The 144,179-nt window shown below is 39.4% G+C and overlaps 2 protein-coding genes across 2 annotated transcripts in view; one reads left to right on the top strand and one right to left on the bottom strand.

Annotated features, from left to right (window-relative positions):
- Positions 1-23,811: 23,811 nt before the first annotated feature.
- Positions 23,812-119,054, top strand: SPATA6 (spermatogenesis associated 6). The gene is given in 14 exon segments (XM_037133119.2): positions 23,812-24,003; positions 24,005-24,064; positions 41,358-41,495; positions 42,653-42,701; positions 59,168-59,209; positions 60,236-60,360; positions 65,318-65,398; positions 69,634-69,927; positions 76,669-76,756; positions 86,279-86,319; positions 95,088-95,272; positions 99,958-100,057; positions 108,091-108,182; positions 118,807-119,054. Coding segments are annotated over 14 exon segments (1,668 nt in total). The 3' UTR covers positions 118,988-119,054.
- Positions 119,055-141,799: 22,745 nt separating this feature from the next.
- The window catches only part of SLC5A9 (solute carrier family 5 member 9), a 17,998-nt gene continuing 15,618 nt past the window's right edge, over positions 141,800-144,179 (bottom strand). Inside the window, 1 exon segment of the mRNA XM_053655390.1 lies at positions 141,800-143,317. Coding sequence (XP_053511365.1) covers positions 143,106-143,317 — 212 coding nt within the window. The 3' untranslated portion in view covers positions 141,800-143,105.

Genomic DNA, 144,179 nt, shown 5'->3' with positions numbered 1-144,179 from the left:
TTGAACAAGCCACCACCACTCTAGCCCATGTGACTGGGGAACCTTCCTAAGGATCCTGCTTTCACCTCCACTCCCCTGCTGTCCATTCGCCACATATACGCAACTGTACTTTTAAAACATGTCCTCTGCTACAGATCGAATGTTTGTGTTCCCCCCCAATTCATGTGATGGAACCTAATACCCAATGGGACGGTATTAGGAGATGCAGTCTTTGGGGGGTGATGAGGTCATGAGGGTGGAGCCCCCCATGAATGGCATTAGTGCTCTCATGAAAGCGACCCCATAGAGCTCCCCAGTCTCTTTCCACCGTGTGAGGACACAGCTGTGGACTAGGAAGTGCTCACCAGGCACCAAATGTGCTAACATGGTGAACTTGGACTTCCCAGCCTCTGGAAGTATGAGAAATAAATCTGTTTCTAAGCCCCCACAGTTTAAGGAATTTTGTTATAGCAGCTGGAATGGACCAAGACATCATTCCCCTGCAGAGAGCACTTCATTTTGTCCTCACCATGCTTAAATTTTTTAAAAAGTTTCAAATGGGCCAATTTAAGTGTTGTCACCTCTTAGCTTGTCACACACAACACTACACAGTGTGGCCCCTCAGCACCTCTCAAACCTTGCTCTCACCACACTCGCCCTTGCCCTCTGTTCTCCAGCTGCATCGGCCTTCTTCCTGTTTCTCTAACAGGCCACGTTCGCTTGGAGTTAGAGCCATAACGCCTGCTGCTCCCTCCCCTGGTAGCTGCTTTCGTGTGAGTTCCTTTTCCTGAACGCCCAGCACCGACTCACCGACTGTGGCCGCCGGTCTGCTCCAGCACATGTGCCTTCCAGGACATTCGGGCTGCTCCACCCGTCCTGCTCTTCAGGTTTGTTTGCTGTGACGTCACAAATACAGTGGACCTGTGTGACTCCGTACACTGGTCAAACAACCAAGGCTCCTCCAGACCATGCTTCTTTTAGCCCTTTTTAATACTTTGCCAAGGCAGTTCTAGCACCTCCCTCACTTACTGCAGGCCATCCTCTGTGTGTGTGTGTGTGTGTGTGTGTGTATGTGTGTGTGTATTCAAGATGAAAGGAACCATAAAGCAGCATGTTAGGATGGGCTTGAGGTGTCTTTTCAGGATGCTGAGTCCTCAGTCACAGGTTAATGCCCCATTTAGTAAAATCTCCCTGAGACCATCTCATGTTCCACCCCCCCCACCCCGTCCTCGCTGCACTGGTCCCTTGGGATGCATCCCCAGACAGGTGCTTTCCGTGTGTGGTGGTGCCTGGGAACCGGGTGCATAATGTTCTGTCCTCTAAAGCCATTTTTTTTAAGAATCAATAAATCAGTAAACCTCTGCCTAGGCTCATCAGTAAAAAGTGAGAAGACACAAATTATTTATGTCAGAAATGAAAGAGGGGATATGAGTACAGATCCTAGAAATAATGAAGAATAATAAAAATATTATGACTTACTTTATGCCAATAAATTTAACAAATTATATGAAATCCAAAAATTTTGTGGACATGCAAACTACCAAAGCTAACTCAACAACAAAAAAATGATTATACAAATAGTTCTATATCTATTAAAGAAATTGAATTTATAGTTAAAAACCTTGTCACAAAAACATTTCAGGCCAGGATAGTCTCACTGATGAATTCTATCACACACTGAACAAAGAAATAATATGAAATCTCTACCAAGTCTTCCAGAAAATAGAAGTGGAAGCAGAACATGCCAGGTTACTGTATGTGGTTGTATTCCCTAACTTAGAGGGGAAAAGCCATTCAAGAAAAGCAAATGACAGACCAATATCTTTTATAAACACGGATATAAATATCCTTAATAAAAGTTTAGCCAATAAAATATACTGATTTATAAAAAGGATGAGGCATTTTGATCAAGTCAGGTATATTCTTGGGATGCAAGCTTGTTTTTTAGCATTTGAAATCAGTATAATTCACTGTTTTAGTACAATAAAAAAGTAAAGTTAAAACCAAAAAATAAAAACCTCTTGGCAAACTCTCAGCAAACCTGATCAAGGGCATCCGTGATGGATTTTTCCACCAAATAGGCCCTGAAACAATGGCAGACCTTCCGTGGGCATGGCCACAGCCCCAGTCCCGGTGAGCTTCTGTAGGATGACCCGTTCTGTTCATTGCTGTGTCCCTTGAACAGTTTTTACGTGAAGTAGGATCTCAGTAAATATCTGTTAAGTGAATGAGTGGATGGATGGCTGGATGTATGTTTTCAGATGTCCTGTCTTGATGAAAACCATCTGTGTCTCACTTTCCAGAACGTAGTAAGTATGAGGAAAGCTTCCAAGTTCCCCGACTTTGAGGGGATCTGCGTATAAGACTGAGGTCAGTGTGCAGGCAGGAGAATGGGTTTCTGAGGTCGCTTGAGGGGATTAAATTCATATGAATCTTGCTAGGCCTCACACCCACAGCCTCAGGGCTAAGTAAACCTCTGTGTCTGCTTCTGCCAGTACTTGTGTAAACTGATCACTTTGCTGCAGAATAACAAACCTTCTTTCCATCAAGGTTGATCACACCCACTTAACCGCGGAGGACTCTGATGGGCTTCTTTCAGTTGTGTGGCCGTCAGGCTGATGGATGAGATCGTCCCAATTTCAACTCAAGAGGTGGGCCTTCAGTAGTCCAGAGCAGTGGCTGGCAAACTATTTTTCAAGGAAAATCAGTTAGTTAACATTTTAGGCTTTGCCAGTCCTAGTCTCAGTCATACTGAACTCTGCAGATAGAGCATAAAAGCAGCTGCAGGCAGTCCATGCACAAATGAACAGAGCCGTGTTCCAAATCGACTTCGTTCACGAACTTGTGTGTTGGGGTGGAGTTGGTCTGTGGCCCATAGTCTGCTGACCCCTGGCCTGGAGCAGTGTCTCTCACCCAGGCTCCCCGTGTGAACGACCCAACACAGAAAATGACTTGAATAAGATGCTCTCACTTCTCCCAAGCATGGCAAAGACCTGGGGCACTGGCTCTCAAAGGGTGGTCCTCAGCCCTGCAGTGTCTAAGTGTCATCTGGACACTGGATAGAAATGTAGTCTCGGGCCCACCCTGGAATCTGAAACTTGGGAGTGAGGCTCAGCAACCTGCATTTTAACAAGCCTTCTAAGCAATTCTGATGCACATTCAAGTTTGAGAGTCTAGAGTAATCAGGAAAAATTCTCCCCATTGTCACGTTGTAAATTCTGGAGTGTAGCCAGTCAGTAGGTGGAATTTCCCTAATCACAGAGATTTGTTTAGGAGTGATCCAATATGGGAACATTTTTCAAAATATTTAAGAACCAGCCTAGCAAGGGCACCAACTCATCAGAATAGGTACCAGCCATGGCACCAGAGCAAGGTTCTGAAAGACCGCTCTTAAATCAGGCACTAAGCCTTTCTTTGCTGAACTTTGGACTGGTCTCCGGCGTTCTGGAAGGCCAGGGTACAGGAGATGCATTTAAGGGAGAAGCAGCTTTTTTAGGGGGAGGAGTAGCTATTTACCAATCCTATGAATGTCTTTCACTATTTTAGCAACTGGTGCAGCTGTACCAGCACATACCAGCTGCAAAGCTGCCTTGGTTCATTTGGCACAAGCCTCAGTTTTCCCTTAAGTGACTTGCAGAAGCAACAGCCAACCCTGCTGCATATGATATGTATCCAGGAAGATACTAACCTAAAGATGAAGCCAACTCAGGGTGGACTGCACAGTTGATAGAGCCAGAGAGAAATGGAGAAGCCCCTCCGAAGTCCATCCAACTTCTGGATGTTCAATTCACCTGACCCAGCTTGAGTTAAATTTTCTAGCTTTTGCATCTGAAAGCATCCTATCTGCTGAAACCACTAAAAAGAGGCCCAGAAAGGGACCACAAGGGAACCATGTTTCTGAGGATGTGTCTGAAACTGTTCCCCTTCCCTCCTGAAGCTTTGGGAAGTGTAGCGCCTCCCCTCTTCATCCCAAGGTCTGAAGAGGGAACAGCTCCGGCACCCTTCGCCCCAGCTGCGTGTTGGGCCGGCTGCAACGCTCATTTATTAGTGAAATGCGTCTGATCAGAGAGGCCCGCCTGACAAGTTCATTACATATCAATTTAATTAGCTGATTTACATTTAATTTACATTTCAATTAATGTCTTTAGCTACAAAATGCCGCCTTAATAGGGTAATTGCCTGTTAGGCAATATGTAAAAGAATAAATAGTAACATTCTGAGGAAGAGTTCCTATTTTCAATTTTTTATTACCATAAATAACTGAAATAATTATTGCTCTTAAGGGCCACGTCCTCGTTTCCTTCTGGGCCTAATTATAAAGACTTAGTACCTCATTAAACAAAATGGTTTTGGAGTCACAGAAAAGCATTACTCGAATCGTGACTCATTAGTTTCGATAAAAGGGGAAAACTGTGATAGCAGTCACATTTGGGGGTGGGGGGTTGTCTCCCAGGCAAGGCTTGCCCTGTCTGAGCCACGAGGTCAGCAGGATGGCAGAAGGCATCTCTGTTCTGCCTGCCGCTGAGATACTGGTCTGGGGGTTGCTCAAATAGCCTCTTTCAAGTATTTCTGGAGATGAGGTGCTCACCACCTTCCAAGGCAGATCTGACAGAGCTCTGGATTTTAAGCTCCTTCTTAGATTAAAAGCTGTCCCCCTACCCCACCCCCGCCCCTCAGATCCATTGGGATAGGTGCCTGCTAGGTAAATTTTGGCCAGGGGCATTCTGAGATTACCTTCATTGTGTAATAAGAGACACTGACCACCCCGGAACAGGCAGGAATAGAAATGAGTTGAGAACTTCGGAAAGAAGGGCAAATGATCTGAGAAACTGAGGGAATGAAACTGCACGTTGAGAGTTCAAGAGGAAATACGGCCATTCAGTCGAGACTAACAAGAGTAAGAGACAGGTTGGGTTCTGAGGAGTCAGACACCAGAGTCACAGTGCAGACATGGCTAGCTTGCTCCTTGAAAGGTGGCTGGGTGTATAAGCTGAAAAAGCAAGTACTGAGAATTGAAACTTTAGGGGCAAAGTATAGGGTTCCTTTAGGATACAGTCCTTCTTCCTCAAAGAACCAAGGCAATCCATTACTGTCAACTGCCCAGCCAGCGGCAGCATCTTTGTACTGTCAGGCTGTCTCCAACAGTGCCACCACGTGGGAGCAAGATGCAACAGCAGGAGTGGAATACCTGAGCCTAATTCTGTGTCTATTTGGCTCTGGGGCCCTGGTATGGATTTGATTCTTATACAAGAAGAATGAAGAGAGGACTCAGGAAAGATATATGGGACTTCCAGAAAAATAACTCATCTAAGGAGTGAAGGAATGGAGAATTTGATTATTTAACTGGAAAAAAGTGAGCATATTTGCACCCTAATATTTTGTCTGTGTTTATTCTATCGCAGTGAGATGACCACCAGTCTTCCTGTGTCAGACTGGAAGCTAGTCTTCCAGTCTAGCTTTCTCCTTCTGCCACTCAGAACCAGTTTGCTCTGTGTCAGCCTGCCAGTAATTAAGTGATAGCATTTAGGTCCCTCATTCTACCTTTGCTCACTCCTGAATCACATTTCCAAGGGAATTACTTCTAATCCTCCAATCCCTCTTAGCTGCTTTTTTTTTGGAGGCAGGGGATCAGTTAAGGTTTTTAAGATCCCTTGATACCTTAGCCACTCAGGTCTGGCTGTTACCAGATTTGCCGATAGCCTTTGTAAAACAGATACCAAAATCTGAAGGCAAACTTCAGAATTAGTCCACATGACGCAGGGTGAAGGCAGTTGCCAGGGGGGTGGCAGCGGGTCCCTGGCAGCCTGGGGAGTCTGGGGCTGTGTTTGCTCTTCCTGGGATTTTCCTGTTAAGTGCAGAGCAGGCAGAATCTAGTCCTACCAGACCCAATGTTCCTTCTTCTTCAAGTAAAAAATTATGTAACACTTTTTAATAAGACTTTCACAGAAAATATAACTTGCATACCCGTACAACTTTAAAAATGCATGTATTATTCTAAAAGGAGAAATAGAAGTAACTTGTAATAGAATAACATGTCCTTCCGTATGGAAATGCTCTGGCACAACTACATAAAAAGATATAATGAAGCAGCACATGCTTTTGTTCTTCATAAAATTACCTAAATGTGAGAACCGCAAATGCAAACTGACTCAGTCAGGCATTTGGAATTGTGATTCAAATCCTGCCAGTAGCTGAGAGCAATGTGTTTTTCTAAACTCTTGTAGGGTTCTGAACAAAATATAGGTGTTTTTTTTTTCCTGGAATTAATAGGAAGTTGCATTATTCCTGAAGAAACTCCTCTGTATTAAAATTATGCAAAAAAGGCTTTGAGTTTATATGTGAAATAAAGTTAGCCTGCAAACTCAAATATCTATAAATAAGTTTTTCACCTATAAGAATATGTAGAGGAATAGGATTTGGGGATGCTGAGCAGTTCATTATGTGGAACTGCCTGGCATTTTTTAGTATTTCCCACTAAGTGCCAGGAGTACCCGCCCCCCAGTTATTGGAACAGTCCTTTTTAAAAGACCCACGTACTTCTGAAACACCTATAGGATAGTGTCATTCTCATGGAGAACCATTTACCCACAGCAATGCAAATTTATGCCTCAGTTTCCCTTCCTTTCAAACTCAATTCCTTTTTGAACTAAGATTTCTATGCTAAACCCCAGCTCCCTGCCTTACTCTTCTTAGTGCCCAGTGGCCCAGGGATGTAGGACTGGTCCAGTTCCTATATTCTCAGTTGCTCCTTACTAGATGGGTTACTCAAGGCTTCCATATGGACTATCATCACACTCTGGAGATCATCCAAGCTACCTTTCCTTGGTCATGGCCTTCTTTATGGATTGTGAGAGGGTCCTGTTTGTCCACCTTGGGGACAGCAGCCTCCCCCATCAGTGTTCCGCACCTGTCATCTTGGATGCACGATGTCGGTGCTCACTGGCCAGACTTCCAGCTGCCTGAACCTGTGATTCTCCACGTTCTGCAGCTGTGGGAGCCCACTCTGCCCGCATGGCAGGCCAAGAAGGGCTGGAATCAGCACTCACCCAGTGGCTTATGGCAATATATGGATAAATCTATCCTTACCCCTTGGATGGGCTAATTCTGAGGTGTATATTCTACACTGGTTCTCAGAGGGATTAAGCTCCGATTGCCCACAATGGTGACCTGCTTGAAAACGTACCTTTTGTTGACCTCCTTCCTTCTCTGATTTGTTTCCTGGGACCACCACCTCAATAAATGGCTTGTCCTCAAATACTTGTCTGAGGGTTCTGCGGAACCCAAACTAAGACAGGAACGCTGGGAGAGCAAAGTTTCCAGGAAACCCGTTTGTGCAAGAACTCCCAGCCCTCCTGGGAGAAGTAGTGAGAGAACTTGAATTTGATGGCTGAGCCCAGATTCCTGGCACTTGAATCCTCAAGTCCATCCCCAGGCTTTCAAGGAATTTTTCCTACACTAGGAGGCCTATGACGCCTGCTTTGGAGTTTCTGTAGGTTTGGGGGTTGACAGGAAATAATCAAGTTTTGCTCTTGATCCCAGATGCTGCCATTCAACTGCCTTCCAACTTGGCCGTGAACTGCATGATCCACGCTCGTCAAGAATGGATGTGAGAATCGGAAAGGACGTTTACCCTTGGTGAGCTTTATAAGTGACTGTTTTCAGGAGGTTACCAGACCTTCTGAAGTCTGACTGAGGGCAATGTGTTTCACTGTCTGGAGAGACTCCCCCTTCAAGGACCATGATGGGGAAAATTGAGAAGCAAGGGTGCAGGTGAAGAAACAGCTCTAAAGAACAACAATGATGGCAGCGGAGGGTCGGGTCTCTCTTCTTTTGCCGTGGTAGTAGCACTGGTTGACAAACGAAGCCCCAGAGAGGTGAAGTGGAAAATGACCATGGCACCCATGGCCGGACAGCTTCAGTGGTTCCTGAGGACACCCTTCACCCCCTGCCCCTACCCCCATGGGGAAGAGAGGGCTCTGGGGCAGGCCATGAAATCCCAGTGGCTTTGCTGAGCGGGGGCGTAGGTCAGAGGCCTGCGGTGCTGGTAACTACACTAGTATTCGTATTCGTAGCAGGGCTGGGGCCCGCTAATCGCTTTGGTCAGCACATTCCAAAACCGCTCTGTAACTTCACACTAGACAGGGGCTTTCTTTTCTTTACAGTTTACTGGCAAAGTGTCAAATGTTTTATAAGGCAAATGCTGCCATACTCCCAGCTGTGCTCAGTGGTTACTGCCAGTGAGGATGTTTCAGTTGGGACTCACACTAGGGTAACTTCGGGTTTAAAAGCCTGCCTCTGAATGCAGCTCTTCATGCCCTTTAAATGTTGCACATCAAAGGCACACAGGGAGGGTTGGTGATTGGCAAACTTCCTGCCACAGCGATGAGAATATAGCCCTTTGTGTGGCTAGAACAGCTGGGGTGAAGAGGAGGGAGAACAGAGGCAGCTCCCCAGGAGGTCAGAAGTCCCAGTGGACAAGCAAAGCTGGTTTCCCTGGCCCGGGTCAGGCTGGGTACCACTGATATCCCACTAACGGCCTGTAGTGCCTGGCAACTCCTTTACAGGTATCAGTGCTATTTTTCCTGCTTCCTTCCCTTCTTCCTTCTCTCCCTCCCTTTCATATCTGTTCATTCTTTGTGTGTCTGCAATGTGACAGACCTACAGTTGTACATCCAAGAGGCTTCAGGGCCCCTGACTTGCACCAGCACGCTCCCCAGTACTGTCTTCACTTACCATATTTTCTGTCAATTGCACAAGGAAGATTTTAAGAGCAGTCTTCTAAGACCCGTGTCTCCACTCTAATTTCTCCTCCACTTCAATTGCCTTCACACATGGCAGCAATCCAATAGACATGGTGATTTGGGGATCCAGCTAAAGGGGAGTCAGGTTGAAGTTTGGGCTTAGTAGGTTATGTTTATGTGCTTCACAGTCACTTCCCATGTACAATTCAGCCATTGCCAGTGGCCCCAGGTATAGGAATGGCTTTTAGGAACTCTGCTGTTTCCCACTGTACTGACTTACCCGATGTGGCCACCCAGGGGTGTGGAGCCTCTGCAGTATAGACGTCCATCAGCAACGAAGCACTGAGTGCTGTCAATTCAGAGAGTGCAGGATTAGGAGATGCAAGGAGATGCAAAATGCCTTGAATTCTTGTAGCACCCAATACAAGAGACTTGGCAGAGGTTGCCAAAGTAACAGTCTGAGAAATAGACACAATACAGTTGTGAAGCTAAAATAAACTTTTTTGAATTCAGGAAACTAAATACCCACTTTTAATCAATCATGCTAGAAGACTGATTTATCTTTCTGTCCTCTGAAAAGAAAATGACCTTACAAAAATTGTATGTAGTCATATGAAGAGGTGATGAAAAATACTGGCTATGCAGGAAAAAATATAGATGCATACATATATCAGATAGTTAATTAACAAAAATACTACGTGATGTTTCAGGATTTTGAGATTTTTAAAAATTTAATTTGTGATTTGTTCTTTCATTTTAAATAAGTGTTCACTTTCTTAATTTTCCATCAATAAACTTTGTATGCTTTTTCTTAAAGGGGACTTGCAAATTACATACATAAGCTTCAGCATCCATAAAACCCACAACTGCTGAGGCACAGTGATAGCTGCTGGGTGTGGAACAGCCAAGGCCTGGGCCTTGGCTTCCAGGGTCTCACAGGCTGCTGGGTCAGCCCATTTCCGAAGCCAACAGTTCCACAGAGTGGCACCAGAAAGTTCAAGGTCTTAGCCTCCCTTCCTACTGCCAATTCACTTTCTTTCCTATTCGGATTTGAATTGTTAGGGGCTCACGTGCGTTGCCGGCTCTCGCGGTGTTTCCAGCCCTTCCTGTGCACTCTCACACCTGGCACATCCCAGACTCCCTCCTCTCACGCCCAGTCAGAACTCATCCCACTTCACCATACACAGCATGACTGCGCTGGGTGATCCCCACAGGTCCTCTGGGTTCCCCTGTTCACATCTGTAGAAAAGTTGTGAAATTATTTTTCCAAACAGACACAGTTCTTTCCAGGAGAATTACCCTGTCTGTCTCAGGGTAACTTATTTCTTCCCTACTCGGTCTAACCCAACCTCTTTATCTCTTCCCTCCCCAGCCCGCTGCAGTGAGCTGTGTTTTCCTATTCAGCTTTGACAAAATGATTAGAAATGTGAGGCCATCTAGAAAGATGTAAAGGAAACAGGGCATCGTGCGCTGTGAGGGAAGGGCTCTCTCCAGTCCATGCCCTACGCGCGGTGCTGGCCTGGGTCCTGCTGGTGGTGGAGAGTGATGGGTGAGGGGCAGGGCCGCTGCAAGGACAAAGGCTTTGTCTTGTTCTTTTCTGTGTCCACAATGCCGAGTGTCAAGGATTGCATAAACACCCAGTGAAGGGAGGAGGGAGAGGGACGGTGGGACATTTTAGCACTGAGATTGCTTCATTTTATAAAAGGCATCTCCCCAAACCTTTCTGTTTGAATTTCAAAGGAGTCTTCCAGTTTTCTAATGCACACATTATCCCTCCTTCCCTCAGACTCCAAGGAAGATGTGTTGGCCTACCTGTTCAGACCAAGAAACTGTGCCCTTGATCCCAGACTCTTCTGAGCCCTCCAGAACACACCTCCTATAATCATCTTTCTGCTTCCCGATTGCAGCCCTTCCCAAACTCTCTACTTCCCTATTGTTTAGCCTATAACCATACTGAACCTCTCCATCAAGTGTGCATGCTCATACACACACGCACACACACACTCTGCCCTCCATCCACCCTCTGAACTATGTCCCACCTATCACAGCTGTCTATGAGCTTCCCATTCTTCTGCAGTTGCTGTCGATACTGCTTCGTTTGTCATTTATCCATGAACTGAAGCTCATCTAATGGAGGTCACCAGTGACCACATTTTAAATCCATTAATCACTTTCAGTGCTTATCTCACCAAACTCCAACAGCACAGGGCACTGCCATCACCCCACTCCTGAAACTCCTTCCTCTGTTGGCTTCCATGACCATCCTGCTGCATGTTCTTGTGCCTTCCCATGTCCTTCCCCTTCATGGCCGGCAGCAAGGTGATCTCTGTGAATGGAGGCTTTTATTTTCCACATCCGCATTCTCCCCTTCAGAAACAATAAATCTCTGGGCAGACTTTCCCCATTACAATGCTGGGGTGCTGTGACTTAAGTGGGCCACCCATCACTCAGCCACGAACCCCAAGAAGACTGAGGGGGAATGATGAAGGGCATTTGAGCCATGTTGAAGCAGACAGGCTGAAGGAACCAGGGCTCAGCAACCTGAGGGATGGAAGGTGTCACAGGGACTGGGTAGGAGGGGGAAAATGTGTTCTGAGCAGTTCCAAACCATTGAATGGCTCATCAAGTGGAATCTTGAGGAGGTCGATTTCGCCTCATTGTAAAGGAGAACTTGTAACAGTCACAGCCATGCATCCGTAGAAAGGGTAGCCTCATAATACCAGGGTCCCTGCTAGCCTCTAGGGCATTTTCATGTCAATTTAAGAAAAAAAAGGTGCTTCTTTCTTTAAGTGGTTAAAGCCTGAAACAAGGGCACCCGGCCCTCACTTGCTGCTCTGGGCAGGTGCCCGAGTGCAGCCCTGCCGTCACCTTGTCCAGGGAAGCCACGACGAGAGGTAGTGCGTCTCCTGTCACTGGAAGCAGTCGGCCAGCGATTGGATTGCCTGTTTTGGTTCTGTGGGGATACTTCTTATAATTTGCTTATAAAGATCTACCTCTGGTTATGAAAATGTGCTAGAAGTAGGGAAAGGAAGATGAAGAAAAAAATGGAGTAAGAAGGGGAGAGTTTGATAGAAAGGAAAATAGAGGGGAAGGGAGGTGAAAAGGAAGGGCGGTGGAGGAGAAAGGGAGAGAGCAGACAGACTGATTGATACTTTAAATCTCATACCCAAATATGCATAAATCCAGCAGCATTACCCTTGTTTTATGAGCGAATAATGTCTAACTGTATCTGCCACAAGGTGTTCATCCATAGCCTACTGTTTTCTCCCCCTGCTGGCTAGTTGAGTCCCAGTTTTGTTTTAGGTGGTACCAAGGGTGAACCATCATTGGTGTACACCAGTGGTTTTCAACCTGCTCACACAATGGAATCACTCATAGAGTTCATTTATGTAATCTGCCCCTTTGGGAATGAAGCCCAGGTACCCCCTGTTTTTTAACTTCTACAGGTGATTCCAGTCAGGATTGAGAACCACTTGTCCTCATCACAAACACCCTTTTCTCAGTTGTGAGATATTTCACTTCTAGCCTCCCTACAGCTGCAGGAGGCCCGGTGACCTAGCAAAGGAGCTTCTGGGAAGCTTCTTAAAAAGTCTTTATTTCCCTACAAAAAGGAGCAAGCATGGCTCTCTCATTAGTTGGTGCTTCCCTTCCTTTGTCCCCTTCCTGGTGTAAATTGGACAACCAGCCTAAAGACAAACAAAAATAGGTAAAAGTACCAGTGAAATGTGAAGATAGGCCTGGGCTTTCGAACCAGGTGAGCTCCAGTACCATCCCTCTCCTGACCACCTCGGGGCTTCTTGTTATGAGAGATAATTAAATGTCTTTATTTTTTAAGCCAGTGGTAATTGAGTTTCCTGTTATTTTCAAGTAAAAGCAATCAACCCAAGCATTTGTTATTTTCGTATAAGGTGGAAGCTGTTTTGATGGAAAAGAAGAGACGCACAGCCCACACTAATGTTCAGAATTCAGAGAATGAGTCTTCCTAAGATAAAACGTCAAATGGATTTGGGTGCTCTTTTTTTTAACCAGTTGTGTTAGGTTGACTGCTGTGGTGTAATTGACAGAAATTTGTTTTTGCTCAGTCCTGGAGGGTCAAGGCCCAGGACCAAGGTGCCGGCAGGGTTGGCCTCTTCCGAGGCATCTCTCCTTAGCTTATAGATGGCCGTCTTCTCTCTATTTCTTGGCGTGATCTTTCCTTTGTGTGAGTCCGTGTCCTAATCTCCTCTTCTTATAAGGACATCACCGGATTTAGTGCCCAGCCAGTAACCTCATTAAATTTTAATTGCCTTAAAAAAAAACCCTATCTCCAAATAGTCACATTTTGAGGTAATGGGGGACACAATTTAGCTCATAATACTGGTGATTAAAATTTGGCCAGGAATAGGATGTCCACAACTGGCTTAGACCAGTCGTTCTCAATCCTGAGTATACCTAAAGTAATTTATATAATATAGATGACTAGGCCTTTCACCCAAAGATACTGATTTATTTTTTAATATATTTTAATATATTTTGATTATGCTATTACAGTTCTATTCCCCCCTTCATTCCCCTCCACCCTGCATACCCCCTCCCCCACTATTCCCCCCTTTAGTTTATGACCACGTGTCTCAAGTTCTTTAGATTCTATATTTCCCCTACTCTTCTTGCCCTCCCCCTATCTGTTTTCTATCTACTGTCTATGCTACTTATTTTCTGTACCTTCTCCCCCCTTCCCCTCCTCCCACTCCCCTGTTGCTAACCCTCCATGTGATCTCCATTTCTATGGCTCTGCTCCTGATCTAGCTGTCCTCTTAGTTTGCGTTTGTTTTAGGTGTGGTTGTTAATAACTGCGAGTTTGCTGTCCTTTCACTGTTTTATCTTTTTTATCTTCTTTTTCTTAGGTAAGTCCCTTTAACATTTCATATAATAAGGCTTGGTGATGATGAACTCCTTGAATTTGATCTTATCTGAGAAGCACTTTATCTGCCCTTCCATTCTAAGTGAGAACTTTGCTGGGTAGAACAATCTTGGATGTAGGTCTTTGGATTTCATGACTTGGAATACTTCTTTCCAGCCCCTTCTTGCCTGTAAGGTCTCTTTTGAGAAATCCGCTGACATATTTTTTAATATGTTTTGTTGATTATGCTCTCACATTTGTCCCAGTTTTTCCCCTTTGCCCCCTTCCACTGGTACCCTCCATGCCCTCCAGCAATCTCCCTGTCTAGTTCTTCTCCATGGGTCATGCATACAAGTTCTTCGGCTTCTCCATTTCCTATACTGTTCTTCATACCACCCTGTCTATTCTGTACCTACCAATTTGTACTTCCTAATCCTTGCACCTTTTCCCCTTTCTGCTTCCCGACTGATAACCCTCCCAAAGATCTGCGTATTTATGATTCAGTGTCTGTTCTGCTTGTTTGCTTAGTTTGTTTTTTAGATTCAGTTGTTGATAGTTGTGAATTTATTGCCATTTTAATGTTCATAGTTGTGATATTCTTTTTCTTAAATAAGTCCCTTTAAAAAGCCATAATAATGGCTTGGTGATGATGAACTCCTTTAGTTTTACCTTGTCTGAGAAGTACTTTATCTGCCCTTCCATTCTAAATGATAGTGTTGCTGTATAGAGTAATCTAGGTTGTAGGTCCTTGCTTTTCATCACTTTGAATACTTTTTTCCAGTCCCTTCTAGCCTACAAAAATTTCTTTTGATAAATCAGCTGACAGTCTTATGGGGACTCCTTTGTATGTAATTGTCTCCTTTTCTCTGGCTGCTTTTAATATTCTCCATTTATCTTAATCTTTGGCATTTTAATTATGATGTATCTCGGGGTGGCCTCTTTGCATCCATCTTGTTTGGGACTCACTGTGCATCCTGGATTTGTATGTCTATTTCCTTCACCAAATTAAGGAAGTTTTCTTTCATTATTTTTTCAAGTAAGTTTTCAATTTCTTGCTCTTCCTCTTCTCCTTCCGGCACCCCTCATGATTTGAATGTTGGTACATTTGAAGTTGTCCCAGAGGCTCCTTAGCCTATACTTTTTTTCATTTTTCTTCTTGATGTTCTGATCGAATGTTTTTTTTCCCTTATGTTCCAAATAATTGATTTGATTTTTGGTTTTGTTGACTCCACTCTTGGTTCCCTGTGAATTTTTCTTTGGTTCTCTTAGTGTAATCTTCATTTCTGCCTGGGTCTTTTTATGATGTTGAAGTACCCAATGTATCCCTTGAGCATCCTAATCACCAGTGTTAAACTCTGCCTCTGATGAATTGCTTATCTCCATTTTGTTTAGTCCTTTTCCTGGAGTTTTGTTCTGTTCTTTAATTTAGGCCATATTTCTTTGTCTCTTCATTTTGGCAGCAATCTTGTGTTTGTTTCTGTGTATCAGGTAGAGATGCTTTGACTCTCTTAGTAATGTGGCCTATTATAGAAAAGTGCACCAGTAAATTGGATGGGGCAGAGCGTTTGGTAGTTGCTTAGGGGGAGGAGCAACCAGGTTGATGGAGTCTCAGATATGGTGTCACCACTCTGTGGCTCTGTGTGGGGGAGGACTCAGAAAGGGGACAGTGCAACTGCCCGGCCTTTAGAGTTTTGTCCAGCAGAAAGCTGTCTCCTGGCACTCACCCTGAGGCCAGACACTTCAGTTTCTCCCCATGTGCCACTGGTGCCCTTCCAGCTGCTGCCTTGGTGATGGAGCCCAGAGGGAGTGAGTCTGCATAAGTCCTAAGTCCACCATGGTCCCTTTAAGAGAAGATACATAAGAATCCCACAGTTTCTTCTGCTGTCTCAACCCCCACTGTTTTTTTCAACCTGAAGTTATGGGAACTTATCTTTCTGGCACTGGAACCCTGGGCTGGGTAGTCTGGTGTGGGGCTGCGATCCCTTGTTCCCAAGGTATCCCACCCAATTTTTATGCACCACGTGCTGGTGTGGAACCACCTGTTCTGCATCTCGGCATCTCCACATATTTCTACCCCTCCTACCCCTCTGGTGAATGTGGCTTCTATAATTCCTTGGTTGTCAGACTTCCATACAGCTTGATTTTCTGATGATTATAGATGATATTTGTTTTGTAGTTTAGTTGTAATTTTTGCCATTGTTGTGCAAGAAGATGCGCTGTGTTTAACTATGCCTCCATCTTGACTGGAAGTCCAAGTAATCTGAAGGTACTGATTTAATTAATCTGGATGGGACCAGATATATAATTATAGGTATCGTGAACAATTATTTATTTGAAAGTTAGTTAAACCAATTACAGAAAAGCTTCTTACTTTATTATTATTTTTTTAACTAAAAAAAAAATCCCAGAACTTTGAGGGAAAGATGAGAAATCAATCTTGTTCTGATGAATAGATGCTGAGAGAGGAGCAATGTAAAAGGGAGTCTTCAGTGTAGAGGTCAGGCTACATCATCTATTCCAGAAAATGGGAAGAGACTCAACTCATTTCCATTCTTCTTTCCTATAAGAACAAGGAGAAATGAAGACTCACAGTGGCATTGGCAGCCATATCCACTTGAGGAAGAAGACCCAGAATGGAATATTAAAGGGTACGTGGGGAGGAAGGGCAGTCACTTGGTGCCAGTATGGCTTCATGTTTTTTGTTCATGCCCTCAATTAATAGGCTTGCTTGCTTTTCAGGGACTGTTATTAGAATTTAATTTTGTTGAAACTGACAGGTGGCCTAGGAAGGGCTGAAGGGCGCTGTTTATTACTTAGCATGCTAAGCAACCATCCCCAGGAGACCCTGCAGAGATGCTTTTTGTTTCCTGACAGCATGACTTAAAAAGTCCTCTGTATGTGCCATGATTTTTAAACTCGCCATTGTTGTTGCAAAATTAACTCTAGACTAGTTTAAGAAATTTGCACTCAGCCTGTTTAACTTCTAACCCACATGTAGTTTTTGACCAAAGCAAGAATAGTTTCCTATTGCAGCCACACACTCAGTGGCTTAAAACAACACAAATTTATTATCTTACATTTCTGGAGGCCAGAAATCTGGAGTGAGTCTTACAGGTCTGAAATCAAAGTGTTGGCAGGGCTGGTTCCTCTGGAGTCTCTAGGGGAGAATCCATTCCCCATCTTCTCCGGTTTCTAAAGGCTGCTCTGTTTCTCAGCCCAGGGCTGCCTATCACATCCCCTTTGTTCTGTCCGCCTCCAGGATCACATCACACTGTTTTCTGACTCTGACTCCTGCTGGCCACCTCGTGATCACATAAGCTCACCTGGATAAAACAAAGGAGCATCATCTCTGCCTCTCAAGACCAGTTCGTTGAGCACATCTACAAAGTCCTTCTTGCCATAGAATGTAATATTCGCAGGTTTGGGGGAATAGGATGTAGCCATCTTTGTGAGGCTATCACTCAGTTTACCTCAAGTATTCAGCATCCCAGGTGCTTAGAGCTTGGTAGTTGTGGATAAAACAGATGTTATTTGCATTAGAATCCCCCTCTTTTCCCAACAGCTCTATATATAGTGTCAACACCGAAAAAGGACCCTTCCCCGTTCAGAAATTCTTCCCTAGGGTGGATGCAGTTGACAGTCAATGCAACACGACGGGCTGGTGCCAGGTCCTTATCCTTCCTGAGATGAGGCCGCCCACCGGGAAGGAAGTCGTGCCCATTTCCAGCAGACCCAGCTGGTAACTAGGGTTCAGAACTTTCCAATGCACCCTTCCATGCCAGCCTCTTGTTTTTCAAAAGCAAGCTCGTCTAGTACTTTTTCATTTTTCCCCAGGCTGTTACATGAGAAATTGAAAGTGATTCCTTGTTGCTTATTTCTTTCTAAAACTCAGTCAGAGGAATGGCAATTCAGTTATTATTGATTGTACAAGCATATCTTGCATAGGAGGCAATATTAATAAAACAAAACATTCTGGGTATTTATTATTATAGTTGCATAATACATTTTAAGCCAAAACACCCTTTCCCCTCCTTCGGGGTACAATTTATGCTGTTCTGTATAAGAAAATTCTTATAGCAGGGTGATGCTTGCTTTATCTTTTCATTCCAAACTACATCAGAAATTTTACGTCTTGTTTTTCTTAAGTCTTTGACACCATTCTCAGTGATAAACATACTTACGGTCTAGTGTTAGAGGTTTAGAAGTAGTTCTACTTTAAAATATATAGGCTCATTCTGAGAATCAAATTAAGTGAAAGAAAAAAATACATTCAAATGCAAGATCATAAGGACATATTATATATATCTGTCCTATTAATATAGCAGTTACTGTTGTCATCACGATTATTTGGCTTAAACAAATTGGCATGTTTGTTATTAGCAGTATTAAAATAATAATAAGAGGCAGCATTTTATAGCAGAAAGAAGTCTGCCTTTGGAGTAAGCAGATTTAGGTTCAATTTCCTGCTGGGCCAGGTGCTCTGGGAGCGTGGGCAAGTTAAGTTACTCTGAGCTCAGTTCCTCATTTGTTAAATGGGATATAAACATCTGCCTTGCAGGGATGTGTGAGGTATATAATTATGTATGTAAAGTACCTTGTACAATCTCTGATATATAGTATAGTGTTACTGAATGGTTACTATGGTTATTATTATTGTTAATCATCTTATAACGAATGATTATAACTGTTATAATCATCTTATAACAGTCAGTGTCTACTGACTGTTAGAAATCAGTTCCTTTATTTCATGAATGAAAAACAAGAGGTCTTTAAAAAATGCCTCTGACCACCTGACCATTTGGCTAGAAACCCAGAGTGCCCATCCTCACTTCATAAATGCAAAGTAGACTGTATAAAAAATTCTCTAATTTATTCCTTCAAAATATTCATCAAATGAGGTAGGAGTTCTGGGGAAGATTAAGAGCTAACATTTTTTTATTGGACAATTTCCCATAAAATATTATAGAGGGTAGAAAGAGGGGAAGTGCAGAAGCCACCCATGATTATAAATCTCCCTGAGATAACATTAATTATAGTGGTACAATTACAATGCTGCTACTCATGCATATTAGAATTTTTACCAAAATTCTATGTCTAGAAATTGGCAGCTGAATTTTTGTATGAGGCTGAAACTTGAAGGCTATGACAGAGGGAACGTCAGTTCATAGTTGCTATGGAGTGAATGTATTCCCTGAATTCCTATGTTGAAATCCTACCCCTCACATGATGGTATTTGTAGTGGGGCCTTTGAGAGGTAAGCATGTCCTTAGGGTGGAGCTCTCACAAATGGGATTGTGCTTTTACAAAGTAGACCCCAGAGAGTTGCCTTGCCCACTTCTCCATGTAAAGACACAAAGAGAAAACTGCCATTTGAAACCCAGGACAGGGCTCTCACCAGAACCCAATATGCTAGCACCTTGATCTTGACTTCTAGCCTGCAGAACTGTGAGAAAAATATCTGTTGTTTATATGCTACCTACTCTATGCTGTTCTGTTATAGTGGCCACCCAACCTGATGAGACAGGAGCTATGCCAAGAGAGCCTAAAAACCTATGAGCAGTTTCCCCACAAGTTCAAGGCTGAGGGATGAGCTTTATAAGCACAGGGTAAGATCACCTGAAGCCTCCCAGTTAACAAATGCCACAGAGCTGGGAGCAGAACAGAGTTTCTTGAGATCAAGTACTGCTAGGGAATGTTAGAGTTGTGAACGTTCCACTGTGAAGCAATTTTTTAAAACACTTTGTTAATACTCCTGGATTCCAACTGATAGGCTAGAAAGGCTGTATGTTACCAGAAAGGACTATGTCCCACAGTAAGGCCTGCACTAGAATTGCCTTAACAACATGTATAACCAAGCCCAACAAAACCTATAGGGGAGACAGAGTTTGGGGGCTGAGTCCTATCAAGTTAGAGGGGCTTTAAAAACATCTAGGCTTTTACACATATCTTTACTAACAAATGTATCATTGTCTGCACATGTTTATGCATCTGGTGTCTTAAAATGTGTTCTTCAGAACATCCAGTATTCGATAAAAAAATGACTAGACATACAAAGCAGTAGGGAATGCGACCCATAGTGGCGAAAACACGAAGTTAGTAGAAACATAACTTGATAGGCATGAATGTTGAACAGAGGATACAAAGACTTCAAAGCAGCTACTGTAAAATGCTCAAGAATTAAAGAAAAATATATGCAAAGAGTAAAGGAAAATTGGTCCTAATGAGTAAGCAAATAGGGAATCTCAGAAGACATGTGGAACTAAAAAAAAAATTCCAAATAGAAATTTTGGAACTGATTAACACATTAATTCAAATGAAAAATTCACTGAATGAGCTTAAAAGCAGATCAGGAATGGTAGAAAAAGAGTTCATTGCCTTGAAGACAGATCAATAGAAAACATACAAACAAAAGAGTCTGAGAAAAAAAGATCAAAGACAAAGGGACAAAGAACATTGGAGACCTGTGGACAGGAGTAAGCAAATGGTCTGATACAATACCCTCATTTCATGAGGACGGTGTAATCCAGATTCCAAAACTAGGAAAGGACAATGAGGAACAGAAAGTTATAGGTCCAATTAGCTTATGAACATAGATGCGAAAACCTAAATAAAACATTGGTTAACATGATACAAAAGCATATTCAAAAGTAATGGTATGGAACTGCAGGGGCGGCACAGCAGACAGATGTATCAGTGTCATTTGCTTCATACATAGGCTACAGTTTACATGGCTCGCATGATGTTCTCCATAATCAGAAAAAGCACTTGACACCATTTAACACCTATTATTTTTGTATAAATTTATATGGAACTAAACATATACAGAAGTAGGAATGATAGTGTAATGAACTCCAGCCTACCTGTCATCAGACTTCAAGAATTACATGGCTGACTTGTTTCATTCACAGCCTCACCCACTTTCCACCACTTCCGTCTCTCACCTCCGCTGGAGTTTCTGAAGCAAATCCAAGACATCATATAAGTTCTACAAACATTTCAGTGTGTATGACCTTTGAAAATATAAGGGCTCTATTTTTTAATTAAAATATTTGATTTATTTTTAGAGAGAGGGGAAGGGAAGGAGAAAGAGTGGGAGAGAAACATCAATGTGTGGTTGCCCCCTAGTAAGGGTACTAGGGACCTGGCCTGCCACCCAGGCATGTGCCCTGACTGGCAATCAGACCGGCAACCCTTTGCTTCACAGGCCCGCACTCAGTCCACTGAGCCACACCAGCCAGGGCTATAAGGTCTCTATTTTTAAAGAACAAGACCCCAGTATCATTATTATTTCTAAAAATATTTTAATGAAAGTTCTTTAAGATCATCATATGTCTAGTCAGCATCGGAATTTCCCCTATGGTCTCAAGTACTTTATATTTGGTTATGTCTGCTTAGGCTTTTTTTAATCCATAGGTGTAGGGGACCATTCTGCGTGGCGTGGGCCCAGCCCCCAGTGGCAAACATTTACTGCAGAGTAACTTCCTAAAATCCATGCTAAATCTTCCAAGGATGAGTGTAACCAGTTCAACCATGTTTGCATTTCATTTGCAAATATCCCTTTTCTGTGATGTGATTATCCACATTGGCTCCTTTGTTTTCTGTAAAAGGTAACCACCTAAAGTAACCTGTGAGTAATAAATGATGACCATCATGTAATGTGCCGAGAACCCCAATAAAGGCGGGTAGCGGCAAGGGCCGCGAATTTTGCTCCCCTTGAGAGAAGAGCCATGCTGTCCCTTTTCCTCCACTGGACTTGGTAGTCCGTGTGAATGTCTCATTTCATCCATAATGATGCAGACACTTCGGGCCAGTATCTGCATCACATAGGGTCTTCCTTCTTGTGTTTTTCCTTTGCATTTATTTGTTGAAAAAAATCACCCTGTCTTTCTTTTGATGCTTGCATCACCATAGTTTTGTTTAGCAGGTTAGTTTAATTTGAATATTGTATTCCAGCACATTGGTGATAGATTTAGATTCTTGGCCAGATTTAACTTTGACTTTTGGCACGAAAGGCGGTGTTGTATACTCCTAACTGCATTGCCTCAGAAGGGACACAGTATCTTTTTGTCTCCTTTTGTGATAATAAGACTGATCAGTGTGTTTGAGTGTTTATCAGGCTGACCCACCTGTTATTAAAATTCCTCATCAGCTTTTCACCAATGGTTTTAGCAGCCACATATATTCTAATTCTTCATTCCTGTTCATTTATACCTGAAAGTTTTCTGCAAAGAAAACTCATCAACTCTTTGGTTATCCTGAGGTATAGCTCAAACAAGAAGTTCAGGGTGAATTCTGGATTCTTTCTTTTCATTTATAAGTTTTCAGAATAAGTTGATTCTTAAATCATCCACTGCTGACTAATGCTTTATTGCCCCTTGAGTTAACAACTTATGGATTTTGAACATATTTGATTTGTTTCCGTGCAACATATTATTATTTTTTATTGGTGCCTGCGATAGGTGGAATAATGACCCCTAAAGATATTCATATCCTAATCTCTGGTTCTGTGAATATGTTCTCTCATGTGTCAAAGAGAGAACGAAGGTTGCAGATGGAATTTCTGTTGCTAATCAGCTGAGCTTCAGAAAAGGAGATTGCCTTGTAGACTCAGTGTAATCACAAGCATCCTTAATAATGGAAGAGGGAGGTACGAGAGTAGGTCAGAGTGATGCAGCGTGAGGAGAACTTGATAAGCCACTGTTGACTTTGAAGGTGGAGGAAGGGGACCATGAGCCAAGGACTGCTAGTGGCCTCTGGAAAAGGCAAGGAAACGGACCCTCCCCCAGAGTCCTCAGAAAGGAACACAGCTGATCCCTTGATTTTAGCCCAACAAGACCTGAGTTGAACTTCTGACCTACAGAACTGTAAGGTAATAAATTTGTGTTGTTTTAAGCCTCCAAGTTTGTGGTAATTTTTAATGGCAGCAATGGAAACTCAACACAGTGCTTATCATCTCTACGAGAACAATATCAACAGAAACACTGGGACAAACAGAGAAACTATTCCAATCATTAAGAATTTAACAGATTTTAGTTTTAATTCTATTTGCCAGCTAAGACTATAAAAATAGTTTTTCCTAGAGTTGCAATAATGAACCAGTAAAAATACTAAAAAATAAGAAACTATTAAAGAAAATACTACAATTAAATACCTAGAAATTAAGCAGAATCTTTAGGCAGGAAACTTGAAACCTCCAGTAAAGAGCATAGAAGATGCTCTAATAAATGGACAAACATTTTACCTTCTTGGATAGGATGATGTAATATTTCTAAGATGTCAATGCTATGAATTAGTCTATAAATTTAATGCATCGTAATAAAAATTCCATTTGAACTGTTTGAGGAAACTGATGAAGTTACTCTAAAAATAAAATGAAGCAATAAAGGATCATAAATAGCTACATCAATCTCGTTTTAAAAAGAGACTTGCCAAACAGGATAGTAAGAAGTTATAGTAATAGAGCAGTGTGTCAATGTTGCAAGAATGACAAATACAATACTGGAAGAGAATAGAGAGCTTGAAGACAGAACTTTAGTTAGTTACTATATGATACATGTGATGCCATAAATCAATAAGGGGAAGTATAGAAGGTTTAAAAGATATTGTTGGGAAATTTGGCTCACTCTCTAGAGCAAAAAAACAAAACAAACCCCCCCCCCAAAAAACCCCAAAACAAACCTCTCTCCCCCCAAATCCCACGTTAGATTTCTATCTAACATCATGTACAAACATTGAGTTTTTACGGATTACACACCAATATATGAAAGGTAAAACTGAAACTATAATTATGCCTTTGACTTGGGCAAGCCTCCTCTAATCCTCAGTTTCCTCTTGCTGTCATTGTAAACTGTGTAAGTGAAATTCCAATGAGAATTAGTAATTGTTACTCTTTTAACAATTAGGGAAATTGAAGTCGCAGAGGGACGCTACTAGCCTAATGTATCATTGCCATGCTAGAGCTCAGGATTCCTGAGTCCAGCTCTTTACTTGTGCACTGTTCCATTACACAAACAGTTATTCTCCCCTTTGTCTGCCTTTAGGGCTATAGGTTGATGTCACAGAACTGCCCCGACCTCACCCCACCCCTTTGGAGGCCCCGCCTCCTCACGCAGCCCCGCCCCGTTCGGCATTCGCCGAGCCCCGCCCTCATCCCGCCCCTAGCACCCCTCCTGTGCGTCCCGCCCCACCTCTTTTCCGGCCCCGCCCTCCTGGATGCCATGGCAACGAGTCCGCGCCCCGCGCACTGCTGCTTCTCCGGCCGGACCCAGGCTGGACCGCGGGCCCCGGCCTGGGGGCCACAGCTGCCACCGCAGCCGCCACCTCGTCTTCTCCCCGTCCCCGCTCCGCCGCGCGTCTCCTCGCCTCTTTCGGGCCCACGGCCGGGGTCCCTCCCCGCCGCCACACCCCCGCGCGGATGCCGAAGGTCAAGGCTCTGCAATGCGCCCTAGCGCTGGAGATCCGCTCTGTGAGTACAGGTCAGGCCCCCAGCCCCAGCTGCCTGGTGTCAGTGAGTCCCCGGAATTTACTTGGGACTCTTCTTCTGTTTAACTCAGAGAGGCTTCCAAACATCCGTCACCCTCCTAATCATCCTTAGGTAACCTAGACCCATTGTCACCTCGGTCATCCCCGCCTCAAACGCTTGAGGTCCCTCCCACTCCAGCTAGGAAGAGGCCTGAGCCCCCCCTCAGCTCTCCAGGCTTCATCCCAACTACCACTTGTGGTTCCTTCTGATCATTTCCAAACCGCTTCAGAGATCCTCTCCCCACCCTTAACTTTCCAGGGAGTTATTTTGGGAGGGGGCTTCTCTTTAAGTTCCTCTTTTCTGTTCCTCTTAGAGTATTATTGGCCCGCTTTGCTCCATTCTGTAGAGCTGGGGCGGGCGGGGCGCGGGTAGGATAGGGAGCATTTCTTCCCAAATCACTGCAGACAGACTTTGTAAAATTTCTAACCTTCTAATTGGTGACCTTTTATTCTCAGTGGAAAAAGTCGAACTCCCATACCCAGCAACTGAAGCGTGTCCTCATTCCACAAAGCACTTTGCATCACCCTCTCCCTTCCTGGATCCAATCTCTCAGAAATAATTTCAGGCCCCTTCAATCCTCCAATGCCCCCGACGATGAGAGGTGCCCTTAATCCTTCCCGTTACCCTAAAAAAGGCATCAGCTTTTAGAGAGAAACTGCTCAATCTCTGAACTCCTGGAGGACTTGCTGAACAGGCTCCTTTCCATGAACCTGCTGTGCAAATCCAGCGCAGGCAGAGGGGACTGGGACTTCTCCATGCTACGAGGAAACTTCCTTCTCCTTAATTCTTTAGAGAACCCCCTCATTCTCCTTTTCAGATGAGCCTCCAGCTTCTCTCCCTGAGGAAACCTCCAAAGAGCTTTTCCCATACCCCCATTTTAGACCTGCAAGCAGTTTGGAACCAAAATGTTTCCTTCAGTCCCTTTTCTCTTCCCCCACCTCTCTAAGCCTTCTTATCTTTCAATTCAGTCTTTGCTCTCCCATCAAACCCGGGGGTTAGGGGTGGCGAGGGTACTTAAATTTGCAACATTACTCCACTGCGTACTGCACCAAGCAGCGTGTCACTTCCTGCACACCCTGCAGGAAGGCTTGTCTTTCCACTTAGCCCCACCCCAGCAGCGTCCCCCCCTTCCCTGGTTGTCCCTCCTCACGTTAGAATGAGCCCGCTGCAGCACAGTCCAGGAAACCTCTAGGGAAGTCACGAGACTATTTGAGGTCTTTTGTTAAGTCTTAAAGAAGGAAGGCTGCCTAGGGCAGAGTGTGAAGCAAGTGTGGAGGAGATCCAAGTTTGTCTTTAAGCCAGCAGAGATTTTTCTCTCTGCACTGTTGGAAACCATATCCCTAGCTTCAGATGTTTTCTTTCCACAGTTGGCAAATTATTTGGAAAGTAAGATTAGTTCAGCAAAAGAATATACGAAGGTTCCTAAACCGCTCCTTCTTGGCAGTTAGTAAAAATCAGCGAACTTGGCTACTGGCTGCTGCTTTGTCCCAGCTAACCAATGGGGTTTTGCAGCCTGTTGAGTGCAGGCGCCTGAAAGGCCGCTACTGCTTCCCTTCCTTTGCCCACACAGACTTTCTAAGAGGAAGTGCTCTGCTGTACTGTACCTGGTGACTGCCTAAAGGAGTCTGAGAAACACATTTTATTTCAATATTAACTGCACTACAGAAAGTGAATGGCTGTAAAATGGAGTTTTGCTCTACATGGAAGCTTTAGAAATTATGCAGGTGGAAACGTTCCTGTTTACATTTCTTTTCACCAAATGATTGAGTCACAGGATTTTACATTTTTAAGAAATCTTAGCTGTCATTGCATTTATTAGTTTTTACAGGTGAGAAAATCATTGAGGCATTGAGACTATTTTCTAGGGTTGCACAATTATTAAGGGGCATGTCTGCAACAGGACATTAAATTTCCTGACCAGCACAAGCCCTGTTAAATGGCTCTGATGGTCAGAAGTAGCAAAAAAGACCATTAATAACTCTACAAGTTTAACAAGTTTAGTTAATTTGGCTTTGATTGAATAGCGGAATTGGGTGACCATAGATATTAACATCTTCTTTTCAATTTAGATTTTACTCAGTTTAATTTTTTGCATTTATATGGCATAAAAGTTAAAGCTATATAAAATGATATATTCAGAAAAGTCTCAGTTCTGGCCCTGTTCAAACCTATTTCCTATGTATACTTGTCTGCTATTAGTAACTATTTTTATTCATTTTTTATTTACTTTTCTAGTATTTACTTTTGTAATATAACCAAATAGGTATACATACATGTACAATAAACTCCATATTCTTTTTACTTTTGCTTCTTGAACAATTGATAGTATATTATATAAGCCATTCTGCACTTTGCTTTTTTTCATTTAATATACCCAGAGGATCATTCTGTATCTGTAAAAAATGGTTCTTTCTTTTCCCTCAACTTTTTATTGACATTTTCAAACACACTGAGTGGTTGGAAGGATACTAAAATTAATTTTATTTACCTGTACATATGCATATGTTTATATATAAAATACATATTTTTTGTTGAAAAATTTCAAGTAAATTATTGATATCATGATAGTTCACTCCTTAATACTTAAGTTTACACCTTCTAAAAATAAAGGCCATATTTCTACATAACCACAAAACCACTAAGCTCAGAACTTAGTGATAATTTCCTAATGTCTAGTCCATATTCAAATTTCCCAGTTCTCTCAAAAATGAATTGTGTAGTTCGGTTTTTCAAACCTAGATCCAATCAAAGTTTATATGTTGCATTCCCTTTTCAGGTCTTTTTAGACCATTTTAATATAGAGCAGTTACACTTTTTCATTCCCATGACATTTCTTCCCCCCTCAATGAATTTAGATAAATTTGTACATGTATGCAACCATTACTCGGGTGAAGATTCAGAACACATCAATTATCCCAGGAAGTTCCCTTGTGCCCCTTTAAACCCCATGCAGAGGGAGCTACTATTCTCATTTGTTGCTGTAGTTTGCTAGTACTTGAACTTCATATTAAATGGAGCCATGTAGTGTGTCATATTTTGTGTTGGCATCTTTTGGCCAGCATATATTTGAGACTCATCCTTGTTTGTTGCTGTGTTTATCAGTGGTTCCTTTAGATTGTGGAGTAGAATTCTATTATATACAGGTACCATGTTTATCCATTCTTTTTATTGAGATTACGTGGATTGTTACCAGGTTGTGGTTGCCATTGATAAAGCTACTATAAAAATCCATTCATGCAAAAATCTTTTTTGTATACATTACCTTTTGAAGAGACGGGGTTCAGATATAGAATATCTCCTGGTGTGTTGTTTGAATTTTTGGTAGTGACATTTAATTTGTTCTCCAGATAAACTAGAAGTTAGATGTTTTATCTCTGCTTGCCTATCAAAAGTATGGCGCTCTATTTTTCTCTCCCCTCGTCCCCCTCCATGTTTATTTTGCTACAATCTTCTATTAGTGGTAATCTCAACATTTTGTGTTGCTGAGCAGAGCCATGTGACTTGAAAGAAAATCTATTGCTAGGAAGAAAGTTCTCAATGAGACTTTGGAGAAGGATATGATGTGCCAAATAGCTGGTATTTAAAGAGCAGCAAAAGAATTGTATTTCCCATCCCTTACATATTTAATATTTGAAACATCTGAGATATGAAAAAGTAGTTTATTGCTTCCCTCTCTCTTTTTATTATTCACCAGTTCAGTTTTCATGACATTATTTGAGAAGATGGAAGAATTGGAAATATAACAGTAAAGCTCGAAGCCTGAGCAGTGAAACTGGCCAGTTTGCTTTACCTGAGTAGTGTCAGTTTGGGGTTAGTTTATGTGTATAATTTTTTTCTCCTTATTCACTTCACCTCATCACTTCCTCAAGTTATTGATAGCACAGGGACAAAAATATCTGGGTCTTTTTTAATCAGTACTCATCTGAATGTGATTCTTATCCACCTTTCTATGGGGTGGTGTTTGTTATGCTACAGTTGGTGGTAAATTTCCCTGGAATATATAGACTTCACAAAATGCTTTATAAAATACTTCAGATTTACAGGAAAAACGCTCAAATACTGTGATTTCCTCCACCCCAATTTAACAGATATTACACTTTACATGTTTGCTATAGATTTTTGTTTTAGAGACATAAAAATGTTTTCTTTTAAAGACAATTTTTTGTTTTAAAGACATAAAATTAAAAAATCTAGTTAAGGCCCCTTTGTACCTCTTCCTGACCTTTCTTCCTAGATTTAAGGTAATCAGTATCCTGAAGGAGGAGTGTATTCTTTTCATGCAGGTTTCTGTACTTTTGCTACATGTTTATGTATGCTTAAGTACCATGTATACTATTGTTTAAAAGTTTACACAAATGAAAGCATACTGTGTGTATCCTTCCCTAAACCTGTTTTTGCACATCACTGTTTTGAAATCGGTCAGTTTTGTTTTGTGGATCTAGCTCATTTCCTTGTTTGCTCTGTAATGCTCTGTGTTTAGATGAGTGATTTCTTTTTTATCTCCCTGTTCAGGAACTTCTAAATGCCAGAGTTTTCCTGTGTTTTAATATCACAGTGTTGCAGTGAGTGTATTTTGTACATATCTCTTCTTGTCCGTGTGTCCGTTTTTCTCCAGGTTGGGTAATATATCATAGGGAGCGATTTAGAAATTGGTTGGCTATGTTTGTTTGCAAACTATGTTTGCCATAGTGCCTGGGGTCCTATTGATGTTAATTGCTACTCTGCATGACTTGAAGGCTCCATTGGATATGTAGAAGAAAACCTGTTTATAATTATTGGAGATTAATAACTTAATTCTGTTTTATGTATAAACACAAACTCTTTTTTTAAAAAGTTTTAAAAATATAGTGAATTTTTCAGAAATACAATCTCCATGTAAATTGAGGAGAGAGTGTGCTCTGTTTTGTTTGGAACTCTGCTAAGAGATCTTTTTATGAAACATTATGTCACCAATGGCAGCACTGCTTGGGTTTGAGTTGACAGTATGTGACCCCTATTATCCTTTTGAAACTGTCCATTTCATGTAGATTCTGGGTATTGATCTGTCCACTGTTGGTAACTGGTGCCAGTTCACTGACAGCAGGAGCTCCTGATTTGGGGTATTGCAAAGGAGGAAACTATTCAGTGCAAACAGGTCATTTGTGATACAGCAGTGGTGTGAGAACACCACTGCCCTGAGACAGGTCAGTTTTGTTTGAGCTTAATTATGAAACAGCATGGCTGTGGAACTGTGTGGGTGTGAGGCCACCCTGGGATGAGGGAGACCTCAGCAGTGGCCCCTCACCTGCTGGACAGCTCAACCCTGCTTGGTTCTCTCTTCTGTGCTCTGGAGACATGGGAGAAACGATGTCTTCTGTCTTCAGAGGTCCCTCTCTAAGCCAGAAGGACCCTGCCCCTGGTCTGTGACTAGTCAGTTCTCATGCAAATGAGGAGTCCAAATCTTCACAGTTTGATTGGTCTAAAGAGCACTGTTCTGGTTGGGTTGAGCTGAATGGAGCTGCTCTGGTGGGTAAAGATGCCAACAAAGGTATAGCTGCACAGCTCTGATTGGATAGGGAAAGTCTCAGTCCTATTGGTTGGAATACAATTCCAGGAACTACTTTAAAGGCTGCCTCAGACTGTAGAACTGCAGGCCCCTCCCTGAAGTAGTGCTACTTGGGTGAGAAGCTCCTGTTTAGAAATTGCTACTGGGCTCTGGTTTTTTTTGTTGTTTGTTTTTTAATCAAGTTAGCCCCTAGGAGCCCTTATTGGTAGGTATTTTTTTTTCCCCTCAGAGCCCACAGGTACAAATATTATATTTTCTAGCTCAGTCTTGCCTGGGCATTTACATGGAGAAATATCTTTTTTAATATTTTTTATTTTATTGATTATGCCATTACATTTGTTCTATTCCCCCGCTCCGTTCCCCTCCACCCTGCACACCCCTCCCCCACCATTCCCCCCTTTAGTTCATGACCATGTGTCTCAAGTTCTTTAGATTCTATATTTCCCATACTATTCTTGCCCTCCCCCTATCTATTTTCTATCTAATGTCTATGCTACTTATTTTCTGTACCTTCTCCCCCCTTCTCCTTTTCCCACTCCCCTGTTGCTAACCCTTCATGTGATCTTCATTTCTATGGTTCTGCTCCTGATCTAGCTGTCCTTTTAGTTTGCTTTTGTTTTAGGTGTGGTTGTTAATAACTGTGAGTTTGCTGTCCTTTCACTGCTCATATTTTTCATCTACTTTTTCTTAGGTAAGTCCCTGTGGGCGCCACTAGCCCCCTTGGGCCAGGGGGCCGGCAGGGAGATTCAAGGGGTTCTTCCCTTTTGGCTCTGTGGTGGTAGATAGGCTCCAAGGTGTTTCCCTGTAGTGTGACCCTGTGTGCCCTGTTGTTCGGAGTAGCTTTGCAGAAAGGAAAGAAACTGCTTGGGTACAGCCCCCTCCTCTATCTTTGTAATAAAGCCTTGAAAAACGGAGCGGGGCGCGGGGGAACTCTCCAACCTGACTCCCTGCGTCCTTAACTCATTTCCGCCCCCTCCCCTCTCTGAGTCCCTTAACATTTCATATAATAAGGGCTTGGTGATGATGAACTCCTTGAATTTGGTCTTATCTGAGAAGCACTTTATCTGCCCTTCCATTCTAAATGAAAACTTTGCTGGATAGAGCAATCTTGGTTACAACCAAGATCTTTGGTTTTCATGACCTGGAATACTTCTTTGGTCTTTGGTTTTCATGACCTGGAATACTTCTTTCCAGCCCCTTCTTGCCTGTAAGGTCTCTTTTGAGAAATCCGCTGACAGTCTGATGGGTACTCCTTTGTAGGTGATTGTCCCCTTATCTCTTGCTGCTTCTAGGATTCTCTCCTTCATTTGAATCTTGGGTAATGTAATTATAATGTGCTTTGGTGTGTTCCTTCTTGGGTCCAACTTCTTTGGGACTCTCTGAGCTTCCTGGATTTCCTGGAAGTCTATTTCCTTTGCCAGAATGGGGAAGTTCTCTTTTATTATTTGTTCAAATAAGGTTTCCACTCGTAACTGTCCCTCTTTCCCTTCTGGTACCCCTATAATTTGGATGTTGGAGTGTTTAAAGATGTCCTGGAGGTTCCTAAGCCTCTCCTCATATTTTTGAATTCTTGTTTCTTCATATTCTTCTCTTTGGTCATTTTCTTCTTCCTTCTGGTCTACTCCCTTGATTTGAGTCCCAGTTTCCTTTCCATTACTATTGGTTTCCTATGCATTACCATTCATGTCAATTAGTTTAGCCTTCATTTGTTCCTCTAATTTGTGACTAAAATCAACCAGTTTTGTGAGCATCCTGATCACCAGTGTTTTGAACTGTGCATCTGAAAGTTTGGCAACTTCTTGGTCACTTAGAGTTATCGGCTCTGGGGCTCTGAGTTGTTCTTGAGCCATGTTTTGATCTGTCTGCGCCTGTTATGTATGAGGAGAGGCCCATCTCGTTGTTGGCCCATTTATTGTTTAATATCATGTTGTTTAGCTTCCATGTTTTGCATGTTTTTCAATGTTCTGTGATTGATTTCTAGTTTCATTGCATTGTGGTCAGAGAAGATACTTGATATGATTGCAGTCTTCTTAAATTTGAGACTTGTTTTGTGTCCCAACATGTGATCTGTCCTAGAAAATGTTCCATGTGCACTTGAAAAGTATGTATAGTCCGCTGCTTTGGGGTGAAATGCTCTGAAGATACCAATGAAATTCATTTGGTCTAGTGTGTCATTTAAGACCTCTGTCTCCTTATTGGTTTTCGGCCTGCAATATCTATCCTTTGAAGTCAGTGGGGTGTTAAAATCCCTGACTATGACTGTATGTCTGTCAATCTCTCCTTTTATGTCCATCAGAATTTGTTTTACATATTTAGGTGCTCCAATGTTGGGTGTGTAAATGTTTACTAGGGTTATATCCTCCTGTTGAATTGTTCCCTTTATCATCATGTTGTGTCCTTCTTGGTCTCCTAGTAACCTTAGTTTTAAATTCTATTTTGCCAGACATAAGTACTGCTACCCAGCCTTTTTTTTCTTTTTCCATTTGCATGAAATATATTTTTTCATCCTTCTACTAATTTAGGCTGTGTGTATCTTTTAATCTGAGATGGGTCTCTTGGAGGCAGAAAACATATGAGTCTCATTTTCTTATCCATTCAGTTACCCTGAGTCTTTTGGTCAGAGCAATTAATCCATTTATATTTAAGGTGATTATTGATAGATACGTATTTAGTACCATTTTATTATTAGACTATTTTTCTGTTTTTTTAAAATCTTTTTCTTCTTCTTAAAGCAAAGCCCTTCAACATTTGCTGCAGTACTGGTTTGACATTAACAAACTCTTTTAGCTTTTTCTTGTCTGGGAAGCTCCTTATTTCTCCTTTGATTTTAAATGATAGCCTTGCTGGGTAAAGTGTCCTTGATTATAGGTCTGTTTTTCATCACCTTGAATATTTCACACCACATGCTTCTGGCCTGGAATGTTTCTGTTGAGAAATCAGATAATGGTCTAATTGGTGCTCCCTTGTATGTAACTGCCTGCTTTTCTCTTACGGCTGTTAGGATCCTCTCTTTGCCTGTAAGCCTTGTCATTTTAATTATGTTTCCTTGCAGGCCTCTTTGGGTCCAACTTTTTTGGGACTCTCAAGCTTCCTAGCCTTATATGTCTTTTTTTTTTTTTACCAGATTAGGGAAATTTTCAGTCATTATTTCTTTAAAGGGGTTCTCAATTCCTGGCTCACTTTCTTCTCATTCTGGTATTCTGTGATGCAGATGTTATTACACTTAATGCTGTTGAAAATGTTTCTTAAGCTCTTCTCATTTTTTTAAAATTCTTTTTTTCTTTTGCTGCTCTCTGCCTGGGTATTTTTTTCTACTTTGTCTTCCAAATCACTAATTTGATCCTCTGCTTCAGCTAACTTACTGTTTATTCCTTCCAATGTATTACTTATTTTAAGTATTGCATTCTTTATTTCTGAATGGTCCTTTTTTATGGTTTCTATGTCTTTTTTCATGCTGTTAAATATCCTTATAATCATTACTGTAAACTTTCTGATAAATTGTTTGCCTCTAATTCATCTAATTCTTCTTCTGGAAAACTCTTTTGTTTTTTCATTTGGGATCTGTTTCTTGGTCTTCTCATTTTGGCTGCTGCTTTGTATTTTCCACCCTAGTTGTTAAACCAATCAGTGATATAGCCTTAAGCTGTAATTAGCAGCCTGGTTTAAGAACCACGGGGTAGGGCAGAGTAATTCCTGCAGGCAGGGCTATTGCTTCCCCTCAGGTTGATGCCACTTGGAGAGGAGAGCTCTGCCTGAGTAAGATGGCATCTGCAGTATGGGGAATGACTTAGCAGAAGTATCCTGGCAGCTTTTCTTTCAGTTCTTTCTCCAGAGCCACCATCCCCAGACTCTCCTCACATGTTTCTAGTCCATTCTTCCCTACCACTGCTGGAATACAGGGTAAGTAGGTACAAATGAAAGTTTGTGTGTTGGCCCTTTAAGAGGCTCTTTGCATCTGTAGCTACCTCTCTCTCCCTAGTGGACAGAAACACTGCTGCTTTTCACAGCTGGATGTTATTTGGGTTCCTTTCCAGCTCTGGTGCTATAGGCTGGGAGCCCAGCTTGGGTTTAGACCCCACACCTCTCAGGGGGAACCCTTGGCCACTGAATTATCCATCTGCCACTTCAGCTGCTGCCAATGGGAGCCCAGGCAGCCCTCTTTTGCCACCTCTGCTCTCCTGACCAGCCTGATTGTGATAAAGTATTTTCTTTTGTCTGTCCTTGGTTAAAGGTGTTCTCTTTACCTGTGTTCAGTTGGTTATTTGGGGTGATTTCTCTACTATTTAGTTGTAATTCCACATTGGTCCTGGGAGGAGGTTAGTGTCACATTCTTATCTACTCAGTAAGTTAATTTTCAGTCTCCTCTATTGAGGTTTTTCATTTCATTGACTAAATATTCCATGATTTCTCATGTAGCACCCCATATATATATGCCAAATATTTTTACCTTTTTAAAATTTATAATTTTAATGGAGGTTTTCTCCCTTATTAGGTGAAAGATCCAAAATACTTATTTTTTAATTATTTTCAGATTGTGCAAATTAATTTTTCACTTGGAGGGAATTTATCTCATGATACCCAATATTCTTGGTTTTCTTTGTGCTTTGAGATTGCACTGAAATTACAGCCAGTTTTGGGAGAACTGGTATCTTAACAATATTGTCTTTCTTTTCATGAACTTGGTATATATTTTTTATCTATTTAGGTATTCAGTTTCTTTCAGTGATGTTTGTAGTTTTCTTTGTTCCTTTTGCTTCTCTATTCCTGTGTTAGTACCTTCTTTTGTCTTAACTAATTTGTAAAGTACCATTTTAATTCTATTGTTTCTCTTACAATATTTTAAAAGTTAACTTTCTTAGTGCTTATCTTGGGGTTCACAGTTAACATCTTAATTTATCACAATCTAGTATGGATTAGTAACAATTTAATTTCAGAAGTATGCAAAACTTCTGCTTCTATTCAGTTGCATCCCCCCTCTTCTGTATTGTCCTGCAATTTACTTCTTTATAGTTATACGTAAAATAGTTTAATTGTTGCTTTATGAAATTTTGCTTTAAATAAATGGAGCAATGAGAGACAAGATATGTTAATACTTTATATTGCCATAGTAGTAGCTACCTTGCTGGTGTTCTTTATTTTTTCATGGGGATATGAATTACTCTCTAGTGCCCCTTCATTTCAACCTGAAAGATTCTCTTTAGTATTTCTTGTAAGGAAGTTCTGCTAGTGACAAAATATTTGTTTTTGCTTATCTGAAAATGTCTTAGTTTTTCTTCCCTTTTGAAGGAAAAGTTTTCCAGATATTGAATTCTTGTTTGAAAGTTTTTCGGCACTTGGAATAAGGCTTCCTACATCTCTCTGGCTTTGTGTTTTTGTTGAGAAATCAGTGTCAAACCTGTTGAGAATTTCTGGTGTCTGCTAAATCATTTTCTTTTGATGCTTTCAAGATTCTCTCTTCATCTTTGTCTGGAGAATTTGATTACTTGATGAGTGTGTGACTTGGATATCTTTGAGCTTGTTTGGATGTGTAGATTGTTTTTCTTTAAACTTGAGAAGTTTTTGTTCATTATTTCTTCACATATTCTTTTTGGCCCTTTCTCCTCTCCTTCTGGGGCTCCCAATGTTGCAGGAAAATGAAGCAACCAGACACCGAGGTTTCTGGAATACGAGGTTTATTACTGTGCACGGGCCCAGAGGAGTCAGTCTCCAAATTCTGAGCCCCGAACAAAGGGAAAGCAGCTGTTTTATAGAGTGGGGGGATAGAGCAAAGGGGAGGCCTGTCCTTCAGACTAAAGTGGGAGATAATTTACAGGAGCAGAAAGCAGAGCGCTTCACTATCTCTGGTACGTAGGCGATAAGCTAGAAGAAACAAGGTAAGTCACTGGGCTGTTAAACATCCGGGCTGTAAAAAACAGTCCCCTAATTGCTGTGCTATATTTTGAAATAGCTATCAATTTCCCACAACACCAGTATATCTATGTTGTGCTTTACAGTGTCCCATAGGTCTCTGAAACTGTTCATTTTTCTTTTTTTGTTCTGTTTCTCAGATGGGGTAACCTTAATTGACATATTTTTAGGTTAACTTTTTTTTTCTTTCTGCCAGCTTATATCTGCTCTTGATCTTCTATAGTGAATTTTTCAATTCAGTTTTGTACTTTTCAATTCTGGAATTGCTATTTGGTTCCTTTAATTTAAAAAAATCTACTTGTTGATATTTGTTATTTGATGAGACATGGTTGCCATATTGCCATACTTTCTTTTGGTATTTAGACAAGGTTTCTTTCAGTTCTTTGTGTGTATTAACAAAAGATGACTTAAAGTCTTCGTTTAGTAAGCTCAACTTCTGGGCTTTCTAAGGGATAGTTTCTGTTGACTCTTTTTTCTCTGTGCGAATGGGCCATACCCCTGTTTCTTTGCATGTGATAATTTTTGTTGAAAACTCAACATTTTAAATTATATAATACCGAATTCTGTAAATCGGGTTCCCTGTACTTCCTAGGATTTACTACTGTTTGCCATTGTTGTTGCTTTTTGTTTCATTACTTTCCTGAACTGAAGTTTGAATTCTTTGCTGTGTATGGCCACTGAAGTCTGTACCTCATGGTTTGCTAATTATTGTATTTATATTTCTTAAAAGCTTCGTACCAATAAGTATCCCAGCCTTTAATGAGGGTCACTCTGTGCAAGTTAGAGTATGCTTTCTAAGTCCTGGCAGGCAGTGTACAATACTTAGTCTTTACTTCCAACTTGCCTAAAACCTCAAGGTCAGCCTGAGGTGAGAGAGGAAGCTTTAGGGATTTAGAGTCACATGCACAGCCCTGTGCACAGGCATGACTGTCTAAATTGCCAAGAATATATCATACATTGTCAAAGACATTGCCCTTCTCCATATACCCACAAATGATTCTCAAGCTTTGCCTTTCAAGTGTTTTGGTCACTTTATTGTTTGCCCCATTGAGACCCCTGCCTCAGGCATCTGTGATGTTAAATAATTGCTACTGATTGTTTCTGACAAACACCTTGAGGGGAAAGGCTGTTTGTCTGGAGTCAGCTCCAATTCAGGCCAAATAAAGAGAAGCCCCGTAAATGGGGGATTCCATGGTTCTGTGGGACAAGTCAGTTACAATTCCCTGGGGATAGGGCTTTTGGTTGGCTCTAAATCTCTTCTGCTCCAGTGGCTGTGGGTTGCTGGTTTCACGGCTACCATGATTGTAAGAGTTTTCATCTTCAAGGCTACGAAAGACCTGGGTATAAAGGATTGGGAGTAGAGTATGTTAAAATACCACACTATTATGATTTTTACCAGAATTCAAATATTTTTCTTGAATGAATACTACTCAGAAATTTGTAAGCCTATGGTTAATTTCCAGAGCTCTAACAAGTTGTTTTTGACAGATTTTGGTTTCAGTTGCTTTTATAGATGGGCTGATTTTGGAAGGTATTTGTTTCACCATTCCTAAAGTACTTTATGTGGGTCTTTGTTTTTAAAGTAGGATTTTTTTTTGCAGAGACAGCATATTTGTGTCCTACTTTTTTTGTCCTCTCTGACAATTTCTGCCTTTTCATTATAATGCTTAGAATAGTATTAACATTTATAAAATTGTCTATAGAGTTGGTTTAAGTCAACCACTTTGCTATTTATTTATATTCTATTTGTTCTGCCTTATCTACTTTAACTCTCCTTCCTTTTCCTGCTTTCTTTTTTGGAAAGATGCTGCCTATCTCTTTAAAGATTGGCAGAATCTGTAGAAATGTGGATGGGAAAAAAGTCATGCCTTCTTGCATATATTACAAATTGGAAAGAGACATTATTTTTCAGTGAGAACAATTAGAGCAGCACTAGCCAACATGAATACAGTATATGTCACAGATGTATGTAATTGAAAATTTTCTACTAGCTATATTAATAAAGTTCAAAGAAATAGATAAATTTATTTTAACAATAATTTTATTTATAAAAGTCAATATATTAAAATATTCTTTCAAAATGTAATTAATATGAAGACGTCTGGCCAAGATGGAGGTGTAGGTGGACAGACTGTGCCTCCTCGCACAACCAAAATAAGGACAACAATTTAGAAACAAAATAACAACCAGAACTGACAGAAAATTGATCCATATGGAAGTCGGAGAGCCAAGGAGTTGAAACAGACACATTCATCCAGGGCGGAGTTGGGCGGCTGAGTGGAGAGGGATCGCGGCACAAGAAGCGGTGACACCGGCCCACAAGGTACCCCAGGCGCATAAGATGGCAGCGGCTGGACCCTGGGTGCACAGGCGGCAGCTGGCAGACCCTGGGCACCGGGTGGTGATTGTGAAGCGAGGCACTGTGAGCAAGGCGGCTGGCTGACCAGGCAGTCCCACATTCGAGGGCAGATAAACTAGGCAGAAACTGGGGATCGATACAGATGGTGCAACCCAGGGTCCCAGCACCAGAAAATAAAGCCTCAAAGCACTAATTGAAAACACCTGTGGGGGTTGAGGTGCCGGGAGAGACTCCCAGCCTCACAGGAGAGTTCATTGGAGAGACCCACAGGGTCCTAGAATGTACACAAGCCCACCCACCCAGGAACCAGCACCAGAAAGGCCCAGTTTGCTTGGGGGAAGTGGCAGAAGGGACTGAGGTCCGACAGAGAGCAACACAAGCGCCATTGTTCCTTCTTGGACCCCACCCCTACATACAGTGTCACAACCCAGCAACTGGGTTGCCCCACCAGGGTGAACACCTAAGGCTCCACCCCTCATATGTAACAGGCCCAACAAGACAAAAAAAAAAATGGCCCAAGCAGAAGAACAGATCAAAGCTCCACAGCAAATACAACTAAGTGACCAAGAGATAGTCAACCTATCAGATGCGTAGCTCAAAGCACTGGTGATCAGGATGCTCACAGAACTGGTTGAATTTGGTTGCAAATTTGATGAAAAAATGAAGGCTATGCTAAATGAAATGAAAGAACATGCACAGGGAACCAATAGTAATGAGAAGAAAATTGGGACTCAAATCAATGGAGTGGACCAAAAGGAAGAAAGAAACAACCAAACAAAAAAATGAAGAAACAAGAATTCAGAAAAATGTGGAGAGGCTTAGAAACCTCCAGGACACCTTTAAACGTTCTAACATCTGATATATAGGGGTACCAGAAGGGGAAGAGGAAGAGTAACAAGTGGAAAAGTTATTTGAACAAATAATAAAGGAGAACTTCCCCAATCTGGCAAAGGAAATAGACTTCCAGGAAGTCCAGGAATCTCAGAGAGTCCCGAAGAAGGTGGACCCAAGGAGGAACACACCAAGGCACATCATAATTACATTATCCAAGGTTAAAATGAAGGAGAGAATCCTAGAAGCAGCAAGAGAAAAGGAGAGAGTTACCTACAAAGGAGTTCCCATCAGACTGTCAGCTGATTTCTCAGAAGAGACCTTATAGGCAAGAAGGGGCTGGAAAGAAGTATTCCAAGTCATGAAAGGCAAGGACCTACATCCAAGATTGGTCTATCCAGCAAAGCTTTCATTTAGAATGGAAGGGCAGATAAAGTGCTTCTCAGATAAGGTCAAGTTAAAGGGGTTCATCATCACCAAGCCCTTATTATATGAAATTTTAAAGGGACTTATCTGAGAAAAAGAATATAAAAAACATGTATACTAAAATGACAGCAAACTCACAACCACACCTAAAACAAAAAGCAAACTAAGCAGATAGCTAAAACAGGAGCGGAGCCACAGAAATGGAGATCACATGGAAAGTTAGCAACAGGGGATTGGGAGGAGAAGGGGGGGAAAAGGTACAGAGAATAAGTAGCATAGATGGTAGGTAGAAAATAGGGAGAGGGCAAGAATAGTGTGGGAAATGTAGAAGCTAAAGAACTTATGACACATGGACATGAACTAAAGGGGGGGAATGTGGGTGGGAGAGGGTGTGCAGGGTAGAGGGGAAAGAAGGGGAGAAATGGGACAACTGTAATAGCATAATCAATAAAATATATTAAAAATGTAATTAATATGAAAGTTATTAATGAGACAGTTACATTTTTTGTAATAAGTCTTCAGTATCTTGTATTTTACAAGACTAGCAACCCATTTCAGTTTGAACTAGCCTCGTCTAGAGGCAGAAGTGGCCAACAGCTGCCACTCTGGAGAACACATATTTGAGCAACTCTCAGACAGTTTTGGTTTTAATGAGGCAGAGAAGCTGACAGAATCAAGTTTGCTGAGCACCTTGATTTTAGTAATCAGTTGGAGTTATATTAGAACAAAGCGGAAAAGAGAATAAGTGGTAAATATGAGTAAAAAATAGCTGGCATAGAATATAATCTTAACTGCTGTGTATGGAGGGACACGAAGTCTCAGTCATTTATGCAATGTGGTCGTCTGTATTGGTGTGGCAGATAATGGTTTTCAGTCTAACAGTGATAGCTATGCCAAATAAATGCTCTGTCAGGCACTGTTCTAAGCACTTCAAATGTACTGTTTTGAGTCATTTACTGTGTGATTTTAAATAAGTCAATCATCTGTTCTTTCTTGGGGCTCTGTTGTTTTCATACATAAAAAATCAAAAGCCATCTAGACAATCTGTGAGCTGCTTCTTAATAGTGAAAGTTGGTGTTTTTAGATACACTGATGAGGAAAATAAAATTTCTGTCCTCAAGGAATGTATAGTCAAATAAAAGAGGTGAGATGTATCCATTTAATTAAGATGCCTGGCGACAATCTAAAACATATTTACTTGCACATAGTAAATTCATAGTAAATGTATGAATTGGATTGAATATAATAATGACAGCTGCTGAATCGAGAGAAGTGTTTTTTTTCCTTTGTCAGAGATGACAGTTGGTGTGAGCCTTGGCAGAGGGTGGGGGTAAACAAGGAGGAGGTGGGGTGGACTAGTGAGGGGTAGTTATCCAGGTGACGGGAGGACACAGGCCAAGAAAGCCATGTGTGTGTTCAGAAAACACTAAACTATACTTTGATCGTGTAATTAGGGGGTGCTGGATAACAGTTCTGTGAAGGTAGGTTTCATCCAAATCTTAAAGAGCCTTTGAGATCCTGTTAAGGGCATGTTTGATCCCTGAATGAAATGTGGCAGAGATGGAAAGACTGCAGTGTCGTTTTTTAGAAACTCCACATTTTATGTGCGTGCTTTCTTTCATCCACGGGATGCTTAAGTAAAATTTTTTGTTTAAAAAATATTGGGCTACACACTTGCAGTTCACTTGATTTGAAACTTTGTCATATTAGTTTTGAGGGGCGCATAGGCTGCCATTTAGGGTATGACGGGTCTGGTTTGTGCTCTTCGCTGGTACTTTTTGTCTTCTAGTATAGTGCTTTGTTTCTGCTGATTTTTAATCCTGCATGGTTAAATAATGCTAAACAAGTTTATGTCAGCATCCAGCATGGAGTGGGCGCCTAAAGCCAACTGTTTAAAACTGTTAGTGTCTGTCCCAAGAGCCAGTGCATAGAGCTTCAAATGTGGCACAAACAACCACGTGGAAAAATCAGAGATCTCTCAGGGATGAAAGTTACAAAGGCATTTTCTTTAACTGTGTAAATGCTAGAATCTCTCTATGTCTTTTTATTCATGGGTATTTTTATTAGCTTAGCAGACTTCTGTTTTTATGTTATGTTTTGTGTCGTTTTAGCACGATAGATCAGGGAACTCATAAGGCAGGTACATCCATCTACCTGATTTCTTTCAGGTGACCTGTCCAGGAGTGGTGCTGACAGACAAGGAGGACATCTACCTTAGCATCTGTGTGTTTGGCCAGTACAAAAAGACACAATGTGTCCCAGCCACTTTTCCATTGGTCTTCAATGCCAGAATGGTGTTTGAAAAGGTGAGTTCAAATTTCACATCAAAATTAACAAACAAAATTAAAATAATTATAAATTTTGAATAAAATTCCAGAATGCAATTATTATTGCTGACTGTGTACTTTGATTTAATTCAAAGGAAGATTTGTCACATAAATTTAGATGCTTGAAAGTACATAGGCATCATGTTATATATTGAATCCATTTCTTCTTTAAATTGACCCAATAAAATGGGTCAATTTATTTCTAAAATCATGATAGTGGACTTTATGTAAAATATATCACCCTTAATTCTAACTAATATTGTCATAAAAATGAACAGGAACTATCAATAGATAAGGACAGATCATATTTTACTATGGCTGTCTTGTGATACTTCTTTTTATAACTCTTTTCTTTCTCTAAAACCTCTGCTTTTGGTTATTACCAGTTGTATTTCTTACTTTTAAAATTTCCTTCTTTCTCTATTTCCCTCTTTCCTTCCCTCCCTCCCTCCCTCCCTCCTTCCCTTCCTCTCTTCTTCCTTTTCTCCACAATTAATTACCTACGAACCTATTCTGTTCCATGCAATTTTTAAAGCACTGGGTAGACAAACATCTTTCTCCTCTTGGAGCTTTTGTTTTAATGGGAGAAATAGAAAGCAATAATTAAGTAAACACAGAAATAATATGCTTTGAGTTAGTGGTAAGTGTCACGAAGGGAATAAAGGGAGGTAAGGGACAGAAGGGGACTGAGGGATGGGGCATTGTCTATTTTAAAGGGAGATCAGAGAAGGCAATTACATTTAAACTGAGCCTGAATTGTGGGGCAGACTCAGTTTTTTAAAGGTCTAGGGGAAAAGCATTCTAAGCAGAGGAACAGCAAATAAAAAGGCTCCTTGCTAGACAGGAGCTCGATGAGTTGGAGGAGCACCAGGAAGGCCAGTGTGAGCAGGGTAAGGAAACAGAGGAAGCACCTGGCAGATCAGGTTAGAGAGGGGGCAGAGCCAGCTGCGGTGTTTGTAAAATCTTCCACAGGGATCATGGGAGGCAGAGAGGAAGCGACAGTTCTCAGTAAGGTCAAAAGTTTCTTTGTTTGGGAAAGGAATATTTGGGGAACTAGAGGGAAAAAACAAAGACTCCGTTATATGTGTGTTCCTTTCACTTCCTCTTCTCCCTCCCACTCTCCGTGCTCCCTGTAGGTGTTCCCAGAAGCAGTGGACCCTGGAGATGTGGTTGCACAGCTGGAATGTAAGTTTTTAACTTTGCAATCCAGGTTCTAAGACATTTTAGAATTATGCTCTCGAATCTTGAATTAATAAAAGTTAAGAAGGGTTAATAAAAAAAATCTTGAGCACTTTTTTTTTGAATTTCAAAAATTACCTGGAAATGATTAAAAAAAAATACATGTGCTGCAGAGAGGCTGGGAATTTTTTCTTTTTCTGGGGTTAGTCTGTGGAAAACAAAAATACTTATTGGAACTTTTTACCAATTAAGATAATATAAATTGTTTATAAAGTAAGAACAGAGATTCATATGAGGTAGGGCTCTGCCCTGCAGGCAAAAATATATCTTTACTCTCAGTCTATTGCAAATCAAGAGAGTAAATAATAGAAGATTGATGTAATGGTAGTTTAAAGTGTAAGTTTTGCATTTTTTGCAATGTTACATGTTCATGGCTGAGGATAACAGTAAATTCTTCAAAGAACTAGGAGTCAACCGTAAAAAGGTACAGGTGTTTGTGAGAGCAGCAGTGCAAAGGTACACACTTGGGAAGAGTTACTTAAGCTCTGGATGTAAAGTGAAAAGCTCTGTTTTTATCCTGTAGCTAGAAGGGATTACGGATCACCAGGTTGGTCTAATGCGTGGTATGGATCAAAAGGCCAGCGCGCTTGGGCATCATCGGTGCCAGTTGTCCCCTCCACACCTCCCCTCCCCACCCGTCCACTCCCCACTGGGACTCCAGCAATGCAGGGTCACTGAACCAGGTGCTGTGCTGGGGTCTGGGCCTATGGCAGGGACGGGGCTGGCTCATTGTCTTTCATTCAGGGGTTTTATAGTGTACTGACTCTTCTCCAGGGAATTCTTTATGGCCTGTGAAATACCTTATTTTTTTATAGCCGTTCGGTCACCTGGTATTCTGTCTTTCACTGCAGCAGACTGACTAGGTGGCAGTTTGGTGCAAGTGGGTGTGTGACTCTTAATACTTCCTGAACATTTTTCTCAGTATCTGGGAGATTGTGTATCTTAGAAGGTATGAGTATAATTATATCATCGTTCTGAAATTCTTCTGTTATGAAAATACATATCTATCAATAATTGAACCTCAAAAACAACCCAACAAGCGGAACAGAAACCAACTCGTAGATACAGAGGACATTTTGATGATTGACAGATGGGAGGGGGTTGGGAGGTTGGGGGAAAGAGATGAAAAGATTGACAAGTACAAATGGTGGTTACAGAATGGTCGCGGGGATGTGAAGTGCAGCATAGGGAATGCAGTCAGTACTGTAACAACTGTACGTGCTGTCAACTGGGTGCTAGATTAATCGGGATGATCAGCTAGTAGGTTTATAATGTCTAAGCCCTGGGTCGTACTCCTGGAACTAATACAATATTGTATGCCAACTGTAATTGAAAAATAAAAAAATTATTTAGAGCAAAAAATTTAAAAAGCAACCCTTTTCTCTTTGATTTGAAATTTTGGAGCTATGAAAGAGTACTTCATTGTTATCATTATTTAGAAATTTCAATGCCTAGATTTCCTTGATTCAGTTTTTTCTTACGTCTCTTCTGCCCATCGTTGATATTTCAGTTTTTGCTATCTTTCTGAACTTCACCTTCCTCTGCACTGGCTTTAAATATTGGTGTTCCACTGTCCTCACTTCTTTGATCTCTTTTTCCTTATGTCTCCCTAAAGACTTGGTTTTATATAGATTACCTATTTTCCAACGACTTCCACGAAATTCTTCATCCCTGACCTCTTCTGTGAGCTTTGGGCCCTTTTTCTTTGAATTTTTTTACTCTCAGTTTTGCAGTCTTTCATTGTTCCTTACCCTCATCAATATGAAAAACTAAAGACACACTAAAAGTAGGAGAAGAGAATGTTAAAGACCCATATACCTGATACACAGCTTCAACAATGTCTGACACAGTGCCAGTCTTATTACACATTCACCCTGATGCTTAAAAATATTGTTGGGATAGTTCATTCTACACGTATATCCTTTCACTGCAAATACTCTGGCATGACTTCTAACTGATAAAGATATCTGTCTCTATATATACCTATATGTATATAGATACACATAGATACATATAATATATAAGATGTGTGTGCGTGTATACACACACACATACATACATACACACACACCATGCTGGTATCGCGCCTAACAAAATTAATTCCTCAGTAACATCAAGTATGTAGTCATTATGCAGATTTTACTAGTAGTCAGCAAAATGTCTTTTAAGGTTGGTGTGCTAAAATCAAGTGAAGGTGTGGTTCACACATTCAGTGTATGACTGGTTAGCTCTTAAGCTTTTTTTTTTTCCTGTAATAGTGTTCTTTACTTTTTTCTTTTTTAATGCTGTGAATTTGTTTGAAAAGCCAGGCCCTTTAGAATGCCCACAATTTGGATTTGGCTGATTGTTTTCTTAAACTGCTAGTTAGCTTATTTATTACTTATATAATAAGATTGAAATTGGCCCTAGAGAACTGATTAAATTCTGACTTGTGTTTTTTGGTAAGAATCCTTCATAGTTGGTGATGTGTCATTATTGCCTCGTGTCAAGTGGCATTTAATGTGTGGCCGTCTTAGGGTTAGTGACGCTAAGACGGATCGTTCGGCTGCAGGCAGCATCAGCTCCCTCCTGCGTTATGAAGTTCCTCATCAGCCTTTCCTCTGATACCTGTAGCGTCTGTGGAGATCCATCTTTTCATTATGAGTTATCAAGTGTGATATTTTAAAATGATATCGTTGTTCTTCCTGTATTTATTAGCTTCAATTCTAGAAATGTTTTTTCTTTGTTCGCAGATTGGTTACTGTGAAATACAGTTCTTATGGAAAAGATAGAGCCATTCTTCTCTCTTTTCCTTTAATAATTTTAGTGAGTTATAGTTCACATCTCACAGAATTCACCCATTGTAATGCAGTTAAGTGATTGCTAGAAAATTTAAACAGGTGTGAACTGTCCTCACAATCCAGGTTGGGAAACTTCCGTCACCCCCAGAAGCTGCCTGGCACTTATTTGCAGTCATTCTCTGTACCCACTTCCAGTCCCTGGGAACCACCGATGTTGTTTCTGTGTCTCTGTATTTGCCTTTTCTAGAAATTTCACGTAAATGGATTAATATAATATGTAGTTTTCTGTGTCTAGCTTCATTCTCTTGGGATAATGCTTCTGCGATTCATCCATTTTGTCTTCTGTATCAGTAGTTCATTCCTTGCTATTGATGAATATTTATTTTATTGTATGGGACTTACTTCCCCTCCAAAAACTCCAAAACATTGCTGAGAGAAATTAAAGATCATCTTTAGAAAAATGCAGTGATACACAATGTTCATAGACCAGAGCTCTGAGGACACTTCTTCCAAAGTTTATCTTTAGATTTAACACTATTTCTGGTTCTGGCCATTTGGGCAGACGTGAGGGCTGTTTCTAGTGTATGGCTGTCACGAACGGCACTGCTGTAAATACACGGCTATGTGCTGGCTTGTTTGAAAGTATGTGCCACTTTTTAAGAAACTGTCAACAGGTTCTCCAGTGTCACCGTACCATTTTTATTCCCACCAGCAGTGTGCGGAGGTTTCCATTTTTCCACGTCATCCCCAAGACCTGCTATTTGCAGTCGTCTAGAACACAGCCGTTTTAGTGGGTCTTTAGTGCTTTCTTGTACTTCAGTAATGACTGACTGATGTTGAACATCTTTCCGTGTGGTTGTCAGGTATTTATATGTATTTTCTTGTACAATGCTTATTTAAATCTTTTACCCATGTTTGAATTGGGTGTTGTATCTTACTGAGTTGGAAGGTTTTCTTCTTTTATAAAAATATTCTAAATGTCAGGCCTTTATCAGATACATGATTTGTGAATATTTTTACCAGTCTCTGGCTTGTCTTTTTCTCCTCTTGATGGTGTCTTTTGAAGAAGTTAGGAAGTCCTCTCCAACGCTTGTTGTTTGTTGATTTGTTTATGATGGCCACTCTCACAGGTGTTCTTTTTTCTTTTCTTCAGTGGTTGGCCTAAAGGCATGTCAATTTTGTTCATATTGTTTTGAGAATTAATTCTTTATTTCAGTAATTTGTTTTCTATTTTCTTCTTTTCTATTTTATTGATTTTAATTTTAATCCATATTATTTCTTTTTTCTACCAACTTGGTACATGATTTTTTCTGAAAATATTCCAAGTATGCTTGAAAAGAATGAGTATGTTGCTCTTGTTGGTTCAATTATTCTATATCAATCTACTTCTGTCATTTGGTGAAGTTAGTTGATAATGTTCAAGGCTTTTGTATTCTTGCTGACTTTATTTCTTGGGGGCTAGAAGATGGCTGGTTGTTCTATCAATTACTGAGAGAAGGGCATTTGACTGTTCCACTATAATTATTGAATTTTATGTTGCTCCTTTCATTTTTATCAGTTTTTGCTTCATGTAATGTGCTGGTTATTGATTTATTACCCCACAGTTCCAATTGAATCTTTCTCCCTGATCTGTGGAAGTTTATCTGGCCCTTTAAATATTTGTTTGTTTCCAGCTGGCACTGAAGTTCTGTGTAGTAGAGGGCCCTGGAGTAACATTGCGGCGGGAAAGCGTTTTGCTTCCAGATGCGGGTGTGCCTGCTCGGCAGACTCCTGCACTGCGCCTGTCTTATCCCCTGGACCAGACTTCTGTGGCTCTTCCAGCCTCTCTGGTGCCCAGATATTTCTATATATGGTGGCCAACAGCAGCGTCCCTTAACTGTCCCCCCGGGTGGTTTTGTAGTGAAGTGCCTCTGGTGAAGCGCCTCCCTGGCACCCTAGAGGAATGATTTGTGACAAGTTCCAGAAGGCAGATTTCCAGTAAGTTCTACTGGCAAGCACTAGAGTAGCTTCTCTCTCTCAGTGAGCCAAGGCTGCACTTTCTCTAGCAAGTTCTGGATCTGAGCACTGGGGCTGAGAGCTTGGGGAGAGAGAGCTCTTCCTCTCAGCTCTGGTTGTGTCCGGGGCAGATGTCTCTCCTCTCTGCTGTCTGTATATTCTTTAAGTTCTCTTTACCTCCTCCTAGACTATCCCTCATTACCTTAACCCCCTTTGTAGTTAATAGTTCTTTATATAAACTTTCCCTGTGTGGTTTCTCCCTCGTAATTGGACCCGGACTGATATATTTATTTTGAGCCTCTGTTTTTTTTTAAATCTATTTTATTGATTATGCCATTACAGTTGTCCCATTTCCTCCCCTTGATTCCCCTCCACCCTGCACACTCCCTTCTCCCACAGTCCCCCCCTTTAGTTCATGTCCATGTGTTACAAGTACTTCAGCTTCTATATTTCCCATACTATTCTTGCCCTTCCCTTGTCTATTTTCTACCTACCATCGATGCTACTTGTTCTCTGTACCTTCTCCTCCCTTCTCCTCCTCCCACTCCCCTGTTGCTAACTCTACATGTGATCTCCATTTCTATGGCTCTGCTCCTGATCTAGCTGTTTGCTTAATTTGCTTTTGTTTTAGGTATGGTTGTTAATAACTGAGTTTGCTGTCCTTTCACTGTTCATATTTTTTCCTTCTTTTTCTTAGATAAGTCCCTTTAACATTTCATATAATAAGGGCTTGGTGATGATGAACTCCTTGAACTTGACCTTATCTGAGAAGCTCTTTATCTGCCCTTCCATTCTAAATAAAAGCTTCACTGGATAGAGCAATCTTGGATGTAGGTCCTTGCCTTTCATGACTTGGAATACTTCTTTCCAGCCCCTTCTTGCCTGTAAGGTCTCTTCTGAGAAATCAGCTGACAGTCTGATGAGAACTTCTTTGTAGGTGACTGTCCCCTTATCTCTTGCTGCTTCTAGGATTCTCTCTTTCATTTTAATCTTGGGCAATGTAATTATGATGTGTCTTGGTGTGTTCCTCCTTGGGTCCAACTTCTTTGGGACTCTCTGAGCTTCCTGGACTTCCTGGAAGTCTATTTCCTTTGCCAGATTGGGGAAGTTCTCCTTCATCGTTTCAATAAGTTTTCCATTTGTTGCTCTTCCTCTTCCCCTCTGGTACCCCTATAATTCGGATGTTGGAACATTTAAAGATGTCCTGGAGGTTCCTAAGCCTCTCCACATTTTTCTGAATTCTTGTTTCTTCCTTCTTTTCTGTTTGGTTGTTTCTTTCTTCCTTTTGGTCCACTCCATGGATTTGAGTCCCAGTTTTCTTCCCATCACTATTGATTCCCTGAGCATTTTGCTTCATTTCACTTAGTGTAGCCTTTGTTTGTTCCTCTAATTTGTAACTAAAATCAACCAGTTCTGTGAGCATCCTGATCACCAGTGTTTTGAACTGTGCATCTGATAGGTTGGCTAACTCTTTGTCGCTTAGAAGTATTGGTTCTGGGGATTTGAGCTGTTCTTCTGCTTGAGCCATAATGTTTTGGTCTTGTCACACCTGTTAAGCATGAGGGGCGGAGCCTTAGGTATTCACCATTGCAGGTCAGCCCATTCTCTGGGGGCGGGGTCAGAAAGGGAGTAATGGAGTTTGTTCTGCTCTGTCTTGGATTTTGGTCCCCTCTGCTGCTTCCAGCAAGCAAATCGGGCCCTTCTGGTGCTGGTTCCCAGGTATGTGGACTTGTGTATGTTCTAGGACCCTGTGGGTCTCTCCAATGAACTCTCCTGTGAGGCTGGGAGCCTCTTCCAGCACCTCAACCCCCAACAGTTTTTCCAATCGGTGCTTTTTGGCTTTATTTCCCATTGCTGGGGCCCTGGGTTGCATGGTCTGTCTCACTGCCCATTTTTTTTGCCTGGTTTATCTGTGCGGTCAGCCAGCTTGCTTGCAAGCCTTACTGGGTTGTTCATTTCGTCCCTGTACCTGCCCAGTCCGATAACCCCCGCCTCTTCCTGCGGGGACCCATCTCTGCTGCCAACTCCACCCCTCTTACCAGTCTGGATGAATGGTTCGTTGTTGTCGGACTTCGTACAGTTCAATTTTCTGTCTGTTTTGGTTGCATTTTTGTTTCTGAATCTTTGTTGTCCTTAAATTTGGTTGTTTGAGGAGGTACAGTGTTTCCACCTACGCCTCCATGTTGGCTGGAGGTCCTCAGGTTCACTACTTTAAAAAGATTTTATTTACTCAGTGAAGCATCACTTTGTGCTGCTCCTCTGGTTTCTGGACCATGCACCTGTTGCATCCCATGGTGGTGGCCAGTGAGGGAAGAGGGTGGGAAAGGGTCTGAGCCTCTGTTTTAATAGCTTATACCTTTATAATTTTCATATCTTCCTCAATCTTAACCTCATTTATGGTAGTAAAAATGCATGGCAGCAAAATTACAGCAGTTTCAGGCCTCATATCTCCCTATCATGATTTAAAAATAAGAGGTCTGTGTTCCCTAACTTCCATCTGGTCTTCAGATATATTCTAATCACAGTAAGATGGAGGATGTATTGAATAGTACGCTCTTGGCTTAGCTTAAACATGTCTTCCTTTGTTTCAGGTGGTACACATTCACCTTTGTTAGAACTACATAGGTCTCTAAAGGGAGGAGAAAAAAGAGGGATTGAATGGTGTGGGGATAGCTCACAGATGTCCCTACAGTGAGCCTTCATAGCTCTGAGCCTTCAAACATAGAGTGATGGTAGAAATAGTAGAAATAGCCCTTTCAAATGTAGTATAAAGTTGAGCCCAAAGAAGAAAGCAGGGTTTATGTCAGTGAATGTAAAAGGAAGTATTTCAGTTAAGGAAACTGAATCTATGTGGATTCTTTCAGAATTTCCACTTGCCTATTCTCTACAGGAATTGTGAGTGACATTATCATTTCCCATGTATAACATACAAAACTAATGTGTGCTTGTCTGTCTGACAGTCTAAAACCCAAAATTCAGTAATTAAAAATATGTGTCTAAAAGCAAATTAAATGTGGTCTGCATGCTTAAGGAGATTCTGGGATCCCCTTAATTGGGCAGTCTGATAAATAGTTCTTGAGTAACCTCAGGTAAAATGCTTACAACAGTCCGGCACACAGTAAACACTTAAAAATATACCTTGGGTATTACTCTTGGTGGTGTGTTATTGTTGGGTTGGCCAAGAAGTTCACTTGTTTTTTTCCTGTAAAATGGCTCTAGCAGCACTTAGTTGTCCTCACTTTGCTTGAAATAATTTTGTTATATTGTATTGTGACAGTTGTCATATTAACATGCATTTAAAAAACTTATTAAAATTGGTGAATTTTTGTATAGCTGCTTTAATATTAAAGTTGGAAGAAATAAGCAACATTTTCAGCATATTATGCTTTATTATTTTAAGAAAGGTAAAAATGCAATTGGAATTCAATAAACGATTTGTGCTGTGACTGATTGAATGTGTCAAAAGTGGTTCTTGAAGTTTCATGCTGGATATTGCTTGCTGGACAATGCTCCACAGTCGGGTGGACCAGCTGAAGTTGATAGTGATCAAATCGAGACATTAACTGAGAACAATCAATGTTCTACCACGTGAGAGATAGCCAACGTACTCAAATATCCAAATCAGTAAAGTTTACTGGTGAAAATGAAAAATGTGTTTTTTATTCTATGGAAAAAACTAAACTGACTTTTTATTGTTATTAGTGGAGAACTTACCAACTCCATTTCACACCTCTAAGGAAATTCCAGAGGCCCAGAATCACCTAAGATGCTGGGGAAGTATGTGAGGTCTGTCCAGAACAATTCCAGCCATTGTTAATATAATGAGAAAGGTTTGTGTGACATCAGTGTAACCTGGCAGCCAATGAGAGTGGACTGGAATGTGCATGTGTGAACAATGATGACTTCTCTGCACTCTTCAGTGGGGGTGATGGATGCCATTGACTGAGCGTGTGCACTATACTATGGCTGTCACATTCAAAATGACTGAGCGAGTAGAGTGATGAATCTGCATCTGATTTTGCGTGAAGCTTGAACATTCCTCCATGGAAACTGTTTAGATGATTCAGAAGGCCACGGCTATGGGCAACTGGTGATTGGCAGCTTCATCATGACAGTGTGCCTGCATCAAATCACCCAGGTGACTCAGCCTTCTACAGCCCAGATTTGGTGCCCTACGATACCTGGCTTTTGCCAAAATGAAAATCACCTTTGAAAGGGAAGAGATTTCAGACCTCCAATGAGACTCGGAAAATATGATGGGGCAGCTGATGGTGATTTGGAGAACTGTGTGAGGTCCCAAGGTACCTATTTTGAAGAGGACTGAGGTGTCACTGTCCTATGTACAATGCTTCTTGTATCTTGTATCTTCTTCAATAAATGTCTCTATTTTTCATATTACATGGCTGTATACCTTCTGGACAGACCTCGTATATTTATGATATAGAAAATGATATTAAGTGCCAATGATATTAAAGGCATAATTGAATATTTTACATTCATAGAGAAGGTATTCTCTTTAGGGGGATGGTTTTAGTTCTGGAATTTACCAGAATTAGGTATAACTAAAACTATATTCTGCGAACCATTTTTAAGCAAGAAAGGGAATGAAAAGTTTCTGCTTCTTTGTTGAAACTGGGGGTTTATAGCCTTTCTCATTGAAGGTTTTGATTCTCTTCTCACACATGCACACACAGTATAGTGATACAAATATAGTGTCTGAAAAGCTGTTCATACAGATAAACATCATGCTTTCTCCCTCACTTCTTTCCAGTCACTGCTCAAATTTATCATTATACTGAGAAGCCTTGTTCACAGTGTATCTAAAAGAGCAACACGTTTTGCTCAGTATCTCAACCTCTATCCCATTGTCTTTAAGAGTTACCATATCTTCTACAACTAGATATCTCATGCTCTGAGTGTTTCCACCAGGACAGCCGGTGTAAAAAGGCACCTCAGGGCAAATAGCGATGAATGGCCCTCCTCTTTTTCTACTAGTGCTGTTGTTTATTCTTTATTTCCTTTCTTTACAATGATAGTTTTATAAGAGCAGAGACTGTTTTTGTTTAGTTTGGTATATCTCTAGTGCATATGGCAATATATGTTATGTGCTAGAAATTTGGTATCCAAGGAGTTAAATAAAATATCATAATACCTGCTTCTCATTATTTTATGATTGTTGGGTCTGTCCTATTGAGATACCTACTTATAGTGTTACAATCCTTTGATTAGCAAAAATATTTTGTATTTGGAATTTTGTAATAGCCGCTCTGGCTTCATCCCCTTCAACATTTGGACCAAGAGAAGTTAATAATCTTTATTTATATTGCAGTGGATTACTGGTGTCCCTGTTGCTTTTTCTTGCCTGTAGGGAAGAATTGCAGTTTCACGAGAGCCCCTGCTTTTCAGCTTCTGGGAGTTAGTGCTCACCTGGTGTTTGCAGTTTTTTAAATGCTTTCAGGTGTAGATTTGAAGGCTGAGAATAAATCCTCTAAGTCTATGGGTGGGAATATCCTTGCCTGGATCCTCAGGAGAGCTTATAGGACTCAGAATGCATATTTTATTTTATTTTTGGTTTTTTAATTTAACCTTTATTGTATATTTTAAATGTGCAGTGGTAAATGTATTCTAATGAATTCACCTTTACCTTTGTAGTTAGGGCAAGAAAATCAGGGTTTAGGAAAATTATTATAGCAGTTGTTCTTGCTGATACAGAGAGTTAACAGCATTCTGGCATTCTCACGAGATGCTTCCTGTAGCTTTTGATTTGCTATATACGTGGCTAGGATTTCTGAGTTTTGCAGTACATGTACTTTGTGACTCACACTAAAAGTACATGAAAATGAAATTTTTTCAGAGGAGGGAAGAAAATTGTGTAGTTACAAGATGAAGGGCAACTACAAAATGAGGTCAGTTCCATTACATGTTCTGGTAGATGTGATTTACATAGCTTAGATTTGGTGTCCAGCAACATTCCTTCTCCGGAGTCATTCTGGCTGGGGCGGGCCGTTTTCTTTTTACTTCAGTCTTTTAGAAAAGGGCTGTTTCCTTCCTCTACATTATTTTAGCCTTTCACTTTTCTTTATTAAATAATTTTTGTATTTATTTTAATATTCTATAGGACTTGCTCTTAGGCCAGATATACACATATATTTGTGTATACATGTGGGTAACACATTAGTGTTTACATGTATGTATATGTATATATGTCTGTATACATATATGTAAATGCTAATGTCTTGCCTTTTAAAATTTGTTTTTATATATATCAAAATGTTATTTTAATTGGTTATAGAATTATACTATTTTACTTTATAACAGAGTTATATATAGCATTCAATGCTTATTACAAAAACAACAGTCCTGTAACCTTGCTGTCCTTCATCATTTCCCTCTCCCCTGTGGACTACTTTCATTTTCCTAAAAGCTGTTTTTCTTTGTACTCACCTACATGTCTCTAACATGCTTACATCGCCTTTGAAACATTTTGATTGATTTTTGATAGTTTCTCTACTTTCTCTTATGGAAAATGAGGATAGAAATACTTTCCATAAATTCTCTGCTTGCTCTCAAAATGTACGCATGCCCGTTTTCTGTCTTTCTTTCCTTTTAATATAGTTATATTGCAGTTTTTGTTTATATTTTTATGACCATATTAAAAGTATTTATAGCTGAACCATGTGATATACATACTATGATTACTTTCCTGCAAGAATTTTGTTTTTTGCTTGAATTAATAATTTTTTCCATGTGCTTACTTTTATAGTTTTAGCTTTTTGTTTTTTGCTTAACCCCAATTCTCCCTCAGGTATTTAAATCATTTTCTCAAAGTTTAATGTTCTTTCACTTATAAGTCATTTTTTTTGCTGAGATATGTATTTTTTAAGTCTTAGTATTTTACTAGAATATGTCCTAAAGTAGTTTTTTTATGGCTTGTTATTCTTAGATATGATGTGTTCTCTTTCATTTATAGGTTCTATTTTTTTATGTCTGTAAAGTTTCTTGAAGTATACTATTTACTATTTTCTTCTTTTACCTTAGTTTTCTTCAACAGGCTCTACTGTTGTAGTATGTTGAATCTTTTTTTGCCTATTTAGTATTTGTTATTTTCCTTCATATTTAAATATTTTGTTTTTTCATGATTAAGAAAAATCCCATTTTTTGTTGAATTTTTTAAGGCATTATCTGTTGTGCTTATTTGGTTTTGTTACAGTTTAACACTCATTTTTGAAATGACTTCTCTTTCTACTTCTTTCCTGAGTCATACTATGTCACTTTAGTTTCTCTAAATTTGATTGACATAGTCCTTCAAATTCTGGTGTTACTTTATTATTTTTTAAATAGTAGGTCACAGTTTTGATCTACCTGGCAGACCTGTACTTCACAAGCATTCGTTCCGTGTTGCTGGTGGACTCGTGAACTTCATTCAGACAGGTGCCACCGTGGTATGCTTCTCAGTGTTACTTTCCAGTCTTTACTTCCTGGAGAACTTCCTCTCTGATTTGTCATGTAGATATTCTAAGCATATTCATTTCTCCCATCATATGTCTTTGTTTAAACTCCCATATTCTTCAGATTAACAGATGACTCTTTCCTATGTCACTGACAAACTTTGAGACCCCGGTAGTGATCTGCCTCAGTTTCCTATACGTACCCTTGTCCCAAAAGTCACCTACATCACTTCTCATTCTTACCTTCTTTCGCCTGGTCTTAGAGGATGAAGTTTCTCTGTTCTGCTCAAAGTCATTTTGGATACTGGTTTCCATTACACATCTCCTCATGCCATTCCTAGTGCCTTGGTTATTATCTTTTATTTTTTTCCTCTGTGTCTTCCTATTTCTCTCTTGTTACATCCACTCCATACAAACATGCTGTACATTCCCATCTTAAAAAGAAGTATTCCCTGTCTTCATCTTTGCTTCCATCTAGCTACCTACATCTATTTCTTTATCCTACTCTTCATTCAAAATACAACTTTTCACCTCACACTTACTTTATTTTGTAAATCACTACTTTTTAGTTCCAGCAGCCTCGTTAATGAAAACAGTGCAAGCCTTGAAGACAGCTAGTTATAGCTGAGCTCAAATCTCAGCTCAGGAAGTTACTATCTTTACTAACCATAACATTATTTTTTTTAATTTGTAAAATGGATATAATCACGTGCTAGTGCGGTTTTGAGGATTTGTGGGAAGCTTATAGGAGCTCAGTCCTGACACACAGAAGATATTCTCCAAATGATAGTAATCAATACTATTGTATTGGCAACTCGTATATTTAGTGTATTTTCTAGTTTGTTTGTAAATATGTCTTTCAAATACTTGGTGTTGCAGAATAAGTGACCTCAGGAAAAATACAGTGTTAGTATGTATAGAAAATTATGACACTGGATTATCCTGTTTGCTTAATTTGTTTGATTTCTAATGAAATTTTATTTTGCGTTCAGATATTTTTTAAAAGACAGGCTTGTTCTTTAAGAGCCTATTTCTTATTTCACGACCATCTTTAACATCGGTTCTTTTCTGTTCCGTTTATTGGTAGTGCGGTGAGAAACAGCCCCAATGTGAATTATGTTGTACGATTCAAGGAGTGATAGGAAGTTGCTTTTCTGCTGACCTATGATTAGAATTGAGATTTGTCACTTTTTAAAACTCTTCTCCTGCCGGTGCAGACTCTGTCACTATGAGATAATATAGGGTAGGGGTGCCCACCCGTGGCCTGCAGGCCGCACACAGCCCAGCATGGCTATGGATGCGGCCCAACACAAAATCGTACATTTATTTAAAACATTGTGAAATTTTTTTCAATTACATTTCATGATGTATTAATATGTGGGCAAAGACAACTCTTCTTGTTCTGGGTGGCCCAGAGATGCCAAAAGGTTGGACACCCCTGATGAGGGATTCAGAAATGACTAAAATACAGGCTCTTTGTTCAAATGAGTATTTTTCTGCCCTTCTTTTGTAAATCCAGTTACACAGTTTTAGATCCTCCTACTCTAGCCCTTTTTTCTCCTTTATGTGTTCACCATCCTTTTAACTTCCTATACTTCTCTCAAATGTATGTATTTGTCTTCCAATTCTAAAAATCTCTCTTGGGTCATTTGTAATTTGCTGATAAATCCATCCATCCATCATGTTTTATTTTTAAGTTAAAAATCTTTCATTTGGTTGTTTATAATTGTTTCCAGTTCTCTGTTAAACATTCTCACTCTTGCATTTTAGTTTTAAATAAGTTTTGTTTGTTTATTTATTATTTTTCATTCCCATTTATCCCCCCGTACCTACCTTCCCCAGCAATCACCACACTGTTGTCCATGTCTACAAGTCCTTTTTCCTTTTTGCTTCTCTCCACTCTCTAACCTCCCCCACCAACAGCTGTCACCCTGCTCTCTATCTGTGAGTCTGTTTGTATTTTGCTTGTTCGTTCAGTTTGTTCGTTAGATTCCACATATGAGTGAAATCATATGGTATTTGTATTTCTCTGAATGGTTTATATCACTTAGCCTAATTAATATTCTTCAGGTCCATCTGTGTATTGCATGATAAATTTTCTTCTTTTTTTATGGCCAAATCGTGTTCCATTATGTAAATGTCCCATAGTTGTTTTATCCACTCATCTACTAATGAACACTTGGGCTGCTTCCATATTTTGGTGATTATAAATAAGGCTGTAATGAACACAGGGGTGTTTACATTCTTTTGAATTAGTGTTGCAGGTTTCTTCCGATAAAGTTCCAGAAGTGGGATCACTGGGTCATAAGACAATTCCATTCTTAATTTTTTGAGGTATCTCCATACTGTTTTCCATAGTGGCTGTGCCAGTCTTCATTCCCACCAACAGTGCACTAGGGCTCCTCTTTCTCCACATCCTCACTAGCACTTGTTATTTGTTGATTTATTGGTGATGGCCATTGTGACTGATGTGAGGTGATATCTCAAAAGTTTTTGCACAGAAAAGGAAACTATCAACAAAATCAAAAGCCCACTGAAAGGGAGAACATATGTGCCAATACATCTGATAAGAGATTAATATCCAAAATTTATAAGAACTTAACCAAACTCAATACCAAAAAAAATGCAAGTCAATTAAAAAATGGGTAAAGGGTCTGAACAGACACTTCTCCAAAGAGGACACACAGATGGCCAAGAAACATATGAAAAGATGCTCAATGTCAGTAATCATCAGAGAAATGCAAATTATATTTTATTTTATTGAGCATATCAAGCATATTTTAAGTCTCAGTCTTATAACTTTTTTTTCTGAATCTCCTATGTGTTTGCTTTTTTATCTGTTATTTCTCTCGGTTTTTAATCCCAATAATTTTTTTTTTTCTATTGACTTGGTCAGTTTTCATTGAATGTAAAAATTTTAGAAATACCTCTATACTGTAAACGAGGAAATGTCCTTCTGATCAGACTTATGATTGTTTTAGCAGATTGCTAGGGAGCACTGGCAATTCTGGATCACCTTAATTCAGGCAGCATTTTATATGGTTCAGATTTAGGCCTCAGTTCCTAGTTGGCTGTCTTAGTAGGTCTGGCCTACTGTAACAAGTACCGTAAACTGAGACACTTATTAAACGATAGAAATTTGTTTCTCGCAGTTCTGGGGGCTGGGAAGTCCCGGATTGAGGCATCGTAGATCGTGTCTGTGTGGGTGCCTTTTCTGTCCATCCGGGACCATCTTCTGTCTGTGTTCTCACATAGTGGAGGGGCACGGAAGCTTTTTAGAATGTCTTCTATAAGGGTACTGATTCTGTTTATTATCAGGACTTTGCCCTCATTACCTCCCAAAGGTCTGAATTCCAAATGTTATATTGGGGGCAGGATTTCAACATATGAGTTTTAGGGGCTACAAACATTCAGTATATAGCTGGCTACCTATTTCAGTGTACCTTTTTAAGATCCAGTTCTGTAGTCTAGCCAGTTAATCCAGCCATTGTCTCTTATCCACAGACCCCTTCCCATCTCTTTCCAAAATCATGATATTCCAGTTTTTGTTCCTCTAACTTCATCAGCTTATTAAAAGCTATCAGAGAACAGAGGATTTTCAAATAGTGTAAATACTGTGTATGATATTATGATGATGGAAGTATATCATTATACATATGTCCAAACCCGCAGAGTATATTACACCAAGAGTAAACCATAAGGCAAACTATGAACTTTGGGTGATTATGATATGTCAGTACAGGCTCGTCCTTAGTAAAAAACGTACCATTCCTGTGAGCGATGTTGATACCAGGGTGGGAGGGAGGTGGCTTTACGCATGTGTGGTGGCATTGACAGACAGGGGTATCACAGGAAATCTCTGTACCTCCCTGTCGGTTGTGTTGTAAACCTAAAACTACACTAAAAGGAGTCTTAAAAAAATCAGAAAGAAAACCTCAGAGAAGTGGAAAGTGTTATTTCTTCACTATAGATCAGCGAAGCCATAAAAACATTATATCTACACACACACACACATAGATGCACACACATATATATGCACATATACACACATGATACATACTAAGATATAAATATATGTAATATGTAGTATATTCAGTAGTTACTTTGATTTGTAGATGCTTCTGTGGTAAAGTAACTAGCATTTGTTTGTTAATAATTTGTTTAAGGAAATTTTTCTTTAAACTTTCAGATGATACAGCATTATTTGAGTTGATTCAACTAGTTCCACCAGGTACTGTATTATGTTTTGATAAAGTAAGTGACATGTGAACCCATTTCAGTGAAGTGCTGTTTAAATATCTCATGTTTTTCTTTTCTTCTGAAATTAAGAACAATTTTGAGTCTCCAATATTGGCTCGCTAAGTGTAAAATGTCAATAGATCAAAATAATATACACAGGAAAGTTGATGTAAGTGGCATTTGAACACACAGTTCTACAGTTGAAGAAATAGTAATAAATGAAAGTAAAAACTAACCTGGTTCCATTCTAGTATATTTTCTGACATTCATAAAAGTTGAGTGTTAGTTAGGTTTTTGTGATTTTTCTAAAATTATATGCTTTGTTGATGAAGTAGTAAGTTATCTTTGTTTTTGTGCATGGACTGTTACTGAGAGGGAAGGAGAATAAAACCTTACCCATTTAGCAAGCAGTACAGATCCCTAGAATAGGTGGAGTTAAAATATGGAGGAGAGTTTTATTTCTGTTATTGATAGCTATGATTATAGAAGAAATCTGAAGTACTTGTTTTTGTGAAAAAAGAGCTATATTATTGAAAACTGGTAATTTGAAAAATGCTGAACATTAAATATATACCAAATTCAGATAACCACAAATTCCAGAAAATGCTTGTATTTTTTTCAGCACGTAATTAATGCCTTATGATGGCAGATAGAACAGAAGACGGAGAAATTTGTGGAGACTGTAATTAAAATTCAGATGAGCACATGTCATAGCAACTTGATATGTTTACAAAGACTTTTTTTAAGGAACTCGTAGCTACTCACTGAAGTTAGATGAATATTCGTTCCTCCTTCTACGAAAGGAGGTATGACCATTAGTAAAGTGTGCTCCATGTTTGAATAAGGAAATGCGTTAGTCCACTTAACATAACATTAATTTTCCTTTCATAGAAAAAACCATGACCCCGAAGCAGGTATTTCATTAAGGCATCAGGCATTATGTATGTTGTACCTGACGATTTGGTTCCTAAATAGAATATTTTGTTATAATTTGAATCACAGGATATCTCTCTTGTAGTGGGTGAAACACTGTCTGCATATGATGAAAACACACGCGATTTCATGTTTCCGGGTCCGAACCAACTCTCTGGGCACCACGACTCCAACCGCCAGGTCACCATGAGCAGGATTTCTGGCCTTCGCGTAAGTGCCTGCTGTTTTCTGAGCCGCTTTGTGACCCGAGGCCCCGAAACCACTGCGGAGCCCTCCGCGTGAGGAGCCGCGGCGGAGGTTACTGTGGGTTCATCATAATGGCTTTCTGAAGTTGTAGTGCTATTTTAAACATATGAGGTTAGATGAAAATAAGTAAACAAAAGCCATGTATCTACCCCAAATTAACCAATGTTATTTTGTCTTATGTTCTTCACATGCCTCTCCTTCCTTCACCTCTCCCACCCCTCCTCGCCACCACCCTGTCTTTCTCGGATCTCTCTTCTCTCTTTTCTGTATTTTTCTCAAAGAATGACCAATAAACATTTTGGAAGTTGCTCAACTCAGTAACATTTAAGAAAAATCCTATTAAAACAACCGTATTATTTCATTTTTACAGCCATAAAAATGATAAAATTTAACAAATTTGACAATATCAAAAGTGTGAAAAAAGGAAAGTCTCTAATGCGGGTGTGCCGTGTAAATCGGGAACAGCCACAATGAAGAATTATCTAGGAAGGCAAAGATTCCCGTAGCCTACTAGGTGGACATCTCAGTGACGGACGGGTTTTCACTGGTACACTAAGAGCCTTCTTAGGCATGTTCATCTGTCGCATTGGTTATAATGGTGAAAAATGGAAATAGCTGAAATGTTTATTGGTAGGATTTAGCTAGACTATTTATTATGTGCTCATGGAAAGGAAATCAATATTTACACACCTAAAAGTGAAAGCCACATTGTGACCGCAGGTTCTCCCCTAGAGTCTTCCAACTTCCTTCTGCTTTTGTTAGATGATTCCAAAACATTTTCATCCCTGAAAATGTCTTCCACTTAAAGAAACTGAGAAAACCCTCTGCTGTTTCAAAGGAGAAAAAAGCAAAATGTATCTAGCTTGAAACAACTTGGACGTTTTTTACTGACTTTGTGAAACACTAGAGTAGTCTGCGTAAAGAGAGTGCGGTGGTGTGAGCTGGTGTGCTGAGCTAAGTGGCTTCTCCTGCAGGTCTGGACTTGCCATGTACTCTAGCCTAGGACGTAACAACGCCAGCTTGCTGGAAATATACAAGTTGACTAACTAGCGAATCTATGAAAATGTACCTCCTTCGGGGTATTTTTAGTATCTATTAGCCACCTTCTCTACTATGAAAGTCTTCAAAGAGTTTCTACTTCAAAGAGTAGACAGTTTCAGCAACTGTCTAGGAACTTGCAATGAAAAAAATGTCTGATTTTAAATAGAGTCTTTTAAAAGTAATTTAAAATGCTACAGTATACCAAATTGGTAATGCAAATGTAACAGTATGGACCGTTAACAGTTATCATTCTTCATTTAATTTGAGTTATTCTTACATATGATGTACATTCAGAAGATATTGCATTGCTAAGGCATTTTATTTTAATTTTTTTAGATTTTATTTATTTTTAGAGAGAGGGGAAGGGAAGGCGAGAGAGAGAGAGAGAGAAACATTAATGTATGTTTCTCACATTACATTTAGGATTAAAGTCTGGCAGTCACAGACTACCTGAGTAAACTGAGCAAAGCACTGTAACACAGAGACATGATAGGGTCGTAGGATGGATTAAAGTTAGTGATATGACGATGGCCGTGGAGATGAGGACAGTGGTAATGATGCTGGTGGAGATGGTGATAGCATCTCCTTTAGACTGTGAATGTCATAGAAGCAGAATCTGTGTCTCTCTCACTTTTGAAATTAACTCTTAGCACAGTAGTTTGCCTAGAGTGGAAAGTTAAATGTCTCTTGATTGAATTGAACTGAATGAGTTACCTCTTATTGTAGGCTTTATAGAGTGACCACCATTTGAGATGGTGTGATGCTTAATTTTATATGTCGACTTGGTTAGGTTATGGCACCCAATTGTTTGGTCAAGCACTGGTCTAGGTATTGCTGTGAGGATACTTGTGGATGTGATTAATATTTCCAAACGGTTGACTTTAAGTTTAGGTTTCTCATTACCCTTGATAATATAGGTAAAACTCATCCAGTTAACTGAGTGTCCAAAGAACAAAAACGGAGGTTTCCTGCAGAATAAAGGATTCTGCCTCTGGACTATAACACAGAAACACTGCCTGAGTTCCCTGGCTGCTGGCTGCTTACAGATTTTTTACTCAAGACCGCAGTGTCAACTTTCACCTGAGTTTGCCATCTGCCAGCCTGCCCTGTGGAGGTTGGACTTGCCACTGTCACAGCTGTGAGAAACACTTTCTTAGAATACAGCGTGCTCTCTCCGTCTTCGTGCAGACACACATACTCTATTCTGTTTCTTTAGAGAGCCCAAATTAATACATATGGGTTTTGAAAGATCAATGAAAATAATGACTAAAACATTATTTACTATGTGACCAGCAGTATATGGAGTGTGGTAAAGTAATAAATTACAATTCAGGCTACAGTAGTTGCAAAATATATCCATAAACGATTTGACACTCCTCTCTTCCAAAGGCAGAGCTAATTCTGTGGACAACATGGTGCTAACAGATACAACATGGTTAAGTGACAGTATTAGACTTTAGGCTGGGTCATTAAATGCATTGTGGCTTTCTCTTTGCATTCAGTTTTGTATCACTTGTGCTGTGGGTAGCCAGCTGCCATGTACGAGGATATTCAAGCAACTCTGAATGTTCTGCAGAGGACAGAAGTTGAACAGCTTTGCTGGAGTGTTTGTGAAAGATTGAAGAGCCTTGAAAAAAACTCAGATGCATGTTTGCAGGAAAGTGAGGCAGATGTTATTGGGAACTAGGAGAAAAAGAATTCTGGTGATGTAAAGGCAGAAAGGTTAGCAATAGAGTCCCCTGCAGCAATGTGGCTGTAGAAAAACACCTAATGAAATGGGGGTCTGTGCAAGGAGACGTTCAGAGAGGCTTTTCCTTGCTGCTTATGGAAAAATATGGGAGGGGAGAGAGAAACAAAAGGAAAGGCAGGTAAACATAAAGGAGTTGAAACTTACTGTTTCCGAGAATGCCCAGCCTTTCCCAATGGCCAGTATGATAACTTGCAACCCAGTCTTCTGAGCAAAGATCATTCATTCCAGGGCATTTTCAGGAAATTGTGGTCTGAGGGGGAAACCAAGTGTGTGACTGTAAAATTCTTCATTAAAATCTCAGGAAGACCCAAGATGTTGCCCCAGAAAATAATTCAGTTGGTCATAGGTTTTAAACAATACTTACGGGCATTACCCCTCAGCAATCTCAGCAGAGTCCCACGGTGGAGAAGAGTCTGGCTTTTGTCTGAAGGTGTGAACTCAAATCACATTTCTCACAAGAGATCCAAAATGATTTTCAGAACACTGCATTGGCAGAAACAACACCTGTTTGGTTTGAAAAGGAGAGAGATGTGAAAAATGAAAAGGCCATTGGCCCCCAGAATTCTGTTTACAGGACCAAGGCTCAGAACATGTGCAGCTCCAGACATGGTCTGCCTCTCATTACAAAGGAACGATAATTCACAGGTTGGAAGCCAGAGCCCAGATGGTGGAGCCGGGAGCCATGCCTGGTTCGTTCTCTCTCTCATAGGACCTCAGTGTAGTTTACACATGAGAGGAACAAAGGTAGTTTGTGGTCAGAGGGTAGACTCTGCTGGTTTTAAAACATGTCCACAAATTTTTCGTACTCCTCTACTGGAAAATTAGCCTAAATCCTTTCTCTGTGGGCTGCACTTAGTGTCTGGAATGAATAGAACAGAAGTGTGTTACAATGTTGAGATCACATCACAAAAGGAGTGTGGCTTCCTCCTTGCTTTGCTCCTGGGTTGCTGTTGTCGGGAGAACTAGCACTCGGCGCCGTGCCTTAAGGGCACTGGAGCAGCGCTGTGGAGAGGTCTGTTGGATGAGGAACTGAGTCCTCGCTGAAAGCTGGGAAAGGACTGAGGGCTTCAGCCAATGCCTTGGGAATGAGCCTTCTCCAGAAGCAGACCCTCCAGGCGCAGTAGAGCCTTCGGGTGCCTGCAGCCCACATGACGCCTTGATGGCAATCTCATGAGAGATTTGAGCCAGGACTACTCAGTTTAGTATCTGCCAGATTCCTTCCCCATAGAAAATATCTGAGATAGTAAGTATTTACTGATGTTTTATATGTTACCAGCAATGGATAGCTAACAAAGAGGCATAGTGGAGATCATTAATAGTAGATATGTTTGCAGAAAAACAGTTGTTCAGTTCATTTTTAGGCAAGTCAGATTTGTTTTTCTGTGACATGTGTGATGCTTGAAACTTTAAACTTAGTAGGTCACAGGCCAAGCTTGTAGATGTTTGGCTTCCCCGATACCAGAGTGAAGCTGCCCTGAGAACAGGCACCGTCTTTTAATGTTTTGGTGAGTGCATGACTTGGGTACTTTGTGACTGTTCCTTTGAATTTTACCATTTGTCTTCTTCACTCATCTCAAAACAGCATTCAAGCTGGTAATTGAAATATTGTACTACATAGAAGCAAGATTCATTCATAGATTTACAGTGTGGGGAAAAAATGTTGGAGGAATTGGTAGAGACTTCTCCCTCCTCTATTTTCAACAACTGCATATCCAGGAGATGTGATTTTTTTTTAAATGAGAAGATATCCAAAGTATTTCTTGATATGTAGTTAGATATGTCTTTAGTTCTAAAAATAAAAAAAGCTGAAATCCATTAAGTATTTTCATGTATTTATGACTTTAATATATCACAGTTGAAAAATCTTAAAAGAATTTGACAGTAAAATACTTGAAAATGAAAAAACGTATTATTTCATAAAATTAACATAACTCATAAGTGAATCATCGACAATGAAACTTTCTAGCAGACATTTAGCTAGAACATTTTGTGCTACATATCATGTTGTCTATCTTTAATAAGAAGTGCAAACAGACAAATGAAGTAGCTTTGTTATTTTAGGTCACATTTACATCACTAAAATATCTTTTATAAAATTGCAGTGTCTAATAATGTTCTTTCTCCCCTCAGGGAATTGCTCCAAAGCTGGAATTTTCTACAACCTCAGTGATTACTGAATGTCTGATAAGTTCAAGGAAGTGCCGCACTCAGGTTAAAGTCATTTAAAGCATTTAATGGTTTATTTGTTCAGTTATGGGCATTTGGCAAGCATAATGTTTTTTAATTTGGCTTCAGCTGTTTTGACCTTTTTGGGGCAGTCTTTAGGTAAAGCAATTATCCTAGGTTTTAGCAGCTTGGTTCCATCTTGATAAATGCGAGAGGGAAGAGTTTGGTATGTGTGATAAGCGGTTTCATCGCGCGCGCGTGCGCGCGTAACTTGATGGGGCCTTTGGTGCAGGAAGTCAGGCTGTCAGAAATATGTTGGGATCAAGACATCTCACAAAAACCAAATTGGAGGCTTCTGTAAGTCTTAAATTACAGGTGACTGCAGAAAGTTCAAAGGATACCTGCTTAGCAAATATGGCCAGAGTTTGTCAGGCTGGACATTGGTGTTTAGCAAGTTATGATGTTTTGAGTGTCTCTGATTCCTTAAGGGACTATGGCTCAGTTTGGCAGGCACTCTGGTACTGTCAGATGAAGGAAAGCTTGGACACTCTAGCCAAAGTGCCTTCTCTATTTTCAAAAACTGCCTTTAGTAAGCTGAGATACCTGGGTCTAATATTCTGTTCTGGTCTAACTTCTCACTGAGTCACCAAGATCGTCTTGCTACCTTGTCCACAGCTCATCTACTAATTTATCGCTCATGTGGTTGCATTATGACCAGGTAACAATGCCCAGCCTGTGATGAAGAGCCAGTAGTGTGTAAAGCCCAGAGGGCCCAAAGAGGGCAAGCCTGGGCCTACCATGGAGAGAGGGGAGAGTTAATTTACTGCAGTATCAGTTTTAGGGGCAGTTTGCTGAGGATGATAACTGACTTAAGCTAAGAAAGGTAATGTGGATTTATAAAATTATCAAAGGAATCATTTTATTTAGCAAGATATTTAATAGAACACAGTTTGGCTACAGTTATTTACCTTTTTTTAAATGCAAGTTGAAGTATAGCTATTAGAGTTGTAACAAACCGTGCCTCCCAAATGCAGAGATACGTTTCTGACTTGCTTTGATATAAACACTGCGTGCTTATTGGAAATTGGAAGTTGTTACAGATGTCTTACCTGGACTCCGACAAAATTTTTCTCTCCCCGTTAGGATATGCCCTTCTAGTGGTGGAGAGAGAAGTCTCTCTTTGTCTGGAGTATAGCAATGTACACAGAAAAGTACACGCATTCTAAGTGTACACAGCTTGGTGGAAGTGTCCTTTCTAAATGTCAAACTGGCTCCCCATTAGTAATGTCATTGGACTTATGAAATAACATTTTCCTCTGGAAACTTTTGGAAAGACTCTTTTTATCTCACTATTTCAGTGTTGGTCATTCATTCTTTACTGAACAGAGATGTGAGAGAATAGGCTTTGATGTCAGACAGGGTTTAAGAAAATGTGCTTTGGAGTCACACGGGTTCAAGTTACTCACAGAGCTGCTTTAAGGATTAAATTAGAGAATATGTGTAGTGTACCTGGGACATAACATTTAGTTAATGAGTTTTGTGGCTATTACTAGGTTATTTTAATTGAGATAATTAGGGGAGGTCAGAGGCAGTAGATGAAATATAAAATAGAAAATTTTCTACTGTGTCCAAATTGGCACAGTAGAGTATATACATTTACACAAAAATTCTAAATGTGAAAAGCCAGAATTAATCTTATTCGACCTTATTTGAGAATGTAATCAGTCTACTTAAAAGTGAATATTAGTTACCATTAAAATTTCAATGGCTATAAAAGCAGCATTTTCAGATTCAAATATAAGAATGAGGCAAACAATTTTTATTGTTAAGAGATGAGTCAGTAAAATCATAAAAATTATTGAGATTATTTATGTTTATAATACCTATAATCTTTATTTCTTTTGGACCTTTAATAATTGGATGAATGGACTGAAAAAAATTAAGTATATTATTGTGATTTTTCTGGAATAAAACTAGCTCTATACTTATTTTTTTTTACCTCCTGCAAATTAGAATTTAATATTAAATATCAATAGTAGCTTTATGAATATGCTTGTTAACCTGCCATATCAGGTGGCCTTTGGTGTGTAAAAGTGCACTCTGAGTTAGTGGTGTAAAACAAAATGTTTCTCAGAGTTCTGTGGATTGGCTGGCAAGCCTTTTGCTCTGGACTGGCCAGGCCAGGGCTGAGTGATCCGGGGATGGCTTCGTTCACAGGTCTCCCAGTTGGCTGCTGTTTTCTTTTAGGGAAGGACTTTACATTTCTTGTAGTTGGTTTGATTTCAGCTGGGGCAATGGCCACAATCTCTCATCTAGTAGGCTGATTTGGCTCATTTTGGCTCTATCACATAGTGCCAGGCAGAAAGGCTTCTCAGGAGTATAAGACAGCAAGTACTTTTCAAGTCTCTGCTTATGTCACATGTGCTATTGTCCTTTGGCCAAAGCAGCGGCAGTTATAAAACCGCACCTGCTCGGAGTTTCACTGGCAGTGATAGGATGCATTAAGGATTGAGTAGAGTTAGACAACATGTATCTGAGTAGATACACCACAGTTTATAACTTCCTCTAGTAGTACTCAGCTTCAAAAACATGAAGAAAGAAGATGGGGTTAGTTACTTTAGGTTTGGTGTGATCACAGGTGGAATAAGTAGGAACCTGACAGCGTTGCCAAGTGGTCTATGATAACGAGTGCACCTGGGTCTGGTGGTAAGAGACACTAAGGGTGTGTGAAGGCCCAGTTCCTGGGCCACCTCCTCTGCAGGAGTGGCCCAGGGACTGAGGTACTGAGTGGGCAGGTCACAGAGTCTGTGTGAGTGGAGGGAACAGGTTGAGAAAGAGTTGTGGTGAGCAGAGGATCTTCAGAGTTTGGGATGCAGTGGATCTGCGTAATGATGAAATCTAAGACAATGTGCAAGAAGACAATTAATTAAAGCTGCGAAATAGAAAGTCTTGGTCCAAGGTTTTGGGAAGATTCATTTCTTGAACATTTTATTAAACCTTAAGATCCTTTCATGTGCTAACATTCCTGCCTTTGTGAGTCAGTGTGATGTCACAGAGGGAGATGAAATGGGGTAAGGTGGAAAAGCTCTGAATTACTTGTTGACGTCATTGAACAATGTGGGAAAAGCTCCAGGAGCATGTCAAAAGCTAAAGAAGAAAGATGATAGAATAATCGGATGTTGCTGGTTTGTGTAAAACTCATGGACTTATTTTTCCAATTAGGAAAATATTTTTTCCTGTTTTTCTACCTCTTAAAAATATTTGACTCTTCTCCCTTTTAGTTCACATTCCTATTTTATTTATTTATTTATTTATTAATAGAATAGGGAAGAGCATTGAGAAAGTAGAGAGTGGGGTAGAATTGGTGGGTTTTTTAAAGCAATTAATGTTAGGAGGATGTTCAGAGATTTTTAACTGCCCGTTTTTTCCTAATATTGGAAAGCTCATAATTCTACATAATGAGTGAAGAGAGGTCTTGTTTACTTACAATTCAGCTTTTAATGCATTTATAAGGTTGAAATTAAATAAAATTGTATCCTAATGCAAAAAAATTTTAGAAATATCACATTTGTTTTTCAAAATTTTAGACTGATAGCCATACTTTTAGAAGTTAAAATACTAGTCATTAATGTTTATAACATATATTTTACGCATTTTAGTTTTGTAACAACATGGAACCAGAATTAAGATGGTACAGTTTTCGGTGATCAAATTTTAAAGTTATAGTGTGGAAGAGAGCTTGAAATTCTAATCATTTTGTATAATCCAGGTATTATATTTTGTGGAAATATGTATAAATTTCTTCAGATTTTCACATTGTGCACATATGTTTATAATCATAGCATATGAATGACTTATTTTAATAATTTTCTTAATCAGACATATATATGTGTAACATCATTAAACAAAGCCCTGGTAAATTATATATCCATATATATACCCATATATCCAGAAAAAATATTTTTTCTGGCTTTGTTTCTTAGATTTTTCAAACAATTAAATATTAGGCTTTCATTTTCATGAAGAGCTTTTCAGGAAGGAAGTTTAATACAGTATACTTCATTAACTACTAGACAAAGAGTTATCTAAGAGTTATCTAAGAATATGGGTTTGACTTTTCCAAGGATCTGCACAAACAGGAAAGCCTGATCTAGTTGGGTTAAATTATACGTGCCATCTATTGCTTTTTAAAAGTGTATTATCTCTTTCTGTCTGTCTGTCTGTCTATCCATCTACCTACCTATCTTCTACCCAAATTAATTTTTATTTTTTATGTTTAGGATAAGTATATGTACCATACGGCTCCAGTTGAAAAATCACACGGCAGACTGCAAAGCAGATCATCAAGATCGCAAAAGAAGAAATCCAAGTCCCCTGAGAGAAATAAATATTGTATAAATGCAAAAAACTACGAACAGCCTACGATATCTTCAAAGTCACACTCTCCATCCCCCTACACAAAAAGACGCATGTGTGAGCTATCAGAAGACACCAGGCGGCGGCTGGCGCACTTAAATCTGGGACCCTATGAATTCAAAAAAGAAACAGATAAACCTCCATTTGTGATTAGACATGTATGTGTTCTCTTAAACATTTCCATTTGATTTAATCTGTTCTTTCTCAAAAACATCATTCTACAACTTCAACTTCTAGCCTATGTTAATAATTTTCTGTCCTGAACTGTTAGCCTAGCAATCTAAAATAGAAAATGATCTTAGAATAAGAGAGCATTTTTTGCCAGCCTTTACCCCTGACAAAGGTCAAGCTCCACAAAGATTAAGCACCACTATGAATGGCATGTGAAATCCTTCTTACACAGTGTACAGCATCCCGACTGCACACTGAACATAGATGCAATCGCCATTAGTACTCTGGCAGAGTAGGGATTTAAAAGAGGACCAAGTTTTCTCTATGAAAAGGAAGACCCCACCCCCTCTGCCCCCAGATTTTTTAAAATTATAATGGAAATTATGTCCTGTGGGTCAAGTCAGCCTTATGTATTGAACCGATCTTTGGAGGAAATTATTGTTTGATGGGGATGTTCCAAACCTGTGGAAGTGTGGAAAGTTAAGGCTAGCATAGTTTTAATCTTTCTGTACAGAAACCTGCTTTTGATGTGGTTTGCATTTAAATTATTGTGATTGCATTTGTCTCACTTCTGTAGAATTTATAAGTTCTAGTAAGAGTTCTTGTGTGTATGGTTGTTTGTGTAAACAATATCCAAATTTTATTTGCTTGTTTGATGGCAGTTTCAGAATGCTTTTAATTTTATATCTGTCCTCAATTGTAAATTAAATAGAAAAGAAAGGACATACTAGGTGCCTATGCATAAAGATAACCAGGAATGTTTTCTAGGTTAGCCACATAAAAATTGTTTAGGGAAATAAACTGCTCTTAAAATGTTTATTATGTTGTTTTTCACATCAGTGTTCAAAGTAGAATAATTCTAATATGGCTTGTATAAACTTTGACATTTTTATTAAAGTGATTTTCCTCTTAGCTTTTTCATGAATAGAAAGAAATGCATACTTCTAAGCCTGTAGTTAGAAAATTGCTTATCTTATTGTATAGGAAATTGGATTTTTCCAGTTGTATTTGTAAACATAAACATGTCTTCCCTCCAACACCCCCCCATAGCCATTCATTATTTTAAAAGCACTTAAGAAATAGATAACCAAACAAAATTTTAATTTGGTACATGCATATGCAAAATGTGAACACTTTTAGGAAAAACATTCCAGTTTTAGATACATTGTATGAAAAATAGCCTTAAAGAATATGGAGCAGTTTTAAGAAATCACTGCTATGCTCCCAAACAAACTGGAAAAGCCATTCCAGAAGAAACATTTTTTAAATTTATGCAGAATAGTATTTTATTTATGCAGAATAGGATTTTTAAAAATTATGATAAAATACACATACAAAATTTAGTCATTTTAGTCATTTTAAAGTATCTACTCTAGTGGCATTAAGTACGTTCACATTGTTCTGCAGCTGTCACAACTATCTCGTTCCAGAACTTCTTCATTATCCTAAAGAAAACCCTCTACTCATTAAGCATTCACCCTTTATTCTTTGTCTCTTCAGCCCCTGGCAACCACTAATCTGCTTTTTATCTCTATGGCTTTTCCTATTCTGCCATTTCACGTAAGTGGAATCATGCAATATCAGGGATGTTGCGCCAGGCTTTTTTCATGTAGCATAGTGTTTTTGAGTTTCCATCCATGTTGTAGCATGCATCAGTGCTTGATTGTTTTTATGGCTGAGCAATCCATTGTATGTGTATGAGGTCCATCTGGAAAAAGTCCAGCCATTGTTAATATAATGAGAAAGGTTTGTGTGACATCGATGTAACCTGGCAGCCAAGGAGAGTGGACGGAACACTCATGTGTGAACAATGATAACTTCACTGTATTAGTCAGTGGGGGTAGCAGATGCTGTTCAGTGAACATGGGTACTGTGTGGCCATTGCATTCAAAAGTACTGAATGAGTAAAACAATAACTAGGCATCAAATTTTGCATTAAGCTCAAATATTCCTCTGCAAAAACTACTCAGGTGATTCAGAAGGTCACAGTTATGGGCAACTGGTGATTGGCAGCTTCATCACGACAATGCGCCCACTCATGTATCACGTCTCATGTGGAGTTTTTTGGCAAAACATCAAATCACCTGGTGACTCAGCCCCACTACAGTCCAGATTTGGCACCCTGTGACTTCTGGCTTTTCCCAAAACTAGAATCACCTTTGAAAGGGAAAAGATTTCAGACTTTTGATGAGATTCAGGAAAACATGATGGGGCAGCTGATGGCAATTGGGAGAACTGTGTGAGGTTCCAAGGGGGCCTACTTTAAAGGGGACAGAAGTGTCATTGTCCTATGTACAATGTTTTTTGCGTCTTGTATTTTCTTCAGTAAATGCTCCTATTTTTCCTATTACATGGCTGGATACCTTCTGGACAGACCTTGTATATACCAAATTTTGTTTAACCATCACCTGCTGATTGGCATTTGAGTTGTATTCACCTTTTGGTTATGTGAACAGTGCTTCTGTGAACATTTGTACACATGTTTTTGTTTGAATAGCTGTTTTAATTCCTAATTGCTTTAATATCTAGGAGTAAAATTATTGGGCCTTGAGTAGTTCTATGTGTAACTGTGGAGGAATTGTTAAACTGTTTCCTGCAGGGGTTGCCCCATTTTACATTCTCACCAGCCATGTATGAGGATTCCAATTTATCCACATCCCCAACAACACTTGTTATTTTTCCATTTGTTTCCATTACAGCCATCCTAGGGGACATGGAGTGGTTTCTCATTGTGGTTTAGATTTGCATCTCCTTAATGACGAATGATAAGCATCTTTTTATGTGCTTATTCATCTGTTGTGTATTTTCTTTGGAGAGATGTCTATTCAAGGGTTTTTTTGCCCCTTTTTAAGGAGGTTGTTTATTTTTTTGTTGCTCATTGTGAGTTTTCTTTTTCTATTTAGGATTCTAGAACCTTATCAGGTGATTTGTAAATTTTTTTTCTCATTTTGTGGTTTCATTCTGTGGCTTGTCTTTTGACTCCTTTTTTTTATTTTAATTTTTTTTTAATTTTTTTATTGATTATGCTGTTACAGTTGTTCTATTCCCCCTTTATTCCCCTCCACCCTACCCCCATCCCCACCATCACCCCCCCTTTAGTTTATGACCATGTGTCCCAAGTCCTTTAGATTCTATATTTCCCCATGCTATTCTTGCCCCCCCATCTATTTTCTATCTACTGTCTATGCTACTTATTTTCTGTACCTTCTCCCCCCTTCTCCTCCTCCCACTCCCCTGTTGCTAACCCTCCTTGAGATCTTCATTTCTATGTTTCCACTCCTGATCTAGCTGTCCTTTTAGTTTGCTTTCGTTTTAGGTGTGGTTGTTAATAACTGTGAGTTTGTTGTCCTTTCACTGTTCATGTTTCTTTAACTTCTTTTTCTTAGATAAGTCCCTTTAACATTTCATATAATAAGGGCTTGGTGATGATGAACTCCTTGAATTTGATCTTATCTGAGAAGCACCTTATCTGTCCTTCCATTTTAAATGAAAGTTTTGCTGGATAGAGCAATCTTGGTTGTAGGTCTTTAGATTTCATGACTTGGAATACCTCTTTCCAGCCCCTTCTTGCCTGTAAGGTCTCTTTTGAGAAATCAGCTGACAGTCTGATGGGGACTCCTTTGTAGGTGACTGTCCCCTTAGCTCTTGCTGCTTCTAGGATTCTCTCCTTCATTTTTATCTTGGCTAATGTAATTACGATGTGCCTTGGTGTGTTCCTTCTTGGGTCCAACTTCTTTGGTACTCTCTGAGCTTCCTGGATTTCCTGGAAGTCTATTTCCTTTGCCAGATTGGGGAAATTCTCCTTTATTATTTGTTCAAATAAGTTTTCCACTGGTGGCTGTGCCTTTCCCCCTTCTGGTACCCCTATAATTCGGATGTTGGAGCGTTTAAAGATGTCCTGGAGGTTCCTAAGACTCTCCTCATTTCTTTGAATTCTTGCTTCTTGACTCTTTTCTGTTTGGCCATTATTTGCTTTCTTCTGGTCCACTCCATTGATTTGAGTCCCAGTTTCCTTTTCATTGCTATTGGTGTCCTGTGCAATTCCATTCATTTCAATTAGTTTCGCCTTCATATATTTGTCTAATTTGTCCGTATAATCAACCAGTTCTGTGAGGATCTTGATAACCAATGTTTTAAACTGTGCGTTTGTGAGATTTGCTATTTCTTCATCGCTTAGATTTATTTCTGGGGCTCTGAGATCCTCCCTGCGCCATTCTTGGTCTGTTCGGGCCCTTTAAGAAGTGGTGCCTTGGATTCCCAGGTCGCTGGGTTGTGACGCTGTATGTGGGGGCGTGGCCAGAGCGGGGAAATGGCGACCCCCTCTGCCGCTTCTCACAGCTGGGTGCGGAGGAGCAGTGCCTTAGGTGGTTCACCAGGGCCGGGCCGCTCAGAGTCGCTGGGTTATGACGCTGTATGTGGAGGTGGGGTCAGAGCAGGGAAATGGCGGCGCCCTCCACTGCCGCTTGCCGTGGGGACCTGCCGGCCGGGTCCAATCGCCCACTCCCTCGCCTGTCCACCCGCGCACAAATGCGCGACCTCAGTCAACACGCAGCCCCAGCCCGGCTGTCTCCCCCGCGGTCGCTCGCCTGGTTGCTCGCGTGGTTGCTCACTGGGTCCAACCCTGCGCCTGGATTCCGCACCTGAGCCCGTCTGACCGAGTTTTCCTGTGCAACCCTGCTCCGCCAGCCGCTGGTTTCGCCCCTTACCGGTCAGGCTGAAGAATTTGTTGTTAACGGACTTCCGAAAAGTTCAATTTTCTGTGTTCTGGCTGTGTTTTCTGTTGCTAATATTTAGTTTTCTCTAATCTTGGTTGTGTGAGAAGGCACGGCACATCCACCTATGCCTCCATCTTGGCGGAAGTCTATTTTAATTTTTAAAACTTGTAAAATATACACCATATGAAATTTACTCTTTTAAATGTTTTTAAGTGTACATTTTAGCAAGATGAAGTCCATTTACATCACCACTGTCTCTCCAGAACTTCTCTCATCCAGCTAAACTGAAACTCTGTGCCCGTTCAGCAGTAACCCCCCCACTCCCATTTTCCTCAACCCCTGGCAACTGCCTGTTCTACTTTCATGCTTATGAATTTTACTGCTTTGGGCGTCTCATGGAAATGGAATGTACAGGGTTTGTCCATTTGTGACTGGCTTATTTCCCTTTTTATACTGTCATCAAGGTTCATTCATGTTATAGCATTTGTTGAAATTTCCTTTTTACTGTGGGATTATATTCTTTTATATGTATGTGCCTCACTGTATTTATTTATCTGTTGATGGACACTTGGCTTGCTTCTACCTGTTGTCTATTGTGAATAACACTGCTGTGAACTTGATGTCAAAATATCTGTTCATTTCCCTGCTTTCAGATGTTTTGGGTACATACCCAGAAGTGGAATTGCTGGGTCATACTGTATTTTTATTTTGAATTTTTTTGAAGAAATTTCATACTGTTTTCCATAGTAGGTGCACTAATTTACATTCCCACCAATAATACACATGGATTTCAATTTCTCCACATCCTCATCAACACTTATTATATTGTTTTTTACTCTGTATAGTGATCCTAATGGACATGAAATATTATCTCATTGTCGTTTTGATTTGCAATTTCCTAATGATTAGTGTTGTTGGATATTTTTAATGCACTTACTGATTATTATATCTTTTGGAGACATGTATGTCTGAGTCTGTTGCCCACTTTTAATTAAGTTTTTAATTTGTAGAAGTTTATATATTCCGTATGTTAATGCCTTATATTTCAGATAATTTGCAGATATTTTCTCCTATGGGTTGTCCTCTCACTCTCTTGGTATGGTTCTTTAATGCACAAAGTTTTAAATTTTCATGATTAGAACTGTCTTTTTTACACAGATTTATATCACTCTGACTTTTTATTTTGCTCATTCTGTAAGCTATAAAGCACTCAGCATTCTGGGCTCTGAACACAGCCAAGTAAAGATGCTGTTTGAGTTCAAAATCTGTTTGCTAAGGAGATAAGTAGCAAATGGCTAAACTTTTTTTTTTTTTTGATGCAAATGGCTAAACTTTTAAAAAATATTTTAAAATTTCATATAAGCTTCACTGTTTTTTTTCCATTGTCATCTAGTCCTCTAATATCCCCTTTCCCCGGCAATCACCACACTGTGGTCCATGCCCTTGAGTCCTTTTTCCTCTTTGCTCAATCCCTCCGCCCCCTGGCCTTCCCTCCCCACTAGCTGGCATCCTGTTTTCCATCTATGAGTCTGTCCCCATTTTCCTCATAGTTCAGTTTCTTCATTAGATTCCACGTATGAATGAAATCATATGGTATTTATCATTCTCTGACTGGCTTATTTCACTTAGCATAATGTTCTCTAGGTCCATCCATGCTATTGCAAGGGTAAAATTTTCCTTTTTTTTTTTTTATGGCTGAATGGTATTCGATTGTGTAGCTGTCCCCAGCTTTGTAATGAAAAGCAAACTAGGCAACGGAGTAATAGGCATTTCAACTATATATCTGGTCACTTAAAATTAGGCTCAAATATATAATTAAGCATTTCTGGAGTTTAATATCAATTTTGTTTAAAGATGAACAGCAAATACTCCTCTGTGCTTTGACTTTGGAACCCACCTGAACCCTATGGTCACTGTCATGGTGACCTGAAGATACACGGTCTGTGTACTTCAGCCAGTTTTCTGGTGCCATAGGACTGAATCCCTCTTTTACACTGAATTCCTCTTTTCTAGGTCGATCCCCCAAGTCCCAGGGCTGATCACTTTTTGGGGTCTTCTGGCAGAGACTGTGAAAGAGATGGATGGTCCAGGATGCACAATGGTAAGCTGCAAGTTCTCTCTCTCTCTGTTGCTTTATTGCCGTGGCTACTGTCAAGCCTTTAACTTGGCGTCAATGAACAAAAACAGAATCTTTGCTGCATTATTGGATACTATGATGTAGTGCTACTTTTTATAGCTTGTGGGGCACCTATACAGGTCCTCCGTAAAAACAACAGAATTTCTGTGCTGCTCTAAACCATCTTCCTCTTTGAGATACAAAGCGTGTATTCCTTTCTAGTAAAAGAACAACTTGATTTTGTTTTGCTCAACAGTTTCTAAGTTTATTTAACTCTGAAACCCTTTCCTCGCCTTAACATGTATTAGTTTGTGGAACAGACTTTGGGGAATACTTCAGTAAAAAGAATTCACATAGTAGATTTTGGCCAGACATTTACACGTATATTAGAATATTTGTTCTGTCACTTATTTACAAAGTGGGCATTTGTGAATAAATCCTTAACTACTTTGATAATCAGTTTATTTATCAAAGAATGAAGATTACATGGTTAATATTACCTAGTGAACTTCCCTAGCACTGGACTTACAAATATTATCTGTCATCGTAATATATAAATACTATCATTTTTATTTTTGAAAAGATTACATCCTTCAGGTTTAGTTTATAAGAATACATCTTTAAACTTTAGTCCTGGTCCTAATGGTTAGATAAGCATTTTCTGAAATTCAGTATGAAGATGATTTTTATGAAGGTTAAGTGGTATTATATAATTAAGGATATTTGAGTCTTAATATCTATAGACATTGGCTAGTCAGTTCAGCAAGCATTCACCAACAGCCCTTAAGTTAATTTACTACACACTGACAAAGGCAGACAAAGAAAAATGAGATAGAGTGAAAAAACATAATCGTGACATGTCATGAGCTTTGTCCCTTTCTCTTTCTAAACTGTAGTGCATAATCTCTTTTTATTAAGTGGGGAAATGAAACAAGATCTCAGAGAACATTCACAGTCTGGGCTCATTTATTTTTCTTTACTTTTTTAGCACGAACAGGGAGATAGATGTGGTAATCAATGTCTTTTATATCTAGAATGTCAGATTAAGTGAAATTAGGAACAGATGTAATACTGTTTCTCTCCTTAGAAAAAATGTACAGACATGGATAATAAGCTTTAAGAATAAAAAAGTCAGGAACAACTTCAATATTGATGCTATTTTGAAGATGCTTTTGGAATGCACTTAATTGTCTGATTTTTCTTGACAGTTATATATTTGCTGAATATCAGACTTACATAAAAGTTGAGGGAGTGCAAAGAATTCTCATGTACCTTTCAGAATCCACACATACTAGTATTTGCCATTCTCTCTCCCTTTATCTTTTTCCTCTCCTGCCTTCATCTGTGTGTGTGTGTGCCTGCGTATAAACATTTTTGACAAGGATAATGCTCTGGAATGAATTGTGTCCCTCCAGAATTCCGGTGTTGAAGCTCTAGCCTCATTTGCATGATGTTTAGAAGTGAGGCCTTGGGGAATTATTTAGGTTTAGATGAGGTTATGAGCATGGGGTTCCCTTGATAGGGTTAGTGCCCTTGTAAGAAGAGACACCAGGGACCCACTTTCCCTCTCTGCCATGTGAAGACACAGCTGTAAGGCAGCCATCTTCAAGCCAGAACAAGAACCTCTGTAATGGCACCTGGATCTGAGACTTCCATCCTCCAGAACTATGAGAAATGAAAGTCTGTTGTTTAAGCCACCCAGTCTATGGTATTTTGTAATGGCAGTGTGAGGAGACCAAAAAGATATCATCTGTGATGCAATTATCAGAGCAGGGAATTAACAGTGGTTTAAGAACCATAACTAACCTGTAAATCTAAACCAGATTTTGCTACTTGTCCCAATAATATCTTTATAGCAAGAGAAATCCCACATCATGCATAGCCTTCAGTTGCCATGTCTCTAGTTTCCTTTAACATGGTCCAGTTTCTTTGATTTTCTTTGTATTTGACATTGGCACTGTATTCGACATTGATAATTTTGAAGAATACAGGCCAGTAATTTTGAGGTATGTGTTACTCCTGGTGCATAGTGTCAGGAGGTATGTGATGTTGCTTTGTTACTGGTGATAATGATTTGCTCATTTGATCAAGATGGTTTATGCTTGGCTTCTCCATCATAAAAGTGCTATTTCATTTCTATTATGGGGAGATACCTTCAGACCATGTAATATCCTATGACTCCTCAACTTTGACCCTGTTAGCACACATTGATGATTTTTGCCTGAAACAATTTATTTCTGTGATGTTTGCCAAATAATGACTTTAAAATATTTCATTACTCTTTTTACATTTATTGCTTTCCTTTCTACTATTGTCACAGGTGGGCACAGGTAACTAGGTTCTTGGTGATCAGTACAAAGAATTGAACGGAACACCCAGAGTTTATAGCAGAGAACATGGGCTGTTCAACTCCAAGCAGAAATTGACCTCAGGGGCTGGAGGCATTCTGTTTTTATAGGGTAGATCCTTCCTGGCTAGTTTTGGCGGGCTTTTATTGCACATGTACAAGTAGTTGTATTACTTTAAAGCTACTGTGCATGTGGTCTCCCATGATTTTCCTTGATTGGCCACCAGAGAAGGGGTTGCACAATGTTACTGAGTGGACCCCCCTTTCTCCTGGGGTCGCCCTGCACTATGTTCTCCTTGCTCGCAGCCAGGGAACTATAGCTCTCCATGTCAGAGGTTGGTAAAAAGAAAAGAAATTATTTATTCAAAAGTTATACAGACTTAAGAGTAATGACTTAATGTCTTCATTAAAACTCCCAAATCCCTTAAAACACCCACATACACACACAGTCCTTCCTTCCCCCCTTTGCCAGTTCTGGGTTACCGTATCTCAGGAAAAGAAATAGAAGTCTGTGGCTCAGATAGCCCCCAGTTCTTCCCCATAATCCATGCTCAGCTGGCAGGCCTCCCTTGATTCCCAGCACCATCAGCTGTGTCACCAGGATCTCCAGTTCTTAATCTAAAACCACATGGCACCCTCTCCCGGTCCACCAGCAAGAGTCCTTTCACCCCTTTCCTTCCTGTAGCATCTCTCCTGCATTCTTCCGAGATGCTAAGAGAGAGCTTTGCATCACTGCTACATCTTGCTTTCTGGCTTCCTAAGCTGCATGGCAAAGGGAGACTTAAAGTCATGTGGTTCTTATCTGCCAGAGCCACTTGGTAATTCTGTCATGGCTGCTGTGCCTGGGTTTAAATCCCAGCAGCAATCTTCCTCTGCAGCCCCATTTCTGACTCCTCCCACAATCAGCTACACTTGCCAGCACTCCCATATTTTTCCAGCTGTACTGGGCTGCCATAGTAAGTCTGAGCAGGAGTGGCCCTGTGGTGTGGAGCCAGTCATCTCCAAGCTCTCACGCTGGCTCTGTAACCAGGGGAAGTTGCCTCCCAGTTACATCCTGGGTGGAAGTCACTTCCATCTCCCTGGCTCAAAGCATGGCCACAGCTATTTAACATATCTATGAAACCAGTTAAAGCTTATAGATATGTTAAATGACTGTTCTAGAGGTTATCTGCAAAACTATTACTATGCAAAACAACTCTCAATGGCCCTGCTCTATGTGTCCCATCCCCCAGTTCAGACTTGTGGGGGTAAGGACATCCCATATTTTTTATAGTTCCTAGACACCCTGAGTTCTGGACCCCATTACAAATCCTTCTTTTGGGGACCCCCTGGCTGCACCTTCTTACACTATAAAAAGGTTTCTTTCTTATTTCTTTTATTTTTATGCCTCTGTTCTTTGACTAATATTTTTTTCCTGGTTGGCAGCTGAGTGGTTGTGATTTGGGTTTTCATAAGCTATTTGAATGCATGTGAGGATTTCTTATGATAAAGTTTCTAAAGCCATAAATTTTCACTTGTAACTATCTTACTTTAATATAAATTCTTCTTTCACACTTTCTTGCCAAATTATCTTGCCTAATCTTTTTGGTAAATATATTTTTTATTTAATGATTTTTAGAGGGGGCGGGGAGAAAGAGAGAAACATTGATTTGTTTCTCCACTTATTTATGCATTCATTGGTTGATTCTTGTATGTGCCCTGACTGGGGATCGAACCCCCTACCTTATGCATAGTAATTCTTAAATTTTTATGGGATATCATTTTTATCACCATTGATTATTTTAGTCCTTGTGATAATCATATGAAGAGGAATTTAACTATTTTCAATTAAGAAAAATGACAGAGACTTGGAGAGTTTGACTTGTTGGAGAGTGAACATGTGTTCTGTAGAACAGCCATGTTCAGTCTAGGATGCATGTCTTCCAACCCCAAGTTCTTCTTTTGCTCCCTCCTGCTACTTTCTCCACATTCATCTGGCTGTATTTTAGTTAGATAAAATTTTCAAGTACATTTTCTCTACCTGGAATTTCCATGGTATGTAATTCTAATTGTAATTTGTGCAGTCTTTTTGAAGAAACTCAGTATGTCTTGCACCCCAGTTATGTTTGGAAGCTTTACCCAGTCATTTGTGTATTTCGAAGAGGAAATCAAGGTGTCATCCCAGCCTCATTTATTTGCTTAGAATTTAGGAGAGATGTTAGACTCTGTCTCCCCTTGGAGGAAACTTGTCTTATTCTCATTTGAAGATTCTTTTATGAGTTTCATTTCTACCTAAGATTGTGATCTGTTATGAGCTTCTACTAATTCTTTTGTTTGGTGGTTATTATTTGTAAAGGAAAATACAGGGTGGGGCAAAACTAGGTTTACCGTTCTGAATACATGAAATAGTTTATTCTTATGTTATTATTTATTAATTACTGTCTTATTTTCCATAAAACAATAGTAAACCTATTTTTGCCCCACCTAGTAAATTGGAAATAATACTCAAATCCTAATATACTTGAGTAGATAGAAATACATAGTAAAACTTATTGCATGTAGTCATTATATAAATATTTATTGGAAAAATATCTTGTTTGTTTCAGCTTTTATTTAAATGTGTTCCTCTTCCATTTAGCAATAGACAGCTTAGTTTCTGTATTTGTTTTTTACTAAACATTTTTGTACTTTTATTAGGTAAAATTTATCTACCATAAAGTTTACCTGTTTTAAGTATACAATTATAATATTTTTTGAAGATTTGATTTATTTATTTTTAGACAGAGAGGAAGGGTGGGCAAAAGAGAGAGCTAGAACCTTCAGTGTGTAGTTGCCTCTCACATGCCCCCTACTGGGGACGTGGCCCACAGCCCAGGCATGTGCCCTGACTGGGAATCAAACCAGCGACCCTTTGGTTCACAGGCCGGTACTTATTTCACTGAGTCGCATCAGCCAGGGCCAATTAAATGATTTTTAATAAATTTGCACAATCCATTTTTTAGATATTTCCCTTATTCATAAGAGTTTCCATATACCCATTTGCAGTAAATCTGCATTCCCACCTAAGTACCTGGACTGTTTCCACTTTTTGGCTATTAGAAATAATGCTCCTGTGAACATTTGCATTGAAGTCTTTGCATAGACATATGTTTCCTTTTCTGTGGGACACCTAGGAATGAAATTGCTGGCTCTTTTTTGCTTAAAACTTTGTTTACTTTTTAAGCAATTGCCAACTGTTTTCCAGTGTAGCTACTCCATATACACTCCCAGCAGCAGTGTATGAGGTTTTTAGTTCCTTCACATCCTTGTCAACACAGTTACTGCCATTTTTTATTACTGTTCTAGTGGGTGTGCAGTCCTGTCTCACTGCAATTTTAATTTGCATTTGACTAGTGGCATTGGGTGCTTTTATGTGCTTATTAGTCATTTAGATGTCTTTTTTGATGATCATCACTCTTCTAGTAATTGGTAAGTAGGGAACTTGCTGTTTCCTAAACTTCAGACCAGAAAAAAGTGAGGAGGAAAGTCTGAGACCTTTGTTACTGAGACTTTGACAGCTGTAGATAGAAAAGATGAAAATTTTAGAGGTCAGAATAACTAGTTTCAGGTGAATATATCACAAGCGATAAAGAGATAGAAAACATTTTATCATGTGCCTTTACTTTTTAGAAGGTTGATCCCCTGAGAGATATTACACCCTGGTTTTATTTTACCAAGCTGTACATACATCTTAGCTTTGTTGCTAGTTATAGGGACTGAAATACGGAAAAAGCCCTGGCCCTACTCTCTGTGGGATTCACAGGAGAGCAGAGCTGGCCAGCCTTAGAATGTTACCTGGGCATTGAGATAGCAGTAGGGTAAGTGCTGATAAAGGACACCAGGACCCCACTCTTTGAAGGTTCTAATAGGTATATACATTCAGCATTAGGTGTTTTAGTAATAGCTCTATATACCAGAATGGGATGTAATTTCTTGAAGTTAGGAAAAAGGGAGACAATAGTACCCTTCTTACTAGGGTACTATGGAGGTTGCCAAGATCAGGATTGACTTGTGGGGAACACACAGCAGTAATAATTATTAGTATGGGGCTCAAGAATTACTTCGATAGAAACAATGGATTGATAGAGAGCTGCTGAATTTTAGATTAAAGCTTTAAGTCCTTCTTGCTTAAAATCAGGATGGATCCTTTAGGACTGAGTCATATCTAAACCTGTTGAGTGAAAGCCACCTATGGAGAGAGGAAGGATGCAGAGACTCTAAGTTATTAAACTAAAATGGATTTTAATTTCTGCATTAGATAGTTGCTAGGAAATGTTTTAATGACTGGTTGCCACTTTTGTTTTTAACCTGTACTGTTAGTCACTACTTCATATTTGATTGATTATGTATCATATCCATTTGCTTAAAAAATCCATAATGTGATGTCCTTTTTGAGACAAAGTCATTTTTATTCTGTGCGCTTATTGTTTTATTGCAAGGAAATCTACCATTCTCGTATTAGTGGAAGTAGCACTGAACTAGTCAAAGACCTCAGTTCCATACTTGTTAGCTATATAGGAAGTCAGCCTCCTGAAATGTAGAGTAGAAATAACAGTCCTTTACATTGTATTAGTCTGTTTAGGCTGCCATAACAAATAGCCATGAACTGGGGGCTTAAAAGTGGACGTTTATTTTATCACAGTTCTGGAGGCTTGGAGAGTACAAGTTTAAGGACTAGCTAGGTAGATTTCATTCTGAAATCCCTTCTAGCTCACAGGCAGCTACCATCTCACTGTAGGCTCACATAACCTCTTCTTCGTGTGTGAATGGAGAAAGAAATTGAGAGAAAGAGAGGGAGGGATGGAGGGAGGGCAAGGTCTTTGATGTCTCGTTTTCTAAGGTCATGTTTTCCATCATGAGAGCCCCATCCTCATGACCCCGTCTAACCCTAATTACCTCCCAAAGGTTTGATCTCAAATACTATCACTTTGGGGATTAGGGCTTCCACATTTGAATTTTGAGAGGACAAAAACACTCAGTTCATCATACCTATTTCTTGGAGTTATTAAAGAATCACTAACATTTCTTGAATGTGTTTTCTGCTAGTTTCTATTCTAAGTACTTATATTTCATTGGTTACTCCAAGAATTTTAGATACTGTCATTTATTCTAAAGAAACCTGAGGTTTAAAGAAGTAAATTTAATCAGTATCACATACACATACACAATCTGAATTAGTTCTTTCATACTTTTCTCAAATGTGACCCATTTATTAAGGCCCAACTCATCTCTTTCCTTCCTCCTTTAGGAAATTCTTCTGATTTCCTTCAACCTTGAGAGATTAGTCTTGATATGACTTTTTAAATAGTATTAATTGTCTATATCATTCTGATGTAGTCTTGTCTTTTATGGTGCTTTTACTCAGTTTTGTACAATTTTACCAATGTAATTTATAAGCACTTCACACCCATGGGCCATGAGTCTTATCTCCTTTATTTGAAGCATTTAGAATACAGTAGTAATTACTGGTAAGTGTGATTAAATGTGAACATTGAAAAATCTCAGATCACAGTAACAGATTAATTTGTAAAAACAAAAGAAAATTATAAATCTGTCTGAATTAGAGTGAGTTTATAAATGGTTTCTGGAGTACAGAACATATACAAGTATTTTAATATATTGATATTTTTAATATTAGGTTAGTGGCCAGAAGTAATAGATACCACATCCAGAAATTATTACTTTAATTTTCAAATAGCATGTTTGGAGAGTTAGTCTCAGTATCCTTATAATTCTTTTATTTCTTCTGCTGTTTGTGGCCATGCTGTGCATTAGACTTTACAGGAGAGGGGTTGGGCTGTGATTTATTTTATAATTTTGCAAAGCACTTGAAGGAAGTTGAATCTTTCTGAATTAAGTGGTGAAAGTTTCCTGGTGTGGAAGACATTAACATTTTACTAACTCTTTATCCTTGTTCAGTGCACTTGGAAAACAAACAACATTTTGTGTCATTAATGAAAGCAAATTAATTGACTGAATACAGACTACCCTAGGTCTTTATTTATATAGCCATTGTTTTCTGGACAGAGCAGTTTAGAAGGTAAAATATAGGATACTTTTGACCAGAATGTGGGAGTAAAGAAGTAGAATTGTGAACTATGGCTCTAATTTGCATAACTGTCCATGTAACAGATTATAATACTTACAGGTTGATTCTTGAAAGTTACTTAAATAATGAGTAAAACCCAAAATCTGCATTTACAATGTAGTGGTCTTTATTTTAGGGGGAGATTTAGAATAGTTTTCTAATCCACTTTGTTACAGATACTGTGCTTGGGACTTTGATAAGCTGTATAATTTAATCATCACTGTGACACTCTGAAGTAAAGTAAGCATTGCCTTCATACTTTTAAAAAGAGGAATGAAACAGATTAATTATATAACTTGACCAAAGTGACATATTTGATAAGTGGTGGAATTAGAAATTGAACCCCAGCTTGTTTGACTTAGAATTCGATAGTAATGATGTTGATGACAGTGTTAGCATTGAGTTAACATTTATTTTATTACCTTGCATGTACTATCTGTTGAATGTAATCTTTAAAACAGATTATGAGTGAGGCACATCAGCCAGATGAGGAATACGAGCCGCAGAGAGCTCAGTTTGGCCGATGTTGTACAGAAGTCCCGGGGCCGGACTGCGGTGTAGGTCTAGTCAACACCGCCCGTACGCGAAAGGATGCCACGGCCTCTAAAACCGGCCCTGTTTTCATAGTACAGACTGATTCTGGCATCATCTCCTAGAACATTTGACAATATCTATTAAATCTCTATATTCAAATTGCATGTCATCATAAACTGACCTATCAACTAAAAACTATGTTTTATTCATATCAATTTCATAACCATTTATGTAAACAAATGGGTTAATCAACTAAAAATTATTCTGATCTATATTCAGATATTTTCTACTCTAATGAAATTAGTATTTATGAAATCATTTAATTATTGAAGAACTAATACAAGTTTTAATTGGTTGCTTACCATCTTTTCTTATGTAACATTGAAGGGTTTTAAGATATTTCTGAAATCTGCTATATGCATTATAATCATAGAAACAGTAGTAGTAGCAGCAAAAAGCAAACATGAAACCAATTTTTTTCATGAAATATTTATAGTTTCTTTTGTATATCCTTTTTCAGATCATTCTCATCTTGGCAGCTACAGACCCAAGGATTATAAGGTATGTAGTATAAATTATAGAGTAATAATTATCCTTGCTTTCAGATAAAATGTAAGTTGGAGATTATCATAGTGAAAAAATATACCAACAATAATTGTCATATCATGAATATCATTGTTTTGGCTACATTGTCAAGTGTTAGAATAGACTTTTCATTACATGTCTTCCTACAAGTATGTTGTGGCTTTCGATTGTTCAGTTGGTTTAGTTACTTTCTAAATGTGTTTGTGTGGATATGTGTATGAGAGAGAGATGGCGAAATTGGTTGTCACTTTTAGTAGTACCTTGCACAGTATTATTTATAGACTTCAAGCATTCACAGGGCATCCTCATAATAAAGTTTGTAATACAAAAGTTAAGGATTAGTGGGCCCAAGTCTGGATAAATAAACAGTTATTTGATAAGGAAAGGATTTGTCTAGTTGATTGATCTGTTGTCTTGAGAAAGGAACTGTTTGTCCAGATTGAAGATCTCTCGTTTTAAGAAGGGAGCTGATTGATGATTGAGCCACCTGTTGTTCAGGTAAATGTTTTATGGGAAGGTCCTGACACAAATAATGAAGTTATTTACTGGCTTGTAACATTTTTCCTTGGGAAAGGATTTCCTGTAATTCATGGTAAAGTCAAGTTGAGGTAGGTGGGCCTCGGTTCCTTGTCGATAGTTAAGCCATATAAATGCAATGGGTCTCAGTTCTCCTGCTTCACTAAAGCTATGTTTTCCCATTAATGTTACACATTGTTAGAATTACTCCTAGAAACGTCATAGCTTGTTTCCTGTTGCAAATAGTATTTTATGTAAAATTACATTCCTTGTGTGTTACTGATGCATGGGTTTGAAATTGATTTGCATGTAACATTCCTGTCATAGATACCGATATTTTAATAGAGGAAACCATATCATCTACAAATAATGAATTTTCGTACCGTCTTTCAGATTATTTCTTTGTCTTACGAGGATCTTCAATACAGTGTTAAATAAAATTGGTTTGTAGTGGATGTGGCACAGGCACTTGTTACTTATGGCTCTTACTCTGTGCCTGTCATGTTTTCAAGCCCCTTGCAGGTATGTGGGGGCCTAGTTCCAGCCAGTAGGCTGTGAGTGGAAGGTATGTGGATCACTTCCAGGATGGAGCACAGAAGAACCGATTTGAATTCTTTCCTTTTACAGTGACAATGAGACCTTGTGTTCTAGATGGCACAGCTGTGAAGTTTTTCAGCGTGTCTCTTGGGCAGTTTTGTGAAATGTGAATTTTCTTTTGCTAACCTGTATTACTGTAAAGCACAGGGAACAATGAACTTTTATTATGTTAAGCCCTGATTTTCAAAATTAATTTGCTGCTGCAGTGTAGCCTAATGTGTTGCAGCCTAGACTAATGAAGTGTGTGTTCTTGTCTCAGTCCTGTCTTTGACAGGGTCATGTCCAGGGCTTCACGCCTACGAACAATTTTTGCAGTAGATTTTTGTTCAGTATACTTTAGCAAGTTAAGGATGTTCCCTTTGAAATTCCTTGTTTGCAAAGAATATCTGTTTTTAAATTATAAGTGGATGTTGAATGTTATCAAATGTGTTTTTTCAGTATCTTTTCAGTTGACAATGATTTTTTTGTAGTTAATTGAACATACTTTCTAATGGTACCCTATTCTTGTATTCTGTGGATAAACCCAAATTAGTCATGTTATATTCTTAACATTATTTAATTTAATTTTTAATATTTTATATAAGATTTTCCCCACATATGCCACTATTGAGGATAGTTTATAAATTATACTTCCCTTGAAGGGTTTGGTAGAACTATTAGGATCACATCATAATAGGTGAGGAATTTTTCTTTCTTGGGAGTCAGTTGGTCCCTTAACTCTGTGTTTTGGGTTGTCATTACATTGGGTGGTGAGCCCATCTTCTGTGGCACTTTCCGTATAGGCATCCAGTGAGGCCTGAGCTATGGGAATTTTCCACTTGTTTCTGTCATGGACCTCTCCTATGTCACTGGCCTGGGACCCTCCCCACTTAGTAGCTTTTAACTTTGCTTCAGTTTTCTCTCCTGTAAGGTGTAGATCACAGGTGGCAAACACAAGGCCTGTGGGCTGAATCCAGCCTTCCACTTGTTTTATACGGCCCGGCACCTTGTTTCTACCTGGTGGCAGCACTGACCTCTCACTTAACTGTTAAGGAGTAGTTACATTTATACAGTCCTAACATTACATTTGGCCCTTTGAAGGCAACTGCAAGGCCAATGTGGCCCCCCAGTGAAAATGAGTTTGACACCCCTGGTGTAGATAATAAAAATATCTCGTAATATTGTTGTGTGGGTTAAAATTATTCATGTAAGTGCATAAGAACAGTGATCTAAGAAGGGAGGGTTTCCCACACCTCAATAGAATTATTTATTTTTATTGCATTATTTTTGAATTCTATAAATTCTCTAGTATAAAGAAAGTACATCATCTTTAAAGCAAACCAGATAGTTTAGCATATGAGTTTTTAAATTGTATAAGATAGAGTCAGTCATTAACTTACTATAGGATTCACTGAGACTGTTTCTGGCAAACTGGAGAAACTGGTCTAAGTTACCAGACTTGTTTTTCTTCCCTTTGAATCAGAACCATACTTTCTTCTTACCATCCTGGAAGTAGTGGCTCTACTGTGTTTCTTTCTTACAGTCCTTATTCTCAATGGCTTCCCACTATTTCTATTAGAATTATTTGTATTTATTTGTTAAATTTTATGGCCCGTTACAAAGGAGAAATTTTAGAGCATGTAGTAACAGGTAATAAATACAATTTCAATAAATATTTGTTATATAAGTGAATTCCCTGGTTCCCATTATAATTAGTAGTTCATTCTTTCTTTCAATAACTTGAATTATACTTAGTAGTTAATTCTTTCTTTCAATAACTTGACCTTGGAGTTCCTGTAAGTATAAAAATGATGTGGCCATCAATATGACTTAACTTATTAACTTACTATGTAACTTCTCAGGAATCTTATTTTATAAGTGTGGTAGAATCAAACCATTTTTTAACAAATTATTTTATTGTTGTTCAAGTAGAGTTGTCTGCATTTACCCCCCACCACTGTTCCCCGACCCCAGCCATTCCTACCTCCCTTCCCAGATTTTACCACCCACCTTGGTTTTGTCCATGTGTCCTTCATAGTTGTTCCTGAAATCCCTTCCCCGCATTATTCCCTTCCAGCTCTCCTCTGGTTACTGTCAGATTGTTCTTAATTTCAGTGTATAGGATTATGTTTTGCTTGCTTGCTTATTGTTGATTAGATTCCATTTAATGGTGAAATCATATGGTAGTTGTCCCTTCCCACCTGGCTTCACTTAGCATAATGCTCTCCAGTTCCACCCATGCTATCTCAAAGGGTAGGAGCTCTTTCATTCTTACTGCTGCTTAGTATTCCTTTGTGTAAATGTGCCATAGTTTTTTGATGCACTCATTTACTGATGGGCACTCAGGTTGCTTCCAGCACTTGGCTATTATAAATTGTGCTGCTATGAACATTGAGGTACATAAGTTCCTTTGGATTGGTGTTTCTGGGTTCTTAGGATATAATCCCAGCAGCGGAATTTCTGGGATGAAAGGCAGTTCCATTTTTAGTTTTCTAGGGAAATTCCGTACTGTTTTCCATAGTGGTTGTACCAGTCTGGATTCCCACCAACAGTGCGTTAGGGTTCCCTTTTCTCCACATCCTCTCTAACACTTGTTGTTTGTTGATGTGGTTATGATGGCCATTCTCATTGTTGTTTTAATTTGCATGTCTCTGATAGCTAGTGATGTTGTGCATCTTTTCATATGTCTCTGGGCCCTCTGTATGTCCTCCTTGGAGCAGTGTCTGTTCCAAGGTGTCTTTTGCCCATTTTTTTTATTGGGTGGTTTGTCTTTCTGGAATGGAGTTTTATGAGTTCTTCATATATTTTGGAGATCAAACCCTTTTCCAAGGTATCATTGGCAAATATGTTTTCCCCTGTAGTTGGTTCTCCTTTTAATTTATTGCTGTTTTTCTTAGTCATGCAGAAGCTTTTTAATTTGATGAAGTCACATTTGTTTATTCTTTCCTTTATGTCTCTTGCTCTAGGGGACATATCAGTGAAAACATTGCTGCATGGAATGTCTGAGATTTTCCTGCCTGTGTTTTCCTCTAGGACTTGTATGGTGTCACAACTTAAGTCTTTTATCCACCCTGAATTTATTTTTGTGTATGATGTAATTTGGTTATTAAGTTTCATTTTTTTGCATGTAGCTCTCCAGATCTCCCAACACCATTTGCTGAAGAGGCTATTTTTACTCCATTTTATGCTTCTTCCCCCTTTGTCAAATATTAGTTGACCATAGAAACTTGGGTTTATTTCTGGGGTCTTCATTCTGTTCCATTGGTCTATGTGTCTGTTCTTATGCCAGTATCAGGCTGTTTTGATTACAGAGGCCTTGTAATAATACAGTTCGATAGGTGGTGAAAGTGAATATCCTTATCTTGTTCCTGATCTTAGTGTGAAAGTTTTAAGTTTTTGCCCGTTGAGTATGATGTTGGCTGTAGGTTGCTCATATAGGGCCTTTATTATGTTGAGGAATGCTCCCCCTATTCCCACTTTGCTGAGTGTTTTTATCATAAATGGGTGCTGTACTTTCTCAAATGCTTTTTCCACATCTATTGAAATGATCATGTGATTTTTGTTTTTTGTTTATGTGATATATTATGTTTATTGATTTGTGAATATTGTACCATCCTTGTATTTCTGGGATGAATCCCACTTGATCATGGTTTATTATCTTTTTAATGTATTGCTGAATGCAGTTTGCCAATATTTTGTTGAGGATTTTGGTATCTATGTTCATCAGTAATATTGGCCTGAAGTTTACTTTCTTTGTTGTGTTTTTATCTGGTTTTGGAATTAGGATGATGCTGGCTTCATAAAAAGAGTTTGGGAGTCTTCCCTCTTCTTGGAGTTTTTGGAGTAGTCTGTGAAGTAGTCTTCCATAAATGCTTTGTAAAATTCTCCTGTGAAACCATCCAGTCCAGGACTTTTGTGTGTTGGGAGTTTTTTTATTACTGCTTCAATTTCATCAGCTGTTACTCGTCTGTTCAGGCTTTCTGCTTTTTCTTCATTGAGTTTTGGGAGATTATATTTTTCTAGAAATTTATCCAATTCACCTGGTTTTTGAATTTTTTTGGTATACAGTTCTTCATAGTAATTTCTTACAATCAGTTGTGATTCTGTGGTATTTGTTGTAATCTCTCCTTTCATTTTTTATTGTGTTTATTTGGGTCCTCTCTCTTTTTTTCTTGATGAGTCTGCTTAAAGGCTTTTCCATTTTGTTTATCTTTTCAAAGAACCAGCTCCTGGATTTATTGATTCCTAGATTGTTGTGATTTTAGTTTCTAGGTCATTTAATTCTTCTCTGATCTTGATTATTTCCTTCCTTCTACTTGCTCTGGGCCTATTTGTTGTTGTTCCTCTTGTTCTTGTATGTATAGAGTTAGATTGTTTCTTTGAAATGTTTCAATCTTTTTTAGGTAGGCCTGTATTGCTATGAACTTCCCTCTCAGGACTGCCTTTGCTGTGTCCCATAAGTTTTGGATTGTTGTGGGTTCATTTTCATTTGTTTCCAGAAACTTTTTGATTTCTTCCCTAATCTGATTTTTACCCCATTCATTGTTTAATAGCATGCTATTCACTCTACATTAGTTTGAGTGATTTTTAGGTTTTTTTCTTGAGGTTGGTTTCTAGTTTCAGTCCCTTGTGGTCAGAGAAAATGCTTGATATGATTTCAATTTTCTTGAATTTGTTGAGGCTTGTTTTGTGTCCTGTCATGTGGTCTGTCTTTGAAAATGTTCCATGTGCATTTGAAAAGAATGTGCATTTTGCTTCTTTGGGATAAAAGGCTCTCTATATAAAAATTAAGTTCATTTCATCTAGGACGTTGTTCAGTGCCTCAGTATCTGTGTTGGTATTTTGTTTGGAAGATCTCTCCATTTTTTACCTTAGTTGTGTTGCTGTCAGTGTCTTTCCTGAAGTCCTCCAAGAGTTCCTTTATGTATTTGGGTGCTCCTATGTTTACAATGTTTATATCTTTTGGATGGATTCTTCCCTTGAGCATTATGAAGTGACCTTCTGGGTCTCTTTTCATGGCCTTTGTTTGGAAGTCTATTTTGTCTGATATAGTATTGCTACCCCAGCTTTTTTTTCCTGTCCATTTGCTTGGAATATTTGTTTCCAGACCTTCATTTTCAGTCTGTGTAGGTCTTTTGTTCTGAGGTGGGTGTCTTGTAGGCAGCATATATATGGGTCATGATTTCTTATCCATTCAGCTATTCTGTGTCTATTGATTGCAACATTTAATCTATTCACATTTAAGATTATTATTGATAGGTACTTATTCATTGCTGTTTTACTCCCTTTGTACCTGTATTCCTCTCTCTCTCAGTCTTTTTCTTCCTTTTCTTAAAGCAGACCCTTTAGCATCTCTTGCACAGCTGGTTTGGAGGAGGTGTATTCTTTAAGGCTTCTTTTGTTAGGGAAGCTCCTTATTTGGCCTTCCATTTTAAATGAGAGCTTTGCAGGGTAGAGTAGTCTTGGTTGGAGGCTTTTTGTTTTTCATTATTTGGAATATTCCTTCCAATTCTCTTCTGGATTGGAGCATTTCTGTTTAGAAGTCAGCTGCTAGTCTTATCAGGGCTCCCTTGTATGTTACAATGTTTCTCCCTTGGTGCCTTTAATGTTCTCTCTTTGTCTTGGAATTTTGCCATTTTAATTTTGATGTGTCTTGAAGTGGGCCTCTTTGGGTTCCTCTTGATTGGGACTCTCTGTGTTTCCTGGATTTGTGTGACTTTTTCTCTCATCGAATTAGGGAAGTTTTCCATCATTACTTTTTCAAATAGGTTTTCTATTCCTTGTTCTTCTTCTCTTTCCGGTATCCCTATTAATAATATATTATTATGGTTCATGCTGTACTACAGTTCTCTTAACCCCTCTTCATTCGTTTTGAGTCTTTTTTCCTTTTATTGTTCTTTCTGGGAGGTTTTATCTACCTCGTCCTCCAGTTCGCTGATTCGATCCTCTGTTTGATTCCTGATCCTGCTTTTGATCCCTTCTGCTGTGTTCTTCAATTCAGAAATTCTTTTCTTCATTTCCTCTTCGCCCTTGTTGGTAGTTTCTATTTCCTTTTACGTGTTGAGAGTTGGCAGTGAGTTCATTGTAGCTTCCCTGTAGTTTTTAGAACCAAGTCATTTTAAATCACAGATTCAAAAAGTATGTTATTTATGTAATCACATTACATTTATGGAATTGCAATGAATTTAGAACATGAAATTTTGTTTTCTACCTTTCACAGTTTCAGGTTTAAAATATTAGGTTTTTTTGATGTCTTTCAATATTTTCAATGTTGTAATTGTTACATTTCTGAGGTCATAGAAAAGGCATTGGAAGAGCTATTCCCATTGAAAGAACTATTTCCATAGAAAAGGCATTGAAAGAACTTATACTGACATATGAAGATTGCTGTTAACAGAGGATATAACTATTACTGTCTTTTATAAGCCAAGCCTACTACTTTGTGTTTTTACTAATTTTATTTCATTTATATTTGTGGTAAACTTATAAGGCTGTTTCCTCAGTTTATAGGTAAGGAAACTAAAGCTTAGATAGAGTAAATGACTCACTCAGAGTCACATAACTGGGAGAGATTTGAACCTGAGTCTTTGGACTCTACACATTGTTCTTGAAGAGTCATTCAAGGAATGGAACTCTTCTGAGTTCCTTGAGAGATTTTGTTCATGAGCCAAAGAGATTATATTTCGTTTGGTTTTGGAAGTGAATAAGTAACCTGTGGAAAACTCACAAGAGCTATGGAAATGTTTTTTAAGCTAAGGCTTAAGGGTGAAAGTTTGAAGTAGATTCTTATCAAAGACTTACCCCTTCTTTATACCTCCCAGTCTTCCATTTAAATATAAAACTTTCCAAAACAAATATTTACTTTAATTCTCTGGAAAGAATGCATTTCCACAATGTTCCCATCACACAATTATTTATTGTATGTGTATTTAGTTTTAATTTCATTTCTTAGTGTTTTATCATTATTTTTTTCCACATTTCCCATTCTGGATTGTAACATTTTTGAGGTTCCCTGTTATATTTATCTGTAATTGCTATCTCCTACCTTGTTCAGTACTTTATACAGTACATAGAAGATGCTTAATAAATGTTGAATAGTATTGAGTTATAGCATTTCAGGTTCTCTACAATGTACCCTTCTTCATCTCTATCATATTCTCTCATATTACTTTCCTGTGGAGATAGCCAAGTAATTATAGTCATCATTTATCTGTCGTAGTGCCCTTTTTCACATTCAGATGCCTTTTTTCACTCTTTCTCCACTTACAGTTTTAATTACCATCTTTCCTCCTCCACCAGACCTCAACCATTCAGCTCATTAGAAGTCTTTGGGTTTCCTCCTGCAGTTACTGTCATTAGGGTATATCTGACACTTAGCATATTTCATTCTCAGTTATCTTTTGTTTGTGCTCTTATTCATCTGGATTGTGAATTTAAATTCCTGTATCTCTCTAGTTATGGAAATTTTAGATATGTGGAATGAACAGTTGCATTTAATGTTTACTCTTATAGTAATAATGATTACTACATTCTGAAATTTACTTTCAAAAATAGCTGTGGCGCTTTATTTTTTCAACTTTTACAAAATGTGTGTGTGTTTGTATAATGTTACTCTATATATTATGTGTATACATATATAATTTTTAAATTAGGTTATTAGGACACCCCATGGGAGAGACTTCGATGACTCTTTGGAAAGATGTGATGAGTATTTGAGCCCAAGGTCATGTAGCAAGCCCCAGCATTCCGCGAGGACCATACATGTCCACTCAGCACCCTCAACAATGCTGAAGCATTCTCCAAGCCCTGTGTTAAATCGTGCTTCTCTCAGGGAAAGGTAATAATGATTAGTCCCTATTTCTGGACTACTTTTTTTGAATAGTAATCACTAGAAAAGAGAAGGCAGCAATAATGTATGTGAAGTGATTATTTGTAAATGTATAATTTCATTTTCAGAAGTTTAAATTGTATTTGTTTACAACATATCACATATTACAATAGTGTTAGATATTCTTCCTCAACCCAATTTTCTTGAAGTGAGTTTAATATTAGTGAATTTATTCATCAGGGTGACTTTAACCCTAATTAAGTCCTTTAGTTGACAAAAGAGAAAAACAGAGTATGTGATAGTTTGTTTTTAGTAGATTCATAGATATTTAATATTATAGGCATGGCTTATGTATAAAAATAGCATAGGTTATATTTTCCTTTGATAATGATGATAATGATGATAGTATATACTGTTGGTATAAGATACCTGATTTTCTCAAATAACCTCTTTTCAACTCCCCAAGAGAATGTTAATCATGTAAAGATTCTAGCACTCCCTCTAAAAATGCTTTTGCAACCAAAGTTAGCCAGTAGTAATAAATTGAATGTGAAAGAAGTACTGAATTTTTTGAACTGTTAAGATGCACCAGACCATAAGATGCCCCTAGGTTTTAGAGGAGGAAAATAGAAAAAAAATTATGAATCAAAAATGTGGTAAAATATTTAATAACATAAATAACATAGGCCACTGCCCCCCCCCACAGTGAGCCAGGTAAGCTATGTTCGCACTGTAAGATGCACCCTCATTTTTCTCCCAAATTTGGGGAGAAATTCGTCTTACAGTCCAAAAAATACAGTAATTTCTCTTCATCTTTTTTAAAAAAATTATTGTTGAGTCCAAACTGGAGATTCCTTGCTTCTCTCACAAAGTAACTTAGAAAACAATCATTGTCATAAATTAAATAACAGAAACACCCAGACTTCAGTATTTAAAAAATGTTTAAAGAAATCTATTTAAGTATTTAAGAAATCTGAATACCTAACAGATATAACTACATCTACAACATGGAAATAAAATCTGTCTTTACAATAGTTTTAAAAAGCTAAAGTAATACACTACATTTCTATAGCATATTAGGGTCACCAGACATCATTGAACAAGTTTAAATTAACTGGAGAGGGTCTGTCAAAAGTTCATCTTAAAACTGATGTGTCAGTGTGGAGGGCATATCAAAACACCCTATTCTGAACAAACAGGTTTGTCTGTTTTCCCATGAGCCTGACAAGCATTCGAAAGGGACACATGGAGACAGGCCAGAGACCCTGACCCTGAGGTGGGGGTTTTGATCAGTGTTGCTTCTAGTCCATTATAGTCATGCCAGTGGGGATTCTTGAGTTCAGATAGATGGATAGATGGATTGATAGACACACAGATAGATAGATGACCTCTATACCTCTAGGCTTTGAAAGTTCAAGAGCAGCTCTTGAAGAGAGGTTTTTCTGCTGAAGTCTGGTAACTTGCATCTCAGTATCAAGGGATTTTCTTTGAATTCCATATCTGCTCAGATGTTTAGACATATAGTTGGTGTTATTCTCTTTTTACCTACTTTTAGAATTAAGGGCTTCTGATTTGTTGATTAGGTTCTTTACTGTATCTGTAGTTTAAGATTTTTTTTGCCTATATCTCTTTGTATATGTTTTATAAACATTGGTTTATTTTTCTACTTTTTCACATATTTTACAAAACTCTCCAATTGTTTACCATTATGGTACAATATCAGTTTTAGCCTTTTATTACTTTATCCTTGTATATGATTTTGACCCAGCTTTTGAAGCCTATCCTTTCAAGGTTGATAAATCCTTCCCTGAGGCTGTATTCAGATATTTTTTCATTGAGGATAGCTAAAGGCGGTCGTCTTTTTTTTCCTCATATTTCAGTGCAAGGGATGGTCCAGAGTAAATAGTGGCATTTACACATTTATTTTGATGCTAGATGGTAGATGTGGATAAGTTCTTTGCTAGAAGAAAATGAGTGGTTCTAATATTAAACACTACCTATCTTTTCTATGACTTGAGGAAGGTTAAGGTACTGCTAAAATAAGAGAATATGATGGGAATTTAGTTTTGAATTAATCTAAAACAATAAAATTTGGGGGGTACTTTCTAGGGTAGATAGAATTTTTTACTTTCATTGAGGTGAAACACCTCTATCTTGAGTGTATTTACTAAAAAAGATTCTAGATTTAGTCCATAAAGGAAAATAAAATGCTTTTGTGAAATAGTACTAGGAACAAAATGATGTTCTTCTTTAGCACGCTCAGTACCACATCCATAAATATGAGACATCTCTGATCTGGCCTTTGAGGTCACTCAGCAGTATATTTATAGGGTGTTTATGGAATCCGCTGGAATAATAAGCAATTTAAACTGATGTAAATGTAGATTATATGTCCCAGGAAAAAAAGGAAGTATGACAGAGCATGTGGCTCTAGGAATTTATCTGGGTAAGTATTCATGAAAATTAATGAACTTTTCTCTAATCTTGCTGGAAAAGGCTGACTCCTTAATCATGTATATGTATTAAACAGACTTTTAAAAACTTTATCAGTGACTCTAAGCAAATGAATTTTTTATTGATAGTGTAAGTTCTCTTTGCTTTAAGCCAATTTCAAAAATACCTTCAACAGAGTTAGCACACGATAAAATGGTTTCAGTTTTGATGTGTTATAGTTCAGAAGCAGTTTTCTCCTCCAAGTATAAATATTAATATTATGACTTAGAGTTTGTAGTAGGCTCTAGAATTATTGTTGAAATAAGACTAAGGAATACTAGCCAATCTAATTTAAAAGGAACTGATATTCTTTTAAATCATGCTTAAGGTTTTTATTTTTGTAAATGGAATTAAAGATCGTTGGGCAATCATTTCTTATACCACAGCACAGACTAGTGGATCCTCTCATGGTCTCATTAAAGACACCACAGTGTACTGTTGGAGCTGCCTGTGGATCTCAGGTTCAAGATGTGGTTCATGTGTAGCAAAGTCTGCCAGTGTATTGGCAGAGATGCAATAACACCTTCTCTCATTAATGCAGGAGATTATAGTTCATCATCCATTATTGATTATATTCTTTAAAACAGCTAATGTAACTCATTTATCCTGCTTAATGGTCTGTACTTTGACTAAACATATAAAATTGTAACTTTTTAAAGAACAAACTGTGAGATAAAAAGATAGTTTTAATCAACCTATTAGCATTTTAGTACTCATTCCTTTATAAAGGAATTATCAGTAGCATTTCATATAGATGCCTTACAATCAGATCTAGAAATTTTCATTGTTACTTATATAGCTTAATTATATGAATGCCAGTTTTGAGTTTGGAAAGGGCATAAGAATGAAGAATGTTTGATTTATTTCTTCTTTGACATCTTTAAGTCCAACCTTCAGACTCTTAAAAAAGGCATATTTTTCTCTCCTATTCTTTAATATTTACTGTAGGGGACCGGTTTGTTTTGATCTGGCAAATGTGACTCAGCTCTGTATGGAAAACCTACAGAAGCAAAGTGGTGGGCAGGAGCCAGACCTTCAAACTGAGTTTTCCCATGAGAATCAGGCCTAGAAAATGCATACAGATTTTTATGGCTTGCTCTTGCTAAAACTCCATCACCCTGGTCTAAATCAACAAATTGTATTGTCTATCTTCAAGGTAATATCAAAAGCCTGTGTGAGTTTTCCCAAGGACAGAGCTAATCAGCTCATCGCCATTCCCCTCTGCATGTTATTTTCATTTCCTTGATTGTACCTAAAATGTAGACAACAATATTCTATGTAACAGATAATAAATCTTTCTCTGCTGTAAGACCCCAGGAAAACAATAAAAGCCTAGGCAAGGCTTGAGGTGCTCTCCCCTTAAGAGAGTGGCTGAGGCACCATAGGCACTCTCCCCTTGAGAGGGTAGCTGTGTCATTCCCTTTTTCTCCATGAGATTGCTGTCGCTCGGGCATTCATTCTCATTGTCAGCCACAACAGGTGGACTCTGTTGGCCGGAGACTGCTACAATTTACTTTTTCAACTGCTATTAGGAATGGGTCGTTCAATTTTTATGTTTCACTGTATTCTTTCTTATTTATTTGTTTATTGAGGTATAATTGACATACAAAATTATATTACTTTCAGATGTATAACATAATGACTTCAGTATTTGTATTGTTCGCCTGTATTCTGAAGGTATAAGAACATGATTGGATTATAAATAATACTTTAATCTCTTACCAACATTTTGCGTCATTTCATAAAATGAGTTATATTCTTTTTTTATGCAGAAAGAAATTTCTTCCGCATAGTTTGGATATGATTCAATTACTGGAAAATAAGAACTAATTTGAAAGGCATTCTACATGGAATTATTATTCTAAAATGAAAATCTATATCTTTATATAGAGATAAAACTCTAAAGAATTATGTATGTAAATTATTAAAGTGGTCAGATATATGGGTATGTTCTTCCAAATTCATGTCAGAGTTTATTATTAAGACTATATATTGAACACAGTGTGAGTACTTAATACTACAACTGAGAATTAGTACCTGATTTTATATCTGCCTTGGCTGAAAGAAGAGAAATGTTATTCTAATCTTTATGTATTACTACATAGGGATAAGAAAAAAATGACTTTCTGTGTTTGGCATTTGGAAAGATTTCTTTTTCTCTCTCTCTGGCTACAAGTCACCTTTGTTTTTTATGCCTACAGATTCCATTCTGACTGGTGTTCACCTTCAAACTGTGATGAGATCCATGACCGGGTAAAAAATGTCTTGAAATCACATCAGGCTCATCAAAGACATTTATATGTTAGTTTCTAAAATTTTCTCTTGAAGGCTTTTCATAACTGGGCATGAAAACCACCCAAGATGCTTAAAACTTGTAATGTTCGATCATTGAGAAGGAAAAGATACAGCTTCTGTATCTAACTTCCTGCTTGATCTGAGTCATTATGCAAAATGTTGGATGTGGATTCTCTAAACTGTAAACATAAGTTAGTGATTGTTACCTAACCAAAGAGCCAGTAAATAGTGACTTTATGGTAAGTTTCTCACAGCCTTCAAAATATGGGAACTTTTGTTCTTTGGTCTAGTACAAAGAAAGTCCATGGCCTATAAATAGATTTGATTCTGAATAGTAGAATGAGGGAGGAGTGACAAAGTACATATTTTGAAGAAACTTCCCAACTGACTTTTATGCTAATTGAATATTTAAAAGAGGAAAAGAGAGAGCTGGTCAGGTCTACCGGGTTTAATATTAGAGAACATCAATATGAGAATATTTTCTGAGACGAGACAAAAAGTGTATACATGAAGGACAGCTCAGAGATAATCCCTGTGTGTTCTTTTGTGCTTGGTTCCTTGTTTCATTTATTAGCTTTAAAAACACTTATCACAGCCCAAAGCTAAGTTCTGGTGACATAACTGGATTCTGTGACATTGGCATCAGTTTGTACCATTTTAAATTTCTATATGCTTGGTGCTTTTTAATTAAACGTGTTTTCAAAGTATAACATACATTCAGAATACATACACACCATAAGTAACAGCTCTATGAAATATAATGAACCCCCTTACACAAATTGTCTACCAGATCAAAAAACAAAACATTTTCAGCTCTGCATAAGTCCCTCCTTTTTTCTCATAGCTGCAGCCATTCCAGGGGAAACATTATTCTGACTTCTAATAGCAAGTGTGTTTTGTAAGTAAGTAAGCATTGTGTGTTTTGTTTTTTATATAAATAACATCTTGCAAAAAAAATGCCTGCTCCTTTTTTTTACCCAACTTATTTCACTTTGTTTTTGCAAGTCAGACATTTTTGCAATGCAGACATCTTGTTACCTTTAGCAATAGTTCTTCACTGTTACTGCTGAAATGGTATTTTATCATGAAAATACTGTCATTGATTCACTTATTCCTCTCATGATGTACATTTGGGTTGTTTCTTGTTTGGGATGTTATAGAGCCACTGTTTATGCATGTCCTCAGGTAACACTGTATGCATTTTATTTGGGTTCATAGTTCCCTGGGGATTGTTCAATCACAGTGAATGTGTCCACTCAGTTTTGTAGATGCTGCCAAACACTCTGCCTAGTGACTCTTAACAGTTCAGTAGGGACCGTTCATACTACCACCACCAGTTTGTGTGAGTTCTGCTTCTTCTGTGTACTCACAACTGTCTGATTGGTTGTGGGTGTGTGCTTGTGTGTGTTTTCATTTGGCATTTTCATAAGTAATTAGTGTTTTATCACATAATAGTTTTAATTTGCTGTTTTCTGAAGACTAGTGAATATGGTCATTGGCCATTTGGATATCCTCTTTTGTGAGCATTTGTTCAAGTCGTCTACTCATTTTTGTACTGTTGCCCTTTCTTTTCTTGGCTTGTTAGGCTTCCATATAGACTCTTGATAGGAGTTCTCAGTTGGGTATATGTTTTGCAGTTTTCTTTTTTCTGTGCATTTGTATTTTCACTCTCTTAATGGTATCTTTTAGTGAAAAGAAGTTTGCAATTCTAATAAGTCCAATTTATCATTTTTCTTTCTTATTAGCATGTTTAGGGTTTTTTTCTGTAAGACATTGTCCTTTATTTTTTTCTAAAGGCTTTTTGTTTTCTTTCACAAATATGTGATTTGGTTGGAGTTACTTTTTTCTGTATAGTGGTAAGTAGGTTTTAAGATTCAGGAAATGTTCAAGTCTCATGATAGTGGAGGTATCTCTTTCTAGTTCTGTTGATTTTTATTTTATCTATTTTGAAGCTATCTCATTTTTGGATACAGATTTCAGACTGTGGTGTGAACCTTTTATTGTGCAATGCTCCTCCTTATCTCTAGCATTATTCTTTGTTTCACAGTATTTTTTTCTGCTGCTAACATAGTTATTGTGACATTTTCTGGCTAACATATGCAATGTGTATTTTTTCCATCCTTTGCTCTTTATCACTGGAGTTAAAGTGCATATCATAATAAGCACATGAGATTTTTTGCAAAAATGAAAATTCAGAATTTTCATGTCAACGGATGGGGCTTTCATTTGGATTAATACGTATTTTTTGCCATTTATTTTTCTTTTTACTAACTTGTTATTTTTTTTATTTTGTCATTGGTTGCCCTAAAGATTTCAACATGCTTAGCTGACTTATTATTTCTTTGTTGACCTCCCCAATAATACTGGAGCCGAAAAACATTTAACTCTTTGTAATCCACATTCTTTATGTATGTCTATTTTTGTTATGCATTTTTAATTGTACATATATTAAATGGACAAATTTTGTTTGTATAGTAATGCTTATTCATTTTAACCTCATATTTACTCTTTCTATTTATTCTTTATGGCAATTTCATGTTCCCATCTGGATTCTAGAATTATTTTCTTTCTGCTTGAAGAATTCCCTGTGATACTTATTCTGCTTTGGTTTGTTTGAAAATGTCTTGGTTTAATTCTATGAATTTATTTTAATGGGATATAAAATTCTAGGTTGGTAATTACCTTCTTAGGTATATCAAAGAAGCCATTCCAGTGTCTTCTGGCTTCATTTGTATCTGTTGAAAACTCAGATGTTATTTTTTCTAAATATTGTGGGGGTTTTCTCACCCTCTTTGTTTAGCAGCCTTATCATTATATACCTAGATGTGGTCTTCTTGGGCCAACTCTATGTTAAGTTTTTAGAGCTTCTCAAACCTGAAGGTTATCTTTTATCAGTTTCGGTAAAGCAGTAGCTATTCTTTCTTTAAACATTGCTTGTGCCCCAGTATCTCTTTACTCTCCCTCTGGAACTTCCCATTATATTTCCGCACAACCTTTAGGCTGTCTCATATGTACCTTACACTTATTTTGATATTTTTAATTTTTTTCTCAAGTTCAGATATTTTCTTTTGAAATGTCCTCCAAATTGCTAATCCTATCTTCTGCTTTGTTGACATTGTTGTTAAAGCTATCTGAAACATTTTGAAAAATATAACTTAAAAAGACATAAACTACCAGAACTAACTCAAGAAGGAATAATTTTGGTGATTGTATATATATATTACAGAAATTGAATTTGAAGTTAAGAATCTTCCATAAAAGAAAATACTAGTCCCAGGTGGCTTCTCTCATGAATTCTACAAAACCTTTAAGGAAAATATAATATCAGTCTTATGCATTCCTGAAAAGTAAAGGACAACCTTTCACGTTATTTTATGAGGTCAGCATTTACCCTGGTGTGAAAACCAAGCAAGCACATTAAAAAAAATAATTATATAAACTCACCTAAATCCTTCATGAACAAAGATGCAGAAATCCTCAACAGCAACATTACCAAAGCAAATTTAGCAATTTATAAAAATGAAAATGTCATAATCAAGCAGACTCATTCCAGAAATACAAAGTAAATTCATCCCATTAATAGGTTAAATAAGAAAAATAATGTATTTCTTCTCTGTGTCATTTCAATGGACACAGAAAAATTATCCAAAAAATCTAATCCATTCATGATAGTTTTAGTAAAGTTGAGATAGAAAAGAATTTTCTCAGCCTAATAAAGAGCATCCTTTAAAACCCACACCTAAGATTGAATGCTTCCCCCTAAGTTTAGCAAGAAGGCAAGGATGCCTCCTGTCACAGTTTCTTTAACATCATACCAGGAGTCTTGGGTGATGCCGAGAGGTAAGAAAAAGAAGTAAAAGGCATGCAGGTTGGAAAGGAAGAAGAAGCAAAACTGTATTTGCAGAAGCTATGATTATTTTTTTTTAGAAAATGCCAAAGGATCTACAGAAGTGTTCCTAAAACTAATAGTGACTTCAGCAAGGTCACAGTATACCAAGAAAATCATTCCCCCTATATGCCAGCAATGAACAATTGAAATTTTAAATTAGAAAATCCATACTACATGTAATAATAGCACCAGAAATTGAAGTGTTTAGGTATATTCTAACAAAATATGTTTAGGGTCTGCATTTTATGAAGTTCAAAATACTTTGGAAAAACTAAAGAGGTAAACCTAAATGGGGAGGTAGAACACTGTCTTCATGGATTGGAGGACTCAATGTGAAGGGGTCAGTTTTCTCCATTTTGATTCTGCACATTTCCGTGTAGATGTAAAGACCACGTTAAGCTTCTTAAATAGGTATTAATGAGCTATCTGAAAAGTATATGGGATGGCAAGATAATTTGAAAAGCCAAAACAAGTATGAAGAAAGAACAACAAAGTTGCAGGACCAGCTACGTAATTTGAACACTTACTGTAACACACAGCAACGAGACAGTGTGGGACTGACTAAAAATAGGGACACATGTATCCAAAAAACAAAGTTGATGCCCCATAAATATGAGTATACCTACAAAAATGGTGTCAACTGGTTTTTCAAACAACTGCACAGTCAGTGGAATGTAAACTGCATTTCTTGCCTTTACGAGCACATGACTCAAGAAGTCCTTGATCTCTGTCAATTCAACATAGATCATAGACCTCAAATATAGTAGAAAATCTGTTTAGTTTGTATTTGGAAATAACTTTTCAGATATGACACCAAACACATGACCCATAAAAGAAAAAATATTTATAGATTGAACTTCATTAATATTAAAAACTTTTGCTCTGTGAAATACACTATTAAAAGAAGAGAAAGACAAGCCTCAGTCTGTATGGAATATATATGAATCACATATATGAGTAAGGACTTGTATCCAGAATTTAAAAACAAAAAGTCCAAACTTCAAACTCAATAAGAAGACGAAAATTACCCAATCAAACACGGCGAAACATCTGAACAGACCTTCCGCCAAATAAACATACATAATGATGTTCAATTGTCATTACAGAAATGCAGATTAAAAGTGATGTGTTACTACCACATACCTTTTAGAACTGTTAAACAAAAACAAAAGTCTCCCCAAATCTGTAGTAGCAGTTTCTGTCAAGGATGTGGAGCAGTAGGAATTCTCATTCAGTGCCGGAGGGAATGCCCAGTGGTGCAGCCTTTGAAGACAGTTGGGCAGTCTCGTGTGGGACCACGTACACACATCAGATGACACAGCAGTTCCACTCTTAGGTACTTACCCAAGGGAGTTGACAACATGTTCACACAAAAGCCTGCACACAAATGCTATAGAAACTTTATTTTCCCCAAACTGGAATCTTAAGAGAACATTTAACTTACTGGGAAGGAGAGCCCTATCTTCCTTTAATAGTTGCATTTTATTAATGACTTTTACTGGAGAAAAATAGTTTCTTCTGGACTATATTATTTCAGAATACCTTCATAAAAATTAACTAAATAGTTAATTTAGTTAATTTCAGCTAAATATTAGCTGGAAGAGTTTGAGCCCAAATTTTTGATTTATTGATTGATTTGAAAGAGAGGTGATTGGTTGTTTTACTTAATGCATTCATAGGTTGTTTCTCGTATATTCCTTGACTGGGGATTGAGCCCACAACCTTGGCATATTGGGGCAGTGCTCTAACCAACTGAGTTACCCGGCCAGGGCCATGCCTAATTTTCATATAGGAGAAGGATCTAATGGTTTGGGATGGAGGTTTTGATTTCATAGTTCAGTTTATTTGCCTTCTAGGAAGCCATATGATGTATATTAAGTTAGAGCTGGACTTACATTCCAGCTGTGCCACTTAATAATTTATATCTTTGGAAAAGTTATTTAATTTATTATTTATTTATTTTTCTGAGTTTCAGAACCTTTGATAAAGTTATTGAAGGCTTAAATGATATTTATATAAAAAGTACCCAGATACCTTGAAGGTACTCAACAAATATTGGTGCTGTCCATCTTTTTCTGTATTTACACGTGGGCAAATGGGGATGTTGATGAGGAATAAGAGGTGAATCACTTCTTTGTGCCCTAGGAATGGACTTTCTGGCACTGACAAGAAAGATGCATCTCTTCAAATGTTTGCTTGCTCCATAGTCCGTAACTTACAATAAGATGTGGTGTTTGTTGCTATTTGCTTTTGTCGTATCCTGACCTTTAAAAAAAAGATTATGTAAAGACTTTTGTAAGAGATGTGTGTGTCGATTATATATATATAAAATGTCACAAATTAGAGCCTTAAACTTTGACGGGGATAGCTACGAAGGTCATCTGGTCCTTATGTTTCTTAGGGCAGAGTTCCCCCCATGAAATCCTTGACCTGAATGGGTGTCAGTGCTCAGCAGGAGCAGCTGTAGTGGTCGCGATCTCACTCCCTCCAGGACAGCCGGTGCATGTTCGGGACGCTGCTTTATTAATTAGAAAGTTTTCCTTCCTTTGTGCTCTGCTATGTCTCCTAGTAATTCTACCCTTTGGTCCATCCCATCCATGGAGCTTCATACAATAAACTAGCCTCGTTCCATGTGTGTGCAGGTACACGTCTTAGCCACCTTTCTCTCCTCAGGGTCTGGAAGAGTAACTACCCAGCTGAAAACATGGGTTTTGTGTAGTGAATAATTTAGGCTCAGATTTTTTAAGAAGTACTTTTGTATGTTTTTTCATATATGAACTTTTAAAATTTTAGTCAACATTTTTTACAATGTCAAAAAATTAACTTTCCAATTGTATTGACAAAATTAAACAAGAAATACTTACTGATTTATGGTTATGATTCATGTAATCACTTATATAATTTAGAAATGAATCACTTTTCCCAGGGATAGAATTTTTATATTTAGTATTATTTACTTGTTTCATTTAGTTCTTCTTGCACATAATCTATTTCTTTTTTAAAACATTACATCTTTTCTGTTTGTCACACTTTTTTTTGTAGTGTCTTTGTGGTTATTACAGCCAATTACATTTTTCTGGGATATTAATAGATGCTTCACTTTATTCACTTTTATTGATTTTGATGTACAAAAGTATGTAACATCTAGCTACATGCTATTTAAGAAAAATACTTATAGCCTAATAACAATGAAAGTTGAAAATAAAAGGACAAATGTATACCATCCAAGCACTAACTAAAAGAAAACCACTGTAGCTATATTAATAGTGAACCAAAAAAAGTTAGGAGGGGGAAGCATTAATAGAAATAAATGGAGTTACTTCATAGCGATAAAAGGTTTCAATTCACCAAGAAGCTTTAATAACTCTAGATACATATTTGCATTTTCTGTTATTTCTTAACTTGCTTAACTATTTACTGTTTATATTTTTAACTGAATGCTCTCTTCTGGATTTCATGCTATCAGCAAATTTTAAAAATTATTTTCTTTGTAATCGGTTTTCAGCTGACTTTTCACATAAAGTGAATTCATTATTAATACTATTCTTTATAGTAGTCTATTTGTGCTGACCAGTTTTTTTTTGTTACCAGATTTCTTTATTTCTATCTAGTTTGACTAAGGAATAAGAGTATTGGCTAGTAGGTGAGAATGATATCTAATACCAAATTATATAAAGTACCATATATTAAAACCATAATTACTGTGAATGATACAGTTTACAAAACTATTGCTTTAGAATCCTATTTCTTAAGCTCGTTAATGTGTCTATTGAAAGAACAATCTGGCCATAGGAGAAGTAGCCATGCATTCTGATTCCACATAACAATGTGTAAGATACTACTACACATATTATTATGTATCTTAATACATGGTATCCATTCCCATTCATTCGCTGATTCAAGAAACTTCTACTGGTCTTCTATTGGGTGTCCAGTCTTTGATAAGCAATGTTAACAAAAATACAATAAAACTATATTAGTCTTATTGAACAGAATAATAAATTTTGACCTACTCTTTTGTTTCTTTCCTAAGACATGCAAACATTTAATTCAATTTCTTATAATAGGGGAGGAGGAGAACATTTCTCAATGAGATGTTGAGTGTCATTATAATTATAAAATTAATTAATAATAATCTTTACTTTTTCAGGATGAAAGAGATACAGAAAAAGAAGAAGAACTAGAACTAAAAAGAGGTCTTTTTTGCAGAGACTATGCCTATGACAGTGACCCTGAGTACAGGTATGGGTTGCTTAATTCTGTGGAGTATAGAGATCTTCCTCATAATTGATATAAAAATAACCTGCTTCTTAATGCACTTGCTTGTGGGAAATTTAGACTCAAATTAGCAGTTATTAATTATATTTTATATATTTAAAATATTTAACTGTGTAATATCCTATTAAAATATTTTAATGTTTGCATTAATGAAACTTTTCGGTGAAAACAATGGTGATGCTTTCACCCTACTTAAGATTTTTAGTCTCTCTGACGTCCCTGCAAACCCACGTATCCAGGGCTTATTTCAGGCTGTTACATATCCATGCTCGCTGTCCTATGCTTTCCACCATCTTTGTGTATGAAATTAATTAGGAAGAATTCTCTTAGCAAGGAGTTGTTAAGTGACCTTTTACTACTAACACCTTGGTATTTGGGAGCTAGATTGGAGAAAGAATCTACTGCCCATCCATACTTCCTTCTCAATTTCATGTTGCCGCTCTTAAAATTTTAGATGTGTGCTATAGTATCAGGGCCCTGGGATGCTCTTTCCTCCTATTAGCACCTTCTGTGTATGACTCAGATTTCTATAGTACATCTGGCATCACATCTATTTGAGCATTAGTCCTAATTAAAGACCAGGCATGAAGTGATGCTTCATATAGATGGGATTTGGCCACAAAAAGAGAGAAGTAAGAATAAAAATAATTTGAAGTTCATGTTAGAATATCACTTTACCTTTCATGACTGTTGCCCAAAATTTTAGCCACATTCTGTAATGGAATTAGCTATTGATAGAACTGTTTTCTCATTGCTTATGTGTATTTTTCAGGTTACTAACAGCAGGAATATGGTTAATATAAATGCTTTAATTATGAAATTATAGCAAAATCCCAAACTCAGTAATTTAAATTTTGGCTATTTATTTTTAAGTAACACAGGGTTGAGTATAGTTTTCATCTCTTCCTCATCAGTCACTATCTGGTTCATTTCATGAATTTGCTAAAATTTAATAAATAGCCATAAAGCTATCTTGAGTATTAACAAATGGAAGAAAAATCTAAATAATATATCAAATCTAAATAATATATCTTAAGTCAAGAGACTTAAAATCTCTTGACTAAGAATAAGCCTTCATTTTTAAGTGAGAAAATGTTACTTAATTCTAATTTGAATTCATTGGACCTTGTGTAATTAACTCAAGTATAATAAAGTCCTTTTTAATTAAGTATTTAAGATTTAGGTTTTTTTTAAAGGTTTTTGTCTAGAGGGCATATTGATGTTCAGAAAATTTGTGTTGCTGCATGTTTATGTGATTTTTCAAAGTGTTTAAAAATTTTAGCTTGGGGTCTAGAAAGTTTCTGATGATTAGAAAAGGGAAGTGTCGGTTTCATCTTTACTTTTTAAATGTGTGTTCCTTTTATTTAATACAACAAACATATAACACACACATAAAGAAAAATACTCATGAAAGGCCCCATCACAATGAATAGTCAGGAAACATGTGCTAAGTCAAATGAGGCTCCTGCTCTAAACAGTTTTTTGCTAGCCACATCGGGAATTTAAGCAAGGTTGTTGCAAAAAATAATAAGAAAAGAAATAAAACATTCTTGCTCTGAGTACATCCATGGGTTATATTCATCTTTCAAAACCAAAGTATGCCTCGGTAGTTAGACTAGCTCACTCAATATTGCTGCCTGCCAGCCCCTGAAAGAACACCAGTAGGCAACCACAGTGGTTTTATGATGTTACGACATTCTCATAAACAAGTGGGCAATTATGGTTTGACTACATATTATTAGATAGATAGACTGCTGACAATGACATAGAAGATTACTAGCAGCAGCCTCAAGTTAGCTTTGGAAGCCATAATAAGTAGTATCTCATGATACTGTGCTCAAACTGTAGTTGCTTTAGTGATAACTGCCATTAGGAATTAAAATATGTTTATTGTTTATTTATGAAACTACTCTGAAGTATTCAGGCTACATTCCATACTATGGCTAGTTTTTTTTACTTGAGGTGTGGGGAGGAATTCAGAGTAGAATAATAAAAAAACAAGTAAGATGTTCTCAATGGACATGATAATGACACTGAGTTTAACCTGTATTAGTGAAACCAGAGGGATAACTTAAAATACGACTTTAAAATACTATTTTTGAGTATTTAAATAAAGACAGTTTGTCTTCTTAGAAATAATTTTTAAGGTCAAGGAGACTTTAAATTTTTTAACTTTTAATTTTTTATTTTTAATTGAATTTATTGGGGTGACATTGGTTAATTAAAGTATATAGGTTTCAAGTGTACAATTCTATAACACGTCATCTGTATATTTTATCTTTTTTCAATTGAATTTATTGGTATTATATTGGTTCACAAAACCATACAGGTTTCAACTGTACAACTCAGTAAAGCATCATCTGTATAATGTTCGCCTGCCATGCTAAGTAAAGTCTCTTTCCGTCCTCATCCCACCCCAAACTTTGCCCACCTCCAGCCAGCCCCCACCCCTTTCCTTCTGACCGTCACCACACTGTTGTCCCTATTATGTGTTATGTATATGAAGTCTGTCCAGAAAGTCTCCAGCCATGTACTGTGAAAAACAGAGCATTTATTGAAGAAGATACAAGAAACATTGTACAGAGGATAATGACACCTCAGTCCCCTTCAAAGTAAGCACCTTGGGACCTCAGATAGTTCTCCCTGCCTCTCTTCCACTGTTCAAAACACTCTGCAAAGTCCTTCGTTGGAATTGCCATCTGCTGCTCTGTCGTATTTTCCTGAATCTCATCAGCAGTCTGAAATCTCTTTCCTTTTAAAGGTGATTTTAGTTATGGGAAAAGCTAGAAGTCACAGAGCACTGAATCTGGGCTGTAGGGGGGCTGAGTCACCTGGGTAATTTGATGTTTCACCAAAAAACTCTGCACAAGATGTGACGCATGAACAGGCGTGTCGTCGAGATGAGGCTGCCAATCACCAGTTGCCCAGAGCTGTGGCTGCTTTCATCATGTTGCGTCTCTCAACCAACGAGGAAGACTGAGGTAGTACTCCTTATTGATTGTTTGGCCTGGAGGGATGTACTGTGAGGGACATTACCTTCCCAATCAAAAAACACAGTTTAAATGGTCTTGATCTTACTGCAACTTTACCACACCTTCTTTTGGTGTGGAAAACCAGGTGACTTTCATTGGGATGACTGGGCCTTCATTTTTGGATAAAAGCCATAGATACACTGTTTATCTCCAATTATGACCTTCTTTGAGGAAGTCTGGTTCATTGGTAGGGGTTTGATTTAAGTCATTAGCAACTGAAACATGATGTTAGCAGAGACTAAGAACCAATTATGCCAAAGCACATTTCATGCCAAGATCCTGCATCAAAATCTTGGAAATCTCAGACATGGTACTCATAGATTTTGGAGTCCCAGATCAGCTGCCAGCTGTCACACTGTCAGTTGCTGATCTTTGTTGATTGCAGCCCATACACATTCAACATTCTCAGGTGTCCTGCTTGTTGCAGGCCTTTTAGAACGGGGATCACTTTCAGCAGATTCTCGACCATCTTTGAAGGGTGTGTGCCACACTTGTATTTGTACCACACTCCTTGCATCATCCCCAAATGCCTTCTGAGTCACCTGAAGAGTTTCCACAGAGGAATGTTCAAGCTTAACACAAAATCTGATGCAGATTCATTGGTCAACTTGCTCGGTCATTTTGAATGTGACAGCTACACAATACACATGCTCACTCAATGGCGTCTACCACCCCTGTTGAATAGTGCAGTGAAGTCATCATTGCTGACACGTGCACATTCCGTCCACTCTCCTTGGCTGCCAGGTTACATCGATGTCACACAAACCATTCTGGTTATATTAACAGTGGCTGAGCTTTTTCTGGATAAATTTTATATATATTTTTTGATTTATCCCTTTACCTTTGTTTTTTAAAATATTTATTTTTACAGAGGGGGACAGGAGGGAGAAAGGGAGAGAAACATCAATGTGTGGTTGCCTCTCGTGCTCCCCCAACTGGGGACCTGGCCCGCAACCCAGGCATGTGCCCTGACTGGGAATCGAACCAAGATCCCTTTGGTTCACAGGCCCACGTTAAATCCACTGAACTACACCAGCCAGTGCACCCTTCACCTCCTTTTATCCAGTCCCCCAAATCCCTTCTCCTCTGACAGCTGTTATCCTGTTCCATGTATCCATGCTCCTCTCCATTTTGCTTGTCAGTTTATTTTGTTCATTAGATTCCACATATAATTGAGATTATATGGTATTTGTCCTTCTCTGATTGGCTTATTTCACTTAGCATCTCCAGATCCATTCACGCTGTCATGACAGGTAAAATTTTCTTCTTTTTTATGGCTATATAATATATTGTATCTTAATTCCGTCTCCCATTTCAGTAGAAATTTTTTTCTGTATTCTTCCATTGTAACCTTCGTATTCTCTTCAGAATAAAATTCTGTTTGACTTTTAACAGTTAAATCTTGCTTTACTCTTACCTCTGCAGAGGTATCTGCTGTCTCATGACCATCCGAACTGTGACCTGCCTTGGTTCCACTATAGTGTGATGCCCGGAATAACCCTTATCTTCTTGTTCATCCCCACGTCTCTTATCTAGTGAATGCCTCCTGATTCTTTTGGGCTAAGTTCTAGTTATTCCCTCTTCAGAGATTCTGTTTATGACTTCAACAGACTATTTGACCTCTTCTTTATCTTGCTCCTTCCTCTCATATATATAATTTCAGGTAGCAATATTGATCTCACAATGGTAACTATTTCATTATACATCTGCCTTGCTTTCTTCTGTTAACTGCATTCCCTGAAGGCACAGATGTTTTACTTATCTTTGTTTTTTGACTGCCCATCAAGGTCTCTGAATTGTACCAGGAGCTCATTATTTTTTAAGGTTCAAATGTTAAAATAGGGTGCTTTATTAATATTGATCAATTGTATTGCTGAAACTCTAAGGCATTGCTTAAGTAAACTCATTTTATGATAGTGATATTTAATAACATTGCTAGGTAAGGATCAGCAATAGAATTCATAATGAAAGATGTTAGACCTTATTTGTTTTCAGTGGCTCATTTCTACATATTCTTATGCCAAGAATGAAAATTAATGACCTATGAGTAAGCTATAAATAACCAGTCTTTAGTAAATACATTTGAATAGGTTTCTTTTAATGTTTACTATATAGTTCCTGCTAACTAATAAAAGAAGATGAATAATAACATGCAATTTTTCCCCTAAGCTTAAAAAAAATTTCCCCTCTACAGATCTAACCCTCCAGTTCAGTGCTTTCTCCAGTGTGGTTCTAGACCATCATTATCAACATCAGCATGGTGCTTGTTAGAAATTCAAATTCTTAGACCCCTGAGGCTTACTAAATTAGTAAATCTGTGGTTGAGGCTCGATAATCTAAGTGGTAACTAATCTTCTTAGATTAGTGGTAACTAATCTAAATTACCACTTAGATTATCGAGCCTCAACCACAGAATTACTAATTTAGTAAGCACTCCAGATGACTTTAATGCATATGTTAAAGTTTGAGAACTACTGCTATAATTTATTCATAAAATCTGATGTCCTTAATGACACTTTTATCTTTGTATGGTATCTTAAAAGATACAGAATGCCTTTTAGATTTTATTATACCATAAAAAATTTGTATCATCTGATTGAATTCCCAGACTCTGAATACTTTCCTTACTACTTCCCTCCCACCCACCCAGCCAATATGTGTAGGGCATTTGTAGTATTCTCAGTGCGATTCTGCATGTTTTGTCAGCCAGAGTTTTGCTTGATATGAACCTTTATTGAGTGTTATGGAAAGGAATTCATCTCTTGTAGTATACAATGTCTCATTATATTGACTCTTAGGTCACAAGTTTAAAGTAGAGAATATGGATCATCTTTTAAAGTCACTTTCAACTCTGGTTCTTTGAGCAAAAATAGCAATTCCCCAACTTTTTTTATTCTCATAATTTTTCAGTTATCTTTTCTTTAATTTTTTTATATTTTTTTAAGATTTTATGTATTTATCTTTAGAGGGGAAGGGAAGGAGAAGAATATCAATGTATGGTTGCTTCTCGTGGGTCCCCTGCTGGGAACTGGCCTGCAGCCCAGGCATGTGCCCTGACTGGGAATCGAACCACAATTGTGTGGTTCGCAAGCCCGTGCTCAATCCACTGAGCTACACCAGCCAGGGCCAATTATCTTTTTTATTGTTATTCAATTACAGTTGTTCCCATTATTCCCCCATTACCCTCCTCCGCCCTACCCACCCAACTTCCCACATTCAGTACTACCCCCCACATGGTCTTTGTCCGGGGGTCCTTTGTACATGTTCCTTGATGACCCTTCCCCTTCTTTCCCATGTTATTCCCCTCACTCTTTCCCTCTGGTCACTGTCAGTTTGTTCTTTATTTCCATGTGTCTGGCTCTGTTTTGTTTGCTTACTTGTTTTGTTGATTAGGTTCCACTTATAGGTGAGGTCGTATAGTATTTGTCTTTCACTGCCAGGCTTACTTCACTTAGCATAATGTTCTTTGGGTAGAATATCCACCTGACCTTCTTTTCTGTGTATATCACCTTATAGCTATTTTATCTGAAGGCTGTGTGTAGAGTAATATGTGTTGGTCTTCACTTGATACTGATAGAGAAAACACCATCAGGGTTTCGCCCTTTTCTGATGAGTCTTGCTCTTTGTCTCCTACTCCATGCCAAGCTACCTAACACATGTGTTTCTTCTTTGTATATTTGCTAGACTTAAAAATATTATCACTTATATCTTTTAACACATAGGACTTGAAACTGCCCATTTCTCAGATATTATCCTGGTCTCAATGTTCTTTTTTGTCTTTTTTTCTTAATAGCATTGTTGTAATTAAATAGAAGTCTCCCTATTGAAGTAGCCAGAGTATAAGTTGCTGAAAAAGAATGCATTGCATTCAATAAAGTAACAATATTGTCCCTGCTTTGAAGATAACTATTTAATAGTATATAGCATTGATGCTGTATTTATTTTATATAGAGGAATTTATAAATGCTTTGGATGAATGAAAGCTGGAGATACCATGGTAAAACAGAAGTATAGTATTCAAAAGCCTATAACTATAAGATTTTCAGTGCCATCTACACATTTGAAACTCACTAATATACCAATAATGAAAAATCAGAATTGACTCAGTATGTCAACAGTTCATTAATTAGAGAGCCAGTGCTTCCATGTCTGGAAGTAAATGTTATTTTTAAGATTCTGATCATTTTTGTTTGTACCTACCTATTCATGGTCCACATTAGAACCCATTCTGTCTTCATATCTCTGTTTTGCAATTCTGACTTCCAGTTTGAACCAATTTACAAATTGTCTCCAGAGAACCACAGTGCTTTTACTAAATTTATAAAGTTTGCAATTTTAAATAGAAGTAAACTCCCTGCCAAATCTGCAAGATCTAAAAGCATTGGAATGTCTGTTTTGGCCATGTTAGCTTTTGTTTACAGAGCAGGTTCTGTAAATAGGAAAGCTAAAAAGCTTTCTGAATTTTATTTATTCATTGCAAGGTTTTGTGGTGGTATTTTAAGGCTGCTTTGAGACATGGGGGGAAAAGTGTTGTTTAATGAAACCAAAGCAGTAGTAGCAAACCTGTTCCCGATAACGTTAAATGTAATGATATATATAGGGATTAGGGATTTGGTTTACAACCTTGGACAAACCTACACATTGATTTTGAATGTTACCTTTCTGATAGTTTGGTAATGGTATGCTAGAAATTCAAATTTACCTTGAGTAGGTTTACTGTAGTATAACTAATCTGGTGACTAAGCAAAATACAGACAAGGACATTATTATCTGGCCATTAGAATGCAGTGAAGCTGATGGTTGTGGCCAGTAGGGAGATAGAGACAAACCTGTGTTTTGTGAAATATTAATTAGTGTGTGACTTGCTGCAAAACCAAAATAAACAAGAGACAACCAAACAAACACAATATGTGGGACCCCTAATGTAGTATGCAGAACGAGGCCACTGCAGGGACTCAGTCTGGTGGATGTGTTGGCAGAGATATGAAGAACATGCAGATATGTGTGTGTGTTTAGGTTTGCTAACTGCAAACCTAAAAGCAAAAAAAAAAAAGATGGGAGGAAGGAAGGAAAGGAAAGAAGGAAGGGGGAGAGGGGGAGGGAAGAAGGAAGAAAAATATATGTGTGTGATTTATCACTTGACTTAAATCCCCCCCCCCCAAATACTGTTTCAAGTGACAACGGGAGTTAGGCCTGGTGAGAAATGGTATGAAATATATTCAGTTGGCTAGACGATTGGTTGACCAAAGCTAATAAAAGTAATTAACTATATCAGAGCACACTGAGACTTGGCTAAGGACTTTAGAAAAATTTTAAAGATTATGCTGACCTTATTAGAAATTGTCTTAATTACATCTATGAAACTGGACAAGATAGAAATAATGAGAATCATATTTTAAAGTACCTTTGTTATCCCAGAAACTATACTTTTCAAAGCTGTTTCAGCAGTAGTACTAAGTGTAAGAAAGTTTGACAGGACCTAGTAACTACGAGGTAGGATCCTGTTTCAGCACAGCCATCGGGCAGTTGAGAGACCTAGTATGGTTCATAGAAGTGAATTTTTTATTTAATATAAGATGTATGACGTATAACAAAAGGAATTCATTTTAAGATTTGTCTGTCCTAAATAATAATAATCATCATTATTATTATTATAAATACAAACATAAATGAATAACCACTTACCGTCCGGCGTAAGTAGACCACAACCCACACCTCTAAAGCCCCCTTACGCCCCTAGGCAACGGTACCTCCTTCCACAGGGATGACGGCTGTGGTGACTCAACTGTGAGCCTTAATCAGTCAATATTTGATTTTCTTTGTTTTAAACTTCATATAATTATAACTTTGAATTGTTTGAAGTTGGCTTTTCCCCTTAGTTGATTTTTTTAGTTTCATCCATGTTTATAGTTATGGATTATTAATTTTTCTCGCTGCATACTATATTATTATAGGCTATACCCCAATTTGAATTATCTGTGTTAATGTGAATGGATATTCAGGTTGCTTCTAGTTCTTAGTTCTGTTACAAAGAATGTTGTAGTGAACATGTTTGCACCTGGTGCACATGTGCAAGAATCTTGCTGGGGCATCTAGCAGTTGATTCACTGGGTTGAATTTGTGTGTTTAATCTTCCTGGGTCATGCCGCTTTTCCAAAGTAAGTGTATAGACGCTTCCCCTACATCATCACTGACACTGTGTCAAGCCCTAGAAATGATGACACAGACACTTCATGCCTTTTTGCACTGTCACTGTTACTGTGTTCAGGTGCTAATGCTGACTTCAAGCCAAAAAACAAACACGTGTGTACAGCTCCGAGAGTCCCCACTGCACAGTTGACCACAGAAGTGACATCAAGGGACTGATAAATTCGGGAAAAGATTGTTTTTGTGAGATTCCCAATACATGAACAAAATATTTATAGCATTTAATAATAAGGACATGTAGTTTTATAATGTATAAACTTAATCTCTAACATGCCTGAGAGGTCTTATCTATAACTAGTGTTTAATTTATTGAAGTAAGTCAATTATGTATTTAAAAATAAAATTAACTTAGTCTTTGAAGAACGCAACATTTTATTTCAGACAAAGGACGTGGCAAGCCCAGAATTTACAATATTTGGGATAGTAAAATTAGAGCTTTGGTGTGTTTTTTCAAAGTGCTGTCAGGCCTTCAGAAAGAGTTGCCTTTTTCCTCTATTCCCATTACAACTATTTTGTAGGTTCCTATCTATCATTTTCTCTCTTTTTTAATTCAAAAATCTAAAACTTACAGTGGATCCCTGTCACTTAAATACACACTCCTTTGCTTCCCCCCTCTTTTCCAAAAGTGGTTCCTGTGGCATCTACTGTTCCTCTGGTCCCTGAGGACAGAAGCCTGCCAGAGCCCCAGACACCTGTACCTTTCCACTCTGTCGTTTACCAGCTGAGCAGTCTCAGGAAGTCCCTTCACTTTACTGAGTCTCAGTTTCCACAGTACTAATTTCAGAGAGTTGTAAAGTTTTTTTGATAAAATATAAAACAATGTATAAAATTCCTGGTAGTCCGATGCCCCACAATTAATAACTTCTGTGTGCAAGGTAAGAACTATACTATGCAAATTTTGTATACTCTCTTAGATTTTTCAAACAATACTGCAAAAATACAGTAAAGGAAGCTGAGACCCCCGGCAGTCAAATCATTGCTCAAGGTCTCCAGACTGTAGAGGACTGAGTGCAATTCAGTGCCAGGTGTGCCTGGCTTTTGAAGCCGGACACTCTCATAACTGGCCAGCCTGACACCATCCGTGCTCTGCTTTCACCACGTCCCATCTGTGTCTTCTCTCTGATTCCTTTCTAACTCTGGGTCTCACACACAGTTTTCCCTTTGTTGTTTTGTAATTGTTTCATGCAAATAGCATCACTCTTTGAGGGCACAGGCCTTATTGTATTTTATTTTTCATAGTCTAAACAGAGCGTACACACCTGTGGAGTACTCCATAAACATGTGGTTTCTATAGTACTGCCTCTCATCTGTTTCACCACCGTTTTAATCTTGTGCATCCTGTCTTACAGCTCATTTCAGCGGCCACATGGCACAATCCATTTGGATGATGGTGAATACTGGTCCAACAGGGCAGCCACTTATAAAGGAAAATCCCACCGACCCATCTTTGAGAACAGCATGGAAAAGCTGTACAGGAACTTGTACAAGAAGGCCTGTAGTTCTGCTTCTCATACACAGGAAAGCTTCTGAGGCCACCCACGATAAACCGTGTGAATGTTCGTGTCAACTTCCCAATGAAAACGTTTGATGCGATCGATATCTGTATTCCTTTTTTTTAAACCAGGTGGTTCTAACTGAGTATACTGGTGAGACTTGAATAAGCTTATTACTTCAAATGGTAAATTATCACCAGGCAAGCCTTTGTAGTCACAGCAAAGGGTGCTGTGTCCAGAAGGCAAAGCCCCGCAGCAAAATCACAGCGTCCACTGTGATTACAAGAAGGATGTTGTAACGGGGGTGTCACGTCACTATCTAAAAATCCAAGAGTAGATTCTCTCTGAAAATGTTCCACCTTAAACACATTGTAATTTTCTTTTCATATGCTTAACTGCTTATCTGAGTAAGATTTAATTAATATTAACTCCTTTTTCTTGGTAATGAGCAAAAAGATATACTGTGTAGAAATGAATTTCCCAACAGTAGAAACTCTGTTGTAACTGGTGTTTTCTACTTTTTCCTTTTTAGCTCATAAGAAGTCACTTTCTTCCTAATGTTTATATAACCATTCACTTCATTTTCCCTAAAAGAACTCTCTAAGTTACCTAAAATGCATAACAGTTATCTAGTATAGCAGAGGCTATGAATGACTCAAAATGTGAATAACTTATTTTTAAAGATAGAATTCTTTGCCTGATTTTCTTCTAGGGCTGTATTGTTTGGTGCAAACAGAATCAGAAAATAGCCTTTGTTAGTAAATGCTTACTAACAAAAAAATTGAGAGACTCAAAAAAATTGGGTGGGGATTATATTGTAATTTAATCTGTTTAGAGTTTTCATAGGTACCGCATGGCCCAAGAAAGTAGCATCCTTACTTTAGAGGATACTTGGAACCAAAAAGGGAATAAGATAGTATAGCAGTTCTCTTGCATAGGCACTGGGAAGTCCGTCGGTTGGTAAAGTTAGCTCCTTCCCCAACCCCCAAACGCACTCATGTGAGTCCAGTGACACTTGGAAGGTCTGAAGGAACCAGTGAGTGAGATAAATCAGGGTTTTCTTGAATTTTAGAGCTTACCTTGATGACGATGGAAGCTCGGGCAAATAAACAGTTATCATGTAGTATCTATGGATTTCCTCAGTTCTACTCTGTTTATATATCTATATATTTCTTCATTTTTGTATCAGTTTTGTAGCCGCCCACCATAGCCTAGGCATGTCTCTATTACAGCACTTAAGAAAAACTGAGTTATCAATGACTCTTGTGTCTTTTTCTATCGTTCTTGGTTTTCCTCTGCATTTGAGGCACACAGTAGACACACAATGTTTGTTAAATAACTGCATGAACGAAAAAATACATGAAGGGCCACTAAAAACAATACAAAGCCTAACTGTCTGTATCTAAGAAATAAGATGCCCTGACAAGACTGCTGCTGTCAGCTAGTTTATTTATACCTGTAGCCAAAGAGATAAAAATGGAAAAGATAAGCAAAAATCTTAGCTGTATCTTGGTCCACAGGAGGAGAGGTATGCTTCCTCAGCTGAGAGAGTTGGTGTTTCTGTGGTGAAATCTATTTTTTAAAAGAGTACTCTTAAATTTAAAAAAAAAGAAGTCACAACATGACGGCCTGCCTTCTTGCTTGGTACTCGGCTAATGGACTCGGGTATAAAGTGCTCAGGTGACCAGGGCCAGCTCCCAGACTGCTGCTGCAGAGGGTGGTAAGGACCTGCGGGGTTCGGCAGTGGACCAAGAACGTAATTGCCTCTATTGTTTCCAGCATCTTGTATTCCAATGAAGTATAATTCCCTCCTATGAAATGCAGATGTCTTGGTTCCCAAGATGAGCCTTAAATATTTTCTTTCCCAGGGTCTTTATCTTTTGTCCCTCACAAAGCAGTGCATTTTTGACTGAGGGCTCGAGTTCTCTGTGTTCTAGCATTCAAATGTAAACAACCTAGAAACTATGGTTCTTTTGATTAAGAATTAGTATGATAATTAAAGTATTTATGTGAATATTTAGGCAAAACTGTCTCAATGAAATGCATTTTTTCATTTCTACTAAATCTTAATCTTAGTATGTTGCATTCACACTCTGAAAATTTGCGGAAATGAACCTGGTGGGAGAGAATGTATTCTGCTCTAATACTTATGTAGAGTATGAATGTGCGCCGGCGTTTTGAGGACACGTTTTGTGTTTTTTATTCCCATCCCCACTGTAGTGTTATCGTGGAGGTTTTTTAAAACAAGAAAATTAGGGTAATATTTATGAAGGATCAACATCTGTACTTGTTGATTTTCATGCATTATCTTATCTGATCTTCACAACAACTGTAAACCAGTGTGGGTGTAAGCAGTCTCAGTTTTACAGGCCAGGTGACCGAGGGTCGCACTGCTGCGCTGGCCAGTGAGAAACACAGCCAGGAAATGGTCAGGCTGGGATTTGAATCCAACCCCGGCCTGCTTCTCAGCCAGATAAGTGGTTAAAAAGCTATGCTTGTCACAGTTCATAAATTTTTAAACGGTGCAGCTAGTTATCTCTTCTCAGAGAGAACCTCAGTAAATTACATCACAAACTGAGCTCACATTAATGCGGTAAAACCTGGGGCAGATTTCCAACATTCAAACACTAAAAATGAATAAAGAAATCTTGTGAACTAAGAAGTTGGAGGAAGTATATGAAAAGAGTATCATGGAAGATTTATTTTAACTGACACAGGATTTCGGGGTGACCAGAGTTGGTGTATGGGATAGTGCAACATTCCTTCTGTGGAGCCCCAGTTACTCTCTTTGCTTTAGTGACCACTCATTCTTGTAACACTGCCCTTTTTAACAGCTTAATGAGGTATAATTGATAGACAAAGAACTGCACATAATTAATACGTACATTTTGATGAATTTGCATATTTTGGACATAACGCAAACTCCTGTAATTCTGTCACCGTACTCAAGATGACAGATAGATTCCACACCTTCCAAAGTTTCTTTGTGTCCCATTTTTTTGTTCATTAACTATAAGTGCCATGCTGTACAATATACTCATCTTGTATAACTGAGACTTTATTATTATGAACAAATAAAAGGGATATTGACTCCTTATCAGATACATGGTTTGCAGATATTTTTCTCCCATGGCATAGGCTGACTTTTAATTCCATTGACTGTTTCCTTTGCTGTGTACAAGCTTTTTAATTTGATGTGGTTCTGCTCATCTGTTTTTGCTTCTTCTGCTCCTGCTTTTGATGTCATACCCAAGAAACTACTGCCTGGACCGATGCGAAGAGGCTTTTCCCCCAAGTTTTCTTTCAGGAGTTTCATAGTTTTCATATCCTACATTAATCTTCAATCCACTTCGAGTTGATTTTTGTGTGTGGTGTAAGGTAGAGGTCTAATTTCAATTTTTTTTTGCATGTCAGTGTCCATTTTTCCCTACACCATTCTTTGAAGAGACTCTCCTTTCCCCATTGTGTGGTCTCGGCACCCTTATCAAAGACCAGTTCACTGTGTGTGTGTTGCTTCATTCCTGGGCACACTCTTCTGTTTCGTTGGTATATGCCCATCTTTTTGCCAGGACCATATTCTTTTATTACTATGGCTTTGTAATTTAGTTTGAAATCAGGATGTGTGATATCTACAGCCTTTTTCTTCTTTCTTTTTAAAAAAAAAGATTTTATTTTATTTTATTTTTTAGAGAGAGGGGAAGAGGAGGAAAAGACAGGGAGAGAAACATTAGTGAGTGGCTGCCTCTCGTGCGCCCCCTCCTGGGGGCCTGGCCCGCAACCCATGCCTGCGCCCTGACTGGTGACCTATTGGTTTGCAGGCTGGCGCTCAGTGCACCGAGCCACACGAGCCAGGGCTTGTTCTTCTTTCTTAAGATCACTTTGGCTATTCTGAGTCTTTTGTAGTTCTATATGAATTTTATGGGTTTTTTTCCTATTTCTGTAAAAACAATGCCATTAAGATTTTGGTGGGTATAGCAATGAAATGATGGGGATAGTGATCTGTAGGTCAGTTGGGCAGTATGGACATTTTAACAAACCATCTATTAACTATAAAAAATATGGAAGATACATAAAAAGAAAAATGAATCAACATCACTACAAAAAATCAACAAAACAAAGGAAGAGAGCAAGATAGAGGAACAAAAAAAACTACAAAATGAAACAACAAAATGGCACAAGCGAGCCCTTTTCTATAAATAATTATCTTAAACATAAGTGGAGTGAGCTCCTCAAAGGGCATAGGATGGCTGGAGGGGTGATAAAACGAGGCCCACTGCCTGCTGTCTACAAAACTCACGTTATGCTCAGGGACGCACAGGCTGCAGGTGAGAGCCCCAGGAAACAGCCTCCCATGCAAACTGAGCAGGGGAGGGCCGGGCAGCTGTAGGGGTGTCAGAAGCAATAGACTTTATGTCAGAAACATCACAAGCATCACTACACTCCTGCTGCAGTACAAGTTCAGAGAAGTGTAGCCTTTGGAGTTCATGACATAGTTCAGAGATAAGGTGAGATGCATATCCTTTTAATGTCTTTGAACCAATGCAATAGGCTTGAGAATAAGTGTATCCTGTTAGAGCAGGCTGTCAAACTCATTTTCACTGGGGGCCCCATCAGCCTCATGGTTGCCTTCAAAGGGCAGAAATAATTTTAGAACTGTATAAATGTAACTACTTCTTAACTGTTGTGGCTGATGTGGCCCCCGGTGAAAATTAGTTTGACACCCCTGTGTTAGAGCATCCTTTTTATCAATGAAACTCATTCTTCACCTGAGTTTTTATCTGTGTTTGATTTTCAGTAAAATTAGTGATACATGCAAACAAAATGTTGAAGAATTTATGTATATATAGATTTTCAGAAAATTCTGTTTCCAGCAATATTTCATAGCAGAAAAAACACTTCTTTATAACTTTTCTGAACCTGTTTTTCAGTACCTGTGAAATAGGCTGTTAATAAACATTGTTCTCTATCCCTCAGAGAAGTAGTAGGACTGAATAGAAAAATAAATGTGGACATTCTTTGACATATATTAGGGATTTTTATACTTTTTGGAAATGGTCTGGAAAAGGAATTTGCAATTTCAAAAATATTTCATCTGGCATAATAGCAATACTGTTGGTTCTAGAGTGAACAAACCATGGGTTTCTTTCCTTAATTTGTCACCTCTGTGCTACTTAACCTTTCTGAACTTGTGTTTTCACTTGTGAAATGAAAGCCATTTTCATCATTCGCGGAGTCAGTGCGTGTGCAGCGCCTCGTGTAACACGCGGTGCTCGGTGAAGGGTCACTGACACGGAACTTCCAAGTTGACGTGCAGGTGGAATTCCAAAAGAGCTTGAGGATCTGATTGGAGAACAATGGAATACGTGTGGTGTGAGTAAGTGTCTAAAGTTCAAAATTATGTTAAGTCACGAGATCAGGGTAGTCAGATTCTGGACATGGCTCTGAAATTTGCTAGTTATTGAATGTACGTAGGTTGTGCAGAATTATAAAAAAGCTGGTGTTGGAATTCTGTGTTGTGCTGTTATCTGAGGGTGCTGAACCTTAATTTTATTTTTCATGAAATGGGAATGATACATACCTAGGACTGTTACTATAAAATATAGACATATTCGGTAAATGAAGTGCAGTGACTAGCGCTGTACCTGACAGGAAGCATATGCTCAGAAATGATTTGGTGCCCCCCCCATCATCGGTTTAATAGTTTTGTGTGTAAATCCACCAGGACATGGACAGCTGCTATGTACTAACTCGTATGCTGTGCGCTTCAGTAGAGGTTGTATGTAGATTTTACAAGTGAAACTAAGTGCATGGCTTCAGTTTCCAAGAATATTATCCATTTAAATTTTACATATGACATCTCCCACTTGTTAAGGCATTATTAAAAAATAAAACTAAATTTAGTTTGAGAGTATATTCTGTTAAACCAGTTTTGACATGGGAAGTTTATTTTGTCCTTTGTTTATTTTTTAACTTAGTACTGTTATATTTTACCAGTTAATCCTATTCCTTTGATTTAGGAGATGTTGGAGGTGGAAGTTAGGGTAAATTCCCCTAATTCAGTAGAAGTAGTAGTCCTAACTATCCCACCTGGGTGAACATCCCGATAGCCCTGAAGGATTTGTAATGGATGTCACTGAGCAATTGCCACCTTTTGCAGAAGATTCTACAGTTTTTTTTAATTTAATTATTTTTCAAGTAGAGTATTTTTTTACTCCCATCCCAGCCTACCCCACCCCGTGCTCCCCACCTCCCTCCCATTTCTACTCCCCTTAGTTGTTGTCCATGTGTCCTTTATACTAGTTCCTGTAAATCCTTCCCCTTTTTCCCCTGAAATTCCCTCCCTTCTCCCCTCCAGTCGCTGTCCCCCTGTTCTCTATTTCAGTGTCATTGTTTTTATTCTGCTTGCTTGTTTGTTTTGTTGTTTAGCTTCCTGTTAAAGGTGAGATCATATGGTATTTGTCTTTCACTGCCTGGCTCTACAGTTTGACACTAGTCACAGAGGTATATGTGCAGCTGTGCACTGCTTGATGATGGAGGCAGACCCTGAGAAATCTGTCCGTAGGCAATTTCCCCCTTGTGCTGTTACACAGACCTAGATGGTCTAGCCTACTGCACACGGAGGCTGTGTGGTGGAGCCTGTGGCTCCTAAGTGACAAGCCTGTGTAGCATGTTACTGTGCAAAAAAAAAACAACAGAAGACTAAATCGAGCACAGAAGAAGTGATGCCATCAAGAGATGCTGGCATAACATGGCATATTGTTTTACAGCAGAGTTTATTATAGGTAGAAAGAGTACCCTCTAAAATAGCGATAAAGCATAGTTGGGTATGTACTTAAAGCAGTAACAGCTGTTTCTTATCATTAACAAGTATAATGTACTTAATTGCATGTGCTATACTTATCTGACTTCAGGGCAGTAGGTTTGTTTAGGTCAGCATCGCCACAAACACTGAATGCATTTCCTTGCGATGGCTGTGATGCCACTAAGTGATAGGGATTTTTCAGCTCCATTATAATGTTATGAGATCATTTTGTATATTTGGTCCCTCACTGACAAAAACATTGTTTATGAGGCATGTGACTATCTGTGTGTGTCACATCTACATACCTTTTTTAGTAGATCCATCTCAGGTTTATGTATTTTTGGAAATTGCTAGCTGATGAATATTATATTTTATCTACTGCATCTTCCTGTAGATAAATTATTCACTGCCCAGAAAATTAGCCTAGTGGTTAAACACACAGCTTCTGGAGTTACATTGCAAAATTCGTTCAAACTGCCCTTTAACCCTTTAACCACTTAGTAACTGTGTGACCTTAGACAAGTTACCTGATTTCTTTGTGTCTCAGTTTTCTCATCTGTAAAATGAAAATACCGTTACTCATCTTATGGGATCATGGTGATAATTAAATTAGTCAACAAATATAAAGTGCTTAAAACAATGCTTAGCACATAGTAAGGGCTCTATAAATGATATTATTTATGATGATGATGATGTATCTGAGGGATTATATGTCAGATTCACCTGAAAAAATGTTTGCTAAAACAAGCACTAGGTATAACTTGGTTTGCCCCCTGTTTTTTTTTAAGATTTTATTTATTTACTTTTAGAGAGAAGGGAAGGAAGCGAGGGAGAGAGGGAGAGAAACATCCGTGTGTGGTTGCTTTTCACGCCCCCTGCTGGGGACCTGGCGCACAACCCACGCATGTGCCCTGACTGGGAATCAAACTGGTGACACTTTGGTTTGCAGGCTGGTGTTCAATCCACTGAGCCACACCAGCCAGGGCTGCACCCTGTTTTTAATAATATTCTATTAAATAAAAAGTTACATTGAAAGGAATCTACCACTCTACTCAACAAGAATGTGTTAAAAACATTTTGCAGTTTCCTAAAGGATAAAAAAATAAGCTGTCCCAACTCTCCTTTGTGGCCCAGCAGTTGTTCACATACGATATTTCTACAACTGTGCTGCATAAAGAATGTGTTTTGGCACAGCAACTGCATAATTTGGAAAGCTTTTTGTTGATAATCTTAAACAAAAACAGTCAAACTCATTTCAGTTCCACTGGAAACCCGAGGAGGGGGGTTGTTTCTGCCAAATGAGAGAAAAGACGCCAGCTTTTGAATTAGAAAGTATTTTCAAGTGTTTATGTTCAGAAAATGGAAGAAAAAGAACATTTAACTTCAGTGAATTTTTGCCTAGTAAACATTTAAAGCGTTGGAAATTTCCACTAATATCTTATGATAAATAGTAGCTTGTATTTTCCATAGCCCCTCAACATTTTAAAGCATTTTACCGAAGTTATTTCATTGTCTCTCTCCTTACTTGTCAGTTGGGGAAGGCAGGATTATAATCTTCATTTTTACAAATGAGAAAACTCAAGTTTGGGTTAAGTGTCTTCTTGCGGGTCACACAGTGGGTGTGCAGGTGGCTGAATTAGGACTTCAACCTAGGTGTTAGTGTTTTCTCATGAATAGTCTATAGAACTTTTTCCTACTATTGTTTGATTTTCTTTAGGTATTGCATGCAAAGGGATGATACTTATTCTCAGTGATTGATTCACTTCTGTATTTGGAGGAGGCTTGTTTTCCATGATTCAAAATATTTATGTTTGTAAATACCTCCAAACATTGGCTTTCCCTGCTTCCTGCTCTGTCTTACCTGTTGACTAATTCACTTACTTATTAACACATTTCTGCTCTACTGAGCAGCAAAGGAAATGAAGCTGGCCAACCTGTGACTTATGAGCAGCCCTACCAGAAAGGTTTAGCAGTGATGGCTGCTATGGGATTGCAAGAATTCGGTGATCTAGCCCTGGCTGGTGTAGCTCAGTGGATTGAGTGTGGGCCTGCGAACCAGAGTATCGCGGTCGATTCCCAGTCAGGGGACATGTCTGGGTTGCAGGCCAGTTCCCAGCAAGGGACGCATGAGAGGCAACCATACATTGATATTTCTCTCCCACTCTTTCTCCTTCCCTTCCCCTCTCTCGAAAAATAAATAAATAAATAAAATATTAAAAAAAAAAAGAATTCGGTGATCTAGGTACTACAAGTAGTTGGAAATTGCCATAGTTTGGACTCAGAAGTGCAAAATGCATTGCTATACAGCGTCCAGGTGTAAAGCTGGTGAAGTTTTGGGTTACGCTCCAGCTCAGTGGCTCTGAATCCCGACTGATCAGACTCACTCGCATTAAAAAATAGTTTCCTCATCTCAGCCCATGGAGTCCCCGATGCAATCAGTTTCACTTTTAAGAGTCTCTGGGTGATTGTGACGCTTGCCCAGGGGGGAACCAGGGGTCTCCTCCTGTATGGCTTCTGCTATAGTGAGGACCGTGGAGGGCTTTTTTCCTCATTGAAATTTCACCTTTTAAAACATTTTTACTTTGTTAATCTCTTCATCATCTGAATTTTTTTTTAATTTTAGGCACAAAATACCTTGAGCTCCGAGAGAGAATGACTGGCTCATCTCAATGGATATCAAGGTCATTTATTATGTATCAATTAAGCAAACCTACTATAAACTAGATATTATGAGTGGCATTGAGCAAACATAGGATAAACCCTGAGCTCTCACACACACTTTATAATACAGTGTATTGTAAAATGTTAAAGGTATTGCAGATATGTACACTACAATTAAATATGTGAAAGAGGAAGTAATCACTCAATGAGTGGAGGAAGACACCACAGAGGAATCAGCCTTCCGTCTGGGTCTCAGTGGGCAGTTCTAGCAGAAGAAGAAGACAGAGCCAGGGCATCAGAGCTTCTGCGTGTGAAAGACGCGCAGCGTTCTCAAGGGACTGCAGGAGGTTGGAGTGGTTAGAGTATGAGGGTTTGTGGTGAAATTGGGGCCTAAGATGAGGGTGGAATGTATGTTGAAATCACATTTCAACAGAAGGTCCTTCCTATACCTTACTACAGGATTTGAATTGTACCCTCATAAAAAATGATGACAAAAATATGTATGTTCTCAGTAATGCCATTTCTTTTTATTAAGTATATTTTATTGGTTATGCTATTACAGTTGTCCAAATTCTTGCTCCCATGCCCCCCTCCACCCAGTACCCACCTTCTCTCCAGCAGTTGCCCCCTTAGTTCATGTCCATGGGTCATGCATGTAAGTTCTTTGGCTTCTCTTTTTTATATATGTTTCTTACTATCCCTCTATCTATCTTGTACCTACCAATTATGCTTCTTAATTCCTATACCTGTTCCCACTTTTCCCCCTGCCCCCTCCTAGCAGATAATGCTCCAAATGATCTCCATACCTATGATTCTGTTTTGGTTCTGGTTGCTTTGATTTTGTTTTTATTTTTTAGATTCAGTTGCTGACAGTTCTGAATTTGTTCTCATTTTAATGTTCATGGTTTTGATCTTTTTCTTAAGTCCCTTTAATATTTCATAGAATAAGGACTTGGTGCTGATGAACTCCTTTAGCTTTGCCTTGTCTGGGAAGCCATTATCTGCCCTTCCATTCAAAATGATAGCTTTGCTGGGTAAAGTAATCTTGTTTGTAGGTCCTTGCTATTCATCACTTTGAATACTTCTTGCTAGGCCCTTCTTGCCTGCAATTTTTTTTTTTTTTTTGAGGAATCAGCTGACAGTCTTATGGGAACTCCTTTGTAGGTAACTCTCTGCTTTTCTTGTGCTGCTTTTAAGATTCTCTCTTATCTTTAACCTTTGGCATTTTAATTATGATGTGTCTTGGTGTGGTCCTCTTTGAGTCCAACTAGTTTGGGACTCTCTGCGCTTCTGGGGCTTTTACATCTATTTCCTTCACCAAATTAGGGAAGTTTTCTTTCAGTATTTTTTCAAATAAGTTTTTAGTTTCTTGTTCTTCCTCTTCTACTGCCTTCCCTATGATTTGGATGTTGGCACTTTTGGAGATGTCTCAGAGTCTTCCTATTCTCTCCTTGTTTTTTTTTTTCCCTCTGTTTTTTTTTTTCCTTTTAATTCTTGTTTCTTCATTCTGTACTGGTTGTTTATTTATTCCCTATGTTCCAAATCATTGGTTTGAACCCTGCCTTCCTTTTCTTCATTATTGGTTCCTTGTGGATTTTTTAATTTCCCTTTGTGTAGCCTTCATTTTTTCCCTTATACTTTTGTTGTATTCAGTGAGTTCTCTGATCATCTTATCACCAGTGATTTGAACTCTGCATCTGTTAGCTTAGCTATCTCCGCTTTGCTTAGTTCTTTTTCCTTTTTTTTTCTGTTCTTTCATGTGAGCCATATATTTTTGTCTCCTCAATTTGGTAGCCTTCCTGTGTTTGTTTCTGTGTAATAGGCAGAGCTGTTTTGACTCCCTGTCTTATGGCACCTGCTAAGTTTTATGGGGTGGAGCCTTAGGTATTCAGTATTCACCAGGAACCAGGATGTAACATCCTGCTCCACCACTTTGTGGCTTTATGTGTGGGGAAGAGGTCAGAGAAGGGACAATGCCATGGAGGCTTGCTCGGCACTCACCCTGCTTCCAGTCACTTCACCCACTTCCTGTATGAGACTGGTGCCCCTCTAACCACTACCTCAGTGGTGTTTCCCAGAGTGGGTGTGTTTGCATTCATTCTAGGAGTCTGTGGGCCCTTTAAACAGCCCTTCTCGACAGACCAGAAGTTTCTTCTGCTGCCCCAACCCCCACTGGTTTTGGCAGCCAGAAGTTGTGAGGCTTTATTTTCCCTACACTGGAATCCTGGCTGTGCCCTGTGGCCTGGGGCTGGGATCACTCACTCCCGAGGTGTCCCTCCTGATTTTATCCACCACACATGAATGTAGGACAGTCCATTTTCACATGTGATAGAAATTCTTGAAAAGACCACAGTAAGAGATACCACAAAGGAATTTATAAGTGCTGAAGAGTCAATGAGTAATGAGTTCAAAAGATGGAGAGAACAAAGCCATTTGCCTGAAAAGGTTTCATGAATACAGAAGAGGGATGAGTTCAATCTGAAGAATGGGTTGGATTGGAGTAGGTAGGAAAGTACTTTAAGTGTACTTAAAAGGAAGAGAAAAGTAGGAAAGGGAAAAAATTGAGCAGTTGCAAGAAATTGAAGGCAACTCACATCGTGTGCCTGGAGTTCGGGTTTCATGTAGGGAGAATGTCAGTAAGTACTGATAATAAGTACAACTGCTCAATGAAATGGAACCTGGAAACCTTGTAGAAAGGCTTTGCTGAATATACTTTTGATCCATCTTAAAGATCTCACATAAAATGCAATCCTCAACTGAACTTTGAAAAATAAATAATTCTGTAACAGAAGAGTATTTCCTAGCATTAAGATAGTTTTCAAATACTAAAGTCATTGCCAGAGACTTTCCAGCTTGAACTCGTGCTGTTTAAATGCATTAGAAAGAGCTTCAGATAGTTTAGACGTTTTCCCCCCAAGGAAAAAATAGGAAAGGACGGCCACTGGCCCTGGGTGCACAGAGAGTAATTGCCATGTTTTCATCGGCTGCATGTCTTTGTTCCCCTCATTGTTTGTCTATAGTCAGTGAACTTTGGGGAAGATTCCTTCTCACCTTGGATCATGAGTGAAACTACATATATGTATAAGGACCACTATACCTTACACATCAAAGACAAAACATTTTCCCATAAACTTAAAACTCGTTATTTTATGTCAGTTTTTCTAGGTAGCTGTTTCAGCTTTAACTTGACTTTCAAATGTTACCTATTTTTTAAAAAAGCAATAATGTATAAAACTGGAAGGTTTATAGAAGTACTCATATAAAAGTAAAAACTTGAGATAACTTGGCAATAGTTTTGTATACTGTGATATTTATGCACTTCTACAAAGCTGTTAGTTTTTTACAAATTTTGTATCTTACTAGTTTAATGTTAATGCAAACACATTTTTCTAAAATGATGCATGAATGTATTTTAAGGGTTATCTAATGATGCATTGGTATAGTATGAGATAATTTAACCACGTCTCTGTGCTTGGACTTGTAACTGTTTGTGTCTGTTGTGTATTTAAACTGTGGAGAATGGTGTATAACCACACCAAAGGTAGGTTATATAACCTGCTTGAGCCCTGTGCAGGCAAGCAGAAAGCGGATGACAGAAGGTGGCTCTTCCTTCCTTGTTTGTTTGTGCTGGCACTCTCTGTTGTTTACACACATTTTAGCCTCTCTGCCATTTTCAGAAGCTTGATTTGTCTCGCTTACTTTTTGGTTTGGATACGTTTTAAATATAAAACCCATCTGTGAAGCAGATTGTGTATACATGTTGAAGACTAAAACCCACTTTTAATTAAAACTTTATTCAGCACCCATGGTTCGCTTTGTCCTGTTTTTATTATGAAACACTTCAGTCTCCTTCCTAAAACACATATGTCTTGTACATTTCAAGATGTTCCTCATTGCTCATGCAGAACTCGCTTCTTTCTGCTGTCAGCTCACGGCCATATGGTCTGGCTGCTCGTTTTGCCTCCCTTTCTGGCACTGGCGCAGGCAACATCTTGTATGTAATGCAAGTCGGTTCATTCCCTTCTCTTTAATAGAACTTGTCAGAAGGTGAAGTAGCAAACTGGAAATGTTGGACGATCCTCTGGCCAGTTAGGTTGTATGTGATTGCAAAGGATGTAGCCTTGGGTTCCTAATGTTTATGGGACATGGAGAGAAAATGTGTCCAGTGAGATCTGAAGTCTTGCCAGGTGTACATACTTACAGTGAAGATACTCCTGGTGCATGTTATATACCGTGTGGTTTTTAGTGTTGATTATTAAGCCGAATGTGAAGGTGGGGGTGGGACGGGAAGGAAAGGTAACAGTCACATTCTTTTATTTTCAGCAACACACCACCATGCTGTCATCTGAAAGTCCTTTTGCAGGATTGTCCCCACTGTGTAAGTGATTTTCAAGATAACTTGTGTTATATTTCAAGTTAGGTATAGTCGAAGGTGAAAAATTTGAACATGATGTTGACGTTGAATCTGAGTTAGAAACGGCAGTGGTATCCAATGGCATCAGAAACTTTGCTTTGCCTTTCTGAGAACTAATGGAATAGTTGTCACGACAGGCTCTGCATTCTCCATAGAACAGAGTCCCAGGGTTCTCCACCATCTGAACCCTGAGTTCTGAATGTCTGAACTTTTCAAATAATTGTTATACTTCAAAATATTTGTTCTTTTAACTATTGAACATCTAAACTTATCACAATCCCTGGCTGGTATAGCTTAGTGGATTGAGCGCGGGCCTGTGAACCAGACGATCGAGTTTCGATTCCCAGTCAGGGCACATGCCTGGGTTGCAGGCCGGTTCCCTGCAGGCCAGTTCCCAGAAGGGGACACACAAAAGGCAACCATACATTAATGTTTCTCTCCCTCTCTCCTTCCCTTCCCCTCTAAAGATAAATAAATACAGCTTTTTTAAATAAAAAATATAATAAACTTATCACATATTTCCTAACCTCAATAAAATAGAGGATACTAAATATGTAAGAATATATATCTTGAGATGCATGCATGTCTTGATTCCTTTTCTGTGGTTCATCAGTAGTGCACCAGCCGGTATAAACGCAGGGCTGTGCAGGGAGGAGAGAGCCACGTGCCAGGAGAGACGCCTCCACAGAGACGCCTCCGCGCTGACATGGCTCTGTCCCTCGTTTTTTATCACGCTGCTTTGATGTTTGTTCCTCCCTTGCTGACAATCAACACATCTGTTTATGCCAGAATTTCTTTTTCCTCTTCCAATGTTCTGTTATGATCTAGTGTATGCTTGATATGACCGTATAAAATAAGAATGAAAATGTCCTGTCAGGGACCTCCTGAGTGTTGCTGCTGTATCGTCACCTTGGACTGTGACGAGGTTTTGCTCTGTTGCATCTGGGTGGGCGAACCTTCTGTGTCCGAAGAGTGGACGTGTGTTAACCGTCTCTCCAAATTCAGTTATTAAACATTTAAGTATAAAGTTACTTTGGTCTAACATTCTAACTTCATATAAGTTTTTCATATGAGAGAAACAGAAGTGCATTTAGGCTCCTTTGAGATTCCTCTGTAGGAGAATTTACCGTATCCCACACCTGCTGTCCCGGGGTGCGTGTCTTCACTATAGTATCACAGAACCTGTGGTGCAAGGTGCACTGTTACCCCAATACAGACGTTATAATACATTTTATTTAAGCTCACAGCCTTTTCTCTCTGAAATGGAAAACTTCCTTCAATCACAACACAAATGAAAGAGCTAAAATATAGGGCTTGGTATATTCTGTGCAGTCATTTTAAATGGGCTAAGAGATTTTTTGTTCCTTTGTAACACTTCACCTTCACGTCAATAAATACATTCTGAGTTATATCCTGTACATTTATACAGTTGATAAGAGCTTTTCTCTCCTTGGATTAGGACGTACCTGCACATGCAGAAGACAACTCGAGTAGGTCACAGAAGGCTTGCTTTGAACCTTGCTGAGCACACACATGCCAGGCACAGTTCTGGGCACTGTGGAAAAGGGGACACAGAGACAAGTGAAACTTCAGCCCTGTTCTTGAAGGGCTTTGAGTCCCAAGGAGAAAGAGACAAATAGGGGCGTTATGCTTTGACCTGAAAATACTATAACAAGTATGAACAAATCCAGCGGTGAACTCAGAGAATTAAGAAAGGGTTGAGAAAAAAAGAGAGGTAGGGTTGGCAGGTAAAGGGAAGGAGAGGGTGCTCCCTCCTGTCCCGAGGAACTCCTGCCCTCGCCTCAGCGTTAGAGCTGCACTTACTAGACATTTTTGAAGGCTGTTACTATTCCATCTTGAGAAACGGGAAATATCCACATTCGGAGCCATGGGGACACAGGGAGAATATGGTTAATTCTGCTCAATGGAAGATGGGTCCAGAAGAGTTTTCACAGACTTTGGAGCTGGGCCTTAAAGGATGCATGGGATTTCAGCAGGCAGTGACGCACAGGACGGTGTGGAACATGAGAACGGCTGGAACAAGGGAAGTCGTGGTAATAGAGACCATCTATCGGACCACCAGTCAATCCTGTAACAGCAGAGGAGAAGGTACAGTGCAGGGCAGTAAGGAGCCCGGCTGAGTCAGGGCAGCCCGTCCGTGCTGGGCACCAGCTGTGTGAGTTGGTGACAGCACTGAGCCATTCTATACCTCTTCCTCTGAAAAAGCGAGAGTAACACCTGTCCCCAGGGCTGCCACATAGCACAGCTGAGGGAGGCTTCATCCACACTGTACACAGAGGTTCTGCCTATCTCGGGTGGGCTGGGAGGAGTAATCAAGATGATTCACAGAATGCATAGCAAAGTGGCTGGCACATGGTGCTCAATGCCCGTTGGCTGCGGTCATTCTGGCAGCCATTTGAAAGAAGGAATCCATTTGAAATCCTCTTATTTATGAAGGTGTGTGTGCCTCTATGCTTATTAAGCAAATCATGTGTTCAAAGAGGAATTGGAGTACAACGCAAAGTTGAATACAACTATGTTCAATTGGGCTTCAAATTGGTTGTGAATGAAGCATATAAAGACAAAAACAAATACACCAAAGCAAAGCAAAACAAAAAATTAAATCCCTTGAAAAGGTTTTGAATGAGCGATGTTTTGTCCCCAACCTTGGTTCATTCAATTCATGCCAATGCATATTTACCGTTTACTAAAACCTGTTTTCTGTGGCCATCCAGTTTTCCTGTTGGGGGCTTTTTCTAGCACAATTTTGTGACCTTGAAGTTTAAAGAGGTTTATATTTTTCTTCCGCCTTTCTATCCAGAAGCAAGGATGTTGAGAATGGACTGGCTGATTAGAACATCTGACTCAGAAAATGGGGCAGCTGCGCGTTTGCCTGAAGGTTCAGAAACATGGGGCCCGTGACTGTTCCCAGACTTCCAGTGTCAGCAAACACTTCGGGGGCAGGAGGGAGAAAAAACAACACATGAGGTTTAATGGTTTTTGCTCTGGAAGTCTTTGGGCAGCTCGGGTGGAATTGCTTGCTGAACACATGGTAGTTTTTTTGTTACTTGTCCAAGTGGATTACTTGAAGCCATTAACACTATTTAGTAGAACAGAAAATAGCCATGAGCTACTCACCAGTACACGTGCAAAGCTATGTGGTTCAGGTAGGCTCCATCTTCAGGGGTCTGGTCAGCTGAGTTAGGGGGTGCAGTGAGGACTAGCACTAGGTAACAGAAAAGGAGCTCCATGTGGACCCCATCACAGGGTGGGTTCAGACTCTGAGACTGGAGGTAGTGTTCAGGATGTTCACTAGGGCGGGCCCTGGATCCGCACCCATGGAAAAAAGGACATGGATTGGGTGAGGGAGAGGATGAGCAGTGATGGGCCTGATCGCAGCCTCAGCCACCCCCACAGGGGCCTCTGGAGCTAAGACGGCCCACAGAGTTGTCTCACGTCAGGCCGAAATGGCTGTGCCTTTATACTTGCTAGTCCTCGGATACGGGCCGCGTTTGGTGGAGGGGGTGGCAGGTGCTGAGACCTTGGGCATGGTGACTGTGCAGCTGAGGCAGCCCCTGCTGGGGCTGACAGCTGAAGGCTGCTTCCTCTCAAAACCACCCGCAGCTGAGAACAGGCCCTTCTGTCCTCACTTCTCCCCCTTCGAGTTCTGTTACAATATTCGGGGATGCAAACCAGTTCCCAGAAACCTGACCGGACAAAGAGCTTCACCCTCACCCCTCCCCTGTTTCCCCCACAAAATAAGATCTCAAGTAACTCAATATCCCAACATTACACTGTTGGGCAACACCACCACCACAAACACCAAAACATAGATCTAATACTGGTTCTGCGAGGTAGGTGGCTTTTCCCAAGCAGGAGTTACAAGGTAGTCTTACAGCCCTGACCTCTTCACCAAGCTCCACACCCACAGATACACATGACTACCGGGCAAGCCCAGTGGGACGCCTTCTAGGTGCCCCAACAAATCAGTGTGCTCAGACCTGAACTCTCACTATTTGCTTTAGCCTGTCCCTCTACCACTAAATCTTATTTGTATTGCAGTAAAACACATAACAATGTGATATTAACCGTTTGGAAGTGTGCAGTTCAGTGGCATTAAATGCATTCACTGAACTGGTACCCATCACCATATCCATTCTTTTTCAACATTCCCAACATAAGACCTGGACCCGTTCAACAATATGCCTCCCTTTTTCCCCATTACCTCGTCACCTCTAGTCAACTCTGTGTCTCTGAATTTTTCTATTCTAGAAGGTGTAACCACACAACATTTGTCCTCTGTCTGGCTTATTTCACTTACCATAGTGTTTTCAAGGTCCACCCACATTGTAGCACGTATCACATTCTATACCCTTTATGGCTGGATAGTATCTGAGTGTGGGTATATGTATTGTGTTTAACTGTTCATCTGTTGGTAGACTCATTTCTCTCCTATGATATAGCAACAATCTTATAAACTGCCATCCATTAGCAGCCCTTAGCCCTTTATTCTCCTGTTGCTATTATGATCTTTCTAAAACAAACAGTAAGATGCTCCTTGGGTATATACTCATTGCCCTTACTCACTCTCCCGACCTTATTCCATCCTTGGCTACACAGTGCCCAGTTCCTAGTGGCACTCCCTGTCCTTATGGCTGCCTCTGCCTACCTCTCCAGATGGATCTCTTTATCCCCCTACACATCTGATGCTTCAGCCACACCAAATCACTACCCCAGGCCTGCCATGACCTCTTACCTACTTGCTTGGTGCTGTTCTTTCGGCCTCAATATTATTTCATCCCACTTCCCACCCAGCAATTGCTACTCATCCTTCAAAACCCAAGTTAAATGCTGTGCCTGTGAAGCCCTCCTTGACTCTTTCAGGGAATTTGTTGCTCCTTTTCCTGTTTTTCCAAAGTATTTTGTTTCTCTCTAATTTCAGTCTTCATTGCAATGCACTGCATTAACTTGCTGACTTGCCTGCCTTTGTCTGTTAGATCGGCTTCTGCTTGGACAGATTGGGCTGCGCATTATTTACACACTAGTTCCAAATGCCTGGAAACCTGCAGCACCCACAAATATGTATGCGAGAGCGGTGTAATGGGAGGGGTGTGGAGGCGGAGTCAGAATTCTGGGTTCCAAGGCCAGCTCCACTGCTGAGTGGCAAGCCCTGGGCACTTCGCTCCTCTGAGTTTCGCCTCATCTGTAATAATTCAACACCTTAGAGTGGTACTGAGAACTAAGCAAGATCATTGATGTGGAAATGCTTTATATGATTTATAAAATAATCATGAGGGTTTGTAAAAGTATAAGTTTTATTTGTCTTCATGTATGTCTCATCACAGATAAACTTGTACTTCTGCAGGGAGTTCCCATTTTGTGAATTATTCCTTTAAGAATAGATCACAAATAGCAGGGATATAATTTTTGAGTAGATGATTCATTTGAGTATATTTACTTCATTTGTACAAGTGGCAGGGATGCAGAGTTTAGGCAATAAAAGAGAAGTTCCTAATCATCAGTGTGGGCCATGCTCTGTCTCAGGGGTTGGAGGAGGGGTACAAGCAGGCACTGGTGACCTTACCTGTCAGGCTGTTCAGGGACATGCTGACCCACACTAAGGAGGGACAGGGAGCAGACTTGCTGACTCCTGAGGGCCCTTCCCATTTCGAATGTATGCAATTCTCACATACAACCTATACTGACCGATAGACCAGGGCTTCTGTGTTCTATTCAGGGGATAAAGTATAATGACGGGGTTTTCCTTCCTTCTTTAAGTGGAGGTTATAGATTTTATGTAAGATCACATACAGTCAAAATTGGACACTTCCACTTTGTACATTCAGGTGAAAACTGAGGTTTGATTTGAAATATGAAAGTAAACTGTAACTAGCTCAATTTAAGTATCTAGGATTTATATTGATATATAACCTTTCAAGTGCTCCCAACTTTTCACCCTAGAGAAAAGAAAAAATAACAGTCATCTTACTCAGGGCTGATGTCTAGAGAGACATCAGTTCTAACTGATGGGAACTCACACCCAGGGACATGGTTCCGGGCCTCACATATTAAATGGAGTGCTTCTGTGGCCCCAGCTCAATTGCAAATCACTTTTTAAAACATTTCTTTATGGATTTTTAAAAGTACTATTTGTTTTTAAACATTGCCCTTTCACAGCCCAAAGCTACTTCCTCGTGTTGTTATTGCTTGTGGCAAACCTATTTCAGTTTTCTGAAAACCACTTTTCAGAGTTTTTCTATTTGCACAGTTTCCACTCGTGGGCTGGCGTGTGGCTTGCTCGCCCTGTACACCCTCCGCCCCCACCCCCCTCTGCCCCAAGGAGGCAAATGTGGAAATGAATCAGAAGTGCACAGTGTCAGCACCCAAAGGCTTCCTGGCTTTCATTGAAATGAGTTTCAGCCTTTGCACTCTCTTACTAGGGATGCTGAAACTGAGCTATGAGGATGGGGAGGGTGTCGCGAAGCAACTCATGGCGAATTTAAGCTGGGACACAAGTGCCTTCAAGTCGTAAAAGACTCTCCGATTTGGTTTCCCCAGAAGCAGTACAGGAAACCAGGTGCAAGTCCAGTGGTTAATTTGGGAGGTGATCCTAGGTAACCCTGGGGTGGGGGGGGTGGGCATGAGACAGGGAAGGGAAGGCAGCTATTCAGGGTGTGGAGAGAAACAGGCTAACTGGGCGACGGAGGCTCAATCCCCCAAGAACCTCTGGAGACGGCTTGTAACAAGCCTCTGAGTTGTCCCCCGAGATGGGCATGGGGCCGCAGTACGCATCCACCAGCTCTTTGTCACTGGTCGAGGGCGGCTCCCAGGCACCGAATTCAGTACTTCCAGACTGTTCCACGGCAGGAATGCTTCTACAGCCAGAGGAAGCCCTCAGGGGGAGCGTGGCAGGGACTTTCAGGATTGGTGAGTGCCTGGGAGGCGTGCGTGGGGCGGCGAGGCCTCTGCTGCTCCTCACCTGCCCCTGCTCAGTGCGCCTCACTGCCTTGGAGATGCAGCGCTAACAAAACGTGCTATGACGGGAAATTAAGGCACCTGCAAATGAGTGAATATCCGTTTTTGTGGGGCCCCTGAGTGCACTTTTGCCCCTTACGTACCCTACCACACCCTACCCCTCTACCTTGGACGACTTCTGGAAAACTCCTGTTCATCCTCCAAAGTCCAGCTCCCAATATGAACTTTCTGACGCCTCAGGAAAAATCAGTCGCTCCCCCATCCCCTGCACTCCGACAGCATGTTTTCTGGTCATGCCTCCTCGTGTGCCCATCTCCCCTGCTGTTAAGGGTAGTAATACAGCTAATGTTTATTGAGTGCTTTAATTATATGCCAGGTACTGTTTTGAATATGTGAATAACTCATTTAATCCCCTCAACTCTATGGCGTAACTTCAATTACCAGCTCCACTCTGCAGGATGGAGACTGAGAGGTTAAACTACAGTTAGCAAGTGGCAGAGCTAAGACTGGGTTTCAGAGGTTCAGGTTTCCAAGTCCCTGCTCTTAATCACAGCAGAGAACAGCCTCTCTCTGGCTGGGGTCCAGAAGCAGGCCCAAGGACTGAACCCCGAGGCCATTTCTCACAGGGCCTCATGCCAGGCTGGGAAACAGCCTCTGTAGGGAACCTTAAACAGGTAGATGACCCAAGGCGTGCGTTTACAAAGATTGCTCTCCCCATCGGGCGGGGGTGAATTGGAAGAGAACTGAGAACAGAGATAACAGCCAAGAGACTGGAGCACCAATCCAGGTACAAGACAAGAATGTCCCAAGTTTAGCGCGGAACCCTGTCCCTGAGCTAACCCCTGCTGACCTCCCAGCCCTGGCAGCAGCCGCTCCCCAACACAGCAGGGCTGCCGCTCCCGGGTGCTGGTGGTTCCCTGCACCAACGCACCTGAGCTCTGGCCGCCACCGAGTGCCACACCCAGAAGGAAGGGCATCTTCTGCTCGCTCGCACAAAGAAGACGGATGGACCGGCCATGGCCCTGCCCATGTGACCTTCCAGTCCAGATGTGTTAAACTACTTTTGAATTCCTGATTCTGTTATGATTTTCCCTCTGGGTTTTCTCTCCACTAAGAATGCTCTTTCACTCATTCACTTATTTATTCTTTCTCTTATTTGTACATACTTCTTAGCACCCACCATGTGTCAGGTACTGTTTGTTCTAGATGACGGGGACTTGGGAGGGGCGCTTCCAGTCTAGGAGACAAGCTGAGTATTTGTGAAATAAGTACATAGCTATGTTATTCTGGCATCTTCTTTGAAGGTAGATTCAGGGAACCATGAGGTTACATGTTGGGTGTGGGGACTTACCTGCTCTGGGGTGCAGGTGGCTGTGGTAAGGTCATCGTAGAAATGATAAAGATGTACATGACTTTTGAGCTAAGGTGTGAGGAATAAGCAGGAATTAACCAGGCAAAGAGGGTAGAGAAGGAGCAGCCGCCCTTGCGGCAGTCTCACTGTGGTGAACCTCATGCTCATGAGGTGTTGGGTTGGAGGAGGTAAGTCTGGGGCCCAGAGGAGAACACAACAAAGGGAGTGGGAAACGGGGGAGGGGACCCCCAAATGGGGGGCTGAGGAGCAATGAGGGGCTCTGCAGGGGGAGGGGACTCAGAACCACAGTGGGCGGCAGGAGGCTGGAGGCTGAGAAGACCTGTGGGAATTCTCAGAGCAGCCTACGGAAGAGCTTTTGAAATCAGGGATGTTCGGTATTTCATTCTAAATTGTGCTTCTGTGGTTTAGAATTCTCCCCTCCCCAAACCTTCAGTATAATCACAAGAACTTGTGATTTGGGGGGAAATCAGGGGAGAGAGTGAGTTCCCGGGCAGGGTCGGGAGGGTGAGTGCAGCCGTGTGAGGTGACACGGGTGAGGTTGCAGAGTCCGGGGATACGGATTTGGAGGCAGCAGCTACAGCAGGTAGTTATAGAATCAATCGGCTGTATCGAAACCTCAAAGAACTAGAATTTTATCTGGATTTAATTGTGATGATTGATGACGGTGATCAAAGGCAGCATTATAGTGGATCTGGTGAGACCAAGGGTGGCCCAGACAGGGAGACAAAGGAAGGGACACCTTGTCTGCATCAGGCCAGAGGGTGGGACGGTGGTTCCCCTGTAGCCACTTGAGACTCAGTGTGTAAACGCCAGCTGAAGAAGAGTCCTTCCCACCAGCAGGCTCCCCAAGTCACAACCCAGCCAGCCACACAGCACAGCCTTGATTCCTGCCTCTCGGAGGACTCAGTCTAGCCAGGAGATAAACATCACAGTCCAGTGATCAGAGCTGCCACAGAGGCAAGTCCAGAGGGCGTGGGAGCAGGAGTGGGAACTTGACCCAGTTTGGGGGCATCGGGCAGCCTCTTGGAGGAGGGGCGGCTAAGCAGGGACATGGTGTTTTCCAGGGTAGGAGCTCCTGGCAGGCAAAGGGAGAGGGTCCGGCACAGGCCCAGCTGCAGTGGCTCCTCGGCTGCCTGTGTGGACCTTCTGCAGGGCTTACGACGAAGCAGAGCAGCCTGTCTCAGTCCCTGCTGTTTTTAACAAGTCTTGTCTGTCCAGCTGGACTCCCAGCTCCTCAAGGCCATGGAGACTGGCACGTGTTTGGATGTGAGAGGAAGAGACAGATTTGAGTAGGGCGAAGGAGAGCCCTTATCCCTGTGTTCCCTGCCCCAAACACATCTGTCACCATGCCAACATTCCTCCCTGGCCCCTCCTTTGGGTGTGATGGTCACCATGTGGAGCCACAAATGGAAGCTTGAGGTCTTTTGGGGTAGATGCCTGCTAAAAACAGTTGATGGGGGATTGGGAATGAGGGATATAGAGGGAGGGAAAAAGGGGGAGGAGGGAAGGATATGGGTGAGCAAAGATGCACGCGGATTTCTGCAACTTGCTTGCTGTTCCTTTGCTTGTATCATCCACTTTTTAATTTCAGAACACACGTTGAGTAAATGCTCCTGAGCAGACTCACCAAGAAGGTGAAAACAGAATTTTTGAGGTGGGACTTCAAGGCAATGTAATGGGAAGAGAGCTGGAGTCAGGAGACCGGTGTGAATCTGGCTGTGTGGCCCTGGGCAGGCCCAGTGCTCTCTCTGGGCCTCCATTTCACCACCAGTCGAGGGCACAGGCTGGATGAGGGGCTCTGCAGGCGCTCTTGCAGCCTCAGCCTCTGTGGTCTCCAGTTTAACCAGCAAAGTGGGAGGAAAGCCAGTGTCTGTGGTTGGCCAGACCGGGGCTGTGTTTCATCTGTCTGAGCTGAAGCTGGGTCTATGGAGTCACGCAAAATAGCCCCAGAGGAAGACATTGATGGCCAGCAGGAGGATAGCATTGACATTGCAGACGCTTCTCCAGAGCGGCTCCTCCTCGATGCTGGTCGGCTTCTGCTCTAGTGTGGCGGCCTCTGCTGAGCTCAGGGCTCGCCGTGGTGGTGCCTCGGAGAGCCCGCACAACCAGCTCCAGAGCAGCTTTCCCCAGGTTCTGCGTGAGGCTGAAAGACAAAAGCCAGAAGGAGGAGGGAAGTAGGAGGGGAGGGGCAAGGCAAGGTCAGAAAGGAGAGTGATGAGGGAGCAGGACAGGGAGAGAGATGGTGAGAAACCAAAGGGAGGAAGTGCACAGAGAGGGGGGGATGTGGGACAATCAACTTAGCCTTCTATCAGCCACAGAGTGGGTGCCAAGCTGGGCCTCTACCCTGAGCTCTGACCCTGGCCACAGCACCCAAACAGTCATGGAGCAGAAGCTTCTCCATGGTGCAGGTGAGGAGGTGTGTATAATGCTGCTCAACCGGATTCAGATCACACGCCCCCATGAGGATGCAGAGGACAGCATTATCCCACCCAGGAGGGAGGCAGCAGCTGGGCCAGGCAGACTCCTGCGATCTCTGCTACGGAAGGGCAATGGGCCGGAAGCTGCATTCCAGGGCCAGCGCCGCCATCTGGCCAAGCCAGCTCCTGACTGAGGCCATATGCAAATCACAAGACATCTCTCAGCTGTGGGGTCTTTCTCTCCCGAAAAAGTTAATGGAGTGTGTCCTGTCTGGAGGCAGTTTGTTTATCAAATGAGAATGCGGCTTTGACAGCACAGTACGAAGGTGCAGCACCAGAGCAGTGAGGTGCATGAGACTGCAATGTGGACACAGGTCCCAGCGTGGAGAAGGGGCTCGCCCCGAGGTTAAAAAGGAGCATGATTCATTAAAAATTAAGTTTAAAAGAACTAATAAACAAAGTAAATATTTTTACAGTTTTTTTGATTATTGGTAGTATATTAAAATAAAATTCCAGTAAAAATCCTTTCACTGAAGTGGAATACAGCCCATTGGAAATGCTTCATTGGCTTTGGCACTTGGCACTTGG

The sequence above is a fragment of the Artibeus jamaicensis genome, unplaced genomic scaffold (assembly GCF_021234435.1).
Source record: "Artibeus jamaicensis isolate MK-2021 breed Jamaican fruit bat unplaced genomic scaffold, CSHL_Jam_final scaffold_1019, whole genome shotgun sequence".
Classification (NCBI taxonomy): domain Eukaryota; kingdom Metazoa; phylum Chordata; class Mammalia; order Chiroptera; family Phyllostomidae; genus Artibeus; species Artibeus jamaicensis.
Note: the sequence above shows the minus strand (reverse complement) of the source record. Positions and strands in the feature narration are given on the sequence as shown.